This window comes from Amblyomma mixtum, chromosome 3, assembly GCF_055824585.1.
Source record: "Amblyomma mixtum isolate Tamu chromosome 3, ASM5582458v1, whole genome shotgun sequence".
NCBI classification, from domain to species: domain Eukaryota; kingdom Metazoa; phylum Arthropoda; class Arachnida; order Ixodida; family Ixodidae; genus Amblyomma; species Amblyomma mixtum.
Genome location: NC_143014.1, coordinates 245,757,258 through 245,900,677, shown reverse-complemented (window position 1 = coordinate 245,900,677; position 143,420 = coordinate 245,757,258). Strand labels below are relative to the sequence as shown.

Genomic DNA, 143,420 nt, shown 5'->3' with positions numbered 1-143,420 from the left:
GCACGGGTTGAACAGCAGTTTCGGCCGCGAGCAATACGCGAGGAACGTTCTCTTGCCTTGAAGGGTGACGACAGGCATCGACCTGCATTGCTGCGTGCAACCGCAATTGGCTTAGCAAAATGGCACCTCTAAGGTGTATCCGCCTTCGAACATCGCAAGATGTTTGCGTCTGTCGATACTTCACGAATGTTTTAAAATGGATGCTGTAGAATATTTAGCACAATTCAAGGCTTGTGCCAAATGTCGTGCGTCTGCTAAGCATTCAAGGCACACAACAGCGTACAAAGTAAGCCCTTGACGAACTTGCAGGTGAACAGTGAGCACGTTTCGCATGTTAGCGAAAATTTACTGCTCTGTACGGATGAACTTTGAAGTGGGCGTCTGCAAAATATTCATACCACAATTTCTAAAGAGCCCAATGCGATTGACAGCACAACCTGACAAGTGGTGGTCTAAAGCGCACACTTGCGCTCAGCTACAACAAGGCACAGTATGCATGTGCAGTGACATTCCTACCAGTCCACTTAAAAAAAAAATTAATATGCAACAGTAAACGAGCGCTTAAACTCCGCATAGCTGGCAAGCCTTGAGTGATTGCCTGGCCACCTAAAAAATTAGAGCAGTCGCAGCGTCACAAGAGCGCGCTATTGCAATCACACGGCCCCAGATCCCTTGGGCAGCCATTGACAACGCCTCCATTATACATCCTGATCTTAAATTTACCCGTATGCAAATATGGGGGCGATGGCTATACAATAACGTGTGCACTATAGGGCAACTGACGTGAGGTTTTAGAGTTCGACCACCTTAAAGAGGCCGATTGTGTGGCAGCTGCAGGAGAAGCATGCCAAGTCTTTTTAAGCATGAAATGCTTTTAGCTCCCGTTGTCGGCAGTGTGGTGACGTCATGCCGAGACCGAGAGCCATCATCCGGGCACTGAAATCCACTAAATTCCAGTCATCCGGGCTCTGAAACGAGAACATCCGGGCACCGTACGAGACTTAACGAGATTTAACGAGACTCTCTAAGCCCTCCTACGCGACCGGCATGGAAGCGCCGGTTGGTCTCCAAACGAGTCACAAAAAATAACTGCTGCCAGTGCCTTCTCAATGTTTATCAAGATATCAGTCGAGCTGAGCGTTTGATAATGCACGGAATTATAATTTCCGATTTCTAATAACGCGTGCAAAAAGCACATAAATGCCACGATACACTTCGTTCTCATACGTGATCTCTTAGGGGCTTCGCGCATCGAAGCAAAGCCGCGCAGGCGCACAGGGGCCCGGGGGAGAAGCGCTGCGTTCAAAGGGCAAGGCATCGCGCCGAACGGGTAGTGGCGTTCCTCCCTTCCTTTACGGTGCGGTTCGGGTGTCCACCGAGATGGCAGAGAATTACTGCGCCATTTCCTTTCCTCAAAAAACCTTGCGTTCAAATGGCAAGGCATCGCGCTGAACGGGTGGTGGCGTTCCTCCCTTCCTGTACGGTGCGGTTCGGGTGTCCACCGAGATGACATTAGGCCCGTAAACATTTCATGCTTACTCTACTCTCGGTTACGGGAGAGGCAGAGATTTTGACAGTTCGGTTTTCATATAAGTACTTTTATTCTGTTTCGGGCAAAAATCTGTACAGGGGTTTGATAACGACGCTCTTGCCGCCTCCACTGTATCGTTCTGTCTGCTTTGGTCTCACGGCTCATGATGTTTTAAAGTAAGTGCGTAAAATGCCAATTTCTCCTTGCACCAAAACATTTTTCTGTAAATTACACAGCGAAACTCTACCTGTCAACACGTGCCTCGATAGGAAAAACATTTTTGCGGCTTCTGTAAACAGCCGCTTGTGCAATGTGCCTGAAACAATTGAACATTGTTATCTACTGCAAAGGCGCGATTTTGTTTTGGGATATGCTATAGTGGACGCTACAGAAAGATTTTCTCCTAAATTCCTACAGCGTGTGCTACCTTCTTTTATGTCGTACACTTTGTAACGATGATGTAATCGCTAAATAACGCTTCGATGGGGTTGAGGCTTCTCCGCAGCGCACAGCGGCCGGTAAGGAGCCCGATAATGAGGTCGTCTGCAGTGGCGGTTCATTTACAAAGCAGAAATGTTTGCTCGGAGAAAGAAAACTGAAGCCACCGAAGGTCGCGAAGCGTTGTTTGGTGGCATCGAGCGACGCACGGCAAAATGTGGACGAAGGCAGCGAGAACCTAAAACAGCACGAGCATTGCCGTCATCTTCCCCTCCGAAGCTTTCAGGAGAAACCTGAAGATTGTGGCGACTTTAATCGGTGGCTGCGACATCACTTTAATTGCTAGCGCAAAACAATTTGGTATGCTAACCTACAAACTTCATAAATTCGAACACTTTTATCTCGTCGAATGCCAAAAAAGCGTTTCACCTTCCCTTTAAAAACATGTACCATTTAATCAAGTCTCCGGGTCTGTTTTCAATCTACCGTTTGCACACTTTTTACGTGTCCACGTGTACACATGCCGGACGCTAACATCTCCTCCACGTAGCTTCCTCTGTCTACCCTCTGTCTTGTCTCCACCTTTCCCTCATTAAAATTCCTTTCTCTCTCTCTCCTCTGTCTTGGTCACTAGTTGTTCGCTATGGCTGGAGCAGCCGTCGCCTCCTCCATGGGATGCCAGCCTCTAGAAATCTCGCAGCCTTGAGGAAACGAATTTGCTGAAAAAGGGCGGAACATTTCACAAAATGCTGCTAGCCGACATCCTGGTCGAACAGTGTTCCAGCCAAGGGACACAAATCATCATCACCAATCGAGGCACATCTCCAAATAGACGCATTAAGCTTTCTCTCCACAGTAAAGGCAGGCCGACGCGGCAAAGTAGGGCGACTGTGTACCACAGAAGGTTGTCTTCAAAGATCCTTGTGCAGTGCTACTGGTGTAACTGCTCGTTATCCTTAGATTCCCACAAGTGCCTACAGCAGGAGTCTTGGCATTGGCGTTACATCGCCTGACACGCTTTCGCGGCCTCACGCGCAAGCTCTCTGGCCCACTTTCTAAATGTACTTCAGTGTCCATCACTGCCACCACCCATGGAATCGTTCAAGATAGCGCCGAGTGCCGAAATCTTCCGCGATAGCCGGAGGAAGGACAGCGCGGGAGATACAGGCGCACTCTCTGATCGCCTGCTCTCTTTCAACACACAGAGAGCGAAATGCAGTCCGTCGAGTTTAGCAACAAATACTGACTTCCTCGAGCCACAAGGCAGTCTCGAAAGCCATCAGACCGTCGACAGACCAAGGACGTTCTATAGTGGGCAATATTTTTAACGTTTACAGATTTCTACTTAACCCTTTAACCGCAAATCCCAGGCTGTACTTGTCAAGGGAAACTATCAATATCGCCAATGACGAGTCACACTCGTCTGGTCCAATGTCGCGCTGCCCCCATGGCTGTCTGCACGACAAAGAAGAATAGCCGCCGCGGTGGCCCAGTGGTTATGGTGCTCGGATGCTGACCCGAAAGACGCGGGTTCGATCCCGGCTGCGGCGGTTGAATTTCTTTGGAGGAGAAATTCTAGAGGCCCGTGTACTGTGCGATGTCAGTGCACGTTAAAGAACCCCAGGTGGTCGAAATTTCCGGAGCCCTCCACTACGGCGTCTCTCATAGCCATAGTCGCTTTGGGACGTTAAACCCCATAAACCAACCATAAACCAGCCAAAGACGAATTAAAGTCGGCAGTCGTTTTGGTTGCAATTTTCAACACCAGAGGGCGGTAGCTGTAGCAACCGTTAGCCCCTGCACCATCATTGCTTTCCTGTTTATAAAGGAAAAATGGTGCCGGGGCTCAGTTTTGGAAATGCGATTCTGTGCCTAAGGGCACAAGTTCAGTCGAGATCAAAAGTAAATCAGAGAGCTGTTGGAAGGTTAGCACTACGTGCCCACGGCAAAACCGAAAATGAGGCATTACAGAGGGACATGGGCTGGGCATCGTTCAACGCACAGGAAGCTCAGAGTAAAATATTATACGGGGAACGACCTGGAGAAACCCGACGATAGCAGGTGGGCAGCTAGGGTGTTCAAATACTTATACAGAAAGAGCGTTGACAAGTGGCGGACAAGGACTAGTCGCATGACAAGTAAGTATACAGGAAACAAGGACTGAGAAATGACCAGCTTTAAGCGACAGGTGAAAAAACCAGAATGTAAGAACCGGAAAAGGCAGATCAGGAAGGAATCGTTCTATGATAACTCAGGAGGCCATGCCCTACTCTTTGAAGCTAGACCAGGTGTCTTAGAACGAGAAGCTAGAAAAAGAAATTTAACCATGAAGGTGGTGCCACATGCGCAGTATGTGGTAAATCAGTAGAAAAATATTGAACACACTATACCAGAATGCGACAGTATCCATCCCAATGTCGACGCAGGCACTATCACTCTCCCTGAGGCCCTAGGGTTTTGAGATAACAATGGTCATGTGAGTGAATCTGCTGTCGAAGTTGGCAAAAAGCGATTTGAAGACTGGTGGCCCACAAGCAAGGATATGACGTAGGGTTACAAGTGCAGGATTAAAAACTGCATTTAGAGGCAATGGCGAATGTATAGATAACAACGTTAAATTTGACAGATTGCTTAAAGAAATATACAGAAAAAAAAGCCCAACATGGTGACAACCGCCACCATGCCGTTTCAAAGAGGACGCTCCCATCCACCCGTCCGTCCGTCCGTCCGTCCGTCCGTCCCATCCCATACCATCCACTCGTTTTGCGTTTAATCAGCAGTCATTTTCGCCAAAAATAGCCAAAACAATTTGGCGATTTCGGTACGTTTTACGATAAATAAATTAAATAATTTGGTTGTTAAAGTATCTCTGACTTTGGGACCCTCGTCTGTATACAATCACGCCTGTATCAGTTTTTGCAACAAATAAAGTTTTATTTTATTTGATAAAAAACTGTGAGAAATACTGTAGCCACGGTATGCGTAGGTGGATTGTACAGCAAGGCGGACATTATGCACGTGATAGAGATGAATTATTAGACGATTAATTAACTAAACTTAAAATATAAACTTTTTATTTTTGATTGTAATTGTGATTATTTGTGATTGTGAAATCGAATGCCGTCAGCATCGAAGATGAGCCATGTTTCTAATTTCCTTTATTGGCAGTGTCGTTCGAAAAATCGGTTGTCAAAAAAACGCGTTTGAAATTCAAGCTCCTTGAGCTGGCTCTTCCGCGGTGCACATTAATAAAATGGCATTGCTTTCATTTTTTTATGCAGTAAATACAGACCCCGTTTGTGTATATGACGCAGAATCAGTTAATGGGATTTCGGCGGCGACACTACGCGCAGCGACAGAATTTTATACATCTGCAGCGCGGGAAAGCCGTCTCAACGAGCTTTGAAATGCGTACTTGTGAGGTCCGATATTTCGAATCACATTGTCGATAAAGAAGAGCCACAGCAGTGGCCCGGGACATATTTACCGCACTCCATAGCGCTACGATCTCAAAGTGATAACCGGCCGCGCTCAGGCGAGCAGTTTTGCGGAGCCAACGCCTCCAGTATATGCTGCGTAGCAGATTCTAGGAGAGCGCAAGAGTTGTTATCCCGAATGCGGGGCGTCGAGCAGCTGGGCAAGCGCTCACTCGCTTCGAAGAACACGCGCCGTCTCTCAGAGGCTAGGAAATCCCTATGTGACGTGTCCTGATAATCCCCGATAGGCAGCGCCTCTAGCCGACGGCAAACATTCCGGCAGTCTTTCTCCGCGCATCCATGATACGGCCCGAGTGCGATACGGCCGAGTAAACGTCCGTGAACTCGCTGAAACCGGCCCAGGATCTCTGGAGAAAAAAGATGGGGAAAGAGGAACAAGTGAAAGTCATCGCAGAGCGTCTCTCTTCTTCTCTGAGAGTGACGCAAGCGGACGGAAGAGTTGCCACACGCGTCTGCTGAACCACGCCTGGATCAAATGCGCGCAGCTCTCACGCACCCGGCCCGCGATTGCGCGAGCGTGCGGCGGCAGGATTCCAGCCCTCGTGGACTCCATGCAAACGCGACGAGTGCGAGAAGAGCGCAGATTACAGGACAGCGCAAGGGTACACCATCTATCCGTCGGTTGTCTGCCCTCCAAGATTTCTGTCTGCTGACTGACGCCATGTGCATGCCAGTAAACGCGTCCTGTTGCAAAACTCACTACAGCACGCTGGCAAGTGGTCCTCGTGGAAACTCCTCACTCATGACCTCTGAGCCTGTGACTATTGCTTCACAGGAAGAAGAAAAATGGAAGGAGACAGTCTGAATCCCGCACTACGGAACTTGGTTGCTTGTCAAAGCAAATTCGTTCGGAAATTACGAAGCACCGTTTTGTATCATATAGAGCAGCTCACTTTATGCGCGTAGGAAGGCATTTGTGAACGATGAAGCACGACCTAGAATTGATTAAAACGCGTGTGTGGTCTCCTCCAAAAGTTTACTGAACGTGAACGCTAAGGTGTTAAAAAGAAAATGCCGGAGAGTGCGTAGTTAGGCCAGATGCGAATTAGGTGCGCTAGCAGTTCGGTTTTCACTTCGGTTCCGGTGTTCAGGTCCGGTGTTCACGGATGGAAGTTGTTTGGGTAGCGATAGTGGGTCAATGCCCCAATATGACGAATTGGTCATTCTCTACTTTACATTCACGGATCCCTGGGAGTCCTCGTATCACTCCTGGCGCAGCAACGGTGGAGTTTGAGCGACCCAGGTTTCTTTTTCCCGACCAACCTGTCTGCCGAGACCAATCATTAATTTAACTGCCACCTGCCCCGGTGGTCAGTTTGCTCACAATCCGGTGGGCAGGTGGGCAGCCTGGCACAAAGCGGGCTTCAGACAATACACACAACGGCTGAATTCGGGGAATGGCCACTATAGAGTAAGCGGTAGCGCACTAAAAACACTTTTATTGCCGCGTTAATACGCACCTTAGAATTCAGAGCTAAGCAGAATCGGTCGCATATAGACGACTGCAAGTTGCGCTCTTCATTCCTGGGCCAAGATTTTCCGTGGCTCCCATGCTCCGTAAGCGCTCGGAATACAGCTGTATTTTCAGATTGCACTCCTCGGACTATACACGTTTAAACATTATTTTGGGCTGTGTGTATGGCATACAAGTGAGCACTCAATAGTATTTTTATTTTCAAAGTCAACGCGATTTTCACTATCACATCATTTTTGTTTGTCGTACTTGCACTGCGCTTCCGTTTAATATCGAGCAACTGACTAGTTGTAAACGCGCTGGTATCATGATTTCCAAGAAAATGGCTCAGGCGAGTTGTCTGAAAATAAAGCAGATAGCTGATCCCAGCCAGCCGTAGGCTAATCATATAGGCGCTTGACATAACGCATACACGTGTCTTATTGGTATCAGCAGCGGGGACCGCAATGTGCTGAAGGGTGTTTAGCCCCGCAAGCAGGAGGATAGGGAAGCCAGAGCAGTAGAAACATGGTTGCAATGCCTCCGGAAAGAACACAGGTCACCGCGCTGTGTCCCCCTTGCAACTAACGCAACTAAAATTTTCTTGCAGGTCTATCCGCGCACTGTGACTTTTCGTAGACTACATAATATTTTGTCTCTTCTTTTTTAACCTGCATCGGGCTCCGCGAGCTATCCAGTGGGTGTGTACTCTAGTCCGGGTATTACGGTATAGATACAAAAGTGGCGAATACATTATATTAGGTCGTTTGCTGTTGTTTTTTTCGTGGCTCGTATCATCGTACGTGGCACTATGACCCTGGCCGCGTAAGGTAAAATTCATAGCCTATCTCGTCGTCAAGAGTAAATGTAAGCATGAAATGCAGTGTGGGACAGGCGTAACATATTCCAGGACGGCTCACGGAAGGTGGTAGCAGCGCTCGAGTAGGAGCCGTTATCATCAGGCATTTTTCTTTTCTTAGCGAGCGGCAGCGCACTCGGCTTCCTTCGCCGCTTTTTGAGCGTGGCGAACACGGCTCGCCACGTGTCGAAGGGGCGGAGATGTCGCAGCACGTGCTGCATAGTACGCTGGGAGATTTGTGCCATCGCTTCAGAGGCAACAACATTCGCCTCAGCCGGACGCCGCTATGTGGTCGCGGTAGTACAGAAGAACCCCAGGTAGTCAAATTTAATCAGGAATCCTCCACTACGAAACTGCATTCTTCCTGTTTTTCTTCTTTCACTCCTTTTTTTCATTTAATCCTTCACGGCACGTTTGAGGTGTACACGAGAAGTGAAGGTACTACGCCTTTCCTTTCCACAAAACCAATTTTTCTCTCAGCGATCTTCGTAAACGTACGTGGCGTAGAACGAACGGATGACAGGCAATGAAAACGACGATACTCAAAGCACACGGCGAATGGGTGTCCGTTAAATATGCAGCGCTATAGGCTACGGTGATGACCGGACTGCTCGGCTGGAGATAATGTCCAGTGGCCCCGCTGTGACCAGTACGAATAAGATAATCTCTGCGTTTAAGAACTATTACAAGACCTTGTTCAGTGGTTGTTCAGAAGGTTGTTCTGTTACTGATGGCCCCTTCATGCGCCAAGAGACAGAACTAGCGGTTCATCTGTTACCTCTTCATCTCATTCATTCACTTCTCATTTTATTACCTTAAGAGCCCCCAAGAAAAGCTATCACATAAGGGGTGAGAAGTATTGGGCGAACATTGTTATGACAGTACAGATTTCTTTGCACTTTCACTGAACTTAGATAAGCTGGTCATGAGAGCAATATCGCTTGGAAGGCTGTTCCAGTCTAAAACGCCTTGTCCTACTGCATTTCATGCGAAGTTTACAAAACTTTGTGATTTATTCTCGCGGCTGTCGTGCTGCAGGTTTTCGCGGTGACTTTCGATGTGGAGGCCCTTCCACGGTCCTTTGCGACTGAATTACGGTCATAATGCCTAAGAGTAGTGACAACGAAAAATTGCGCCTTGTGGAAGGCTACAATCCTACCGCGTTGGCAGATGTGGACTCCAAAATTTTAGCTAAACTTTAATAAAATCGTCTGCAATACGCGATGTCAGTTTTCGTTGACCCTCACCAGACATGCGATTTGAGAGCCCGTTCCATTCAATCTAATGGAACAATTACACGCACAATTCTCTGATGTTGCTCCTGTTCTCTTGAGCAGCTTGCTTTTCTTCTAATCGACCTTGCGAGGTCATTTGATCGTGTCCACCATTAATTTATTTTTACTCTATTTAGAGCGCGCCAATGTTGATGTCATACGATTGATGTCATACGATTTCTCGCTGCACATGGCATACATCTGCTGGTCAATTTCGAGGCTAGCTTTCGACAGGGATTACGACCGACTACTTGTGAACTCACGATGTACCTTTCTCCAACTTTCGTTTCATAATTGTGATGCAACCGTTCGTCTTACAGCGTTCCTGGTGGTGCCATACTATTTCTCGTTGCACATAGTATACAGCTGCTAGTCAAGTTGGAGTTAAGCTCGCGACAGGGATTCCAGGCGACGAAATGTAAACTCACTAGGAGACATTCGTGCTTTCCCCTTCACAGCACGTAAGCAGTGTTAAGTGCCCTTTGATTCTTTTTCTTCTGCTTCCTCCAATTCGGACAGAAAAGTTCGAGTGTTTCGGATAATTCCGAATTCCTGTTCTTCTCCAGGTTCGGGCTAATGTTGTTCTTCTGGTTTGGCTTCATATTCTCCAGCTTCGGACTATGTTCGCCCGAGTTCGTCGAGAATGGGAGGTGAAAGCATTTTCCTTGACCTAAATTTCCTTAACGTTTTGATGCCAAAATTTTTACCTTGTTATTAAAGCAGCTCCAAGCTATGGCAATAACTCCTTGAGTGCAAAGAAGCACATATTTTGTCAGAAAAAAAAAATCTTGACTTGAACTGCACACTAAGAAGTTTTTTTCCTGATGAGTTTCTCTTTGTTATCCTTAATCGCACGTTCACAAGCAATTGCTAGGCGATATAGATGCAATATTATGCTTCTTTGCTCTCTTCAAAAGTGATAGAAATGAGATATTTAGATATTTGTAGTTGTAAAATATCCTTGTGTCAGGTGACAGTCACTCGTGGTTCATCTTTGTCGTCAGCGTGCCATGGCTAGTCAACCGGCCTCATTAAGCGTGTTTTTTAACAGAAAGAAATGAGAGCAGCGTTCTGTTCTTTACGTTTTAAAATTCAAAGGCCCTTTTCTTACAACAGATGCAACAGAAAGGTCAAATCTGGCGTAGTGTGCGAGAAAGAAAGTAATATGTGTGTTGCCCCTAGGCAACACTGGGCATCAAAGAGTCAACTGACCCGCCGCGATGGCTTAGTGGCTATGGAGTGTGGCTACTGAGCGCAAGGACAGGGATCGAATCCCGTACGTGGCGGCCACATTTAGATGAAGGCGACATGCAAAAGCACGTCCGTGTGCTGTGCTGTTACAGTGCACGTTCAAGAACTCCAGGTAGTCGAAATTAATCTGGAGCCCTCGACGACGGCGTCTCTCACAGCCCATGTGTCGGTATAGGACGTTAAACTACACATACACTGTAGCATACCTAATTAATTAAATAAATAAATAAAAAGGACCAATTTTGCAAGATCATTATGCGTTTATATCCAAACCAGGACCAAAGAACTAAAAGTGCCAATGGTCCCTAAAAAGACAAACCATTACTCCCTCGGAGGGCAATTACGATGGGACGTCACCCATAGATACTCTCCACACTGAGTAACCGTTCGTCGCAGAGACTAAGTGATGCAGCTCGTCCCACTCTACCCATCTTTGACACAGAGCGTGGTTTGAACCATTACCCTCTTTTCATGCCATTACAGCAGGTCGGTCTGCTGCGCTGCCCACCGCAAAAATAATATAACTTCACTAACCAGCGCCCTCACCCTGGAAGAAAGAAGAAAGCGTTCGCGAGTGCATCATAAATGCACCATGAAGAAGACATGGTTAACTTAAAGATTCAGCGTCCTGCGTGACTGGTCCAGCTTCAGAGGCCTGTCGCACATGCTGCCCCAGGAAGCCGTGCGCGCGCTTCGTTAGGCATTTCCTGGCAGCCTCCAGTATACGCCAGTGGTGGCGAGAAGAAGCCTCATAAACGAGGGAGTGCTCGGAGAGTAAGGGGCCGAGTGGAGAAGCGATTGCAGAAGTCAAAAGTTACACAAGAGATGAGAGCGCGTTGACGACATCTTTATCATAATCTAGGCTCCTGGCCAATGTGAGGAAACAAAGCTGAGGAGAAGCGTGTGAAAATGAGACAATCATTGTCAGTGTGGGTTCCTTATGACTACCGCAGCCCGTTGATTGCTTGGTTTCCCTTCCATAGAAACTGCCACCACAGCCATCCGACCGGATGAGAGCGTCATCACCTCGCGCATGTGTGTTGCAAGCTGCCCCAGGTGTCTTTAGTTAGCGAGACGGTTTCTTTTACCTACGTTCCCTGAGTGGGTTCTGATATTGGATCACAGTATTAAATTCATGCTATGAAATAAGAAATGGCGACGAAAGAATTTCGCTCGCAACAACCTCTGCCGACGTGGCCCGTCCCGACCGATGGTCTCACCGAGGATGACGGCTTCCCGGTGCTGCCCGCCCTCTGGCCGCGTCCACAGGGCCACGCTGAAGTGCCGCCATGGAAGGCGGCCGCTCTCGGCACCGTCAGCCGCCGTCAGGGTGCCCGTGGCCGCCACCAGGTACGCGGCCCGGTTTGCTTCCGGGCTCGGCTCAGCCTGGCGCGTCTGGCGCTCGCCGGTAATGCGCGGGGAGGCGTCAACCACAGGCGCTAGACCCACGGGGACCCGAGCCGCCGATCCCGCGCTGCTGCTGCAGCGGGACCAGGCCTGGCGCTCGAGCCTCTCGCGAAGCGCCGAGGCCTGCTGGCGCTCGCGCGCGACGCCCAGCGCCGCCGCGCACGCCGTCCACAGCAGGGCCAGCGCGGCGGCCACTCGCATGCTTGGGCTTGCAAAGGGCTCACCGCCTCGCCACGCCGCCTGCAGGGCCGCCGTTCCTGGAGAAGAGGACGCAAGACAGCTGGAGGCAACCCCGTCATGTTCGGAAAGAGGTAAAGAGTTGTCGGCTGGTGCGACAAAGGGCCAACAAATAGGTGGTGGCGGACGAATTCTCCGCAGGTGCAGCCTTAGGTAACATCGAGCAGCCTTCATTAACAAATCAGTGATGTTCACGTCAGGCGCCCGCAATGAACCGTTGCGCACGGTTTGATTAAAGACCCTTTTCCCAGGTCATTCACCCCAGAGAATGCCGAGCACCAGGGAGAGAGAAAGCTTGTATTCAATGGAAAGCCGGCAGGAACACGCGACGGCGCTGGGGGTCGACAGAGAGACAGAATGTGATTCTTGAGGGAAAGTTATGTGGGGCATGTAACGGTTCATCGAGCTAAGTGGTGCCATCGCAACTGCGCCAGGTTGATGTATAGGAAATGGGGATTAAAACAGCAGGAAAGAGCCGCAGAGCATCGCGGTGCGTGGTCGGCTGAGGACACTGTCCGACCTGAATACTGACCTTTGAAGAATGAATTCAGCCACGCGGGCGGCACACAGAGGCACTGAGCGCGTTGTGGCGCTTCGTATTCGAGGCAGCCACAGCCGACCACTATTAATTCCCTAATGCGGACTCGAGCTAACCATGTAACAAAGATTTTTAATTGAGTTAATTGCTGGAGTGGGGAAGAAGATTGGGGCACGGAGGGGAAAAACAACCTAGCACCTCCCACATGCGAGAGAGAGAAAGTGAGGGTACTGCGAGGCGGATGCTCGAGCCACTGGGCCATCGCAACGATGTTCACATGCGGCATCCGTTGTGAACATCAAGAGAAAGTACTGCATTGTCACGGTCGGCACACACCGTCCTCCAAGGCGTAGTCTTCTTAGCCATGCTATATTTTTACACTTTCAAGGAAAATAATGCAACTGTAATAACATCATTACGACTTTTGTTTTAACTCACCAATATCTCCGCTCATATGTCCCATATATTTGCCCCAAACAACCGACCTAGGGATAGATAAACCACATTATCTGGCAACTCCGTTTTAGTCACCAAGGAGGGATCGAGCTTGTTCCACCATGGCCATCCGACTAGTCCAGGGCAACCAGGTGCTCCAGAAGGGTGGTGGTGGTAAAGAAAGTGGAGGGATTGTACCTGGTGAAACTTGGTTCATGTTATCTTACAAATTTAGCTACAAATAGGAATTAACCAAAAGGACCCTATGACCGCAACACGATAACATTATCCCCTATATATATATAAATATATATATGAGAGAAGCCAACAGCCACAGAAACCAAGGAGCACAGGGGATTTTTTAATATATTTATTTTTTTGTGGTGTTGATCAAGTAAGAATATTACTGTCGCTTAAAGCTAATTGATTAGAAAAGCAGAAGAATATATATATATATATATATATATATATATATATATATATATATATATATATATATATATATATATGAGAGAAACCAAGGGACACAGGGGATTTTTTTAATTTATATATTTATTTTGTGCTGTTTGCTTAATTGCTTAGCGAGGGCCTCGGTTCTGGCAGCCTTGACGCCATAGGAAGCATAAGAGGGTTCTCACACAGCTTCCACCCTCGTCATTCTATGAAGTTCTACGTCACATCTGCGGTAACTTAGGACGTGCTACGTCCGCCGTTTAAGAACGTGGGTGGCGCTGATGAACACTCCAAGGTTAGGTTATTCGTAAACATAAATACCCCCGAAAGCAGCAGATTTGACAGCCGTCGCCGTAGCTCAGCGGTAGAGCACCGGACGCGTAATTCGGAGGTTGTGGGTTTGGATCCCACCGGCGGCATGCGGTTGTTTTTTTTTTCTTCTGCTTTTCTAATCAATTAGCTTTAAACGATAACATATGCAGTAATAATCTAAATCGAACAGCACAAAATAAATTAATTAATTAAAAAAATCCCCTGTGTCCCTTGGTTTCTGTGGCTGTTGGTTTCTCTCATATTTATAACGAGCCCCTCATTCCCGTTCTCTTGTTTCCTATATATATATACATATATCAAAAATTATTTCTTGGCAGCTGATTGATTAATATAAGATAAAGTCACCAGAAATTGAAAAACATAACAAGATTTAATTCACGACGTTTCGGCTGGAGGACCAGCCGAAACGTGGAAACGTGGAAACGCCGAAACGTGAGACTTGTAAACCCCATAAACCAAACCTATATATATATATATATATATATATATCCTAGGGCCGAAACATTTTAGAGCGCAGTGGGTAACAACAGCACATTAGCAACATAACAGCTGGCCAAAAAAACAGTTATAAAATTCTAGTCTTTCCTTTCTTCTATCTAGCTCACGGTCTTTCTCTGGCGAGAGAGATTTTGTTAAACACAACAGACAAAAATTAACTGTGTTGCCATTTGTTGTTCTCAGTGCAGGAAGGTGGCCCAGTCATGTTTTGGCTTCGGAACAAACGACGCAAAAAACATAGTAGTGTGGAATGTCTGGACGACTACCTTGCGATGGCGATCACGGTGAGATGATACCTAAACTGGCGACGATATGAATTCGTTTGCCAACGAAAGATGGTGGAAATTTTTGAGAGAGAGAGTCGAAAGACTGTTCTTCAGGCGACTAGGTTCAGCAAATTTAGTTCAAATTTCGACAAAACTATGCTGGAAGTGCGACTATTTTTAAAAAGAATGAAACTTGCAACATTATTTTAACCACTTTTAGCTTAATAAATAAAGTAGCATTATTTGAATCCTAAACCGAGGCTGTATACTCTAGTTTTGAACTGGCTAATATTCCGGTTTAGTGGATAGAAATAAAGGGTGAAGTCACATTTTATGTAACATTAAGCGTGATTAGCGTTCTTGATGAGATGACTATTGTATAGGTCACATGCTAAACTGTTGGCTAAGACAAAATCCAAGTTTATATAAGAGGTTACTGTTTTAGTGGCGATCCACTCAAGTAGTAAGGAGTCCTACTCATTCGCATGATCTTACATTCAGTAAAATCCAGTTCCATTGAGACGTTGCCACACGAGTACAGAAGTGCTGTTTAAGAGTGAAGAGAGTGTATATCTGCCAGTGTTAAATAATCTCGGAATGCAACACAGTCATCGGCAAATAAATGAGAGGATGAAGACATTTAAGAAGGCAAATCATTAACGTATGCATTAGAACTTTTAGAGGGCATAAGACTGAGACTTGTAAAACGCCGGATGCAACAGTTATTTAGGATGAGGTACCATTATTATCTGTTACAAACTCTTGACCGTTAATGAGGAAGCATTCAACCCATTTCAGTAGACGGTCATCACGATTAAGCTGACCGAATTCAGGCAATAGCAACTTGTGAGATATCTTGTGAAAAGCTATTGGAAACTATAAGAGCATGTAATCTGCTCACGAACGGTTAGCAATAACGAATTGGATTTTGTGCGTGAAAGATAAAGCTAAGTTTCTCTAGGGTGCTGTTTTCTAGAAATGTGCTGTGATTAATTAAAAACGATTTCACTTTCTAAAAGGATTACTGAAAAATGTTCAGACAAAAATAAACCGAAAATTCAGAAGCAGTAAAGAAGTGTTGGGCCACGAAGTCTCCGCCTTTCTTAGTGTACCGTGCCCTACGCTGATTAGCGCAGCGTCCCCCCCCCCCCCCCCCCCCCCACTTCCCCTGCCAGCCACTGGCTCGGGCAAATTGTGACACGTCGCTGATTTAAGCCATGACCTCGAAAGACAGCACTTTCGAGCCATGATGCTCTACGACTTAAAAAAGCCAATTAAAAGAGTCACAATCAGCCCACCTACTATGCACCATCTAACAAATAATGTTTCGTACCACTGGGTTCACATCACTGGAACCGAGGGTACCGGCAAGTAAACCGGAATATACCAGTATGATTCCAAGCGCCAAGCTAGCTGTTTTGGTGTTTCTTCGGGAAGCCTAACCGGCGCAGGTCAAGAGCCAGCAATAGTAAAAGAAAAAATGGTGAAAACCACGTGGTCGCGTGTCTATGGTTGTTTTGTAAAAGTATAGATAATGGCAGAAGTACACACCGAGTTGAACTTTATAGGATGGATGAGTGACCAACTTCGCTGGTGTTCCCTCTATGAAGGCGCTGTTTTTCACAGTGCAGAGAACAGTGACTGCTGAATAGTACACCGGCGTCTACCTGCTAGCAGCCTTTCAGAAAATCCATGCGGAGCTACCAAGAGCAGTGCTGCGGATGATCACGCTGCATCAGGAAAGCGCACCGGTTCGCGGTGCCATAGAGCAATCGCTTTCATGGAGGGGACTCCAGTGAAGTTCGTCATCCACCCACCCTACACAATGCAAGCCTTGCCACGTGCGATTTTTTTTTTTTGTTTCCTGCGGTGAAACAAAAGCTACGCGCACGGCAATTTCCAGTACCTGAAGATGCCTTGACTTGCCGCCAAGGACACTTGAATTCAGCCCGTGATAACCAGTGGCGTGACGGCTTTTAAGGCTGGTTTAAAAGCATAGGTAGTTACGAGGAACGTCGGGGGGACTGCGCCGATCAAAAAGTTGCAGTTGTTGAAATAAAGATATATGCTTTTTCAGTGACTAGTGTCTCAAAAATATTTGATCATCCCCATAGCGTTTTCATTTGAATGAAACACATTTTTCTCTCTTCGCAGGATTGCAGACAACGAAGCGTAATCAAGCGCGGCATTAAAACAGAACTGCAGAAGTATAATCAAGAAACAAAGCCATGGTTTCAGCATAGCGTCCGGGTGCCAAAAATGTAGGTCTTAAGGCGAACAAGAAGTGATGGCGGTGCGAGCGAGTTTAAATGAAAACGAAATTTAAAGCACCGAGGACAATATATAGAGAATTATGGATGCATAGTAACACCGATTTCCGCAGGAGCGTACGTTAACTGAACATGGTTTACTGGTGCATGTTTTGAGAAATTTGAAACGTCGAACGAGGAATAACACTGTAGTAGCGCTCGTCTGTGTGTTTTCCTTCATCTTTGTCTTCCGTCCCTTTCGCGCTGTTTTTTCCACCCAAAATGAACGAGGAATAAGCCTAAAAATGCATAAAAGTTTAGCTTATTTCAATTCTATGATGCACAGGTAAAATAACAGATGGCCCAACTTTAATGGAGAAATATGTGTATGTCGCTGGTCACGTACCGCAGGCGTAGTGCGACAGAGATGAATGAGCACACTAATCGGTTGACACCATCTCTCCATCCATCTGTCCATTAACCTTGACCGATGATTGCATTTACACAAAGACCTGTCCATCTTCATCCAAGCCGGCAGTTGTCAGGGAAAATCGAGAGAAACAATGGTGCGCAAGCCCAGCTTCGTTGGTCAAGTAAAAACTGTTTAGCTTATTCATAGACGAGTAAGCACGCCAAAAAAGGCCCCTATAGTACCTGTAGATTACGGTTAAGGGCTTAAAATTTCACAGTGTTACGTTCTTTACTGTCACTTAAGACCGGCAGTATTTGAAAGCACCAATGGAGAGGCTGGTTATTACCTGATGCATGAGCACAGATTTATGCTCCTACTGCGACGCAAGACAGAAAGTTAACCACAACGAAAACCACCACCACTTAGTCGGCATTGCGAAGTCTGTAAAACGTGTACTTCAAATTACGAATCAATGCAATCTGGTTCGATGGCAGCCTCTGGAAAGCCTACAAAAATAAGTTAACTGTCACGAAGGCCGTGAATGCACACGTTGACTGTCAAGAATCCCATTCCGCGCGCCGTCGCGTTCTACATCTGCCACCAGCGTGCAGGCCCAGCCTGCATCAACTTATCCTTTTCGCGCCAGCAATGCTGCCACTATTTGCACGTGCAAATTAAAACGGCGTGCTCTGCGGCTTCCTACCCTATCTCCGGGCGCTCGCTCGGAGGGGCACAGCGACCGGACTTGACCAAGCGCTTCGCACAAGAAACACTTGCTCCAGCCTTGTCGCTGACAAGCAGAGAAGCTCCCGCGACCAGGAGAGCGGGGACTGACCTGGCTCTCAGGTGCGTTGAGGAGGCCGCGGGTTGGCTGGGCAGCACGGCCGGGTCTGCTCCCATTCGGGCCGCAGGCGGGTCAGTGAACCTCTCCTGGACGGGCAGCCCCAATTCGTGGCGCTGGGTTCCGAATGCGGCCCGGTGGCGCGTGCCCGCCCTCGGCAGTCAATCTAACGTCGCGCACCCAAGTGGCCGAGATTGGTCCGGCCGGCGATAAGGCGACCTTACGATAAGCGCAGTCCGTCTTCGCTCGTCCAGTGGGCGCCGGCGGCGCGGGTAAGTGGACGCTTCCCGTTGCGCAAGCCGCGAGAGGAGGACGCGCGCGAAGCCGGCGGGCACGCTGTAGCCTTACTGCACGTGCCCGCCGCAGGCAGGCATGCGGGGCGCCCGCTTTATCGCCCCCCGATCTGCACGCGCGCGATGCAGAGTGCTCACGTCCGGATCACGTTACTGATCGAATGCTCCACAGGGGGCGCGTCCGGCTCGCCTTTGATGAACGCCGTTGTGTAGCGGATGTCAGCGAAGACACTGGCGCACGACGGTCTGAATCTTTATCGTAGAGGCCGGATGGTCGGCCTTTATGAGCGATTAAATCGAGCTAAAGGTAAGCCGTGGTCTGAACAGAAGCACAGGACCTTGAATAAAAAAAAGCAGCTTTAGGTAATTTGCTTAGTTGCATGCTACACGTTTTAAATTGTACTGTAAGTAACCGGACGCACGAGAGCGGCGCGACGGCAAGTTAGAACGGGCTATCACTTCTTTATCCCCGTTCGCGTGCATCGCACCTACAGATGCTTCCTCTTGATTAGAGTATAGCGCACAGGCGCTGTACAGTTTTGTAATATTTCACGTCGTTCTTTTTTCTTTTGGTCGCTACTCCAAACCTATACATACCCGAATCCAGTTCTCGTGGACGCAATGTTGTCCGAATTAAGATCGGCTCAGTGTCAACACTGCGGCGAGAGGGGGTCCCTCGTCCACATTGTCTGGAAATGCTTTGATTCCCCTGGAAGGGCACTGAATATCGATAGTGAAGTAGCCTGGGAAGCCCTGCTGTGGAGCTCGGACCCCGAGACCGAGCGGAAACTCGTCCGCCTGGCTGAGGAGGCCGCCGAGGAACAAGACCAGCATCCAAGGCGGTGCCTCCCATTGACATCCTCGGCCTGCGGCAGAGGATGCTGGGGCGCGCACCTTCTCTGTTAGACATTAAATGTTTGTTCTCTCTCTCTCTCTCTCTCTCTCTCTCTCTCTCTCTCCGTCATTGGTCGCAATTTCGGGATGACGAAGGCTTTGGCGGACGACACCAGTGACAGAGGACCTGCAAAGAGGAAAACGAAACGAATCGTTACAGAAAACGGTCCCAGGAAGTTTCATAGCTTTTCGTAGCACAGAAGCCACGAATAGCTTAATTTCTTGGTAATCTAACCACGCAACCTTCGCACTGTCCCGTGCGACTTGCACAGCGCACCTTTAAAAGTCAGGCCGCGCCTTCGGGCAGCGAGGAAATGCAGCTTTTTAATGGCTTCCGAGTTCCGAAGACTTCTGTGGGCTGCTGTATGTTTAGTCTGCCGACCAAAGTCCTTCATCTAGCAGGCAGACTGGGGTAAAATATATAGGCATGTGAGGATGGTGAGTTCTCAATTCGAAGCGCATACGAAGCAATAAATTATTTTGCCCCAATAATTCCAAGCGAAGTGAGAAGTTATTTTCCTCCATAATTTCGAAGCGAGGCGAACACTTTTAGAATCGAAGCGAGTAATTTTCGACTGCAAATGAATTGGTAAAAAGAGAGACAGTTCATCAGATCTCAATAGCATACGTCGAAAGACTTGGTTTGTGGAACTCACTTAGGCAATTGAAATCCAAAAAAAAAAAAATAACCGATTAGCGCTTCTCGATAATTTGATTTTTGAGCGCAGCTCCTGCGTTACTCGAGCCGTAGGCGACCACATACGGAACACGCAGTGCCGAACGGAGGCGCTCTGAGTTTCGACTTAGGCAGTGTGCACAGCATTCCGCCGCCGATGAACCTCGCCTGGGGCGAACGGCCAGCGCGCTATAGTCTTCTCTACTCATCACGTTGCCGCCGTTCTGTCCTTCTCCGCTTACCTTCTGGAGCCCTCTTCGAGTTGGTATATTAGCTCTATGCTCTTCGCTATCGCCGTCTTTCCTCCTCCGATGCGCTCTGCGTTCTCTCTTTTATCCTCCGATGCGCTTGTTCGCTCGGTTACACCGGTGCCGACGCCGAGACACGCCGCTAAACGCAGGAACGCCCGCCTAAGAGCTGCGCTCTAATAAAAATAAATGCTTTCGAACACGCGTTCGGCAATGTTCAATCAGCAAAAAGCCAAAGTGCACTACGCATCGTAGCCTCAAGTTCTTACCACGAGAAACTTCCTATCCTGCTGATTTCAAATAGTGAAGTTGCTGACAGATTCCGCAATTTCTCCGACCTTACTCGAGCGGCATAGGGTCACTTAACAGTCATGCGCACACGTGATCGCGCGTTCGTACCACTGCCGGAGAGAGGAGGCTGTGGCTTGAGTCCTCGGTTACGCGAAGCCCGAAGGGTGTCAGCGAAGACACCAGGCACGCGCCGGAAGCGGAACGCGGCAAGCCGCCGTACACCAATCAGAGGACGCGTTATCCGCAGTTCTTGATTTCGGCCTAGAGCGATGGCCAGTCTGATCTTCGACGACCGCCCAGTGCACCTTTCACTACCGCCGCCACCAAGCTCAGTTGTTTTGAGGGCACAAGTGCGAGCAGATTAATAGTTTTTATGGCGCAAGTCTGTCTGCCTCCCTTCTGGACCGCCTACGGTCACTACAGCGTGGCTATATTTATATTGAAATGCCAAGGCGAAGACATTTGAGTGCTGTTATCACCTCCAGTAAGGTTGACAAAAAATGTACGAAGCTCCCAGGATGCGGAAGCAAGCAGTTTGGGAATAGCAAAAAATGCACTCTCTTTGTCGAGAGTGCATTTCTGCACCCTCAAGGTCAGGGGCGCCACCAGATTCTTGGTTGAGTCAGAGCCCATGAAATAGTGCTTTCGCTCTGAAACAACCATCTGTCCGCAGTGTCGCTAGGGCAGAAGAGTTCAATGCCTTCCCTGTTTACAACGGGTTTCGTGCCGCGCCGAGGATGGTGCCTAGGGTCCGCATGAACCCAGTTCCCCGCGGGCATGCCCGTGGGCGCGCATTCGCAGCGCGTGGGGCTATCTCGGTCCGCTCACAGTCCCGAGCACTGCGCATACGCCACTAGTGCTGCAGACGTAGACATCCGCGGGCAGGCGGCAAGTTTCGAAAAAGTTCATTTAGGTTCGCCTTCGTATTCTCTCTTCAGTTGGACTCCGTCTTGGCGCCAAGGTCAACAGCGGCGCGCCGAGAACGGGGGCTGAAAGCATTTCGCGCTTTAAAAGAATGTCAGAACATCTACATCCTTTGCCAAAATTACAAAGCCCACGTGGTCTGCTTGCACCTAAGCCATGTAGTGGGGCACTTGTATACCACACGCGAAAATCCTGTTTCGGAGGGGCGAGGACGAGAGTTCGCACCTTCAAGGGACCTGGGACGCTGGCGATGCAAAGCGAGCCACACAGCATGGCTTAGAATGAAACCCCTTGGGCTCTTCACTTTTGACAAGTACACGAAATGCGCCTTCTCGAAAAAAAAAAAAAATATTGTAGCGCTGCCTCGCGACTGAGGCGCTATTGTCACCAGCGGACGGAGCATGCACGTCCTCTCACAGTTTTGAGGCAATTGAAATGAGTGGCTTTCGTGACTAAGCCGAAATAAATTTGCCTCCGCACAACCGCATCCCATAAATATTTTGCTGCCGATAATACAACTCCTATAGCTACTTGGGTTATGGTGTTTTCGTTCGCCTCTTCAGACGTGCCACATACCGACGAGAGGGGACTGGCTAGGTTTGGTGAGGAATGCCAAAGCAAATTATTGAACTGATTGCAAGGTAAAGGAAGGAATTGGGCTTATATGAATAACTGTGAAATAAAAAGAAAAAATAACTGAAACAGAAAAGATCCCAGAATTAATTGGAAAGAATAAAGCAAGACGCAGAAAAGCACGACAAAATTTGGAACGGTTTTCAGCACAGCTAACAAGGGAATTGCCGGTAGCTGTAATGAAGAAGTGAAGAGATTCACAAATCAAGCTCAGTGCATAACGTCTGCCGCTCGCACCGACGGAGAGAAGGATCCGAACTGACGGAGTAAGCCTAGTTTTACTGTGCGGGAGATTTCCAGATACATCCTCATCTGAAGTACGAACCTCCGGACAGAATGTACTATTGCTCAACTTCCCCGGACAAGTCTAAAATGTTTTTCGGAGTGAACCCACATGTGCATAAATGCGAATTTAGGCGGAGGATTCTGCACCGCGCGACAGACTATTGCATTGTGAAGCTCTTTCCCGTTGCCTTCTTCTTCTTCAGACTTTCAGGTTTTCCGGAAACTCGAAAGAGATCAAAGACAAATCATTTATAAGCAGCAAATCTGTACAAAGTATTAACAACGACTTGCAATGGGCAACTTTTCTGACCGCCTCGCGGACCCTCTCCGCAGCTACGCTAGCGTGAAGTCTGCGCACCTAGCTCCGAAAATTCGACCCCTGAAATGCAGTGCGATGGCGATTAAATAGGATAATATCCCCCACCATCTCCGCACATCTAAGTAAAAGAGATGAACCAGAGCTTCCCCTGACATCAGTTTGGAGCTGTCCAATTTGTCAAAAGTGAAGTCAGGGTTTCTCGCACTCCTTCGTACAGTTATCCGCGGATTTCCTAACAACGCGCATCGCACGCGCAACCATCCACAAAGACTGAAGGGGTGAACACAAGCTTTCGGGATTCCAAGCAGACCGAATATCAGCTGCCAACACAAGAGCATCTGACACCTCTGACACAATTATAACAGAGAAAGGCGGGCTAGTTGGAGTGAAATGCATCTTGGGACCGCGAAAAAAGACAAGGGACGAGGAAGAAACCAACAAGACAAACAACAGACAGACAACAAGTTGTGACGACCCCACATAATGCGCAGGTCCACACGGGACGGAGAGGCAAGAAGACACCGTATGGCTCAGTTTAAACAAAATGATGTAATCAATAATTATACATGGTACAACAGAGGCTGGGGTGTCCGAGCTTACGTGGCGACGCCGTCATGGGGGCGATGGATGGTCTCCGGAGTTGCGATCCGTCGGTGGCTGGCAGAAGCTGCGCGCCGTCCGGCTTCGGCGCTGAAGGACCCTTTTTCGTGAACGATCTCGTCCTCTGCGTGCCTTTCGTCCGCACTCGCCAGCTATATCTCCTCCGCCGGCCACGCCCGATCTCCTGTCTTCCCGACTGGAATGTTTCTTTCTTCCTCCTTTCCACGGCGGCGCCGCGGCATCCCCGACCTCCCTCGTTGGAATGTCGTTTGTCTCCCGCCGGCAGCTTTCTTCTCTTGTCCTTGTACGGCCAGGCAGCCTAATTGGGCTGGCTTTCCCTCCCGCCGGCGCCTTTGTACCATTGTACCCCTTCGGTGGCTTGCCGCCGCTGGGGGCTCCGTCAGCGCGGCGCCGCTGAACGCGGACCGTACCCCTTCAGTGGCTTTGCCGCCGCTGGGGGCTCCGTCTAGGCGGCGCCGCCGAACGCGGACCGTTTAAGGGGAGACAAGGGAGTAGGACGGTTGAGCACAAAGAAAATTCCGCCGAAGATATGGGCCCTGGTAGCTCACGCACGGAACGTCACACTCGCTCACCCTCCAGAAGAATGTTCTCCGAACATTTGAGTCCAGGCAGCTCCCCTTCTTTTTCTGAATCGCCTCGCACATTCCGTCCGACAAAACACTTTTCGCTGCACACAACACCACTGCACTGCACCATATGCCGCAGCTGTCATAACTGGCGTCTCCAGGGGCAGCACTGATCTTCTTTCACAGACAAACATGAAACTCAGCACCCAAGCCTCTCCTTGCTAGTCCAAACTGGACGAAATAAATTTACCACAGTTACAAAGGAGCTCCCACTTCCAGCACAATCACGGCACAGACAAAAAAATATATAGATAACGAAAGGAAGTCGGGCATGTTCTGCATCCTGTGTTAAAGTGTTACTTAATGACAGAAAGGCTTAACTAGCAACTCCGATATTTTAACACATAAGCACATAGCAATGTTATGAGCTGCAGCATTACACAGTCTTAACCAGTCCCCAACTCCGCTCTGTTTACGCCATTAGTCCGACTTAGCTTTCCGATTTCGAAGCGGATATCGGCGTTCATGAGTCGTACCAAGTAATTCTGTGACCCCTTGTCTGCTTTGAGACTCACGAGGGCTCGTGGCAGGAGCCTCTCTTGGCGTTATCTGCGCGGCAACCTCGCGCGCTCCTTCCTCCAGCAATGCATGAAGTAAATCCGGTGGCATTCCTGCCATAACCTCTGGCGCTTGCCGAACAAATGCAGGAGAGGGCGTTTCTTGCGAACAATCTGCGCGCTCCGCTTCACTTCGGTCCCCATCAAAATCTGCGCTTTCCCCCTCCTCATTTCGTGAATACTGAACCGGTGCCGACTTGAGGCGATTTGCGTGTATCCTTATCAAGCGGCGGTTCACGTCTCGGACCCTGAAGTTTACCGGAGAAAGCTTCTCGACAACCTCGCACGGTCCTCTCCACCTCGTCTGGAACTTACGAGCCAACCCAATCTGTCTTTGGCAGTTTTCGATGTACACGCTGTCCCCCACATCAAACGGCGCGTCTCTAGCACCGCGATCGTGCACCTCCTTCCTGCGTTTCGCCGCTTTCTTTAAGGCCTCCTTTGCGATGTCCCTCGCCACTTGCAAGCGCGATTCTAGCTCAACCTTATAGTCGTCCAGTGAAGCGTATGGGACACGACGGGGGCCCTCTGGCACTTCACTAGGCTGGTCCGGGTCTCGGCCGTAGAGAAGAAAGAATGGCGATTCGCCCGTGCTCTCGTGTGCTGCGGAATTTTAGGCAAACATTGCATACGGGAGCCACAAGTCCCAGTCCCGCTGGTCGCGCGAAACAAAATGCGACAGGAACCCGGCCACGGTTTGGTTCAGTCGCTCCACCGCGCCGTTGCAAGCCGGATGGTACGGTGTTGTCTGCTTCTTAGTGATCTTAAGCAGCTCGCAAACTCTCCTCATTAGCTGCGACACGAAGTTCGTTCCCCGATCTGTCAAGAGTTGCCTCGGAGATCCATGTCGGAGCACGATCTGTTCGACAAATGCTCTTGCAACCGTGTCTGCTTTCTGATCTGGGAGTGCTACCGCTTCCGCGTATTTTGAAAGGTGATCGACAAATACTAAAATGTACCTGTTTCCAGAAGTGGTCGTGGGCAATGGGCCCATTATATCCATACCTGTCCGCTCGAAAGGAGCCGAAACCTCAGGGAACGGCTGAATTGGTGCTGGCCTGCGTCCCTTGGGTGTTTTTCTTTCGAGACAGGAATGACACTTCGCACAGTAGTCTCTAACATCCTGTCGCATGCCACTCCAAAAGTACAAACGCTCGACACGCCTGCGTGTCTTCGCTACGCCAAAATGACCGGCGCACGGCGCATCGTGGAACGCGCGAAGAACCCTTTCTGTCCACGACCGAGGTATGACGACTCTCTCCCAAGCGGTTTTCTCTGGTCTCCCTTTCCTGGTTGGCCTCGTGCGCCGACACAGGGTGCCGTCTTTGCCAATGAAATAACCTAGCTGTTCGGGGTGAGATGGTGCGCCCTCTAAGCTTTCGATTATTCGCTTCAGGTCAGGATCTTTGCACTGCTCTGTGCGTAATTCGGCGGGGTCGACTACGGGGACAAACTCATCTATAGTCGACACGGCAGCTGTACGGCTGAGCGCATCAGCATTCAGATGTGTCTTTCCTGACTTGTGCTCCACCTCAAAGCAGTATTCCTGCAGCTGTAGATTCCATCTAGCGAGTCGCGAGCTAGGGTCCCTGACACTCATCACCCATTTCAGAGGATGGCAGTCTGTGACTAGCTTGAATTGGCGGCCGTAAAGGTAGCATCTGAAGTGCTTTACTGCCCAGACAACGGCGAGGCACTCCCTTTCTGTAGCTCCGTACTTCTGCTCTGTGGGGCTCAGCTGTCGGCTAGCAAAAGCCACGGGATGTTCTTTGCCCTCGATAACCTGAGATAACACGGCACCAACTGCGAACTTTGACGCATCTGTGGCCAAAACGAAGGGCAAATTAAAATCCGGGTGGCGCAACAGCGGTGCACTCATTAGCTTCCTCTTCAGGGCCCCAAAAGCATCCTCCGCGTTTTTGCACCAGCGAAAGGCGACATTTATGGCTGTTAAGGCAGTGAGCGGCTTAGCGAGCTTGGCGAACTCCTCTATGTGCCTTCGATAGTAACCGATCAGGCCGAGAAACTGCCGGACCTGGCGGACACTAGTCGGGGATGGAAAATCCGAGACACACCTTAGTTTCTCAGGGTCCGGTCGCACGCCGTCAGCTGAAACAACGTGCCCGAGGTATTTCACCTCGTTTTTTGAGGAATTGGCACTATTAAAGATCAGGTAGCATGGTCGTGCCGGAGAGGGGATGAGGAAGGTCGGAGACGAGGTTTGAGGGAAAGACAAGAAGAAGAACTTTATACAAGGGAATTTACATATATACAAACAGCAACTGGGAGAACTCTCAGAAAGTCTCGCAAACAAGGAGCAAAGCTACATGACGATGAGCTCAGATGGTCAGGAGCTACTCGGCCGTCCAAGGCGCCGAGTTTTATATCCTTCCTTGTCCCTGGGCTCCCTAGATGGGGGCGGGCTTGTCGGGAAAGGAGGGTCCTGAAAGTTCACTGTGGCACCCACACACACACACACACTCAATAGGGAACACGTCCCCGTCACGTGTTGGGAGAGAAGGATGCACTCTGCGTCGCGCAGATTCTGGAATGCTCTCGAACAGCATTCCTGCGCCTTTCATGTGGTCGCACGTGCTCGGGGTAGGGGAAACGGTCGTTGACCACTTCTCCCTGGAAGACGGTTGCTGCTGTCAACTTGATGTGCCCCTTGGAATGTGGAACGTGGCAGCTAACTTCTTTCTGTACTGCAGAGCTGGCTGGCCAGATGCGGGGTGGATGACCGACGCCGCTTCCGTGGCTAATTCAGGCGTTTACCCCGCATGCCTTTCGCGACTCATCGGCATTCCGCTGCTACCACGCCGATTTTTTTCTCACGAAGGAGGCGAAACGTAACAGACTGCCCCGCCGGGAGAAGGAGATCCCGATGGACAGGGGACTGCATCCGCTGTCTGGAGGGATGTCGCTCGAGGCTGCTTTTAACTGGAGTCGGTCATCTCTCGTTGCTTCTTGAGCCCAGCGCACCTCGAAGGCTTCCTTCGCACGTTCAGGTTCACAAAGGGCACTGCAACGTGACTTCAAAATGACCGGTTCCCTGCTAGCGTTAGAACTACGCCGAAAACCCAACCGGTCAGTCAGCAAGCACGACACAATCCACACTAAGCAATGCCAGCCTCTTTCCCTCTTATTCAGTCATTTAATCCTTTAATCCCTGGGAGTAGTCCAGCAGCACTCAGTGTCCACAAATCCGAACATTACACTGCAAAACCCGTCTCACTTTGAAACAAAAAAAGCAAAAACGATATGTTCAAAAGCCTATATCAGGAAAAAAAACACCAGTAAGCAGCAACTTCGAGGCTGATTCTTGCGCTAGGGACTTCGACTCAAGCCATCGGCGTTACCGTTGAGACTCCCCTTTTTGTAACGCACCTCAAAAGAATATTGTTGCAATACGAGGCTCCAGCGCAGGAGGCGGCCATTTTTGGAAGAGGTTATCTGCAGCCATTGGAGAGGGCAATGATCCGTCTCTATGATAAACCTCGAGCCGGCAAGGTAGCACGACAATTTCTGAACGGCCCATACGAGACACGCGCATTCTTTCTCGGTGGCGCTGTACGCCTGCTCACGGCTGGTCAGCTTACGACTAGCATACAGGACAGGGTGCTCCTCTTCTCCATTTTCCTTCTGGCACAACACAACGCCCATGCCCCGCTCACTAGCATCGCACTGAACCACGAAACCTTTAGAGTAGTCGGGCGATCGTAGCACAGGCTGACTCGTTAGAGCGCTCTTTAGGGTGCTAAAGGCTGTTTCCATTTTTTCGTCCCAGGCGACTGTTTGTGGCTCTGTTTTCCTGAGAGCATCCGTCAAGGGACTCGCGATATCAGAATACCTGGGGATGTACCTCTGATAGTAGCCGGCGACACCCAAGAAAGACCTGATATCAGTCTTTGTGCGCGGCTGCGGGAAGTCTCGTATCGCGGCTACCTTTAGTTCCGAAGGGCGGCGACGGCCCTGGCCAATCACGTGACCGAGGTAAACAACCTCGGCCTGTGCCAACTGGCACTTAGGAGCCTTGACCGTCAAGCTCGCGTCGCGCAGGCGGGTTAAAACTGCCCGCAAGTGTGCCTTATGCTCAGGCCACGATGCGGAAAATATTGCTACATCGTCTAAATACGGCAAAGCGAACTCTTCCTGTCCCCGCAACACTTTGTCCATGAGGCTAGAAAAGCAGTACGGCGCATTCTTTAAACCAAAACTCAAAACTTTAGGACGGAATGTTCCCATTGGTGAAATGAACGCCGCATATCTACTAGCCTGCTCTGTAAGGGGAACCTGCCAGTAACCCCTGACTAGGTCCAGTGTGGAGATAAACTGAGCGTTACTAACTTTCTCGATGCGCTCCTCGATGTTCGGAATCGGATAAATTTGATCCTTAGTGATGGAATTAAGCTTGCGGTAATCGACGCAAGGACGAGGGTCCTTGCCCGGTACCTCCACTAAAATCAAAGGGGAGGTATAATCACTCTCACAAGCCTCAATAACATCCAGCTCGAGCATTTTCTTTACCTCAGCTTCCATAATATCGCGCTGGCGCGGCGGCACCCGGTACGCCTTGGACCGTACCGGCTCTGCCGAGTTAAGTTCTATGTCATGAGTAAGCACGGAAGTCCTACCTGGCCTATCAGAGAACTGACCTCGAAACTCCTGCAAGAGCTCGTGCAGCTCGGTTTTCCGCTCAGGCGACAGCGGTGCTTTCAATACCAAGTCACTAATTACTTGTTCAGTGCCTTCCCTGTTCGTCACTGAACACAATCCCGGAAGCTCGACCGGAAGCTCTTCGGGAGCGTTTACCATCATACACACCACTGCTTCCCGTTGTCTATATGGTTTGAGCAGATTACAGTGGTAAACCTGCTGTACTTTACGTTTTCCTGGTAGGTTCACTACGTAGTTAACGTCCGACAGTTTTTGCACAATCCGTGCCGGACCCTCCCACTGCACCTCGAGCCTGTTTTTCAGCGATGTCCGTAAAATCATTACGTCGTCGCCCACCTCAAAACGACGGGCCCTTGCTGTCCGATCATAATAAACTTTGGCCCTCTGCTGGGCTTTTCTCAGTGCTTCACCTGACAACTCCTGTGCCCTTTTTAAACGTTCGAGTAGCCCAAGCACGTACTCCACCACGACTGGGTCGTCGCCCTGGCCTTCCCACGATTCTCGAAGCATGCGTAGCGGAGACCGCAGCGTGCGACCATACACAAGCTCAGCTGGCGAAAACCCCGTAGCCTCATGGGGCGCGGTTCTCAATGCAAACATCGCTGCAGGCAAGCATAGCTCCCAGTCTGTTTTCTTTTCAAAACACAACGCTCGCAATACCCGCTTCATGACGGAGTGGAGCTTCTCAACGGAGTTCGATTGGGGATGGTACACGGAGCTATGTAAAAGCTTTATTCCACACCTTTTTAGAAAGGCCGTGGTCAAAGCGCTTGTAAACACCGTGCCCTGGTCTGACTGGATTTCCGCAGGAAAACCAACCCGCGCGAATATGGACAGTAGTGCATTAACAATCTCAACCGAGCTGAGTTCTTTAAGCGGTACGGCCTCGGGGAACTTTGTTGCTGGGCAGATCACAGTCAAAATGTGTTTGTAGCCTGAGGTCGTTACCGGCAGTGGTCCTACTGTGTCAATAACGAGTCGTCTAAAGGGCTCCGTAATGATAGGCACCAACTTCAACGGCGCTCGCGCTTTGTCCCCAGGTTTGCCCACACGCTGACAGGTGTCACATGTCCTTACGAACAGTTCTGCGTCACGAAAACACCCCGGCCAATAATATTCTTGCAAAAGACGGTCCTTAGTCTTTTTAACTCCTAGGTGCCCGGACCACGAACCTCCATGAGACATGCGCAACAAATCCTGACGATAGCGCTGAGGCACGACGAGCTGATCGAACTCAACTCCCCTGCGGTCGAGATACTTGCGGTACAGGATCCCCCTTCTTTCTACAAAACGGATATTTTTCTGGGCGATCCCTTCTTTCACATTACAGCGGATATTCTCTAGGCTGCGGTCCTTTTTTTGCTCTGCAATCAGATCACAACTGCGGACTTCTAGTAACCTATTAAGTCCCTCTGACGTAGGCGCGATGAGCAGGTCTGCAGGTAGTTCCTCTAATTTTTCGGTGTCCGGCATTCTCTCTGGCACATCCGATGCCTTCAACGTTTCAGGCTCCTTTCTACACGGTGCAGATATGCTCTCAATCTCAGTGTGCTGTATCTCCGACCCTTTTTCACTGTTCGGCAGCGTCGCCTCCGCAACTACCGCCTTTGCAGCTAGCTCTAGAGCTCTCGATCTAGTTAAGGCCTGAACACTAGCCTCACCAAACAAAAGTCCCTTTTCGCGCAAGAGTTGATCGGACCTGTTTGAGAATAGGTACGGGTACTGAGGGGGGAGCATAGATGACACCGCGGCCTCTGTCTCAAGTGCGCCGAAAGGTCCTTCAATACGCACTTTTGCTACGGGCAAACACACGCTGTGTGCTTCTACGGCTTGTTTGATCCACGCGCACTCGCCCGTGAACATATCGGGTTCTACGTACGAGGGGTGAACCACATCCATCGTCGCCGCAGAATCCCGAAGAACTCGGCACTCTTTCCCGTTCACAACGAGGTTTCGTATGTACGGCTCGAGAAGCTTCATGTTCTCGTCGCCACTGCATACTGACAAAAGCACGAGCTTTGTTTTCGCTTCGGGACACTGCGCCGAAAAGTGTCCCGGCTTCTGGCAAGTATAACACGCGCGCGGCTGCCTTGCCTCGAACCTCTTTCTGCGTTCGGCTTCCGCCGTCTCTTTGCGCTCGGTCGGACCGTTTTCACTCTGGTCCGCACCACGTTTGCCCTCCTTTATTCTAACGGGCGTGAACTTCAGCCTCTCAAACTTAGAGCCGAATTCACTTTTTTGACCGTCCTTAGCTCCGCGAGCCCGACGAGTCACAAACTCCTCTGCTAGCTCGGCGGCTCTCGCCACCGTACTGACGTCTGGCCTGTCCAAGACCCAGTACCGAACGTTCTCCGGTAACCGTCTATAAAACTGTTCCAGCCCGAAACACTGCAGAACCTTCTCGTGATTACCAAAGGCCTTCTCCTCTTTCAGCCATTCCTGCATGTTTGACATAAGTTTGTAGGCGAAATCCGGATACGACTCATTTTTGTCTTTCTCAGTTTCGCGAAACTTCCGACGGAACGCTTCCGCTGACAGCCTGTACTTTTTCAGCAGACTCGATTTTACATGATCGAAATCCTCCGCCTCCTCTTTCTTCAGGCGAGCGATCACGTCGGCCGCCTCAGCGGGCAACAAAGTGAGCAAGCGCCGTGGCCACGTTTCCCGTGAAAACCCTTGCTGCTCGCACGTTCGCTCGAAGTGAACAAGGAACAAACCAATGTCCTCTCCAGTCTTAAACGACCGCATCAAGTCAGTCATTTTGTACAATACCCGCTCTCCTGCACCGTGCGCCTGACCTGCACTACGAGCGCGTTCCATCTCTATTTCGAGACGCTTTATTTCCAAAGCGTGTTGACGCTCCCGTTCCTCTTTCTCTTGTTCCTCCTCCTTTTTCTTTGCCAATTCCCTCTCCTCAATGGCCTCAAGGCATTCCGCGAGCTCGTCATCTTCAGCCTCCAACGCAAGAATAGCCTTTAGCAGCTCTGGTTTTCTGAGTTTGTCTGAGACATCCAGACACAACTCCTTTGCAAGCTCCAGTAACTTCGGTTTGCGCAGCGTCTTCAAATCCATGGCTGCTCCGAGTGCTGCTTTCTCTACTGCCCGCTATTGTCTTGCTGCAACTAACCCAGCAGCAACGACAACCCAAATTACCAGCTCTGTTTCTGACCCTTAACAAAAGCCTGGCAAAACTCCGTAGAGGAAAGTCCCGCACTCACCAAACCTCGCAGCCAAGAATCCAGCGCAGTCGTTCCGCTGCAGGCAACCAGTCATCACACAGGGCTGTTGCACTGCTCCCGACTCGCCGAACTGCTGCTCAGCAAACCGTTGATCACGTCTCTCCGCTGGCGTCCGTTGACTCGATTCCACCGCTGGCAACCAGTTATTAAAGATCAGGTAGCATGGTCGTGCCGGAGAGGGGATGAGGAAGGTCGGAGACGAGGTTTGAGGGAAAGACAAGAAGAAGAACTTTATACAAGGGAATTTACATATATACAAACAGCAACTGGGAGAACTCTCAGAAAGTCTCGCAAACAAGGAGCAAAGCTACATGACGATGAGCTCAGATGGTCAGGAGCTACTCGGCCGTCCAAGGCGCCGAGTTTTATATCCTTCCTTGTCCCTGGGCTCCCTAGATGGGGGCGGGCTTGTCGGGAAAGGAGGGTCCTGAAAGTTCACTGTGGCACCCACACACACACACACACTCAATAGGGAACACGTCCCCGTCACGTGTTGGGAGAGAAGGATGCACTCTGCGTCGCGCAGATTCTGGAATGCTCTCGAACAGCATTCCTGCGCCTTTCATGTGGTCGCACGTGCTCGGGGTAGGGGAAACGGTCGTTGACCACTTCTCCCTGGAAGACGGTTGCTGCTGTCAACTTGATGTGCCCCTTGGAATGTGGAACGTGGCAGCTAACTTCTTTCTGTACTGCAGAGCTGGCTGGCCAGATGCGGGGTGGATGACCGACGCCGCTTCCGTGGCTAATTCAGGCGTTTACCCCGCATGCCTTTCGCGACTCATCGGCATTCCGCTGCTACCACGCCGATTTTTTTCTCACGAAGGAGGCGAAACGTAACAGCACTTAGAAGGCTTCAGCTTGAGACCAGCTCCTCTTAGTCGCACCAAAACCTGCTCAATATCGCGCAAGTGTTTCTCAAAACTGTCACTGTATATGATTATGTCATCCATATACACGAAGCACAGCTTCCCCAGAAGACCCGCCAGGATAACATCAGCGGTTCTCTGCCAGACAGCAGGGCTGTTGACCAGACCCATCGGCATTCTTTTCCATTCATAGTGCCCTGAGGGCGTGTTGAATGCCGTTTTCTCAGCATCTGCCGGATCCATTGCTATCTGCCAGAATCCCGCCGCCATGTCCACTACCGTGAAGTACCTGGCAGAGCCCAGCTGAGAAAGCGTCTCCTGTATATTGGGAATGGGGTATGGATGGTCTCCGGAGTTGCGATCCCTTGGTGGCTGGCAGAAGCTGCGCGCCGTCCGGCTTCGGCGCTGAAGAACCCTTTTTCGTGAACGATCTCGTCCTCTGCGTGCCTTTCGTCCGCACTCGCCAGCTATATCTCCTCCGCCGGCCACGCCCGATCTCCTGTCTTCCCGACTGGAATGTTTCTTTCTTCCTCCTTTCCACGGCGGCGCCGCGGCATCCCCGACCTCCCTCGTTGGAATGTCGTTTGTCTCCCGCCGGCAGCTTTCTTCTCTTGTCCTTGTACGGCCAGGCAGCCTAATTGGGCTGGCTTTCCCTCCCGCCGGCGCCTTTGTACCATTGTACCCCTTCAGTGGCTTGCCGCCGCTGGGGGCTCCGTCAGCGCGGCGCCGCTGAACGCGGACCGTACCCCTTCAGTGGCTTTGCCGCCGCTGGGGGCTCCGTCTAGGCGGCGCCGCCGAACGCGGACCGTTTAAGGGGAGACAAGGGAGTAGGACGGTTGAGCACAAAGAAAATTCCGCCGAAGATATGGGCCCTGGTAGCTCACGCACGGAACGTCACAAAGTCTTGTTCGTTCCTTCCTCGTCCCTTTTCTTTTTTCGCGGTCCCAAGATGCATTCTAATGCCTCTGAGGCGCTCAACAGCCCATGCGGTCGTTCAATTCCTATGATGCCCATTCCGCTTACTGTAAACATGCTAGAAGAAGCGCTGTACGTCGCCGTAGAGCAAAATGCAAGATATGGGTTACAGTCCAACTCGCGGGTAATCCCACAATAGACAGTAAGACACACAGAAAAAAAAATGTAGAGGACTCTTAAGCTCCGCCTTAGGGGTACGACGTGATAGCGTAATGAGTTAATTCTCATATGTGCAGAAGGTCATTCTCTACTTTACATTCATAGATGCCTGGGAGTCCTCATACCCCTCCTGGCGCAGTGGTGCAGCGGTTAAGCGTTGCGCCACTGCCCCGCAACGGCAGGTGCTCCCAGCAGTGGGCCTTGTGCGGCCTAGGTTTGTCTTCCCGAGCGGCCAATCATTAATTTAACTGCCACCTGCCATGGTGGGCAGTTTGCTCACTATTTGGTGGTCGGCTTGTGATCTAGATGACCCACCTGCCTACTAGGTCGCTCTCAGGGTCCGCCATGGCCGTGATTTTTCGCTCACAACGCCGACAACGCCAACACCAGATTTTCTGGACAACGGAGCCTGCAACGCTATCGCGTTAAAACGACGCGTCGGACCTTACAGAAACCTCACACTGCAGATGTCTACATGATCGTGCATTCCAAGGTTAAATTAAAAGCTGTCAGTCGGCGATAAAAAGAAAGGAATCACGGCATCGGGCGCGGAGATACGGCGCTCAAAACGGGACATTGCCGAAAGAGTGAGGTTGGGAGCGCCATATGCGACAGGCGCACTCGCTGAGAGCCAATTGAGCTAAGTCAGATACCTCGTTTGAAAAAACAACGCAATGCCCTGGAACCCTGAAAAAAAAAACGCACTTCTTTCACATTGCGGGGGAACAAAATTCTAAGAGAACGGCTCAAAAGAGCATCCTCTGAGGTTTCGAGAGATAATAAAACAGAGAGGCAATCTGCACGTACTACGACCTATGGCACATTCTAACGGAATTTTATGAAGAGCTAATCCAAGTGCAAAAATTTTATCAAAGGATACCGGCGCGTAATCAGGGACACCAATGGAATAACTCCAAGACAGCGTCTGCGAACAAATCCCGATTGCCTCCTTCTCGCTGCTCCCAAAGGCATCTATATAGAGACGGCAGGGCGATGGAAAAAATTTTCTAGGTGTTCAACGAGTAGACCATTCAGTATACTAGAGGGTAAGGACCTCGCATTAGATAAGAAAATACGGTCACAACGAGATCCACATTAACATTTGCGTAACCAACCCGCTGTAAAGATTTACGTGACGAGAGAAAGCCGAACTCTTGGTTAATGATTAGTGAAAAAAGAGGGCCTCATGTGACACAAAATTGGGTGAAGTCACAGCGGAGACAGGCACAAATGGCTGTAAGAAGGTTCGAACCGTATAACATTCATGGCACTAATTAAACTAGTACAATGCAATTACAGTGATTTAACTACTTTTCTCTAATAATGTAGTGAATTACTTTCCTTGTCTCGTAATTTATTTACTTTAGGAAGTTATTTGGAGCGAAAGTAATTTATAACTGTCGAAATTACTTTTATTAAGAATGCACCACCGCTCATTGTGGCGGCAAAGATTTGATCTCCTCGTTTGCCCGGTCGGGCACCTGGAAAGCAAGAATAACGCGTGAAATGCCCCGGCCAGCAAGCCAGCGAAGTTGCACACACGGGTCAGTGGCGATGTGCGCGCGGCCTTAGCCGCCACCTTGAAAGCGGGAAAAGGGAAAGCTACATAGCTACTGGCGCTTAGTATAGGAACACCGACATGTCATTTGACGATTGTTTAGTTGTACCAAGGCTGAAAGCGTTCTTCATCATGCACAAGACAGGGCTGCCATAGAATCCATCAGTCGAACGGCTATTCGCCATGGCGAAGGGCACCATATCCTCAAAGCAGGGCAAAAATTTCGCCGCCCACTTGTTCTGCTGGTCATGTGATGCAGTAAATTGAGAGATCTGAAATCAATGTAGGAGCTGAGTCCAGTGTACTTTTTGTATGTGCGAAAATTTAAAAAATAATTTAAAAGGAATTGCAATGACTTGTTGAAAGTATGGCGTTAATTACCTTTCATGAGCAGTAATTGCAAACGTAACTGAATCACTTTTTCGCCTTTTTGTGAAAGTAATTAGTAATGTAATTTAACTACTTTTTAAAAGTGCATGATGAATTACTGATTCCGCCTTCATATGTGTCACCACGTTTAGACCCCATTCACAAAGTTGGCACATTTATATGCAATACTAAAACATTTTCTGATTCATTCCTTCCCCGCACATTAGTAGACTGGAATCGCCTTCCTTCCTCTGTTGCAATGATCACCCAACCTTCATTATTTCAGTCAGCCATACGCAATATATAGTTACTAGCAAGTTTTGTACTGTATAACGGATCACCTTTCTAGTTTCTTTCATTTGTATTTTTGCAGCTCTATGTGTACTCTGACAGGTGACATTACAAACAGAAACTGTCTATTAGGTTGTAATCATTCATTCTGTTGTAAGCCCGCACACTTCACACTGTTACACTTATATTGCTGACGTTCACGTTATTTGTTGCTTGTATTGTGAAATTTTTTGCTGTGTTTATCGATATCGTTGTATTAACCCACTCCCCTCTGTAATATTCCCACCCTGAGGGTATCAATAAATAAATAAAGTAATTTAGCCACGTATGCCGTATAAGAAGCTGCTAGCGGCATGTAATGGCACCGAGGTAATAGGCAGTACGTTGGAAACCGGTTTTGGGAGGCCGAGGCAGAGACGCAGGGCGCGCCTTTCTGATAGCAGTGAGCTTGTTCAGGTTTACAATTTCAGCCCAGAGAGTAGGGTACAACCGGGTTCCAGTATTGGCCTCGCATAGGCTTTATAAACAAATAGCAGCGCGTATAGACGCATACCAAACTTTTTATTACTTATTCGTGTCAGCCGGCCAAAAGCACGTTCACCTTTCGCAGCATTCATGTCCAGCTTTCTCGGGCAAAAATTTTGAAAATTGGAAAATTGTAAGACACTCTTATGGAAATATTGAAGGCAATGGTCCATTATTCTGATATGAAGCAATACCTTTCTTTTAAAGTGCTTCCATCGCTCGCATCGATCAGTTAAGACTGCCGTAGAAAACCAATGGGGAACGCTTTTGAATGTACCAAAACCGTTAACAGCATAAAAATGTAAGCCTGTCGACGAGAGAATTGCGTATATATTGATTGTTATAGTGAAATCTTACAATGTATGAAAAAACTGCGCTCAAAACCTCTTTCCATTTGAAAAATGCATTTGTCCACAATTGTTGGGTATGCTCCAAACTGAACATTCAAAAGCAATGGCGAGAGAACCGATCCTTGTGGCACCCTCTGATCTGAACGTAGGAGTCGGAACAGAAGGTGCCGTCTGCACAGAAGGAAAGCCTTCCCTTTAAAGTTCTCAAGTCTATGCATAGAGGTTAATGTTGGTGTCGTTTGCCCCTTCAGACATGTTGCAGATGTCTATGTGATGCGCCATATCTTGTCCTTTCAGCCACAGCAGAAAACTCGAACGTGGTAAAAACGAAGCCGATATCAATAAGGGGACTTGGTTTTAGAATTATCATTTTTTCAGTGACCTTCATGAAAATAGGGTTTCAAAAATTATTATTTGTTCGGCCTCATCTGTGGACAACAGGGCCAACAAGGTTAGCTTGGCCGAAGGCAGCGGCATTTCTTGACCGAAGACAGCCGCCCGCGCGTGTTTTTATGGCTGCCTTTCAGGTTGTTTCTTCAGTAGGTAGTACGAGTTCACCCATTTGACAGGTGCTTCCAAGTCTTTGCTTGGTTGCCGTCTCCTACTCTCCTACATGACACTATATTACATGACTGGCGCTCGGAACGATTTCCAGAACGAAGCATTCCCGAGGGAGCCACGAATGCTCCTTTCTTGTCCAAGAGCTTGAAACCCCGCACTTTCGTACTAAGAAAGCGAAGAAACCATGGGTGACAAAAGAGCATCTAAAAATATAAAAACTAAAAACCGCCTTTATCAATCTTTTTTATGTACACGATTGGATACAACTTTGAAAGAGTTTAAAACCCTTCGGAATAAACCGAATTCAGAAATGCGGCGCGCGAAGTGTACATAATATGAACAAATCTTTGCTAATACCACTGAACAGCGCACCAACGCAGCATGGAAAGTTATAAACAGTGTTCTAGGTCGTGAAAACATGAATTCCCCGCCAGACACTTTAAGAGTAAACGGCCGTGAACTTGGCGGCAAGGGAGTTGCTGACTACTTAAATCTTTTCTTTGTTAATATCGTTGTCCCAATTCAAACGGGAAACGAGCCCACTGAAAACAGAACTGATCGGAACACCATCATTGACAGCATATTCTTACAGCCCTCCGATGAGTCTGAAGTCTACAGTACGGTTATGGCTCTACCAAACAGCAAGGCGTTAGACACCGATAATATTCAGATAAAACCCGTCAAGTACGTCTTGAGCATAATAACGCCTGTCCTTGTGCACATATTTAACTTAGTAACTGAGTCCGGAAAATTTCCAGATGCAATGAAAATAGATAGAACGTCAGTTGCCTTTAAAGGCGGAGTTCGCAACTTGCCAACAAATTATCGACCAATATATATTCTTCCAGTCTTCTCCAAAGCACTGGGAAAAATAATCTCTATAAGAATTACTAGATTCTTTGACAGACATAACGTTCTGAGTGATGCGCAATTCGGCTTTAGGAAAAACAAGTCGACGTAAATTGCTCTATTAACAATAAAATCGCGTATTTCGCAAAATATAGAAAGTAATATGTTCACACTTGCGGTTTTTGTTGATTTTAGCAAAGCATTTGACTTCCTGAACCTCCAAATTTTAATACGTAAACTCCAATATTATAGAATTCGTGGAAAGTGCTTAGATTTACTCGAAACATACCTTGAAAACAGAGCTCGGTTTGTGCACTTAAACAACCACAATTCAGTGATTCTACCAATTAGATATGGAGTCCCGCAAGGCAGTGTCCTTGGTCCGCTATTATTCAACGCCTATAGAAGTGATATTGAAGACATAGATACTTCAACAGATTTTATCATCTATGCTGACAACAGCACTCTACTTATTTCTGGAACAAATATGGATAATTTAATAATGAAATGTAACGAAGTACTTGCAAAACTGTCTGTTTGGTCCAAAGAAAACCTACTGAAGATTAATGCCGCCAAAACAAAAGCAACGATTTTTCGTGCTAGGAATAAAGACATTAGAACAAACCTTAGAATTAAGTTCGAAAGTCTAGAAATAGGCGTTGTTGACGACCACAAATTTTTTGGAGTGTACTTCTCTTCTATCTTAGGCTGGGATACTCATATGAATTATCTATGCAGAAAACTGTCTTCGGTTACTGGAGTTGTATCAAATTGCGGCAGTATACTTCCTTTGAGAGCCAAACTTCAGATATATCAAGCTTTATGTAATTCTCATCTAAATTATTGTACGTTGGTTTGCGGTACAGCAATTAAGAGAAATTTAAACAGGCTTCTTACAATACAAAAGCGAATAATTCGTCTTATTGCAAACATGGAACCAATGGCCCCTACAGCAAGTACCTTCAGATCATTTGAAATACTTCGTGTTGAGGACATTTATGAATTCTGCCTATTGAAAACATTTTACTTTTCCTCCCTTAAAACAACCACCCAACTAATGTCATTAGCATCTCTGCAGCGCCGTGACACTAACGTACCCATAAGAAAAAATTGGAGGCTTATCAAGGTTAAGCCCAGTGGATGCGAAGCATGTCCTTAGCGTTTGGAGGCATCTTGACCGCATACACGCCCGGCGCAAAGACGCTGGCGCGGTTGCGGGCACAGAGACTGACGCGACGGCGGGCGCGCGCCGCCTCATCCCTGGCGTGACGTCACATATCACGCGATGCAGCGATGGCGCCGCCGCCGCGTCGCGCGCGACGGCGCGAACCGAAGTGTGGAGGCCTCCGCTGGGCGACGTCCGACGGCGCGATATGAGGCCCCATCTGCAGCCGGTGTGACCTCATCACGTGACGTCACATCATGTGATCTCACTTCAAGGTCAATGGTGGCCACCGCCGGGAGGCGACCGACGGCGCGATATGAGGCCCCATCTGCAGCCGGTGTGACGTCATCACGTGACGTCATGTCACGTGACCTACTTGAAGGTAACTTGAAGGTCAGTGGTGGCCACCGCCGGGCGTCGCGCGAAGGCCCGAAACCTACGTTAATATGCTTCGCATAATAGAGATTTGTGGGAATTCCCAAGGTTCCGAACATTTTATAAATATCAAGCCCTGTAACATAACCTCCCATTTATACTAAACAAAAATACACACACTTTAGGATTGAGAAGAAGTTTGAGGTCTGTTTTTTTTGTAATTCCTATGTACCGGTAATACTTTTGTTTTGTTACACTTTATTGTGTTTTCTTTTTTCATTCTTTCTGTCCTTGTACTTCGTTTCTAAAAATTGATTGCACAACGTTGTTGTCACGTTCTTGAAATGTGTTTTCTGACATATGATGTTTCACTTACGTTGTTTACCTGCTATAGCTTCAGTGCTCAGGATCTTGTATAAAATCTTTAATTATTGTTGCAAATTAGAGGTAATATGTCCATTTTAAATATATTTTGATGTTAATGGTGTTGCATATTATAACCAGCAGGGGGCCACGGTCGTCTGTACTTTAGCGCTACCACAAGGGTATAAATAGCCTGCCCTGCGAGGGGGCGTGTTTTGTGATGTTCTGTGTGTGTACCAACAAGCCGTCGGCAATAAACCAGTTCCCACCCACCGTCTCGACTACAGTGGCGACGAGGAAACCACGAACCTGCCGGCCCTGACTAAAGCATCAAAGCGCTGCAGCCATCATGAACGACGCCCAAGAATCAGCACCGCCCACTGGCCACCAGCCGTCCATCGGGCGCCTGTCGGAATTCTGTACCACGACAGGTAACATGGCTACCTACCTTGAGCGGTTCGAGGCCTTCGCGAGAATGAATAAGCTGGACGAGCAAAGCAAAACGGACGTGCTTATCACTATACTGGGGGACGGCGCATATGCCACTTTGCGGAATATCATCTTTCCGCAGGCTCCTATCAAGAGATAAAACAGGCGCTTCTGAACCATCACGCGCCGAAGCGGTCGGTAGTCACAGAGCGTTATAACTTTCATAAACGCACACAGGGGCCCCGGCAGACAGGCGACGACTTCATCGTAGAATTGAAGCGATTGGCGACGAACTGCTCATTTGGAACATTTTTGTCTGAGGCACTCAGAGACCAGCTTGTTGCGAGCGTGCGCAGCGAGGCTATTCGGTGCCAGCTCCTGGCCGCTGAAGACAAGGGCCCAACGTGGGAGAAAGCATGCGTTATCACCACGTCCATGGAAGCCGCTGAGAGCCACGCGAGGGAGATGCTACCAGGACCCAGCGTGACACGAGAACCAGAGGAGGACGTCAGGTAGCAACGTGGCGACAGCGCAGGGATTATGCGGTCGGCCAGCCACAATCTACGACGGGGGACGGAGGGCGCAAGGAAAGTGTCCGCTGACAAGGACAGGATACCGTCGTGCTTTCGTTGTGGGGTCACCATCAGGACTGTCGGCACATCAAGGCAATATATATGTTCGAAGTGTGGTTAGCACGCATTCGTGTCTCTAATGCGATCGCAGATCCACAGTTTTCGTTCCCCTTGTGCAGAGCACCAGAGCAGGGCGCTCCAGGCAACAAATATTGAAATTCTGCAACAGCACACGGGTTGATTGCTCCTGCCCACCTGACTCGTAGGTTAACGTGGCTGTACAGTACTCACGGATTGAAATAGGACACTCGAGGCGCGTGGCCACGCGCTCCGAGTGTCCTATTTCAATTCGTGAGTACTGTACTTCCGCGCGAGCGCTGACTTTAGAACCTAGCAGCGGCGACGAGGTGTCACTTTATTTGCACGCACGGGGCCGCGCCACTCGAGCGCTCTACACGAAGGCTGTTTCTACCAGCATTTGCCACTCTAGGCAAGTGTTTTGTGTCACAGGTGTGCAGATTTTTTTTTATGGTATTTCTATCGCGTGTAATATCTCTATGTGGTCTGGATTCTTTAGTGCTATGTAAACGTCGTGAAGTAAACACCTTTAGTTTACTTCTCCCCCATGAACAGTTTTCTCCCTAGGGGAGAGAATTATGTGGCATCGGACTTTAGCTTTGATTTTGGATTTTTGGATTGACTTATGGCTCCTTTTGCGCGTGTGTGCTTGGAAATCGGGCAATTAAGGGGCCGTGTGGTCCGAAGCTATTAAAAGTGTGACTGACCTGTATAAAAGGCTGTTCTACGTTTCACCTGAACGCTTGCGTCTGGTCTAAGCTTCGTCGGGCCACGCCTGGTCCCCGTCATCACAAAAGCACACTAAAGGAATTCGACGGAGCAAGTCAGACGCCAACAGAGCAAACAGAGCTATTTTTTTCGTTTAAATCGCGCAATAATCAGATGTTCATTACCGCTGATTCTGATGAGCTTTTAAAAAGCATGGTGTTCGTTGCGACACTATAAAAAGTGTGAACTCTTGGACAGTATTTCTGGCGCCTGCTCCGCAAGACTAAAACCGCGTCTACTCGAGAACCATTAAGAAATGTTAACGTACATTATCTGAATAGCATAATTTTCTTAACATTCGCAGTTGAAGTAATGCTCCCCTTGGCAGGGAATATTCTTATGCAAATTCGATCAGCTTAGCTCTAATAGCTCTTTTACAATGATAACTGATAAATGTGATAAAGGCTTGTGATAAATGCCAGACCGCATTCGCCGCATGGAGTGGTGGCGGGTGCTCCCCAGGATCAATTTCTCACCACTAGATGGCGTCGCCAGTCCATTGCACTCGTAGGAAAAAGCAGCAGCATGACGTCTCCTTTGCGTAACGTTTTGTTCGACTCCTCGTCGTCTTTTGCGCCACTAAAAGCACTGGTTTGACTCACAGGGGCTGTGGCATATATACTGCATGGTCTTCCCGCCAGCGAAGCGTACTAATGCCTCCATCTTGTGGATAGTGAGGGACACTGGAGAGCTCCTTGTTTTGGAATAACTCACATATATTGCTGCAAAGAATTCCTGATGGATATCATAGATTCTTTCTGTAAATGCGAGTTATATAGCCAAGAAAAGAAAAAAAAATCGAATCTGCGTACTTTTTCTTTGTTGCCACCGGTATCTTCTTCTCTTTCACCAACCAACCATATCATCATCTTTTGCTGTACAGCTCTCGAACGTACCTGCTGCACGACTGTCCTCTACAGCAACGGCTCCTTCTGTTTCCTCACTATCGGGGTACAGATCACGCAGGCAGACCAGCTGAAGGAAACATCTACGCCGTGAGTGGCTCTAGCAGTTCAAGGGAATGTCGCTGCCACGTCAGCATGAAGCACCGGCAGCGTGGAACAGCTCTCCCGGGCATGAGAAGGAAATGCGTCGTCTTCAGCAGCCACCTTCGACTCCAGAAGGGATGGGACTCCTCTTCACGCCAGGGTTACAGCAGGCGGCCAACAATGCGAAGACGAATGAGGCAAGTTTCAGCGGCACATCGCTAGAAGCGGTGCCATCAACCAACTCAGCGGCTTCGACTCTTGCAAAGATGGCTACTCCCACCAACAGTGGTTCCCCAGCCACCATCTATCCGTCTCTTGTGAAGATCATGCTGCGGCAGAGCAAGCTGTCGGTTTCTAAGACCCGCGGACGGCACGCAAACAAGTACTGTGCTGTACTTCATGGAGACGGCGGACCCCCACTGACGGCCAGTCGGACGGCTGGCACGGATCTCTCTGGCATGTCAGTGAGTGAAGCCAACAACCGCAGTTTCGGCACCGACTCTCGCGGCTCCTGTCCCCGCACCGGCTCTGGTTCTACACCGGCCAACATCCCGTAGCCACTGAGGAATTCAAGGGCTGAAGCTGATGGCTTATGGAGCCTAGGACACAAAGAAGCTGGGGAAGAGGCAGAGACATCCAAAAGAGAGAGCGATGCCATGAAATTGCGAAAAGAGGATATGAATTTTTGCGGACGTTTTTTTTAAATGTTATGAATTATATTTGACTCTATCCGACCGTTTACAAAGCCTGTGGTACATTCGAACCTTTCACCTTCCTGGACGCCTTCTAAAAATTATGTTAATGCTCTATTCTACTAATCGAGTTTACTCTGTGCAGTGCATGTTAGTGCTGAGCTCTTCTTGGATTGTGCATTGTTATGCTATGGCGCTTAATTAAATGTTGTTAGTGCAATTTCATGACTCCTAAAGTATCTCAAAGGCATGTGCTCGCCTCCTATCCTTGTTACTCGTCTCTTGTTTGCACTGCGTTCTTCCGGCTTTTCTGTTTGTCCAGAGCGGTAAAACCCTGAGCTGAGAATTTCATTGGAGACACTGTGCGGAAGGCTCTGAGGCCGTACAAATTTAATATAAATTCGCTTATGACCCCTGATACACAGAAAGAATGCGGGGGTCATACAAAGTGGTTCGCGTTGAGAAATTCACGCTCCCGAGAGGCGCCAGAACATGTCGCAGCCATACTGAGTAATACCGTTCGCACAAAAGCCTACTACAAGTTAGTCCATTATACCTTGGCATGTCTCCAAGGTAAAACGTGTTTCGAGCAACAGATCATTTCACTTGCATAACTGCGTAATTGCACAACAGATAAATGCCTGATTGACGTGTGGCCAAGGACTAACTCCATGGTAAAACAGCCTGCTCTCTCCTCGGCAACTAAAGTAAGGTTGCTGATTAGAGTTAGTTTTCTCTCTTACAGTTGGATGTGCCTACACGCTTTAATGCATCGACAAAGTGAAGCTGCACTTGCCGCTAAGCGACACAGGTGACGCCAGACGATCTAAGCGCGGCGCCGATGTCAGATAGTTTCACCTGTCGGCACAGGGTTGACGTCAGGCGCCGGACGTCAGCCCTGGTTGACGTAAAGACGCACGCGTAGCGCCTGTCCACGAAGTTTTGGCTGGATAAGCAAGCGTCAGAAAAGGCTGCGGCTAAAGGTACAGGTGCGGAGCACGCCATTCTGTTCTGAGTTCAATCACGCCTTCCCTATTAAAAATGAAGAAACATCGTTAGTCAATGAGAAAACACACTAACATCCCCTACCAACATGCACTTACTATTGCTGGAAATTTCAATTAATTAAGGCATAAAAAATATTCGAAGACAAATGCGTGCTTGTTTACTTTTGCCCGCACACGGCCAGTGTTGGCGGACGCCGGAAAGCCGGTGAACTGCCTCAAGTAGTACGCTGCTTAACTAATTTCTGATAACTAACTTTTGAACTCTCACAGATGGGTAGCTGGTTGCAATTAGAAGTTTGTAGCCGGTCGTTAGTAATAGCCATATCAGTTTTTGGAATTTCGAAAACGCGATTACCGTCGGCGCTGTGGCTCGAAAAAAATATCGCTGCATCATGCGAAAATACATGCGCTTTCGAAAACATGCAGGCAAAGCAACCCCTCCAGTGCGCGTAACTAGTCCACACAGCCCAATTTTGTCGAGCCATAGCGCCAAGGGTAATCGCGTTTTCGAAATTCTAAAAACTATTATGGCTAGTAATAACGACCGGCTACAAATCTCTAATTGCAACTAGGTGCCTAACTCTACTAGTTAAAAAGTTACTTATTAAAAATTAGTCAACCAGCTTACTACTAAAGGGCAACTGCATAATTTTAGAAATCGACGAGCCTAAAATGGTCGAATGTGTGAAACTTGCAGGTAAAGCAGACGAAGTCCTTTTTGGCTAGGTTTTGAAAAGGTGACATAATCGCCGATCAAAATCGCGACGGCCTTCAAGCTTCTCCGCTGGGCACAACGACAAATTGGGGGGCACCTGATGACGTCATATAGGTACCGGTACATTTCCAGCGCATGAACACCTGCTTTGAAAGAAAAAAACCAACACCACAGACGGCAAAGCCCGCCGAGCGCTGTTTGGCAGCATACAACGGTGCATGGCAAGGTGTGGCTGACGGCAGCGGTAGTTTGAAATCATACCTTCCGTGACGTCACACTGAACTTCCCCGCATTCCTCCGGTGCTTTGAGAAGAAGCGCAAAATTCAATCGCTGATTACGTCGCTATTTTAAATGCTAGTGCCATAACACTTGGCATGCTTCACCTACAGCCTATATAGATTTGAATCCTTGAATATTGCGAAATTCTCAAAAAGTGATGCAGTTGCCTTTTAAGACGATTCACTGGTTTTCTCGTGTCCGCCAACACTGCTAATACTATGCCACAAAAGCTATATTTTTACCCAAGAAGTCTATTTTTGAAAATTTTTGTAAGTGTTCGCTGAAGCACCCGGTATTAAGTTGATTCAAAAATATTTACGCTCACTGCCCGTAATTGGGTGCTTGCAGTTCGGTGCGCGTACTTTGAGCACGCACAAGTTGTTTTGCTACGCGTATGACGAACACCATGTACTACTCCCGTTGCACCGTTTGCCGCACTTCGTTTGATCTGAGCGTGCCAACTCCAAAATTACTCCTGCTATTTCCATTAGAACGTATGGGACACATTTATGTGCTTTTATGGCGGGTGCCGAAATCCGCTTCGTCAACTTCGAAGCTTGTTTGCTTGCGGCCAGCCGCTGTCCTCTGTTCGAAGCTTAGTGCACTCTCCATATCGGTACTCCCAATACACATTTGTGGCAATGGCTGAGTGAGGGCCCTTCGGCTCGCACCGTAGTCTCGAATCCGCGGGGGTCTAAACTCCATGTGCGGGGACAATTAAGCTGCGATCAGGTTTCTACGCTTGTCTTCGCCACAAAAGCTTCTGTGTCTGCCCGGAAGTGGCTCATGCATGTTTCCGGCCTTGCGGTTGCTCCTCCTCTCGGTATTGCGGCGAGGCGCCTTCGCCTCGACAAGAGCGTCGGCTTGATCATCGCCGTTGTGCCTGTACCCGCGTGGGCCTCAAAAATTGTACATATTGCTTTTGTCATGGCTGCGACGGCAGATTCTTAAAATTTTAAAGATGACCTTTCCATTCACCGGTAAAGAAGAGCTAGCATATGATATTTCTTACGTACTACTTTCGGGTGCTCTGCAGGGTAAGCGTGTTCCGGGTGTGAGGGCTCGATCCCTGGCAAATTTCCTCTGCGCTGCAGAGGTCGGTGCAGAGTTTCCGCCAGCACAAATGCTGGTGACAGCTTCCTTAAATTACGAGCAGATAGAGGTGAGCTATTAAGAGGATGTTTATTAAGCCGAAGTGTGAAGGCACCATCTCTCCTAATACACACCTCTCCTGGCCGTCACGTCGCCTGCTTGCCGCCGCTTGCATGCTCCACCTGGTGCGAGCGACGGCGCGCCGCGCACAACCGGGCGTGAAGGCACCGATCTGTACGATTTTTGAGAGCGCTGCGAGTGTTTCGCGAACTGCAATTTTCATGCAGATATATGAGGCACATGTGATGTTCTGCCGTGTGCCGAAGTCTGCTTCACAAATGTTGTTCTTTCTTTTTTTGTGACGAGACGTATTCTCCAGTCGAAGTTGAGTGCAAGCGCCGCATCTCTGCCTGTGTATGACGACGGCTGAGCGGGTTCCGTTCGGCTCGCATTAACTTCGAACTCGCGGTTGTTTAAGCTCCACGCACACAAACTTTCGCGAGAAGACATAGCTGTGGGCTGGGAACTTGCTTAGTCTTTCCCGAACTACCCAAACAACGCCGCTGTTCACCTGGAAGTTGATCGTTCACGTTTCTGGCTTCCCGGTCGTTCCCCACTGCATCGCGGTACAGCAGGACTTCGCCTCAGCAGGCTCGCCGGCCTGTACATCGCCGCTGTATCAGCGTAGGCCTCAAATAGATTCGACATGATATACATATATCCGCGCTTCAGAGGTCGGTGCAGAAGCGCTGACAGCGCAGATGCTATGCAGTGATATCCGGCTGCTTAAATTACGAGCAGGCCGAGGTGACAGATTACGGGACTGTTTAGAAGGAAAGGCACCGAGCGAATGAGTATCTCTGCTGGGTAGAGTCGGCTGCCGTCGCCGCCTGCATGCAACCTGGTGCGAGTGACAGTGGTGCTCGCTGCGCGCTACCGGGTGTAAAGACTCCGACCTGAGTAATTTGTGGCAGTGTGGAGATGCAAGAATGGGTGGACTGGGCTAACTTCTATTTGCAGCTCCTCGAAAGTCGCGAAGGCTGAACTCCATGTTCCCAAGCAGCATGACGGGCATACATTGTGACTTCAGCCGTGGCACCACAGCGCCGTCCGCCGTAATTTTAATCAGAATAGACTGGGAACGTTGGACGCATCTTTAGACACTTCGTTCAGAAACTCAACGAGGAGCGACTGATAGCACGTCCGCGCGGAATCCTGCACCACCGCGACAACTCATAGGCCCACGTTGGTAATAAACATTCTGGAAGGGATCCCACAGCGTTCCCCATGGAAGTTAGTAAGGCGGATTCACATAACGGGCCGTTGGCCCGCAGACCACCGGGGATCGAGCGTCACATGACGTCTCACTTCCGCTCTATGAGATTCGCGTTTACCTTGGTGAACATATTATGGCGAAAGATCGTGTGCATTCTGAGGAGACCTCGTCCCGCTTCGTCCCCTTTAGGGTTTGCTTCCCCGCGATGGGTCCTCCCTATTTTCTAGTTACCTTAACTAACAAGGGAGGGCGCCGGCGTCGCAGCGACACGAGCGCCACGGATGGCGCGCGCGGGGGAGAGCCCTCTTCGGCTCGGGAACTCGACGCGCGCTGAAGTCCAGGCACGGTTTTTGCGCTCTCCGCCAGCGGGGAGAGGCCTCGTGGTGGGGACATTCTCCCGCCAGCTCGTACCGTCCGGCCTCGGAGTTCCTCTCTTGCCCTAGCGTGGACGAACGTTCGCTCGTAACAGTACTGGTGAGTCGGACGACCTCGATTCCTTCGCGTATTTTGTTGCAAGCGGGCGCTATTGTTGTAGCAATAAATTTCTGTTAGTGTCAGCCAGAGTGTCGTTCCTTTGTTTCCCCAAGAGCAATGCCCGCCGTGGTCGGCGTGCGTTCGGTAGAGCGCGCGGTCACGGGGTGCGGTCTGGGCGATTTTGAACTGTGTCAGCCGCGGTTAAGGCATGTCAAACTGTGATTGCAGGATCGGATCGGGAGAATGGAGCAGGGGTTTTGCGTGTCACACGGTGATTGACGGGCTGGGTCATCACGCCACCCGCTCGCACGGTCGGGACACGCCAGCGGCAGCGACTGCTCCGTCCAGGGGGAACACTAGTGCTAACGCATATTCTGTCGAATCAATCAGATCTATTGTCTATAATTTTTTTTATTTTTCCCCCACGCCAAGCTTCCAAGTGCGTTGGCACGGTGGAAGAGAGACAAGGAAGAGTAAAACGGCGAGCTCATATCAATATTTTGCGCATTCTTCGGCAGTCGTTTGCTCAATACTTCCTGCGAAAGATAGTCTCATGAAACTCAAAACGAAGCGTTCGTTATGCTATGAGAAGGTGCAGGGCAGAAGGCGACGTGGAATTCGTGGTTGCAGCTGTAGCAGCCTTCTATCTGATCCATGGGCTTCCTTTGGCAACGTCGTCAAGGTATGTTGGTTTAGGAACTTTTTTTATTTTCGCCTAGTAGAATTAAAATGATTTTTTTTCTGTTTTGATAACACGTCGCTGAAGTTTGCTCCGAGACTCATGCGAGTCTCTAAACGAGAGGAGGGGGGTCTCAACTTAACGAAATCCGTGACCTGAAACCGTGTATCTGCAGCGTACGCCCACCTCGTCTTTTCTTTTGGCCTCCGAAGTTGCTCTTTAAATGCGTTTGCTTTTGTGTGTGCATATGTGTTTTTGTAGCCCTTAGAATGTTTGCTCAAGGTGCATCGACCTTCAGCCTGCATTATGTTTTTCTTGCTTCATGGTTAAGATTTCTCAGATCTAGAGAAAGAGAGAGAGAGAAGCCCTTTAATGAAAAAGCAGAGGATTTAGCCGGCGTCTAAAAATCGCTGGCATGCTACTTTGCGTGGGGAAGGGAATTTGGAAGATAAAGCGGAAGGAGGGTGGTGCGGAAAAGGTGAAATAAAAAAAGGGAAAAGATAAAGTGCGGTCATTAAATGCGTACTACGGTGCATCGGCGAGTAGTGATGTCACAGATGAAATGATAAAGTGCATAGTCCGACATATGAGCTAACAAAGTTCACTGCGGTAAGAATGGTTGAGGATAACATGCAAGGTGAAATTAGAGCTTGTCAGCATGTCCAATGTCCTTTAAATACGCAAACAAAAAGTTCATTGCATGTCACTGTTGCCTAGGGTAGGCTAAGGGACCTAAAACCCTGTCCATTGTTAGAGGCACTGCGGAGAGTTTCTCCATAAATAGTCTGCCATCAATAGTCAAAAACTATAGTCTGCACACGCCTTATGACACGGAGGGGAGGGTTAACAATGTGAAAAAGGTGACAGCGTGAAGGACTGAACCCGGAAGCGCCTCTCATGCAGAGGCAGGTCAAATGTCTGCGCTGTTGCCACACGAGCTGTAATGCCCTCTACGACCAAAGACCACACACCATCCCATATTGCAGCACAGTCGTAGGTCACGAAATGCGCATCTGTGCGCACCGCTGGAAAGGTATCGAAGATGTGATACGAGTTTGGTGAGATCTCACAAAAATAGTAATGACCCTGAGCAATTAAGAACAGCCCCAGACAAGAAGGCGTAGTCAAGAAAGACATTTAAAGCTTCAAGGAGGATGCGTTCATCAGCTAAGTAGAGAGTGACGCCATCCGCATAAGTGGTAACGCGTACCGCCTCGCTGCCTGGCAAAGCCAGACCTCTACTAAGGGAGTGGCGATTGACTGTCAGTAGGAAAGGCTGTAATGCTCGGACAAATTAAAACGGGGAGAGCGGACAGCCTTGCCAGACGCCGCTGCCAACATCAAATGCGGATCTGTCTGCACCGCTTGAAACCACTGAACAAGGTTATTATGCGTAGCATATTGCAATCACTCAGTTCAGCCCTTGGGCGCGGCCGGGCAGCCACCAAACCACGTGACGTCACGCGGTGACGTGACGTTACCAAACCACGTGAAAAAAAAGAAAAGAAAAAAAGACAGCTGAGCATGGTGGCGGTTGCCACCGCCCCGTTTCAAAGGGGGCGCTCCTATCCATCCATCCATCCACCCATACGTCACGGAGGAAAAGCTACTCAGAAAATGGAGTGCCGCCAAGCAATACCTCGCGCAAAAAGACCGCGCAATATGCAACGCATTCTTGGCTTAACCAAGCTAAGCCTGGGCATCTTTTTTATTGCTTCGGCTGCACTATTCATATCATCACAGCTTTCATTTGGCAATGCTCGCGCCATGCGTGTTTCCACCTCCCGCTTCCGTATTTCGTACGAGCGTAAGCAGACAATGTTTTGCCATTGGCCGACGTAACCATGGGAGCTACTCTGCGCGCGTTCCAAGTTCGTGTTGGAGTCCGCGAAGTGCGCCATCTCCGAACAGAAATCTGGTAGGCCTGTAATTTTTCAAGACCTTGATGTCTCTTGTCTTGTGGATTAGGATGCCCAGCATTGGTGCAAATATGGGGCGTCACTGCAGACAAGAACCTTATCGAAGAGAAGCGTTTGTTTCGAAATGCTTTCAAAGCCAGTCTTCGATTTGTACCACAGCAGAAATCATCTTGCCTGACCCAAGAAGGTGTGCTGAAACATGTGAAATCTGCTCTAAGTTCATTGTTTCAGAGCGAGTAAACCAGTACTCGGGAAGACTAGCCATGAATACATATCCAGGTTTTGTCCACGATTTTTTATTAAAGTTGTTACAATACCTGTTTTGGTTACAGTTTTAGCCCAGTTATTTCCTCCCACCTTAGCACACTTCGGACGCGTACTTGCACATAATAGAAGAGGAGGAAAAGTAGAAATTTTTTAATAAAGAAAAGGCATGCTAGCAGCCACTTCAAGAGAACAGCATAAAAAAAACTGCGTAGTGGACACCTCAGCCGTGCCTTTTGGGAAGAGATGAAGGAGAGAGTGAAAGAAGGAAGAGAGAATGAGGAGCCGCAGTGTAGGACTCCGGAACAATTCCTACGTGTACTGACATCGCACAGCACAAATATATTGAGCCACCGCGGAGGGTGCAGCATAAATTCGCCTGTAGTGAATTGGGGAAGGATGTCGAAGGGGAAAGGCAGGTGGAAGAGCGGGTATCCATCAGGCCAGGTGTAGAGCAGGTGTCGGTGGGTTCGATCGAATAGTTTTGAAGTGTAATTAAATTACATAACTAATTAATTTTCCAAATTCTAGCAATTGTAATTCAATTACTTTCGAAAAGAAGTGCAACTAATTTTTAAATTTTTCTAGTTTTCATGCTTACAAAGAAGTACAACGGTCGCAGCCTCTCATAAGTTTGTCCTTGGCCATTATGAGTAACCGGTCTTCTGACGCAGACCGGTTCGACATGGCATCATAAAATCGTAAAATCACTGACATCGTCCTTCATGCACCCCTGAATTTCTTCGTTCGACGGGCCATATACATGCACCCTGTTGATTGTGAGGAAATCGTCGTTTGCGTCACTTTTGGGTGCTGCAGCGATTTCTTGTTAAATGTGGCGTATCTACAGTCTTGCAGTGCAACCCAGTGCTGTGGCCTCGCACATGACTAGTCAGAAAAGGCAAAATTCAAAAATATTTGGTCCACTGATTTGTGCACCACGCCGTTACACTTGCACAACCGCCGCAACTCTCTGCCATAGAAAATTGGGCAAAGGAAATACCGAAATCTCTCTGAAATCGCAACGCGCGCAATCTCTGGCCTTCCAGCCAAACTCCGTCCAAGCCAACAAGCCCCTCCCCCCTTTTAGCGCGAAAGCGATTCTAGCCGCATTCCCCGGGTGTTTGCGTGTGTACGTCTGAAGCCTCAGAGTAACAGGTGTAACTGGCTCACTGGGTCAGTGGGCACCTGAATCGCGCATTGAGTAGGCGGCGGCGTCCACCTGGACAAGATTCACTCTCCCCATCATAACACCATTCGCACTTCACACCCTCTTCCCCCTCACCGGGCCTTCCTCCTAGGAGGGATGAGCCTCCCAAAGCAGCACAGGTAATGGGCCCAACATTGGCAATGTATTGGCAAAGGCCGGTCCTACAAAGGGAGAAGAATGCTTTGTCGGCGACGCGAGCGGACGAACCTCACATCGGCTCCCGCGGTTTTCGCCCAGACCGCTGAAATTATTGACCCAGTCCTGGATTATTCAGCTCCATCGTTTTCCGCAAGTCATCAGAACCCCGCAGACGCCAGATTTTCTCAGATGGGACCATGGTTCGGCATTATGTGCCCGATTATATTGATCTCCCCGAGCAGCTGCCGCACTAAGCCTAGCGTGTAGCCGCCTGTATCGGGAAACCCCGAGCCGCCACCCAATATGGCGACCTCCACTCTTCGGGGATATCACCCGTCACCCGTCAAACACTGCAGACCGGCGCCCGGTCATCGCCTCCAGCCAAACCATGGTGACCCAGTCGAACACCCAAATTTGACAAAGAAGACATCATTGTCGTGGTCAAGCAACGCATATCCATCGACTTTTACGGTCAGCGTTCCCACTGACGAACTTGGCATCGCCCTGACCGCCTATGTTGGCATCGAGTAGGCTCAGCAGGCTTCGTTCGCGAACTGGCCTCTGTAGGACCAAAACATCTTCATTTGCGCTACCCAAGACACTACCATCGCAAACAAGTTGGCCAGGGAATTTACCCTTTCATCCGGCAAAGGTAAGATTCCCGTGCAAGGATACACAAAACTGAATGGTAAAGTATGCCGTGGGATCATTACGGTCAACGAGCGGGAGGCTTCGGCAGCACTCAAAGGCAAGGTTATGTGTCGGGACGGCAACATTGCCTTCGTCCGAAAATTAGGCAACTCTTCGCTAGCCCTCAACACATTCGTGGGTAGAAGAGTGCAGCGCTTCGTCCGCTACAACACGAATATCGCACCGGTCGGGAATACAAGCGCACTATTCCCGCCTGCTACCGGTGTGGTACCATTAGCCCGCGCGGATATCTGTCGCAGGCCAGTGAATGAAAGGTGCGGCCATTGTGGACAGAAGTGGGGTCAACGGCCGAGGGTATGACCCCACATGAGTGCCTACCTTACGGGCTCCCAGGAATGTAAGGAAAAGTTTCGGCGTCTCCAAGCGGCGCAGCGACTCCCCGTGATCCGCCCGTCAAAGAGGACTCCGGTGTAACTAGAGTCACTGGATGATTTTCCAGTCACGGGCGACCCGCCCCGGTGGCTCAGTGGTTAAGGCGCTCGTCTACCGAGCCGAAGTACCGGGCTTCGAAACCGACCGCGGCGGGCGCGTTTCGATGGAGGCGAAACGCAAAAGGCGCCCGTGTGCTGTGCGATGTCAGTGCACGTTAAAGATCCCCAGGCGGTCGAAATTATTCCCGAGCCCTCCACCACGGCACCTCTTTCTCTCTTTCTTCTTTCAGTCCTACCTTCCTCCCTTCCCTTACGGCGCGGTTAAGGTGTCCACCGAGATACGTGACAGATACTGCGCCATTTCCTTTCCTCAAAAACCAACCAACCAACCGATTCGGGCGCTCCGGCCTTTCAGCCTGAGGACTTCCCGGATCTCGAAGGCGCTACCCAGCAGAAGGCGTCCAAGAAATCACCGGGCAAGGTTGGTGGTTGGCCTGGGGCTGCCTCTCAGTTCCCTCCCCTCCCTCCTCGTGCCTCCCCCGAACTCTAGAGGCGCCGCGAAATGGTGGCGCTCCGCGAGCAAGTAAAACAGCTCGCGGCTGAAAACAAAATTATCCGCACGGGCAAATCTACATCGTCGCCAGTGGCACGCGAAGCCGCGCCCGCCTCCGAGAACCCGGAGCGCATGAGCGAAGGGTCTCTCCCTCAAACCAGTGCGAGCCGCCTCGACGCTATAGAAAACAGTGTAGCTGAAATTTGTACTCAGCTTAGCGGTCTCGGCCAGCTAATTTTCGAAATTAACGAAACTATTGCCGAAAGCACCCAGCTGCAGCTGACCCTCACGGAACCTGGATTCCAACCGAAACATTGATCTCAACAAAATTAGAGGACCCCATCGAACCGTCTTTGGCTCAGGGCGCCGGACAGGCTGCGATGGAGGCTGGCCCACCTCATCCCCAAATACATCATGGCACAGGGCACTAAGCCACCCTGCCGCCGCTCAAAACAGTAGACTCGCTCAGTCATTCAATGGCATTGCCGAGGTCTCAAAGACCGCGAAAAACGCGCTCATCTTCGCCTCTACCTTTAGACATTTCAGCACCCAACGGTGGTGGTAGCCCTCCAGGAATCTGGAGCGGTGGTTAAGCTGTCGGGATATAACACGTAGCAGCAAGACCCCTCCACCTGGTTGCTTGCCCACAAAAGCTACACAGCGCAACAGGTCGAATTCGAATTAAATCTGCCCTACTGGTACGTAATGGTCTCTGTCCTCGCTCTGAAAAGAACTAACTCTCCCGGACAAATTCATAATATTTTATGCCCGCCTAATCTTAAGAATATAATTTTTTCCGACACCTTCAGTAAGGCACTGAAGGTGGCAGAGTGCGACTACCTTCCGATTCTGGGTGATTTCCATGCCACCAGTTGGATATGGGGCTATCGCAAGGAGGAAACACGTGGCAGAAAGCTGACGGAGCTTATCTCCACACTGGGCATCCTCCAAATTACCGACCCTGCGGTCCGAGCCAGAGTGGGAAACTCCGTCAACTGGGACAAGTGCCCTGATCTTACCCTGACTCGGAACATCACACACGCAGACTAGGTCAACACTGAGGACACCCTGGGCAGCAACCACTGCCACATCAACACCATTCTCTATACTTGTCTCCTAAACCGACCATTAAATCAAGCACGACTTCCAGACTGGACGGTTTTCTGGCAGTCCTTGCCCCCGAACAGTGTTCAACGAAACGACTGCTCCTCCTGGGCCCACCCCTTATACAAAATGTTCACAAACACGAGAAGCTAATTCAGCTTACGTATAAGGTGACGGATGCGGATAACTTTCATCAATGGGAGGCGCGTCGCAGTCTCACAAAGAGATGGCTTCATCAGAAACACAAACGGAAACTTCAACTTCGAATTCTCATATTATCGAGCAGGTGGTGGACTACGCTGCCCAGCTCGCCAACCACAACTGGCTGGATCGCTGCAATTGGGCCGCTAGGCAAATGTCTAGTCGCAACACATGGAGTTTCTTCCGTAGTCTGATCGATCCCACCCAAACACGCACCGAAACCCAAAAACACCTTCAAAGAGCAATTCACAACTTCAAGTTCAATACGAACCAGCTGGCGCAGACATTACGGGATCAATATCTATGCTAGACCCAAGACCCCCGTGGGTCGGAACATCTCTGTGAACAGAGAGAATCCAATTTCCGGAGCCCTCCACTACGGCGTCTCTCATAGCCTTAGTCGCTTTGGGACGTTAAACCCCATAAACCAAACCAACCAATCCCGATCGGTGATTTAAAGGGACAGTGAGGAGAGCTCTATTAATATTTTTTAGAGCAAAATCCGACAATTCGGCATTTCATGGCTTTGTTGCCACTTGGCCGGCAGCGAAACATGCATTTATTTCTAAGAAATTTGGATTCGAAGTTGAAAAAGTTTTTCCCGCCACTCTGATTCAAACTTGGGATTCTCTTATGACGACACAGGACTAAGTGACGTGAAACATGACGTGCACATGACGTAACGCAGACTCCGTGATTTCTGCGGCCAGCAGTGCGGCCTGGCAGCAGCCAAAAAGAAAGCTACTACCGGCCGCACGTTGAAGGCATCTATCGGCTATTGCGGCCGTCGCTACCGTCGCTTCGTTTACGTTTGCATCGGCGTTTTACCAGCGTTACGATGGATCACGTTCTCGAAGTCGTCCACGAAGTTCTAGCAAATAGACACCTTTAGCATACCGTGTACATTGTTACCGTTAGCGGAATACCGGGAGCCCGCCTACCGCCGGTGAGGAGGCGCTGATTGGTCCCGATGCTGCAGGCGCGCGCGTAGCTGCCGGGTGCGCGGCACCATCTGGCGACGTCAAGGAGATTTGCGCATGCGTTGGCGTGGGCGCCGCGATCTGCTACGGCGGTGGCGCACGCCGAGCTGCGATCGCGGAGGCCACGGCATTGACTGCGCCTCAGTGATTCGTGGCTTTTAGTGGTCTAGTGTTGCATTGGTTCTAGCAACACTGTTTTGTCCTATTACGTCATCACGCTTGTACTTGCGAGTTTGGCCTGTGGCGGCGATACCTGTATTTTGGTTCTTGCTCTTGTCTACGTTACAAGAGCTTTGTTGTCAGTATGAGTGGCGTTTTTGTAATCAGGAGCTGGTATTCTGTCGATACAAGCCAACTTCAATTTCTCCTCTTGCCAAAATGAAACGAGGCACAGCACCGGCCCGGGTCAAGGTAACAGTCAAAATTTTGGCCAACCTACTGGATCCAGTGTATGAAGAACTCTAAGAATACATAAATGCCGTCTGGGAAGGAGAACATCCTCTACCCGTAGAGTGGAAAACTGTGCTAGTCACCTTTATCCCAAAGGCCTTTATCCCTTTTATCCCAATAAATACAACCTCTGACCCATTTCCCTGACATCTTGTGTGGGCAAACTCATGGAAATTATGGTTCGAGATCGACTCTCAGAACACTTAGAAAATCGCAATAACTTTGCGGATACTATGTTTGGCTTTAGGCCGCATAAATCAGCTCAAGACATACTCCTCCAACTAAAACATGAAGTTATAATCACTCCTGTCGTGTAGCCCCATAACCTTAAGGGGGCATTGACAATGTGAAGCACAGAGTCATTCTAGCTCACCTGAGCGAGACTGGCTGCCGCACCAACACCTTCAACTACATTACACAATTTCTCACGGATCACCAGGCGCGTTCAGCAGCGCGTTTGTGGGCAGCATAACGAGTGTTCATCCTCTGTTCCACCTACCACCAGGTTTGTGGCCCTCACGAGAGGATCTAGTCACAAAGAGCATTTGCTGGCAGTGACCCGAGGGCGCTCATCCTCTGTTCTTCCTGCTGCGCGTTTGTGGCACTGGCTAAATCATGCCAGAAAGAGGTGAGTGAAAGCAGTCTCTCAGAAACACCCGTGTGCGTGCGCAGCAGCTCTCCTTTGCGCCTTTCTCGACCTCCTTTCCATTCTTTTAACTAAAGTGGCTGTTTGGGCTTGTTGATCTGTGATCATGGTTAATGAATACAATGCGACAAAAACGAGGGAAAACGAAGAAGACAACAGTCCATTTGTCCTGTCAACTTCTTTGTCCTTGTTTCTGTTGTGCCGCAGTTACTTTCCTCTCTCCACCCTCCCGTTCGGCACCGCTTTTGCAGGCAGCATAACGTGTATTCATCCTCTGTTCGACCCGCTGCTGGTTTGTGGCCCTCATGCGAGAATTTTGTTGCACAGAGCATTTGATGGCAGTGTCCCAAGGGGGGCGTTCGTCCTAGTGATGCAAAACTATCGGAAAATTGACTATCGATAGTATCGATAGTTTTTTTCAAACTATCGATAGTGTAAAAAAACTATCGATAGTGCTACTATTAATAGACTATCGATAGATTATCGATAGACTATAGATAGTATTATCGGCAGTCTACTATCGATAGTAATAATATCAATTCTACTATCGATAGTGTTGCTATCGATAGTACTACTAGCGATAGTACCGCTATCGATAGTGAAACTGGCGATGGTAAGACTATTGATAGTAACAATTGATATTATGCATTTGTTAGCCAGCGATATAACCAAAACATTTGCGCTACCTGACTGGTTTGACGGTCTCATGTGGCTTAATGTCCCAAAGAGACTCAAGCTATGAGGGATGCCGTAGTAGAGGTCTCCAGGTAAATATCGAACAGCTGTGGTTCTTTAACGTGCACTGGGACAGTTCGGAAAAATAACCTGGAACTGCATCCGATGAAACAACAAATAGCCCAAGTTGTGCTGGCTCGCTGACGTAACGGCTGCAGAAATGATTTTCACACACATGCTTCGCAACTAGGACATTCGCATGCTAAGATTTATTCCAGCAACTTTACCTAGGGAACATCTTCAGAGCTCGGTGACGCGTAAGCCACGAAAGCGGGCGAGTCCTGTCAGCTACTCATACCATCACCTCCATACCACACACTCGGGAAATCAAGTTTAGGATGCAGTGGGTTACGCGTTGTTGATTTTATAGTATCGATAGTACTATATATAAAAAGTAGTATCGATACGGCTATTGATAATACTATCAATAGAACTATCGATGGTACTATCGATACTTCTATCGATAGTACTATCGATAGCCTTTTTTACCATTGATAGTTCGATAGTGACTCAACTATCGATAGTTTTCCATCACTAGTTCGTCCTCTGTTCTGCTTGCTGCACATTTGTGGCTCTGGCTGAATCATGCCACAATAAGGTGAGCGAAAGCGGTCTCTAGGGAACACCCATGTGTGTGCGCAACCGCTCTTCTCAGTGCCTTTCTTTTCAATTCCTTTCTTACTTCCCTCTTCGCATTAGGCAACACGGTTGTGGGTAGCGTCCCGAGAGTGTTCCCATGTTCGAACCGCCGATAAGGATTGTGGCTCTGGCCTTAGGCGAGGATCTTGTCGCACAGTGCAACTAGGCCATGCAGAGCGAATGAAGCGTCAGCTACATTCTCTCAGTGGTCTCATGATTTTGAGCACAGTTTCCTGCGTACGTCCTTAATTTGATCCATTAACTTTCGCTGCCAATAATACCTATAATGTTTACCTATAAAGCTGGTGTCTATAAATGCTGTTGCATTTAAAAATGCATGCCCTGTACACAAACAAGGCATAAAAAACAACTCGTAAGGATGCAAATTACTTAATCGATGTTTATTTGTAACACCAATGTTCAACTGTGTCAACACAAACAAACTCCATAATTTAGCAGCAAACTTTAAATCGTAACAAATCAGGTGATTACACAAAACGGGCTCTTCCTCTAAAAATGAGTGCGAAAGCTTTATACATGGCTGTGCATGGCGCTGCATGTGGCAACATCAATGAGCGACTTTTCTTTTTTGTTTCCATGTTTTGTGCTTGCTTGCTATATCCCCCACCACTAACACTTCCCCTTCTCAGAACCTTTAAAAGCAAGTCACTAAGGATTGAGGAAACAAAAATGTTTCATCTGGCAGGCACTCCTATCTCACAAACAAGTAACATCATAGAAAAACACTGGCACGTAGCCACAGAGAAATGTTATTTTTACAAAACACATCCTTTTCACACATTTGTAGCCACCAATGAATCCTATAATGCTGGCAAAGAACACTGGAACATTTCCTTAAATATATGTTCTTTTCATGCAACTGCACACACTTTTATACACAAGCATCAAGTTATTACTCAGTCTGCGTTAAACCTTATGTGGAAACACAGTAGAGTCACTACTGACCAGACACCACATAAGATCAATTAGGACCAATACATACATGTACGGCTGCGTTCTAGTAATATACAAGACTAATATACAGCATTGATGTTCTGCTGCAGAAACAGCCACAACACACTGCACACTAGGTGACACCATACAGTGCTGTGGAGGCTGTGGTTGCAGATAAGACACCACAGCACATAAACTACAGCCATTATAATGCTTCATAAGAGCTTTAAAGCATGCATCCACCATTCATCTGCTTGAAGAGACCATAAACCCAACTTTTTAGCTTTTCATTTCTTTATAGCAGCTGACTAGTTAGCCCCCTCACAACCATATCCCCGCTTGTTAAGAGCAGAATGTTATTTTTTTAGAAACCTCAAAACGGTTTCATACTTTGCACTGCACAGGATAAACCTGTTATGTCTCGTGTGACATCAGCTGAGCTAGTCGCATGCAGCAACAACGCTGCGGGACTCTCTTCGTTTTCATGTGTTTAGCTTGGTGTCACGTACAAAGGTCGGTCAAAAAGTTGTGCACAATTCGCTGTACCTTAGTCATGGTAAGCACTAGGGAAATAAAACCTTGTATGCAGAAGCATTCAAACCATGGTCCTTTGGAAGTGTCCCTGAATATTTGATCCATTTTATTCACTGCACTGCAGCCACCTTTGTTTCCAAGAAACAATTGTATGCTCATAAAATCCTTGAGGTTGGTCATTACACCACATTTTCACAAACACAATTTTTTACCATCTCAAGCCAGTTTTTGATGCAGATGGGCCTACCATAGTCCAAACAGATAAAAATCTAGTTGTGCTTCATGAAAGCATTGTGGAAAATGCCCAAAGAAACTGCAAATCATCACACGCATTGTTCCTGATTTGCATCATCTCTCTTGTCAAGAGCCATAGGACCTCACGAGCAGGAAGTTTTTTGCATCCCAGCCGTTTGATTAATGCTGTGATGGATCCTTTTGCCATACCTGTTTGTTCCATGATCAGCCTCGTGGAGATGCATCGGTCATTTTGGATGAGTTCATGAATGAGTGATGCATTTGGTCAGTTGTGACAGTTGAGGGCAACCTGAATGTAGCAGGACCTGGATACTGCAATTACCATGCCGAAACATGTGAAGCCATCAAAACACATTATTTCAATTCATTGCATTGTCCCCCCAATCTCGAAAGAGCTTTCAGCGAACTGATGTTGCAGAGTTATCAATGAACTTGTAGAGGAATTCTATCACTGCATGTTTACGTAGTAGGGTGCCACACTGATCATTCACGGTAGCTTACATCAAACAACAGAAAAGAAAAATTAGGTATGGGTTGGGTGGGTTGGGGTATAAGAGACCACTGCTCCTCCCTACACAATTTCATTTCTCAAAAGCTTACCATTCCTGAGCTACAGCGGATTGTGCATTACTTCTTACTGACCCTTGACTATCCCTTGACAACATTCGTTCAACGTCAATGCGATCATTTTAAACACGCAAGAGCCTTGCGGCAGGATGGCGTTAGCACGGGCAGTGCTTGGAAGTGATTCCAGTGAGACGTCTGCTCAGTACCCGCAGTTTTGCTTTTCACTTCGGAAACGTAATGATCGAACTTGCCTCAAATTAAGCACAGTCACAAGTAAAAAACCTTAAAAGAAGTTTAAAATGACCACTTCACTGAAAACGCCCCTCTGGATGTACGCATAAGATGTCTGCTAATTAGCTTGCAGCATCTTCAGTTTTGTCCACATGGAAGCTAAGTTTACTAGAAGGCTTCTCTCTGGTTAGAAATCAGTGTTACCGGATTGTTAAGATATTAGCTCGGGATGCAAAAATTGGGTAAAATCGGGTTTTACCCAGAAACGAAGGGCCCTGTGTATAGTCCACAAGAATTACATAGAATCGACCTCAGCATTTCGTGAAATACTGAGTGATACTAAAAAAAAAAAAAATGCTGTACAGTTTGCACCTAAAGATAGCCCGCAAAGACCAAAATTTTAACTTTTAGACATGTATAGCTTGCGGACTGTACACCGGAATTCATGGTAAATGGCAGCCTACATCACAAAACAGCTAACCAAGTCAGATACGTTTTCTTACTTATTACAATTATTCCATCGCAATACATTACCATAAACTTGTGAAACACTTCCATGCTTCTGCTGGACCTGCCTGCCTTTGTTCACTTACTACAAAAGCATTCAACATCACAGTGACCACTTGAAACGCTCAACTGCCTTGGAGCAGGACATCATAAGAGAGGGTAGCACACTATACATTTATGAGAACGAAACATACCGTCCGTGCCTGTGTTTTTGCCTCTCGCTTCTAAAACAAACTTTTTGAGCTCACTGACAGATTAAATGAAGCGTTCAAAGATGTTTAAAAATGTCAACAATTAACTGAAAATGGCATTCTAGAATAAGTGCAAGACTCCCGCTAGTTTCTGTGCAGTGCCTTCAGCTTTGTGCAAGGGGAAAATCTACTTTCCTAACGGCGCATTTTTGGGCTAAAAATCAGGTTCAACACAATTTTTCAGAAATCTGCTTGCGGTGCAAAAATCGAGTGAAACTAGTAGTTTTGCCCCCAAAAAAACGAAAAGCCCTACAATATACGTGCGAAGGATTTAACACATCACAAGATAATTAATGGGTCACATGACGCCATTTAAATCGGTCATGTCTGGCTACAAAAGGTGACGCTACAAAAATATTAACTGCTGGAGAGGACAGAAACATGTGATTCATAACTGCCTCCAACAGCAGCCCAAAAATCTTCAAATTGAAAAGCAACTCTGCTAATACTCCATTTCTCGTCACTGAGATGTTCTAGTTCCCCTCTTTGCATTTAAACTGTCCTGTTTTTTATCAGACACTTGTGGCACACTTTTTGCGACACTTTGCCACTTCCACTGCAGTCTTCAAAAAGAGCAATCCAGTGGAATTTGGGAATAACCATGCCAGAAATTGCATTATTTTGCTTCGTGCTTGCCTTTTGTATGCCTCAAATACATAGCATATGTAACTAACCTCAGAAAATTTTTTATTTCAAGCTACTTTTTGCACTACTTCACTACTTTTTAAAGACCAGTAACAATGCATCTTCTAGATAATATGCTGAGACAAAAATTCCACTACAGCAAATGTTTTGCAGCAGCATAGGTCACTGAAGCACGTTTCTAATGTCTATATGCAAACTAAATATGACAGAAACTCCATAGATGCAAAAAAAAAAAACAGTAAATTTTCTCAAGCCAGATGGCTTGTAATAACGAGGATCATACCACATCGAAACTTTGCAACAAGCCGCGCTCCAACAGTAAAAACAAAGAACAGCAGTATATGAAAGATAATTTGTCACACCACAATGCATACTGCCTAAAAATATCTTGCCTAAAAATATCTGCCTAAAAATATCAGTCACAATCAGCACCGTCGCACCTATTCTTAGTCCTGCCGTTATTGTTATTATTTTACAAGACAACAGTTTAGCGAAGTGCAGAAAACTCGCACTTCTCAATGCAAAACAGTGACACACATATTCCACTTCATTTCACCTGAAAATTTGCCATGAGCAGAATCACCTACATTCGTCAGAGTGTGCCACTGATTTGTGTAGTTTTATATATTATACCTAACTAATCTCAATGGCCTTAAGTAAGTTTCTGCGATGGCATTTGGTTTCATTTTTAATTTTTATTTTACTGCATTTAATGTACAATCTTTTATATTTCTTCATTAACTTTTTTTCACTAAGAAATGGCTTTACATGCTTCCAAAGTGCGGCCGAATTTCGATGAAGGCGAAATTCTAGAGGCCCGTGTGCTGTGCGATGTCAGTGCACGTTAAAGAACCCCAGGTGGTTGAAATTATCCGGGGCCCTTCACTATGGCGTCTCTCATAGCCTGAGTTGCTTCGTGACGTTAAACCCCAATAAACCAAACTATTGCATGAGTTTTTAAGCTATATTTTTAACTTTTTTTCCTCATATTTATTCTATTGTTCTATTTCTTAATGCACTAAGTTTTGCAACTGCATTTATTTCTACTGATAATGTTTAAATAGCACTTTCTTCATGCCATCATGCTTACCCCCTCAGTAATTATGGAAAGGCACTGAGGGTGCAATAATTAAACCTTGCTACCTTCAACAAAAATAGACAAAGTTAGAGTCGCCCTGATACAGTAACTGCTACACAGTAAACAGGTTTCTTGCCGAAAAAAACGGCAATGGTAAATCTTTGACTCAACAATGACATCAACTTCCCTCAACAAGCAGGTAATACACTTTCCCTCACAGCTCCAACAACAAATGGCTGTTCATGAAAGCAACATGAATGATGTGTTACAGTGAAAGCTCAGATGACCTGCAGCCAGTGCTCCGAGTCTGCATCACAAGGACAGTAACTGGTGCCTCACACCAAGCCTTGCTACAACATCCTCAGACATGCAGAACACTGGGTTTACAGGCTTCAGTCTTTCATCTCCTAGCAGAGACAGTCCCGCCAAGCCAAACAAGGTATGAAATGGATCCACCTGTCAAGAAAAATGCAACAAGGGCACAGTGCAGGGTTACATACATCTCAACTTCTACCCGATGACCATGCCTAACCCATCAGGCATTGTTGCTATCCAAATAAAGCAGATAATACAACAAATTACATCAACTAACTGCTATGCAAACAATTATATTCGCAGCATCTTTGTTGATTTCCAGTTGAATGTAAAGCACATGGTCTGGATTACTACAAAATCACATGCTCATGGAGTGTTTACAATAGTTTCCTCCACAACCCATCTGTCACAATAACAGCTCTTAACATAGCTCAATAATCACAACATTCACTTTGTTGCCAAAAAAAATTTCAGCCTCCCCTGGCATGAACAAATGATGGAAATTGCAACGCCCCGTTAAAATCGCTGCTGCCGAAGACTGTGCAATTTTTGAGCAGCACCCGCTAGTTTAGCTTAGCACGTTCACTGCAGCATGGGTCACCAGGGGTTCACATCACTAACTGAAGCTGTGTGGCCTTGAATACTGAGTTACGTGGTGAAGCCATGAGACAGTCAGATTTTTCAAGGAGCCCGCGCAAAGCACACATGCCAGGTCGCTATTGCCATCTATTGGCGATTCAAAAAAGCTGGCTTGGCCACTGGCTCACTGGTGTGTCACACCACACCCAAGAAAATTTTAATAGACCGGCAACTAACCAAAATGTGTCTTGAGATTTCGGTGGACATGAAAGGATTTTGCCTCATACTGTACAAATCGAGCACTGCAATATAAAGAAATGAGAATTGCTAAAGCTGCATCTCATGATGCAAACCTTGCCATTATCAGTGCATCCCATGAAGAGAACACATCTCAGTAAAATATACCATATTTACTAGCATAATAGGCACACTCGCATAATAGGCGCACCCCCAGTTCAGTCGCGAAAAACCAGTTTTTTTTTATTTCCGCGCATAATAGGTGCACCCCGAACTTCGCACTGTGATCAATACTGTATTCACACGATTGCTAGCAGACGCCTATTATGCGTCTATTATGCGAGTAAATACGGTAACTGATTTGTTGTTAACTGCATAGTGTTTTTTTTTCGTTCAGGAGTGTAAGTCACATTTTATTCTAGTTTTTGCTCTCTCCACTGTGCCCTTCAATTAAAAGCAACATTTCCTTTGCATAAGCAATAAATACTTTGAGCTTTTGTCACTAGATGGTACCACAATACTCAGCATTTCTTGGCTGAAGCAGTAACCAAGGTCCACTAAAACTGTCATTAATGAGGCACACGCCATTGTGCTGTAACAGCTTTGGGTGTGGAAACTCAAATGAGGTTTCCTCTTTACTTAAACTGTTTTATTAACGTCTAACAGCTGAGAAAATATTAGTTTTTAGTTCATCACTTTTGCCGCCATGCAATCGCCATCGCACTCGCTGGTCATGGTTTCCAGCATTGGAATACATAAAAAAAGGCACATCCATCACCTGAAAAATTATTGATAAAAACCTTCTACAGTATTTCCTACAAAACCGTCGTGGAATTGAGCACCTTTCACAGCACTTTTTCTATGCAGCGAAAAAAATTAGGCACTTAAAGTTCAGTCACTGATACCTTTGAGGGTGGCCCACTGGTGAGCCACGATACACAGGGGTTAGAGCTCCGAAAATTGCTGCCGCAGTGAATGTGTTAAACGACCTCACATTTTTCATATAAACACATTTGCTCTTTCCTTATAGAGTCAGCTGTCAGCTCCCAGAAAAAGTGCACACAGTCCTGATAAGCCTAGCATAAAACGAAAGCAGAGACAGCCATCGAGAGCCCCTACAACACAGCTGCTGTCATGACAGGTACAACAGTTGTTGGCCTCCTTCATACGCATGTATTAAAGAGCCCCTCATTTCCCTATCCTTATCTGCTCAATCACTTAATGAGGGCCTCGAATCTGGCAGTCTTGATGCCACAGGTAGCATAAGAGGGTTCCTGCACAGCCTGACCTCATTCCACATGGCACTTGTGGTAAGTCGGGACATTCCACATCTGCCACTGTGGTTGGTGGTGGTGCTGGTGAGCACTCTCAAGGTTAAGCCACATGCAACACAAGTATGCTCGAAAGTAGACGACCGGAAGCTGCCACCGCAGCTCAGTTGGTGGAGCATTGTACACAAAATGGGGAGGCCATGGGCTCAGATCCCACCAGAGGCATGCGGTTGTTTTTTTTCATAGTATTTTCTAATCAATTTTTTTTTCATGCAAAAGATTGACTACAGCGTAATTTCCAATTGATCCCCACCGGAAACAAGATATAAACATCTCCATGCCTTCCTAGATTCAGTGGCAGTTAGCCTCCTTCATATGCAAGCTATTTCATGCATCCAATTTAAATAAATGCAGCTAGGTAAAACTGCTCTGTTAAATGGAACATACAACCACCACAAAAAGTGCAAATTCCAAAGTGCTAAGCAAGATTACTAAATAAAAATGTGATGTGGAAGGCCAGGTAGTCATCGATGGTTATCAATTCCTATGCCAGAATGTAATGATAACCCTGAAGTTCCTTTATTCCACCCCTTCAAAGTAACTCATTTCAAATGCTTACATGCAAGGTACCGTAAAAGCTGAAAGGTGAAGCACTACCTTATACATCTGCATTCATTCATAAGACATTCCAAACTGGTCCCCTACATCTACACTTCAAACAAGTATGTGCAGTTTCAAATGTCCAAACATCATCAGTGTTTCCATCAAGTATCCTTTTGCCATTTTCATATTTAATTTTGCAAACACTTCTAAAGTAGAGAGGCAAAGCTAAGGCTACACTGTTTCTGAGAGTCCATAATACAAGCAAGATGTGCCTTCAAATGACTGCCCTACAGCATTGAAATCTGAGTAAGCATACAACAGGTATCCAGTAAACTTTGCCCGACAGATAATCAAAGAAATACAACCAACTTCTGCGAGAGTAGCTTTTACGTGCACCAAAAGTTTTGGTTGTTCTTTTTTTTTTTTTTTTCGGAAATGACACCTGAGCACGTTTTCGAATTTAAATAGAAATTGCAAAAATAACACTGTGTTCTTCTAGGGACCTTGTACATATAATCTATCATTTAATGAAGTTTACTTTGGCAATAAATCAGGCTATTGATGTTCATGTGTGATTTTCCACAATGGCTCAAACAACACTGTGGACCATTCGTTGTCTGCCACACATCCATTTCACAGGTACAGTCTTTGTCAAAAGTAACCAGGCTCCATGGTTTGCTTCTCACTCATATAACAGAGCCCTCACGGCTTCCCTAAAGATCAAAAAGTTCTTTGAAGGCAAGAACAAGGGTTCTTCTTACCATACAAAGATTTAGAGCTTGAGGGCTTGCATAACAGCATTAATATCCGACTGAGAAGAAAAACGTGCAGCCTGGTTACTTTTGACAAAGACTGTACATATGTGTTGCACCACAACAGATGACACATAACACCAGCTCACACATCCTATCAAGTACAGCTGCGCTTAAGTAGAGAGACCACAGAGCTCCAAGCACATGCATCTGAGGCAAGAGCTCTTGTTGGGCAACACCCGATACCCTCTCTCCATAGTAGTGCTTTGTGCACTACTTTCTGCTCACCCTCAAAGGACTTAGACAACAATGCAACTGGCTAAGCTTGTAACAACCACCAAGCAACCTTAATGGCTGAAGCTGCTCAAATGTTCTTTTGCCTCATTTTGCCACAGCTTTGTGAAATAGGTGGTGATGAAGAAATGAAAACAAAATGACCAAGTGGCAAGAACTTGGCGCAAAAAATTGTGTACAAGTAAGCTGGCAAGTCTCCCTAACTCGCACTAAATGCACTGTGTTTTTGCGCTCCCACGTTTTGTGAGCACAAGAAAGCTGTGCACAACTTTTAAAAGTTGAGGCTTTAGCATGCTGACATCCCATGACAAGGCTACCAGATGTGAAAAGTTTTAGATATTAAAGAAAATAATCCAGGAATTAATGCATGAATTCTCCAAGTACCCACGTCTTGCCAGCAAAATTACAGATCAAGAAAGAAAACAAAAAGGACCAACCATATCTCCTGGTCGGTCTCCAAAACCGCCAGTCTCTTCATCTTGAGATGCCAGTATGAAGTTTTGAAGCTTCTCCTGGAAAAACCACGTAAAGAAACTTCAAGAACGGATCCTAAGCTTTATGCCAACAAACATACATTACACACAAATGGAATCCGCTCAGGGAACCATGTCAAAATACAGTGGAATTCTGCTGTTGATAGAATCGATCACCAAATGTTTCAGCAAGTGCCTACCTTATCTATCCAGTGAAGTCTGCCGATAATCTTCAAGGAGGCAAGCACCCACCAAGAGTAGCACACATCTGGGAGTTTCTCAGGTCGACCTAGAATAACATGGACACAACAATTAGCTTGTTGTCAAGCATGTTTTTATCTTTTTGATCAAGCATGGTTAAGCAGCTCTTCAGAGCATTAAGAGATAAAATATAAATTAAGTGCATCCAGTTTTCTTTTAATGACTTTTCAGAGTTTCAAAAGGCATGCCACAGGGCCTAATGCCAGTGCAAGACAGATGCAACCTAATGTTGCTACAAATAAACCAGAGCCTTTAGCAGTACTGAAGAGGTGCAACCTTCCAGCGTGTAGAGCAAAATGTTGCGTCACTCAGGGAGACAGATAGAAACGCACCCCCGACTAAGCCAACAGCTCATTCATGCTCAAATCTTGTGTACACATTTCATTGAGCTTCAAAGGAGTTTTGTCTAATATGTTTTGAAATGGTTGTAGCCTATTTTCTCGACAACACATGTAGGGTGCTCACTACAATTATGCTCAGCTATAAGAAGCCGAATTCAACAAAGAAAAGGGTGGCACCATCTGCTGTCAGACATGGCTGTCACCAAGAAGGTCTCCACAGCTCATTCCCCTAGGAACAGATGTTGCCACCATGACTTCACTTACTAAATCGTTTTTTTTTTTTTTTTTTTATCACAGAAAACACCATACTAGAATTCATTTTGTAAAGTAAAGGCATGCAACCCGCCAAAGTACAGCATAAAAGAAAACTCGCTGTAAAATGCAATTGCACGTAAAATCTGACCATAAGCTAGGCAGCAATTTGGTAAGCAAAGGGAGCATTTATACCTGCTGCCCTGAACGACAAAATATTCAGTAAATATGCACTGTGCACTTTCTACAGTTCCCACCTAGACAGCGCCTTGGAACAAAAGGTCCTCAGGTCAGCCCATTCACAACCAAGTGCACACTGGCTGAGCCTCTGCCCAGAGAAGGCTCAAACAGCCTTGGACTTTAACACCTCTTCAGCGTTTTCCTGGCCTTAGAAATGTGTGTCTCAACTCAAGGCAAACTGACAGAAACATAATCTGAAAACCCAACCAAGACAGTTACGAGTCTGGCTTAAACAAGAGAAAAAAAAAAGAATAACTTCTGAAGTTAAGAACAACAAAGTTAAATCAGTGAAAAATATTTGTGAGAGTTCGAGCAGAAATTTTGACTGATTGATGGTAGCTAACCCAAGAGGCCTATTTCAAGCGTTGTAGCTACAGATGAACACGCTAATGTTGCTGCGGCAGCCCAACCGACAGCTAAAGTTGCCAGAAAATAGCAGTGGTGCCAGCACCGCAATAAATAAATGTGCCTCGCTTTGCCACTGGCAGCTGGTAACAGTTGCTGCAGCCACCACTCCCCACAGCAATGCAACCCATTGTGTTACAACCGTTTGGGCACAAGAAACAAATTGGTTGGTTGGTTGGTTTTTGGGGTTTAACGTCCCAAAGCAACTAAGGCTATGATAGACGCCGTAGTGAAGGGCTCCGGAAATTTGGACCACCTGGGGTTCTTTAACGTGCACTGACATCGCACAGTACACGGGCCTCGAATTTCTCCTCCAAAGAAATTCAACCGCCGCGGCCGGGATCGAACCCGCGTCTTTCGGGCCAGCAGCCGAGCACCATAGCCACTGAGCCACCGCGGCGGCATACAAGAAACAAATTAAAGGCAAGCTACTGACTAGTATAGAGGATTGGAAACCATTTTGCGTTTTATGAACAGCTGCAGTGGAACCCCGTTAAGATGACAGGTCGGAAGCCATTGTTAGTTTCATACATGCACAAAAAAATTTGGTTAACACCAACTATTCTACTGGCTAACATGAACTTTTGCAGAACCAAAAAGCCTAAAATGAATACATTTGCACGTACAGATGTTCCAGCCTGGCTCAGCAATAGTAAATTGCTATGGCCCTTCTAAACAACACATTTTTAATTAGCCCAGTCCACTCTTACTTCCAATTTGTGACTGGTAACAGGTTGTTAAGCAGGCTCTGCTTTTGGAAAACATATACCTTAATGTCATGCTCCAACCAATTCAAAGCTTGACATGAAATCACAGTAGTGTGTACGTAGACACAATAGTAATTTTGAACTGCATTACCACAGAAGAGTTTGCTGTTGAATAACTGCCTCACTCCGCATGGATAACTGGCCTTCAGAAATTTGGTCATGCCAACATTGAGAGAACTGAGGGAAATGCCCAGAATTACAAAAGGTAGGAAAGCATACTGACATTTCTTGGGCCCCTCGAACAAAGTAAGTAAAGTAAAGAAACTACGCAAAGCAGAGACAATTTCAGTCATGTTCGCAGCTAGTGAATAAAATCAGGTGAGCAAGTTACCATTCAGACCACCAGAGGGCAACTGCCTCTCACACAGCCACCAACCAAGAAGGTCAGCATTGATGTGATGAAGCCGACCGAGAATGGACAGTGTTCCAAGACAGCAATATATCTGCGGACAAGTAACACACATTACTCCTTACACACAAGCGCAGGGTTTATATGCGATAAGCTATAATGCATTTCGAAGACATGATAAAAACATTTTCAAATGTGATGGCATTGTGGCCCAGCAGGCCCTTTTGATGTTTTCACTCAACAAGTTGCACCTAAAATATTAAACACACCACAAATTTCTATCCACAAAGCTCGAACTGTGGCCGAAAACTAAGCAACCGTAATTTTCTAACATAAATGAATGTCACATTCCAGAAATGTGAGTACACATTTGTGCACCTTCAGCACTCCAGTCTTATTTTAACTCCTTGTACAAAAAAAAAAAAAAACATTTAACTGAACTGACAACAATTGAAAAACTTTAGCCCAATGTATCACACAAGAAAGATGCCTTGCTGCCATGAAAGGCACTCCATGATGTCACCATGCTTCTTCTGGAGCATTTTAACACAGCAGATATTACTGCTAGCACCATCTGAAGAAATCATGTTGGAAAATTTTCATTCATGTGTCGGACACAGTGCAATTAAAGCAATGCAAACACAAAATAAATGTTCTGCAAACACGATATAAAAAGAACGTTTAGAACACAGCTCAAAAAGTTTAAAATAGACCAAGCAAGTGCGCCTTGGCTTGTACTTTCTATTTTCTTATTTCCACACTATGTTTTTTTTTTTTTTTTTTCCGGTGTACAACAGGAAGGAAACTCAAAGCATTCAACCAAAACAGAATTCTAGGTTTTGTCATCGTTTGTGGCCAATTCAGCAAGAATTGACTTTGTAGAAGCTGCCATCGCACTACAGCAGTTACAATCATGCCTAATTACTCTGTCTAAAGCATATACATGGGATTTGCAAGCACTGGCATAGAGGCAGCACTGCAATGTTTTGTTAACTGAAAAGACTGCCTGCCTTCCATGTCGCTAGGTGTCTTCATTTTTTAGCTTCACGCTGTTCTTTAAATATACATTGAAGCCTATCTTTCGTACTCAATGTCTTCGAAGATGTATAACTGGCCTATGATTTACGCTTTACTCTAATACAAAAACAAAAAAAGCAAAAAGGTACCACGAGAACTTCATTCAACATCTCCATAAGGTGAGAAGTGTAATGATCGCCAGCTCGCAAATGACTCTTAATTGTGCTCATTAAGGGCACTTGCACAAGACAGTCTCAAGGGTCAGTGCCATGCATGATGGCAGTTTTCCGCTACACCCACAAGGATAAAATTGGAACTGGCTGCAAGCATGCATCCTCTTTTGTTGGCCGTTGTCCCCCCAGGCTACTCAAGCTTCTTATCAGGTGCACCTTCTCTCCCACTAGTGAGAGAGAGGCTGGCCAAAACACACTCAATTTTAAGCGTCACTGGGTCTAAGGATGCTTCAAGAGTGCAATACATTTAACCTGTTTTTAACTGCCTCAGTGCTCTAACCATGCACGTCTGCTGCTATGTGAGAGGCGATGTCTGTGCTGAAATAACCACTCAACAATCTGGCTGAGAAAATGTGCAGTGAGTGATACTTCCATTCACGTGGTTGAACTTAAGCAACATGTCATTGCACAGTTCCGTAGTCAAAAATACCTGCAATGCATTCGGTCGTACAGCACTGCAAGTAGTTACAATACAGTGAACCAGTATTGCTAGTCAGATATTCAGCACAGTACAACGTTTCAGTGAACTTCATTCAAAACTGTATTAAGAACCAACTATACAAAAGTAACTGCAATGATGTTCACAAAGAGTCAAAAGGACGGCATAAGTCCCATGACACACCTGCTCCCCTGTCCCCCAATGCTGAAAGAGTAGGCCCCAAAAGGCTGCATGCACTCACAACACAGTGGCCATCACACCCAGAAAAACCATTGTCTTTTAAATATAATGCGTGGCATTTTAGCAAGCAACTAATGTGATGAGAATATAAGCAGAAAACACAAATTCCAGCACTACCCCCTCCTAGGCCAGTAAAGCTTCCAATTTATTCTAGCCACATTCGTTTCATGTTACAGCTTATTCAAACACAAATGTCTTTGAGATTCAATTGTGCAAAATGAGCATAAATACATATGCTTGGATACTTACTTGGCCTGAATGGGTTTCTGAGCCCGGCCTGCAGCCAAAACCACCATCAAAGTTCATGCAAGACACAACGAATTCAACAGCCTTTTCTATATTGATGGCATGTAGTTTGTTCTGCAGAGCAAAATAACAAAAAGAAACATCAGTTACAGTCACAAAAGTGTACACAACAGCCGTGCAACACATGTAACAAAAAGTGCCAGGCTTTTCTTCCTCATCCAAGGCAAAGTGGTGACAGCAAAAGCTGTGCTGAACCCACTGATAGGGCCTACTGCTCGCCTACTTCACCCATGCCCACCTAAGCCACAAGCACAGGCAGCATACTGCTGCTAACCAGCGGATGGAAGCAGTAATGCTAAGGTGATCAGGTGATTATGAACCACTGATGCCACTGAGTTTTTTGTTACAACAAATAGCTACTACTGCTGCTGCTGCTGTGACTACTGTGATGATGACACTGCTAACTACACCGCTGCTGCAAGCTACTGCAAGAAAACAGGAGAATTCTTTATTCTGTGTGCCTTCAAACAGCAATGCTTTCAGAAAAGCAACCTACAACCTGAGGCACCACTATTCTGACGCCTGCAAACAAAAAAAAATTAATTCCATTTGTCAGCTTCATTCAGACGTCTAGATTCTATTCTGACAATGCTCTATCACTGGCAGGTCAATCATCATATCAGAAGACTGAGAGGCCTCGGTGTCAGTGCAGCCAGAAACACAACTACACACTTTCTATTCCATGCACAAAGCAAAGCCGCACGTAGTAGTCGTCATTAATGCCTCCTGCGGGGCCAGGTGACTATAAATTTGATCCCCGCATGAGATCACACTGCAGATCAGCACTGTGGCACAATGGACAGAACACCTTGCATAGGATGCTGCAGGAACTACTTCACAGCTCATGCAGCGCTTTCCACTTTTGTTTTCTCTCCCAATATACTGTAATCTCCGGTTTCTTTCCCACCTCTCCCGCACAGACGAGACCTGGCTGGACTGGCTGAAAGCTGAAGACGAACAGCGCCTGCGCGTGCAGCAGGCCATCGACGTCTTAGGTTCTTAAGTGTTGCGCCTCTATAAAGCCTTGTAATACTACTACTACTAGTACTGCTGTCACATTACAACTACTGAAAAACTCAAAAGAAAACATTCGACAGAAGTCTGTCTGGTTGGGAAATTTAATGTTAGGAGAAGGTAAGTGACGCCAACCAAGTAAAATACATATTTTACTTGGTTGGCGTCACTTACCTTCTCCTAACAAAACTACTGAAAACCCAAGAGAAACCTCCTCTCGCAGCTATGCCTGCAAAATGCTCCCAGAAATGGCTGCAGTACACTCTACTCAAAGTAAATATGACTTTAAGAGAAGCAGAGGACGTAAATTTGAAAGGGACAGGAAAACAATGGCTGAAACATATCCTTACTCAAAAACCATCAGGTGCTGACAGTATGAAAGGCCTGGACACCAAAGACTCAATAGCATTTTAGTAGCACTTTTTTACTTTTTCGCACACAGTAACTGTCCACATTTGATGCTCCCAAAGAGTTTCACAGACTAAGTCAGATAACGTCAGTTCAGTTCTCAGGTCAGGTCAGTTCTCTGGGCATCAAATAATGGCACAGCCTTTTCTGCTAAAATGGGCTTACTCAGGGCGAAATTAGCTATAGCATTAGGTTCACTTGCTTCATGTGGCAACAGCTTTTCCCCCCAATGATGGCAACAAATCCAATAACAAATTATGCATAACATAAATGTATTAGCAGCACTGTAGAAATCATCTTCATCCTCTGGTGTAACAGAAAAGATGACACTAAAGTTATGGAGAGAGTTGACTGATGCAAAATTAAAAGGCCTGAGGGTCTTCCAAGAACTTTTTCAATCACCAGAAACTCTTGATCACAAATGAAAATTTGCAGCATCTCCAAATGTCAAACAAGTTTACAGTCAGTCCAATTAAGAAACCAAATGGTCACACAAAGCAACTTATATATGCATGAAAATTCATATCTTTTATCTGAAACACAAGGTGAGGTGGCAAGAGAGAAAAGAATATGGTGTTTAACCGGCCATTTTTTTCACGCGAACAGTACTATAATGATGCCTTGCACTCTATCGGCTTTCAAGTATTCATTTTTTATTAAGAAAAAAAAAAAAAAACACCGTGCCACACCAGGAACTGACATTAAATAAGTGGTCAAAATGAAGCGAGACTGCCATATGAGCCACTACCCATAACAGGTGACCATAAAAAATCAGTGCCACCTCACAGGAAGCTGTTGCCATTAAGTGGCAGCAGGAAAAGCTAAAGCAGTACAAAGAATAAGTGCTTACCAGAAGAGCCAGACATGCTACAGCACAGAAAGAAAACCTAGTGTCAACTTCACCTGGAAAAAAAAAAGGATAAGAAAAAGAAGACACAAAATTAGTGAACAGATGCACAGACTATTATAGCAACCAGAACAAACCTAGCACACAGCAGATAATGAGTGTGCCACCTAACACTAACCTATGTTTAAGGACAGGACTGCCAATTTAATAAAATAAAGGCAAATTATATTTTAATGATGTACCCTAGTGCAACTAAAATCACTGTCACATCATGGTTACTTAATACGCAGAATAAACCCACTGCTGAGACTGAATTCAGTCCCGAAAACACAAAACTACCCAACCCAAGAAGGGTAAGGGGAGCACAAAACCAATGCCTTTCTGCCTTCGCTGCATACACCCCAACTAAGGCATGAAAAAGTCAATGCACAAATTCTGGCAAATAAATTGGCACCTTTGACTCTTTCCCAGGTAGCCAGAAATGTTTCCACTGCAGTTTTGGACACACAATTCATGCAACTTTTGATTTTTCAGCTTCTTTTAAATGTTAACAAAGTTTATAAGTTGTTGAAGCAAAAACAATGCAAGTTAAAATGGTCCAACTTTACCCCATTTATCACCATAAAAGCTGCCATCTTCCTGCTGAAGTTCCTTGACATAGCTCACAGTTTTGTCAATGTCAATCGTATTCAAAGCATCAAACGTTGCCAATATCTGCAAAAGAGAACATAAGAGTTTTAGGAAAACAGGCATTAAAACACGCTACACTTTCTACTAGTGAGTAATCTATTTATTGCCGCACAGTAATATGCACAGTAATAAGTAATATATAAAAGCAAAAACTGCAAACTGAGGGGTTTAAAGTCCCGCAGAGACACATGGCTTATGAGGAACACTGTAGTGGAGGGTTATGTATTAATTTACACCACCTGGGGTTATTTAACGTGCGCTGGCATCGTAAACACACAAGCGCCTTTTGCGTTTCGCCTCCATCAGAACACGGCCACCACAGTGAGGACTGAATCCAGGTCCTCCGGCTCAGTAGCCAAGCACCCTAACCACTAAGCGGCCACAGCGGGGATAATATATAATAGTAATATACCACGCAGTAATAGTAATACAGTAAAGCCTCATTAAAGCAGGCCCACTTAAGCGGTAGTTGCAGTCTCATGAAATCCCCAACTCAGCTTCCATTAAAGCTCATTCATTTGGTGTCCCCTTACGATGGAGTGGCTTATTACGAATGGCTCGGTTAGCGTACGAGGCTGAGCGGGTATCTTGTAAAGCATCCATGAACAATGTATGTCGATCGTCGCAGAGAAGCTTCGCCCGCACTCAAAACGCGCAGATTGTGACGATACATTGATACTGATACACAGCAGCATGCAACACGCATGCCTGCAGCTGCTGACATGACAGGAAAGAGAGCATTCTCTCCTCCTACTGTGGAGACACCAGCGTGCCTCCGCAGGCACCGATGCCCGAGCGGTCAGTTAAAGCCACGCAGATGTGCCCATTGCCATAGCTCGATATTACTGTCATTGTAATACGACTCTGCTTCTCCGCAGCATGGCGGCTCCGCACTTTAAGCTGGCCACAGCATACTTTCATTTTCCTCCATGTGCTGCAGTCCGCGTTTCTGTCAGCTGACCAGAGTAACTGCACGGCTGCAATTTGGCCCCGCCTCATTTCTTTGTGGCGTTATTAGTGTTGTCATGTATGATGCGCGTCCCACGTCTAGTGCTTCCCAAGTGGCATCACTACTGCGACAGCATGTTTCGTGTCGAGGCCAAGTACCGAGTGTTGACCACAGTTGGCAACAACGCCTGTGAAGGGATCTTTGCAGAAGTTTTGCAGCGGGAAGGTGCAGTGGAAACTGTCACCTCTTGCATGTTTATAGACATAAGACAGTGCAGTTGAGATTTCTCCAGCATGGTAAATAGCAACATTGTTGCCTCTACCACTGGCGAAACATCATCCAATGCAAGGAACACCAACGAGGAAGCTGAAGACAGCCCGAGCCCAACTGTTGGAGAAACTGCGTGCGTGCTAGAAGTGTTTCACCTATATGCCCAAATAAGGGGCCAAACAGAGCAGATGGGACACAGTTTAAGTGCCATTAAGGCTGCACAAGTGGCTGCGAGGGTGCCTCGGTAGCAGACATCATTTACAGATTTCTGTGGTCCTAGAAGAATGAAAGCTTCCATGTGAGCATTCCTTTACGGAATATCTCAGCTGTCATCCTTTACCAGGTCAGTGGATACATTTAAGCTGTTTTTGGTTAGGATGTACTGCTGCTTTGAGCACAGTTTTCCATGGTACCACGAGGTGTGCCTTAACAAGGTTTCCCTGCACTTGTTTTTTTTTAGGTGATACCATTAAGGTGTTCAACCTTTTTAATCACAACTCCAAACCGTAACAATGCCAACTGGGGGGCAGTGAACAACACTGCACAACTGAATGTGTGAAACAATCCCTAGTTTATGTGGCAAATTCAAATAAACTAATAGACTGCCGTGGTGCCTCAGTGGTGATGGTGCTTGGCTGCTGACCCGAAAGACGCAGGTTCGATCCCAGCCGCCGCGGCTGAATTTCGATGGAGGCGAAGTTCTAGAGGCCCGTGTACTGTGCAATGTCAGTGCACGTTAAAGAACCCCAGGTGGCCGAAATTTCCGGAGCCCTTCACTACGGCGTCCCTCATAGCCTGAGTCGCTTTGGGACGTTAAGCCCCCATAAACCATACACCAAATAAACCAACGTCATGCCACAGGAACCAAACATGTCAGACTTATCCATGGCTTTAGAAAAACCAGGACTCAAAGATGATTTGTTGATAGCAAGTGTTTTCAAAGATTTTTTTTTATGCACTAAAAGTCAAATCAATATCTTCATCCTCAAAACTCATCTTTCTGAAACTTTGATAACCTGTTAATACGAGCAGTCCATACAGAAAGCACTGTGCCTTCTTTATGAAGTATACAGAAAGCACTGTGGTTGATCAGATACATGTATAGCTAAACCTCATCATCCCAAAGTTGAAGGGGTGCTGAGCTTTTTTTTTTCATTAAAGCCACCATTTTATTGTTTTTGTACAAAACCTCCATCTTAAATATTATAGCAAAAAAGAGGTTCACCTGCAATGTAGGCCAACAAGGACACACATATAATGGCCAAAACCATGTTCATGATAACATGTAAAAGACCATCACTTATACAGCCTTTAGGACAAAAAAAAAATGTTACTACAAAAAAATAGCACTATGCCAGATGTGAAAGAGAAGAATTTTTTTAATTTCCCAAGTGATCACGACCAAATAGCATTGAATGCTGTTTCACAAAAAGCAAACATGAAACAGCTGGTTATGCTTCCATTCAAGATTAGAAATAATTTGTCATATGTGCCAGTAAGCAAAATTTTTTGTTTGAAAAAAATTAAGATTTACATCATAATTTTCATTATTTTGCTGCACAAACTTATAACATGGCCTTAATATTCACACTTCACCTTTGGCAAATTTCCCACAACACAATGCACCTTTTCTCCCCAGAGTTTCCCCTTCCACCCCTTTGCTTGAGGTAGGATAGCCTCTGTAGCCTATGTGCAATTAAATCCAGCATTACCGCACTATTGCACGTACAGTCTCTGCCAAAAATAACCAAGCGACAAGATCTGTTTCTCAGTCGTATACGTGGAGCCCTTATGCCACCTTTAGAGATGAAGAGGTCTCGAAAGGCGAGGACAAGGGTTTTCCTTACCTTACACAGTTTAAGGCCCAAAGGGTGCCATAAGTGCTCCTCTACACGACTGAGAAACGCACCTCGTGGCCTGGTTACTTTTGGCAGAGACGGTACTGCATGCTGCATTGCTAAACTGCTGCCCTATTTCCCAGTGGTTGTACCAGCAAAGAGGCCTAGTGTCACAACTGCCTGGCCACTGCTTGCAACAATCTTCTATATAAAATAAATTTAATTTTAAAGTAGTTTCATCACTCTCCTTTGTAATCGTCCTGTTATTTCCATTTTTCTTTTGTTAATTATTCTGTACAACTACTGGACTACCTTTTACTCACCTGAACAGCACTTAATGTGTAGAGCAAATGAGGGTCATGATGAATACTTGCACCAAAGCCCCCACAGGAATACTGACACTGCTTCACGAACTCAATTATTTCAGCCCTATCAAATGAGTCCAGGCTGCCCATGAGGTCCATGGCTGTGAGACCCCAGTAGATGCCACTCATCCGTAGGTGCTCAGTGATGCAATACTCCTGCAAGAGGGAGTCAACAACAAGAGGCCTTGAAAGTGTGAACCTCAAGGCTGCATGCACACAATGCTTAAAAATCATTCCACACAGAACACAGCGGCAGCACACACTAGAAAAAAAATAATGGATGGACTTGAGCCACCAGTAAAGAGTGTGACATTCAAACAAAGATATCTTTTTGGACATCAATGAAGGCTTGAGAGATGCCTGTTAGAGATCTCCATAACTGATTAGTACTTTGTTTCAGACAGCATTCCATATACTACTACAAAGTCCTTTATAATGTAAACTCAGAGCGACCTGCTGTGGCATCAAAGAGCAAATGAACAGGTTTTAGAATTAGACGAGCTTAAAGGGAATGAGCATGTGAAACTTGCTGGTAAAACATGCCAAGTTTATGCCAAGGTTTCCTGGGCTAGCTTTTGAAATAGGGATAGGGTCGCTGTTTAAAGCCCCAATGGCATTTGAACTTCTTCGCACAGCACAGTGCCGGGTAAGGGCAGCATGATGACGTCATCAACAGTCACAGTACACATCCAACACAGAAACACTTGCTCAAAAGACAAAAATAAACACCAGTGAAGGTGAAGTCCACGTCGCATTGCTTGGCAGCATTCAACAAGGCACGGCAAACGCAGGCGAAAGCAGGCAAAAGCAGTGGAAATCTAAAATCTCTGAAGATGACATCATCATGGGGCTTCTCTACACAGCACAATGCTGTGAGGAGAAGCCGGAATGTTGTCACAGCTTTAATCAGTGATTACCTGACTATTTGAAATGCTAGCGCAAAAGAAAACTTGGCATGCTTTACTTACAAGCACCATACAATTTAATCCCTGAAACTCATCAAATGACTGCAGAAAGCTTTTCTATGTATATGCATGCACCTGAATAATAAAGCCAACAAGTCACAGTGCATGAAGCATTAACCACACTTTTAATATTTAATATTCAGAAATGATGACTTCCTGCATCATTTGAGTGAAGGAGTAAAAATAGAACAAGAAACATAGAGCCACACACAAAGCATAAATGAAATGTGTATTGTTTTAATACTGACAGTTGCGTCGATCAGATAAAATCAAAAAACAATTCTCTCAGCCTAATCGCTTGCTTGTTCGTGCTCCAATTTCGCCCAAAAGTGGCATTTGGTGGTCACTTTTGCTTTACACTTCGTTTGGGTGGGGTACTTGCCTGATTCGGTCAGAATTAATCGAAAATCTCCACCGTCTGCGGTGACGGCGGACCGAAACGGCAAGCCTTCACAGCAGTGGTACCGGTAGCACCATCTGCACCCACCGGAGGAATGAGGAATGCTCTGCCATTAGCTACCGTTGAGACTGTGGCGAAACGCAAGGGGAAAAAGCAGTTGCATGGTTGATCTTTATCGACTAGTGTATCAAAATTTGACACAGAAAACATTGTTTGCACGCAACTGCCCCCCTCTTCACACCTTGCATTTCTCCCATGCAGTTCTCCATGGCCTCCCTGCACAGTAGAGTGCGCATTCGTCCGGAGGGCGTGTGATGGCGCTATCAGCATCCCTGCTGCGAAAGCTTGCGATTTTTGTTCGTCGTGGCCGCAGACGATGGAGATATCCAATTAATTTTAACTGAATCAGGCAAGTACTCCACCCAAAAAAAGAACATAAAACAAAACTGACCGCCAAATGCCAACTCTGTGTGAAATTTGACCCCGAAGAAGCGGGAAGTTAGGCCGAGATCATTTTTTTTTCGATTTTTCTGCTCAACGCAGCAGTTGGTAGCCCCTTCTAGTCCAGGAATATCACCTATTTAGAAATATAAGTTAGGTGCCTGATAAAAAATATGCTGTCATGGTCCTGCAAGCATTCCGCTACGGCACAGAAATCTGCTGTTACCATGCTCTCTGCATTCCTTGCACCAGAAAACTCACAAAATGACACTTAGCTGCTCTTCTATCTCATTAGTTTGCAAACGTCCATACAATAGTGATTGTACCATATATTTTTGCAGTAAAATTACAACGTTTCAATGTGCCAGCGAACCACTTAACCAATGGAGCAAGTGACACAGTTCTGCGTACTGATCCTTCTTAGATCAGTTTACAGCGCCACCGCAGTAAGGCATCGATTTTGTGAAAACTTCCAATAGCTTCCTAAGCTGCAGCAATGGGGTCCACCTATGACAGCATGCCAAGCACAAGGCAGCAAAATATAATACATTTCTAATCCTAAAGACTGTGGTTATACTAGCTATTTTGAATGCAAAGTACAAAAAACACCTTGAAATCACGTACCCAAAATAAAAATTAAGCCCACACATGACAGCCATTATGCAACAGCCAATAACCATTTGTCACACACGTCAACGCAGCAAATGTACATATAGCAGTTTCCAGGGGCTTACATAATCGTCTTTTTTAGTCCCATAGCTTGCCAAATACTCTTTGTGTTTTGGCAAATTAAGTTCTTGACTCGGTGATGATGGGAGATGCACATCTTTCACCAGCATTGCCTGGAAAAAAATGGAAGCATTAAGGATTGAGTATTCACTATTTCTGCATAACTACCCTGGTAGCTGGCAGTAAGCTTGAAACTCAGTTCTAACTCAGTTTTACAAGACTGTAAACACTACTAATGCTAATATCAACAACTCAATCAGCCAAAAGCCCATCTGATGCCTGCCACAGAAGTCAAGACAAAGCCTGACAACAAAATGACACTAACAAACTGACAACAAACTGGCAAGCCTGACAATAAACAAGGAACATTCCTTCGCAAGATTTCTTTGGAAAAAAAAAATGACAAACGAGCTGCACGCATCTGAAGCAATAATCTTGTTCCACGTTCACCCCTGCACCTTCATCACACAAATGGTGAATGGGAGTGTGAGTGCTGCCACGATAAGGAATGTGCAGTCTCTGGGCTGAGTATGTAACTCCCCATTATGCATGGGCCAGCAGAATTTGGCAAATACGCCAATCTCTTGTTCACCGGTATTTCCCAGTTTGTTTGCTTAGGAGCCTTTAATAGTTTGCGAAGAGTGTACAAAAGAAAGCAGGATCGCAAAGAGCAACTTCTGGTCCCATTTCGTTGTCTGCAGTGGCATTCTTTTCACTGCTTGTCTATGCTGCACAACTATGCAGTGAGTACTTAACTAGTCGATCAGTAGGAGTTAAAATGGGCTCAGCAAATAATAATCCTGTACAGAAGTGTGGCATGCATCAATGCCCACATGTTCAGCACAAGTGTTGAAGTACTCCATGAATAACGTTCCCACCAAGAACACACAAGCGCGAGGTGTGTTCAGATATTGGGGCTAAAACTGATATAACCGCACGCTGAATTCCTGACACGGAGCCTAATTCATTCCATCCGACAGAGAGGCTTTTCTGGTAATAAGCGAACTCGTAAGCGAACACAGAAGCAAATATTGCATCCCCCTTACCCACTACAAAAAAAAAAGAAGGATGAGGAAAGAGTAAGCACCCATCTTTTTTCAAAGTGTGCTATGATCAGCATTTGCATCGGTCAATGAAGGTTTTCTGCAGCGAACAATATTGGAAGCAAATGGGTGGAAATCATGGGAAGCTGTGCGAACTTGGTCACTGGGGTCTTTCATGTTTTGGTTATAGTTCACGGCGCAAATCATGACGTCTCCATTCAGACACCGTCCACCCAGTTGGTCGCTACATCCACTGCGGATTTTCTCCCTTCGTACTGTGTTATGTGTAACCCCCGTGCTCAACTTACTGCATTTAACTCCAGTACAGTTCTCCGGTGCAGATTTTCTTTTCTTAATTTCCACAGGGCAATTTTACACACAAACTGCGCACGAAATTGTGTGTAACAACGCCTTAACAATCAGCACCACTTCTATCTGCATTGACATGCTTAGCTAAGCGAAGCAGCAAACTGTGAAGTTGTATCGCCATTTTTTTTTAATAACACACAAGAAAACGCGCATTAAGTTGTAACCGAAATATTGGCCAAGAGGTCGACGTCTGCGAGCTCTCTTCCACAGCCGGTTTGAACCATCGCGACATATCACAGACAAAAAGCGCAAACAAATCGTCCTCACCATTTAGACACACAGGAACGTTCACAGCGTAATTCAGTAACTTTCGCTTGTTTGTGCTGCGTACACCACCAACGTGCTGTAAGCGCGAACAACACAGAACGCGATTTTTGCTCGATATCGATGGGCCGGTTCCAACACAGCGCTTATGGTGGAGAGCAAAAGCTAGGAGGGATGTCACGTGACAATTTAGAAGCCCCCAAAAAAGTTTAAATGAGTGCTCTGTGTTCCGCCTCCGTGTGACCCAACGTTAAAATCGGTTTCACAGCTGCGCTCCTGAGCCACACAACGTCTGCGATGTATCAGCAGTAAGCGCAGAGTTTGGTGTGCCTGGCAGTGAACGAGCAAAAAACGAGCAGACAGCGGCATTCGTAGTGGAGGCGTCTGCGCGCACACAACCAGTCGACTGTAGTCAACCGTTGTCGACCGAAGACATCTCAGGCTGGATTGAAACTGGATTGCGGCCGCTTGGGACCAGACGACGCCGACAGCACGGAAGCTGCCAAAGCTCAACGTCACCAATACCATTCCGCCTGTCTGGACAGCGGTAACTTAGGAATTTAAAAATATAGCGCTAGTTTATGATTTCTTAACGAAGCTTCTAAGCTGACAGCAACTCTTCAGCCTCTGCTGTCACTGAAGCTGCAGTGTTGCGAACGGTGTCGACAGCTGGCAGCTGATTCACTTTGGACATCTTCGACCTTGCGATCTGAAGTATTACTTTTGGTGGGCGCTTATTTCGTCCCCCTCACGTCGCCTATGACCGACTTTAGTGCAGTGACCTGTCAGCTTTTCGTGGGCTGTATACAACTACTGCTCTCTTCGTAGGAACAGCGCACAGTGTGCGCCGTCAGCCCATTTCGATGCACCAGAGCGTGTTTAGATCGCCGTTGGAGGACCCCGTGAAGCGACTGTGGGAGGAAGAAGTTTTCCCAAGGTGTCAGGATGCTGTTGTTTTCCTGGACAACGCTATGGCAGAAGCGTTACATTGGAATGGAGGAGCGAGCAAGCTCTTCGAATCCGGAGCTGTGGCCGTCAGGGAGTTCAGCTTTTTTGAGGTATAACCGTGTGGAGTCTTGCCGGTAATAGCATGATGCTGGATTTGAATAAGCGCCGTACAATGCCGAGAACTCGCCCTCACTGTGCACACTACAGGGTGCGTCAAGTTATATATACTATACTATCAAACAAACGAAACAACAAGCGTACAAGAAAACTGCTTGCGCCATATCTACTACTGTGTCGCAAACGCAGACATAACGCGCTTCACTGAGAAGGCTGATGATGCAAAAGAAATCTGAGAAAAAGGGCAGCTTGCATTGTGCATGGGCACATATATTCGATGCATGCCTGTGAGTATGGATACGTTATTGCTTAATTGCTTTTGCATGACATGCAGACAACTCTGTCTCTCACCTGTGTTTAACACATCAGTACCATTTCGCATATGTTAACCACAAGGGTGCATTTTGAGGCCAAATTATCTCTCGATGTTATGCAACACTTGCCACCCCTCTCTCTATACATGTTTTTTCTTTTCTGTAACTATTCGGCTTCTAACAGTTGCCATCACTCATGATTTGTAGGCACCAAAAGTGTTGTTACTTGCAGAAAATCATAATTTTTATCAGTATTTCACCACAGTATACGTAGTGCAAGCAAAGCTTTTGCCATCGAGTCATCGAGTGCTGTATAGGGCATGTTGCAGACTTTGCGGAAAGTAATGGCATGGTTGGTCATAACTTACTGCCTTTCTGGCTGTTACTGTCTGCCCATATTCTGTGCATGTGATTGCAGTTGCGACAGTGGTATCCACAGCTGTATAGCCATGGTGTTGTAAGATTTTAACAGAACACAAGTGGTAGCTGTTGATCACAATGGCCTGTAGGGAGTTGGGCACTGGCAACATTCATTTAAAATCACCAGTGTGGCAGTCATATCAAGTGAAATTTGCACTGCATGTAACATTGCAGAGCTCTTGCTTCCGCCTGCAGGTTAACAGAGTGTAGAAGCGTGAAAGTTGTATTAAATGTAACTATACTAAAACACATGGCACCATCTTCACAAACCCTGAAATATTTTGTTGTTTGCAAAAATTATATACAGGACCACTAATTAAGATATGTAGTGCTGGATTGTTATGTAAGCCAATTGCTACATAATATCTTATTGACACATTAGAAGTGCTTTCAGGATTGAAAGATCACAGCGTCTACCTACAGCATTCAGTATGGCTCAGTGATTATACTTTTAAGTGTCGTTTAAACTGAAGAACTTTTAGTATATCCACATTTGCTGAAGATGCTTGTAGTCATTAATATGTATGGGTGGATTTAAAAAAAAAACACAAAAAAACTATATTTGATACTGCATTGCGCCTTATGGTCCATCCTTTTTAAGTAACAGCGGAAGTACAGCCTTTGTCAAAATTTTGCAGGCCAGGGGGTTTGCTTCTAGGCCGTGTAGTGGAGCTCCTATAGCATTCGTGGAAGTCATACCCATTGAAGAGGGCAGTACCGAAAATCTTCTCACCTTCAGGAGGTTTTCCTCAAGAGATTTTCAGGAGGAATGCATTACTAAGGATGCCTTACGTGCTACACAGTGTGGCTTGGAAGCAAACGCCCTGGGCTGTAAACTTTTGACAAAAGGGGTACCCCCCCTGTCTGCATGTCCCCGCCGGTCACCTGTAGGCCAGTGCAATAATTTTCGGAACATTTGGTTTCTTTGTAATTCCAAGCTTGTGTAAATCTTTGTGTGTGTGTGTGTGTGTGTGTGTGTGTGTGTGTGTGTGTGTGTGTGTGTGTGTGTGTGTGTGCGTGCGCGCGTGTGCGTGTGCGCGCGTGTGTGTGTGTGTGTGTGTGTGTGTGTGTGTGTGTGTGTGTGTGTGTGTGTGTGTGTGTGTGTCTGGTGCTAGTAGTTGACAACAGTACTGTGCAGATCTGTCATACTGGCCGCACATAAAACGTGGCTTCATTACACTTGCTGCATTAGCAGGTATTCACTTAATTGTGCCATACCTTCCATATTTACACTGTCTCATGATGTTTCTTGGCTTGTTTTCTAGCATGGATCGGCATCAGAGCCAAAAGCTCTTTTCCTCGTATCAACCCCACTGACAGAGCAAACGTTGTCAACTCTTTCGGCCATAGTGCGAGCAAGTGTGTTCACGAATGTCAACGTCCTCACTTCATGTCCGCCAGCAGCACAAATTCTGGCAAAGTATGGCACAGCGGAAGGATCGGATGGCCCACGGGCTTTTCTTGATGTTGAGGAACGACTTCTTGACTGGATGGGAAATGTGGTAAGGATGATAAAAAAAATAAATCTGGAAGTGACATTTGGTCACCTCCATGCATGTGAATGATTTCTGATATCACACAGCGATAAACTGCTGTGCGTTGCTTTGCAGACTTTTGTTGCAGAAATTATGTATGTCCCACTTTCTGTTATCAACGTAACACCCAAGTTCTTTCTGATGCCACAATTCCACGACGTGTTTCCACCATTGCAGGAGCAATATGTAAGCTAGCTTTTTTCTGTTTACAATCCATTGTGCACCATTTGTTCTGACTAAAGTAGGGTGCAACCACATCATACCTGATTTTACTCTAGTAATTTGTGAATGTAAAGTATGTAAGCAGCTATATGCCAACCATTTTTGATTACATCTAAACCTTGCACACAAACAGCTATTCATTCAAGTTGACAAAAATGTTATGTAAATAGCATTGCTTTTCTGATTTATTCGCAATAAAGAAGCCCAAATGTTTCTGTGAAAAAGCCTGTCACTAGCCATCCCGCATGCCATCATTTTAAAAAGCCATTGACCCTTTGCTGGATGCTGCCTTGCTGAGCGGGGCCAGTAAGTGGCAGCGTTTTATGGCCACTGGCCCCATTGTGAGGAAGATTTTTAATTTTCCTGTGCAGTTACCTAAAACTTGTTTTCATTGTGGTTGAGGAATACAGTAAGTTAAAGTGTAATGGAGCCGCAGCCATTAAATTTAGTCTCAGTAACAGTGAGCAGCATTACTTAGTTCCACCAATATTTCTTGCGTTAGAAATATATGTGATACTATATAGTTACATTTGTGATCACTTACAGTTGTTTTTACATGTTTTACTGAGGTTACATTTTCTATTAGTGGCTGTATGGTAACGCTGTCATGTGTTTCATGTTCCGATTGCAACTATATGCAAGAACACAAGCCAAATGGGCGCAACCCTTGAGGGGGCAAGTTTCACAAGAAGTATGCAAATAAATGTGAAGGTGAGGCTGATATTCATGTTGCACTCTTTGTTTTATCATTTCTCTCTGTTGAATGTACTCTTAATTTTTTGTGTATTTGTAGTCTTTGATAGGAAACTTGAACTCTATACTTGAAGTGGCCCATATCAGAGAAGAAACATTTTCCCTTGGATCACTGTCTCGAATTGTTGGAGAAGAACTGTCCCGACTCTCCAGGGGTCACAGAAGGGTGAGGTTAATTTTTGGGCTTACAATTATAAAACATGTGGCAGCAAGTTGCCAGTGACCTTGCAGTTCTGAAACTACCTCAAGTAAAATGACTGCATAAGTTTTATTATAATGTGTAGCCATATATACGTTACAGCTACATTTACAAAGCATTTTGCTGTGGTGTCATTACTGTGCCATTCCTTGAAACTAAGCGCCTGAAACTTGCACCAAAATTAGCCGTCGGACGGCACTATGCTGTGTACAGCATAAAGCTATGCTGTGAGCTATGCTGTGTACAGTGTAGTGCCATCCTGAGTGACTTATGGCAGCATTGCTGCCATCAGTTACTCTGTACACAACACTGATGTCAGTGTTTTGATAACGCACTATACTAGGGTACCAAATGGATAAGAACATTTTATTTAGGTGTTCCTTGGCCCTGGGTGCCAGAGATATTCCCGAGGGCAGTGTTTGAAGTGCTGGTCGGTACCTTTCATATGCTGCAGGTATTTGATCATGGTGGTGCTTTTCATGTTTTTGGCTTATGATGGATTTAATACTTAATGCCTTTCTTTTCTTCATTCATCGGTTATGCCTATGCTCAACAGGACGCATGAGAACCCTGTATGGTGTAACCAAAGTGGGAAACACCAATAATATGGAAACGCTTTCAAGTAACATAGGTGCCAAGGTCTCGCCTACTTTTTTTTTCTTCTTTTTTAGCAGTTAATTCTGCTCATGGCTATAAAATCAACCATTGACCAATGTACGGTGCAGTCAAGTTCCATTAATTCAGTGTCAGTGAATGCATTTTTTAAAATTAAAGTACATTCTCAAGTCTTGAAAGGGTGCAGACACAAAATTTCAAATGCAAACAAGCAATATGATTTGTGTCACAGACATAAGGAGATGCCTTCTAGCAAGTTTCAGTTGCAGGCATTGAATGGAACACAATTTAATGAGATTTTGAATGTTGTCTGAGGAGCTAATCGGCGTTTCCACCTGTATCAAGTGACACCAAAGTGCACTCGCCCCAATTATTGTGACGCCACCGAACGCACTGGTTGTTCACAGGAACAACCGGTGCTTTCCGGTGATGCCGACATCATCAGGAGTGTGGTAGGTCAGGTTAGCCAGCCAGCCTTCACATCGTGGTGCACTTCAGTGCTGGTGCCGACCAAGACTGAAACTGGTGGTAAAAAATCGTTTGTAATTGATTATTCACACTGTGCACTGGTGTTCTGAGCTCATTTTTATGATTACTTGGCCTGTAGGCCTCATTCAAGAGGGAAAAATGGACACCCAAAAATTTTTTGTCTGTACTCCTTTAAAAATGATCGAGCTGTAGGGAAAACCTTTTATTTCAGACTTAAAATGTAAAAAATCAGAGGATCCAAACTAGACAGAACTGCTGACAGGTATGTTACAAGTGCTGTGTGTTGAACAAAAAATGAAGTTTTTCATTCAAATTGTGGGTCATGAGAAATGGGCATGCTCTGAGCAAACTACCTAGCATGTACTTAGATGATGGGACAGATGTGGCACTGATGTCCAGCTGTCCAAGACCTCGAGACTGCTGTACAAATGTCTCTAGACATTTAGTACTGGCCTTGACAAAAATATCCTGGAACTGTCACTAATTATGGCTATACGGAAATCTGTATTTTGGCTTGCATCATAGTGTTATTGTGAGATGATTTCTATGCTGCCTGCGTCTAGGCTGGTGTACAGACCATCATCATAAAATATTTAAGAATTGAAAACAAATTGGGGTCATATGCTGCATCTTCATTCAAACTTCAAAAAATTAAAACTGGCTGAGCCAGTTCTGATCAAGTTGAATTAATGGGAGTCAACTGCATTAAAGTATGCAGTTGAATTCCAGTTGAGCAGTTGAAATGGATATTACTGAGCATGTAGACAGCGTGTGAAGAAATCAGTTAGCATTGCTGCCTGGTGCAGTCACTCTACATTGCAGCTAGCACGGATCTAACTTTGGTGTCGGGGCTTAACAAAGACATCTGTGCTTGTAGTCATGGCATGGTTGGTGGTTACCAGCTTGTTTCCCTCTCTTTTAACCCATCTGGTGGCGTGTAGTTATGCTCACTGAGCTACATATCATGTGGCAAGTTGCTGGCTTTTAGCTCTTGAAATAAATTGGACTGGGCAGATAACTTGTCAACAAATTAACTGCCCAATTTCAGATATTTTTGTATTCTTAGTGATAATTATTGAACGTATATGAAATTTAGAGTGAAAAAACATTTATTGTGCCAATTTTTTTTTAGCAGCCATTCTTTCTCTCTCTTATGCTATATTCTTGGTTTAAGAATTATAAACTGAAATGTGACTTATAAGAAGGTTGAAGTGTTTTTTTGTGTTTTTTGTCTTCAGTAGCAGCAAATAGCAATTTGTAATGCATAGATGCTTGACCTGAGGCCTTTTGCATTTGAGTGTGAAATTGTGAAATTATTTATGAAAATATTCTGTGCAAGATTTTGCCACTCCTGTTGTTTACCTGTGCTAATGTAGAATGTCAGTACTGGGTCTTATATGAGAGCCTAATTGAAAACAGCTCAGTTCTTAGGGTTGTCTTTTTACGGGCCTGCAAAAAGAGAATGTTGCTGGAACATCTGCTCTGAAATTTTAAAGCAGAAATGATTAGGAGCTTGCCAGCCACCCTGTTAACAAGATTTTCTGTTAGTAGACAATTCTTCTTTCACTATGTGCAAAACGTGCATCTAGCAACATATGTCTGGTAGTGAGCTAAGGCGTTCTTGGAAGGTAACCTAGGAATTTTTTTTTTGTTGCTGTTGATGGTTGTGGTCAGGACTTCCACCTTGCACTATGAAATTACGCTTTCTCAGTGCCAGCAGGCTTGCCTTATAGAGTGATCACTTACTGGCCACATTGGTGGAGCGGCGAGAGTTCTGTAAAACCACTGAACTCATTGTCAAGAGATAAGAATGAAGCAAATTTTATACATATTCACTGTGAAGTATTAGTAAAACATTTTCTCATATCTCAGCAGTACTAGTAGGGCATATGAAGTAGTGTGGCTTTTGCTTACTGCTCAGGTACACCCTTTATTTGCATCTCCGGTAACAACATGCTGCAAGACGCTGTTGGTTTATGGGGCTTAACATCCCAAAGCGACTCGAGCTGTGAGGGTCGCCGTAGTGGAGGTCTCCGGATAATTTCAACCACCTGGGAATCTTTAATGTGCACTGACATCACACAGTACACGGGTCTCCATTGAAATGTAACCACTGTGGCCAGGATGGAACCCACGTCTTTTGGGTCAACAGCCGAGCATTGTAACCACTGAGCCACCGAACTGGCTGTACAAGACAGTTTGTTCAGCGCCTAGCTTCCATTGACATGGTTGTGCTTGAAAATATCTAAACTTGTTCGCACTACTTTGTTTGGCTTCTCCATACAACTTGAGCTGCTTTAGCCCGACTGGGCTTGGGAATTTATGCAAAAGTTTCACCTGGGTATCAATATGCACAAAAAAAAAAAAAATGCAGTGAATCTTTTTTATGCCAAAGATACATATGGATCATGAGGTTGTGAAGGACTTCAACTTTATTTCGATTACCTAGCATTCTTTAACATGTTTGAAATTCAGTGTGCAGATGCTTTTTCATTAATGTACGCAGGCATCATATCCATGACTTCTTCTTTAGTAGTAGAATGCCAATGTACTAAGAAGAAAAATCTGGGATGGTTTGTCACTCTAATGCACACAAAGCCTTGTATATATCTGAATGCCGAACATGCATTTTTTCAACAAAAATATGATGGCAGCGTTAGTAAAGTAGTTTCCGTAGTTTCCACCAACCATGATTATCTTTAGCTCAAGTAGCCGCCGCAGTGGCTCAGTGGTTAGGGCACTTGGCTGCTTACCCGAAAGACGTGTGTTCGATCCTGGCCGCGGCGGTCGAATTTCGATGGAGGCAAAATTCTAGAGGCCCGTGTGCTGTGCGATGTCAGTGCATGTTAAAGAAGCCAATAAAAGTTTTTCTTCTCATTTGGGACACACTCACGCACTATTTACTGCCCCGAGAGGGTTTGTATGCGTCATGAGGATAAATAAACTATAAGTAGAAGATTTGACAGCTACCACCATAGCTGAGATGGTAGAGCACCGTACGCGACATACAGAGATCATGAGTTCGGATCCCACTGGTAGCATGTGGTTGTTTTTTCTTCTACTTTCAAATTAATTATCTCTCAGCCATAAAATGATTACACTGCTAATTTCCCATTCAGAACCACAAATAATATGTATGTTTGTCATAACAAGCCCTCATTTCCCTACCCTTATCTGCCCAGTGGCTGTCAGGAAAGACATTTGACTGGTAATAAAAAAATTGAACAGTGTAAATAGCAAATTCATTCACTGCAAATTGCTGTCTGCATTATGAATGTGCTTCATGAGTTTGCTTTCGAGTGCAGTGTGTTTCTTTTCTTCACTAGTCTGCAGAGTCTAAGGTGTCCCTTCTACTGCTTGATCGCACGTTGGACATGGCTGGATCACTTAGTGCATCTTGCGACTCTTTCTTGGACACATTGGTCAGAGTACTCCCTCCATTTCCTGGTCATCGTCTGGATGTGTGCATCGACACGCGTTGCATCTCCTGCTCACCTGAGTAAGTGCCTAGCTCGTCATGAATGCAGAAGTGTTCTCTCTGGCTGTTGGATTGTATTTTGCTTGGCATTAGGTTGGGTCTTTCTGGAGGTATTAGACTAGAGTGGTCCTTTTTAGAAAGAGATAACTTGTTGCCTCTAGTTTTGTTGTGCCGCTCATTTAGTCTGCTAATGAGTGCCATAGGTAATGTTTTTCTGTATTTTTTTTCTGTTGGTAAAACCTCTGGAGTTAAAGGACCATGAAATGATATTTACTAAGGCTAGGAAAAGCACACGAGTGATCAGTATTTGATCACTCATCACTGCACCGTTAAAATTTTTAAGCTAGCTTCATCATTACTGAAGATATTGGCAATTAGAAATGATGCTTTTTCTCTCCCACCTCAACTCGTGCATGCTGACACACCCGAAAAAAACTAAGAAAACAGGTTGGCAGTTTGCCTTGCCCCATCACACCCCCCGTGACTTGTGCATACCCAATAAGAAGGCTCGCCCAAACTCCCCGCTCTGTGTCAGAGGGAGAGGGGCAGATATGAACGCATGTTGAGGTGCTGCTCTAATCGGTTGCAAGTTTTTAAAAACGATTTGTAAATTATAGGTTTCACACAGAGGTTTTAAGTTTGATTCAAATACTCGCAAAGGCCACCTGTACACTTTTGTTGCATTAGAATACAGGCGCGCCCACTTATAACGAACCTGATGGTCACGTGGATTCTGTTCGTTATATCCGATGTTCATAGTAAGTAGACTCTCTGTATAACAGCCAGAAATATTACATCTGCCAAAAGCAAAGTTTATTTGTTAAAAAACTGCATTATGCGCGTCTGCTTGTTCAAAGTAAACCCTACAGCAGCTCTTTCCGAGCACTCCAGGACAGTCATGCTTTGCTTGCTGAGACACTTGCTGCCAACAGTCAGCTTTAGGGACGTATATAACAAATCGTGGTTTAAGCATCTGCGGCAGCTGATGGCAGGTCGGCCACATTGATCAGATTCTTAGCAGTAGGGGAATGCTTGTACTCGTTGTTCAACAGCTTCATCAGTGCATGCAGCTATGTGATGTTATGTTCCTCATATAGGAACGTAGTCCTCCGAGGAGACTCGCGGCCAGCAATGCATCAACGATGCGTTGCCACAAAACTCCATACATCTGATCATGTGTGTTTTCGAGAGCTTCGTCTGTATTCTGTAGGCCCATGCAACCACAAAAGGCTGTCTGACACTGCCTGCACATGGTAGCAGCACAAAAAAATGGGGCCGACTGGGCAAGCAACGCATACCTAGTAACCAGCATGGCCAGCAAGGCATTCAAACTTCTCAAATCGCCGCCGTTAGTTGATCCACGACCGTGGACAATAGCTTCGCTTTCAAAGATGCCCCTTTCTCGCAGCCACTGCCCTTCTTCCGGTAATGATTGCTCTTGCAAGCCACCGACATGCGCTTTGCCGGTTGTTACTTACTGTTTAAATGCCGTCTTTTTATTGCTTTGTAGGGTTGACATGTTCTTTCCGAGATGAGGTTGTGAGGACCGAGAGACGCTCATCAGTCTCTGCGCTTGCTGGAAGCGCATGACCTCTTCATGTTGTGTTTGGGGAGAGGGTGGGAGACTTCAGGTCGCCTGCTTGTTCGCTATAACCGAGTGATACGGCCAATTGTGTTCATTGTATCTGAGACAAATTGCCATTTCCCTAGTGCATACTTTAACGGTAGCACCGCACTCATTCATAATAAATGAGCATCTGTTATATCTGTGGCCGTTATAAGTGGGCTAGACTGTATAACCGTCAAAATCATATCAGAGTCCCTTTAAGTTGTATTTGGGGCTCGGAGGACATACTTGGAGTCTGCGCCATGCACTGTTTATTGTTTTGCTATGAAAGATATATTGGGCATTTTCTACAGAAACAGCCGGTTTCTACTTCAACATAGCTTGAAAGCCAAAACTGTGCAAGCGAAGTTACAAAGCATGCACAAAAATTAATTTGTAGTTGCTCATCTTTTTCCACACCATGGAATTCCTTTCATATTTACATTTTGTGTCATTAGGAACACTTTTTAAAGGTTTTAAATGGTGCTTTCTTGCTTACATGCTGTCGTTCGCAATTTATATCGCTGATGGCCTGTCATGAACCTTTTGACGCACATCATACTGCAGTTATTGTTCATCCGTTTAGCTGTACATATCTGTTCATTCTCATTGCACTTCTGAGAAAAGCCTGAAGTGCTTGTATTTTAAATTAGTAAACAGCTTGAGTGCTTGTATTTTACAAGGCTAGGTGCTTGAAAAAAAAAAAAATCAAGACTGTGTATTTGTATCTTGCTTTGATTAAACACTTTTTAAGGCATTTCTGGCTGGGTCAACAAAGTTCATAAATGACGCCTGAAAGGGTCTTTCACTTACCCATAAGTAGATCAGTTTACTGTTTACAGTAAACAGTAGTTTACTGTTGTGCATTTTCATGAGACACAGTCAGCATTTTTAGAAAGGAAGAATATTTCCTTGATTTTGTGTATGGATCCTTTACGACTTTAAAGCTATTGTAGTCTTTGCGTGCATCTGTTCCTTTTGTTTTGTGTGGACTTTTATGTCGTGTAAAGGTCAGAGCCCTGAGCATACTTACGATTTACTTTGAAATCTTTTCCTGGTTACTTAATTTTTCTGTTATTGTCGTAATATGGATTGGCTTCTATCTTGAACTGTGACGTTGTGCTTTATTATCGTTAGTGAACTCACCAAGTCATCACTTTCTGTTAAACTTGTTTTTGAGTGAGTTGGTTCATTCTTTCTTGAAAAACTCCAACAATGGACAAGCACAGGAGAGAAAACACACATAGCCAATGAAAGAACTTGTATATTCAAGGGATTTGGAATGCTGGCAATGCATAATGGGACACAGCATAGCCCAGATGTAAACCCTTCGGGGTCTGCACGTTTGACAGCGGCTGTACATTTAAGTTGAGCTGAAAGTATAGTCTGGACGCTAACATATATCTTATGCCACTTAGAGAAGCCTTTTCTGTTGACTCTTGACATTTAGAAAACTTTTTTTTTCTCACCTACCACACTAACAGTGTTTTGTTTTAACATGACTGCACATTCAAATGGTAGCTGTGACATTGGGTGGGTATTCACAGAGAGTATGTGAAAGGATGGGTATGTGGGCAAAGAAATACTGGGAATATGTATGGTAAATTTCAGGACAAAACAGTAGAAAGAAATGAAACAGAAAAAGGAGTATTTAACCCTGTAAACATTTCTTTGGGGCAGTTAGCGTTCGATTTATGGATTGTTTGCAAATATAGGATATCTTATGTTCAGCAATAGAATGAGTGCTCATTCTTTTATTTATTTATTTTGTCAGTGCGAATAACTCAGAAAAACCTGGACTGTGCAACTGTTTCTAGAAGAACTCAATTTGGTGCTCGGTTTGCAGCTCTAAAAATTGTGCCTAATCTTTACCACCCAAGTTTCGAAGAAAACGAAACCCGAAAATGAAGAGCCTTAAGTGTCCAGTATGTAGTGCTTGCCATCCGCAGAAATTCGTCGTCAAATAAGGTGGCTGCTGTTTTTCCACCTGTTGACCAAGCCGGCTAGTGGCAGTGGTGGCATAGCTAACACTTGCATGCAAGCAAGAAGAGAAGGCACTTCTCTTTTTTAGGCATATAGACGTGTGCTTTTCATGATGCTTGCCAGTACATACAAGTGCCTTGTACTGCACTTTCACTATGGCTTAGCACAGGGCCATTATTGGAGGGTCCTTCAAATGGAAACAAATTATTTTTCATGTAATGCTTCACTGTGCACAGATGGAATGCTGTTGCATAATTTCTCTACATCGCCTCCATGTCTTTTTGTCGGACTTCAAGATTGCGCTTACCAGCGCACGTTTCCGCGGTCCAAGTGGACGCCGCTGAAGGCAAGGTCTGCTGTGCACGGCTGATGCAGCAGGCACTCAGATTTCATATACTGGATGGTGGCAGCAGTTAGCTTACATTATCATGAAGCAGCTGAACACCAAACTTCAGAAGTCCATTCCATTTACTCCTGATAGCAATATAAAGGTGGTTTTTGAGCAGATGTGCACTTGCTACGCTGGTGATAGTGTCTATCTACCCTTAGTACAAGTTATCCCCTGTTCATCGCAGAAGAGAGGGAGAACAAGAAAAATCTTTTCCATCCATGGTTGTGTGAAAAAGTTTTGGGGTTTTAGTGGTGAGTTGCAGTGCCAGTTTTTGCTGGCTTTCTTAGTTTCTGGCTGCCAGAAGCCAGATTTCACCTGATTTTATCCCCTGGTACGATTCCCTCCAGGTATCCATCACCTTCGGCTTTAAAGTGCTAGAAAAGCCTCTTGCTGGCAACGGCACATCAACCTTTCAGTTCTGCAGCCAACTGGAGTTACACCTGTCTTGCACACACTATGTCATGCAGTATTACGTCATGCAAGTATGGGATGCTGACCACATATTCATACAGATGGCAGTTTCCTCCCCGTCATGTGCTGACTTTCCTTCACTGTCACTTCTGCTGCTGCAGTGGTTTCTGGTTTCTCTACTCAGTATGCCTAGCCCAGCTGGGCTGCGTCCACCACAGAAGTTATACAGCTTGTAAACTTCTTCCACCAGTGGTAGACACGCTACAGTGGCAAGCAAGAGTCTCTACGCTGCACTGTCATTCTGTGGTGACTTTCTACAGCCTTCTGCCCTTGACTACTCAAGAAATGAACAAGAGACCTCCTTTGTCATGCATGTTCCCAGTGGAGCCACCATCTCTTCACTGCTGTGTAGCCATGTAGCCTTTGAACATAATGCTGCCACATGCTGGCCAGTTTTATAATTAAGACTACAGTGATTTCCAAGTTAGCAACCACCCAATGTTTCAAAACTTTGTTGTGCCGTTAAGGTTTTCACTTAAACCGTCCTTGTATTAGCATCTACCAACTTCCGTTTGGACTTCATGAATATGGCCGTCCTCGTGCTCCTATCCACATCGTGCTATCGCCACATTAATTTGTTCAAAAGTAAAATATGCACCTGTCGCATCCAGACCAGACCGACGTTAAAAATAACATGGAGTCCATGCAAAATGGGCAATGTGTTTCGTTTACTCTGATTGCTCATATCCTGCCTGCGTCGCAGCTTTAAAACACACTCAACTGCTTGACTGTCGTGCCACTGCAAGCTTGTTTGCCTTTCACTCTTTCATGAACTATCGTCATTCATTCCTTCATGAACAGTTTACTATCACATTGTGCCACCAGGTCTGAAGTCACGAAATTACAAGAACCAGATCACGCTTTGAAGAATGCAAGCTGTATAATAAATAAACAGATGTGTGCCGTGAACAATGTACAGTAGGACCTTGTTGGTATGTGTTTTAAAAAATGCAGGAAAAAAAATATCCGTGAAGGCTCATAATCCAAAGCCCCTAAAATTTTTTTAAATATAACAAAGTAACGTAGTATAAAGGCACTTACTGACACTTCTGCTTCCTAAACTTGATTAACATTTGTTGGCACAAGGTTTGAAGAGCTCCTTCTTTAGCTTAATGAATTCTCTCTGCATTTGCATTGTCTTTTGCAATTTTGCAGTCCATCCGATGTATCGACGGCAATGGTGAAAGTAGCCGGGATCCCTTCCTTGTTGTCGTATTCATGTGCTTCACTCCCTTGTACAAATAGAGTGTGGAAGTTACTACAGCAGCTCGCTGTAGCAGCATTCTTGCTCTTTATGTCGTGTTCACCCAGACCCAGCCTGTTTGTATGGTTGCACATCTGGTGTCGGTAGCTAAATGCATCATGCGACCAGACTTTGTTAACATTTTGAATGTTGTTGCCGAGAAATTGTATTGTGTAGGAACGTATTAACCAGAAGAAAAGCAATGCAACTCTATGAGGCATTTGTATTGCTGATGATTTTAAGCATATGATCCTGGCAAATCGTGAAAATTGGGTGTGTATCAGTGAAATTCTACTTTATGCATTGTGCTATAAGAACTTATATGTATAGTATGTGTCATGCTGGGAGGGAACACAAGAAATGGTTGTCTGTTATAGACCTGTTATAAACCACTAAATGGCCGACCTGAATTTATTGAACTGTTAAACATTCGCTATCGAGCAGATCTTTGTAAAACATCCAAATTGCCTATCTTTAGCAGGATCCCCAATGCCACCGGGTACCCACCGGTAATACAAAGGGTACATACAAGCTTTCCCTTGGTCTGGTGCTCGGCTTTTTTTTAGGGTGGAATGCTTGGGAAATGGGTCTTTGACCCCACCTTGAGAAGATGAAAATACCTTGTGCTATGGCGCTTTTTGGCTGTAGTTGCTAGTTGCCCTTGCACCATAAAAATCCATCATCATCATTTTTAGAAGGTGACTTTAATTTTCCTGCCATTAACTGGACGATGCTAACTGTTGACTCCGACTAACCGCCAGGATAACATTATTTCCTTCAGTTTACTTCCATATCACCAGCTCACCGAAATTGTTCATGAACCCACTTGCGGTAAATATATCCTGGACCTCATCCTAACAACACATCCTCAGCTCTCAGACATTCATGTTTTGAAAGAAATAAGTAACCATAAAATTGTGCACTGTTCTCTTTCACTTTCACATACCGATAAAACAAAAACTAAAATGCTTATCTATAATACACACTTGGAGACGTTGAAAAAATCAACCTGTTGCTGGAAACTTTCACATATGATTTTCAAGCCAATTATCATAATCGCACTGCTGATAAAATTGGAGGTTGTTTCATGACAAACTCAAGGAAATTGAAGATTCCTGCATGCCAAAACGAATGATAAGCATGCATACTAATGATCCTTGGTTTATCAGAGATGTCAGTAGGGCAATAAGTAAGAAAGAAAAAGCATTTAGGAAGTACAAAGGGCGCTACAGACTGGGAAAATTACAAAAGCATTTCCAAAATAGCTGAAAAACAAATATTCTAATTTTACACTTCCTGGTTTGATAAATACTGGAACACTGTTAATCCGAAAAGCGTTAGTGCGGGGTATGCTGGCAGGCAGCACAGTGGCGGGACCTGGTGAGGACGACGTGCCCTTCAGGCTTTACGGAGTGTTGCTGAAGAGCTCACCTTTGCTGTGACAGTCGAATGAAGCATCATCACTCCTGCGGAGGAAGGGCGGCAGCGGTGGAGAAAGGCGCCGCGGCGGCGGAGGAAGAAGGCGCCACGGCGGCAGAGGCCGGCGGTCACTTTCCCCGCTTGGCCCAGTCCTTGGGTGTCCAGAGCAGGCACGCTGGGTCAATGCGCAGCTGCCGCTTGAGGGCAGCCCGCTCATATGCCTCCACCACCTCGCGGGTGAGAGTGATGATGTATTGGCCCTTATAGTAGTTGATGAGGTTGAGGTGCTGCAGCGTCTCTACCACATCCTCCTTCTTGATGCTTGTCAGCTCACTCATCTCGTTGATGGTAACCTGGGGCTGCTCGCCAGCCTTGGAGGGTGCCATCTTGACCATGATGTCCAGGATGGTCTCTGACCAGTAAGACCGGTACGACAGCAGCCCCAGGTCAGACAGCGGCTTCTCGGGGGAACCCGTCTTGCCCTCCCGCTTGGAGAGCTCATAGCTGAACTCAATCAGCAGTCTGCCAAAGCCCTTTCTCTGGTATGGGGGCAGTGTCAGGATACAGGCCACATTGCAATCCTCCGTCGACGCCTTCTCCTTGGAAAAGTATCCAATCAAGTGGTGTCCACGGCTGTCGACCTCGGTCATGATGTAGAAAAGGAAGGGGTCTGTATCATAGTAGAGCGTCTTGTGGTCCAGGAAACACTTGGCCAGGAGACAGAGGTTCTGCGCGTATCTCTTGTTTTTACGCCCGTCTACTTCGAAAAATGAGTGGTTTCCCTTCCGGTAGATCTCATTCCCGGGAGGGTGCTTGAGCGTACATTTGGCCAGGTGTCTCTTGAGGCAGCTTCGTGACTTAGTGTATTTTAGACAGAATTCGCACAGATAAATGCATGAGTTGACTAGTTCCTGTGGGTACGGGGAGAAGTACCAAGGCCGGATGCGGTTGCAGCCCAGCTCGATCATCTTGATGTTAGTCTGGGTCACCATTTCATCACTGCAGGCTGCCATGCTTCCCGTCGTCCGGGGACAAGGGGTCGCAGTGTCCTGCGTGGCCACCACTGGCGAAGAGGGAGAATGGCATCGCGTCGCCATGCTTCCCGTCGTCCGGGGACAAGGGGTCGCAGTGTCCTGCGTGGCCACCACTGGCGGAGAGGGAGAATGGCATCGCGTCTAACTTAACATCAACAATACGATTATTTACAGATGAATGTGTAATTCACAGAGTAATATCTAACCCTTCTGATGTCATTGCTCTCCAGGCTGATCTTGATGAGCTAATTCATGGATGTGGCAGGTGGAAAATGGTAATTAACGCAGATAAAACTAAACATCTCAAGTTTACTTCGGTTACTAACTTGAGTCCTAATGCCTACGTTATTAATAACACTGTCACTGAAACTGCTGCATCGGTAAAATACCTCGGTGTGAATTTTAACTCTAATTCATCCTGGAGCACTCATATTGAACTGATCACTACCAAGGCCTTAAAAAAAAATGTAGTCTTATTAATTGCCGACTGCATCAAGCCAACCAGTACACAAGACTACTCGCATTCAACACGCTAATCAGGCCTACCATAGAACACGCATCAGTGATTTAGAATCCTCATCATGCCAATGTTATTAACATATTGAAATTTATACAAAACAGAGCTACCTGGTTCATCCTTTCCCAGTATTCTCGGCATCAAAGCATAACAGCACTGAAAATATCACTCAATCTCCCACCACTGGTCATGCACAGAAAATTCAGCCGTTTATCCTTTTTCTGTGCGCTCTACCACAGCAACACATCATTTGCATGTTCACATATTCTCCCGGCACCACACACATCGGCTCGTGTGGGTCATATCAAGAAGATTAAACCCATTTTCTTTCTAACAGAACGATACAAGTACTGCTCCTGCTATGGCATAACCAAGTCAAAACTGGATTGGAAAGTGTAAATGAGCCTGTGGATAGTGCACAAGCATGTGTTCTGGTCATGTCATGTACCACTTGTTTTTCGCATGTGTCATAGCTGGAGGCCTACAGGGGCAGTTTACTGATAAATGAAGGAGTATCGAGGCTGGTGACTGAAAGTGAGCTTGGTGAACCAACACGGCTGTTGGAAACAGAAGTAACACACTAGATTGGAATCTAATTTGTGTGTACTGTATGCCATGCGTCTACTGTTACTCAGCTCAAATCATCATCATTAAGCTTCGAAAATTAGCGCAGATAGTTGGCAAATCATTGGCAGTGCAAGGTGGATCTCTACGGCACAATCACAGAAATATAAACCAACAGGGATAATTTACATATGCATAGATTAATTTACTGCTACTACTTCCTCAACCATAAATGCATATGGCCTTTCTGGGAACCAAGAAGGGCTTGAACATCCTTTTATACATACATAGCATTGGTGTTTGCTTCCACTCACTGAAGTGAGACCAGCTTTCAAACCGAACCAAGTACTATACAGTAGCTGGCCTTGTTATACTTGTCCAGAGCATGAAAATGACATTTTTTAGTGTGGCACCAACATATGCTGTTTTTTGTTCAATTTGAAACACCTTTCTGGAGCATGAGTAACTTGTGACTTATGCATCAGTGCATGCTCAGTGGAAAGTTATTTTGAGTTCTAAGCTGCCCATGTAGTTTGGATTGTAGTTTGGAAGACATGTTCTGACACTCAAGATGGGTGGCAGAGGTTGTACTGTAATTTGACCTCACCTGAGTGACAAGTTTGTTCCAGAAGCATCTGAATAGAGTGCCTTTGTGTAATACAGAGGATCCCTGTAGGACAAACTATGTTAAGCAATTTGCTGGTCTGTTGAACAGTTCAGAGACCTTTGTTTCGTTTTAATGCATCAACATTAGAACCTTCATATCAGGAAAATCTGACCATCCGTCTGTCCGCCTGAAGCCTCAGTTGGCACATGGCAAAGTGAAGAGAAGGAACTCCCCCTCTCCACTTTAAGAGTAGAGGGTGAGGGAGATGGAAGCTGAAGAGAGGGTGGGAGGCAAAAGGTGCAGGTGGCAGAGTGGAGAGAAGGAACTCCCACTCTCCACTTTTAGAGTCGAGGGTGAGGGAAATGGAAGCTGATGAGAGAGTGGGAGGCAAAAGGTGCAGGTGGCAAAATGGAGAGAAGGAACTCCTGCTCTCCACTTTTAGAGTAGAGGGTGAGGGAGATGGAAGCTGATGAGAGAGTGGGAGGCAAAAGGTGCAGGTGGCAAAATGGAGAGAAGGAACTCCTGCTCTCCACTTTTAGAGTAGAGGGTGAGGGAGATGGAAGCTGAAGAGAGGGTGGGAGGCAAAAGGTGCAGGTGGCAAAGTGGAGAGAAGGAACTCCCGCTCTCCACTTGTAGAGTAGAAGGTGAGGGAGATGGAAGCTAAAGAGAGGGTGGGAGGCAAAAGGTGCAGGTGGCAAAGTGGAGAGAAGGAACTCCCGCTCTCCACTTGTAGAGTAGAGGGTGAGGGAGAGGGAAGCTGAAGAGAGGGTGGGAGGCAAAAGGTGCAGGTGGCAAAGTGGAGAGAAGGAACTCCCGCTCTCCACTTGTAGAGTAGAGGGTGAGGGAGATGGAAGCTGAAGAGAGGGTGGGAGGCAAAAGGTGCAGGTGGCAAAGTGGAGAGAGGTAAGCCCCTTCTCCACTTGTAGAGTAGAGGGTGAGGAAGATGGAAGCTGAAGAGAGGGTGGGAGGCAAAAGGTGCAGGTGGCAAAGTGGAGAGAGGTAAGCCCCTTCTCCACTTTCAGGGGAGGGCAGAAGGGTATGGGTTGTCACACTGTGATTGATTGCTGGATTGGATCAGGAAAGTGAAGCGAGGGTTCGGAATATCACATGGTGATTCACAGGCTGCATCACACCACTCATTTGCACGGTCTAAACTTATCAGTGGTAGCGAGTGCTCCATCTGGGGGGGGGACACTAATTCTAATGCATACTCTGCCACATCAGTTGCATTGATCATCTGTACTTCTGTAGCAAAAGTTACACTAGACTAGCAGAAGTGCATTTCGCGGAGCCGGGCAAAGGCCACTACTGCGCATGCATCGTTACCATGGCAACCAGTTGCGCAGGAGCCACACGCTATCGCCCGGTGCACTGCACTGCGCATGCACGAGTTGCGCCGCACAGCTGAGGTATAAGCCGTAAGCGATGCGCTCGTTCCTCAGACGCATACAATGGAAGAAGGAGAGTGGCCGTGCTCGTCACGGCAGCAGTACAGGCTGCGTGACATTGAGTCTTCCAATCCAGAAGTTGTTGCATAGTACAAGGCTGATCGACAGTGTGAAAACGAGGCGAGAAAGGCTAAGCAGGCGGCCAAGACAACCAAAGAACGAGAGGAACATCTCGCGAAGAGACGCCGCCGAGCTGCTGAACAACAACGGCGGTGTGTCACTACCGAAACGTCACTAGACGAAACTGCTTTCACTACTTATATCCTGGCCTAGCTGAGCTAAGACACTGCCAATTTTTTTTGTTCACACTAAAAAAAAAAGCCTGGTTAACACAAACCATTTAAGTTGAGCACATTGGTGAACAAAAGCTCCTGCAGTGTCACTGTGATTAGCATTTCACAGCCCATAGTGGCCACTTGGTTCATGTCACTGTTCTGCATTGTTTAAGGGAAGAGAAAAAGAGTAACAAAATACAAGAAAAGGCAGAGAATCTAATTGAACAGGTTTGCACATACAGGAATTTTTCTCAGCATGGTAAGAGCAGCGTCAAATTGTGGGTAATTTTGCATGCAACATCTAATTAGGCACATTCTGTTCTTTAAACTCAGTGACAGTTTTCAGGAGCACGAGGACTGGATGAAGGTGTCCTTCTAATTTGAAGAAAAAAATAATTGTCGCAAAAAAAGCTAGAAAGCATGAAGGGTTGACTGCAGGTGCTACGTGGGATTCCTAAAAGCATTTTTTGGAGGGCTCAGTATTTTGTTACGAACTCTTGTACTTATATCAGGGCTGCTTTACGGTGCCTTCATGCTCTCATACAACCTTATCTCAGACATATCTGGAGGAGAAATTCCAGAGGCCCGTGTGCTGTGCGATGTCAGTGGACGTTAAAGAACCCCAGGTGGTCGAGATTTCCGGAGCCCTCCACTACGGCGTCTCTCATAGCCTTAGTCGCTTTGGGATGTTAAACCCCATAAACCAAACCAAACCAAACCTGTTGAGCATCACTTCTGATAAGCTGAAAAGATTAGCCCTGGGCTGTTTGCCCTTGGCCATAGCACAGAAAACTCTGCTGACACTACCTCTAAGGAATTATAAAGATGTCATATTGGATTTAAAGGTGAATATGTTGGTTTACACCGTGCTGAGCATACATACAATGCAGAGAAAAACTTAAAATGCAAGGAATAAAGATAGCACTCACAGTCTTAAATTCTGTGTGGCTTACTTGAAGTAATGATGTGAAAGCACTTGTGCTTGTTTTAAAGGAATTTCTAAATGATTGTCAACAGTTTTCCTGCACTTTTACAGTTGACGTGCCTCAGCATGCTCAGCATGTTTTGAAGGTGCTTTTCAAAAACATTGTGAACATTTCAGCTGAATTTCTTCATGCTGCTCATTTTGTATATCCTTGTATTTGCAGGCAAACTATACCATCAGATGCCGTGTGCCCTGGTTGTTTGGCTCATGAAGACTCAAAGTTAGCCCTTCAGCACATTATCAACGGCAAGCAGAAGGCGAGTCTCTGGCTTTCTTGTTTTCTGCACTGCTCTGGTTTCAGTGCAGTGCACTCAAAGTTGTTCGTTTGTTATTTGGCCGTAAAGTTACATCTAAAATCAAACTACTTGCAATCTTTGGATGTGTCTAATTTTTGAAAAATGAATGTGCTAGATAATTACTGGCAGCTTGTACCTTTTAAAAGTGGTGGCTCCACTCCAGTGACTTACAAGGGCTGGAAAGATCAGTAGTGTATTTAATGCTAACCTTATGGCCATGCTTAATACAGTTTAGTATGTGCTGTGGTAAAAAAATCAATTCATCATTTTGAGCACTGATGCCACAATTTTTAAAGTCTCAATAGGAGGTCAAACAAAATGGGAGAATTAGACCTTCTGTTCTTTATACCACAGCTCTTTATATAATTGAGAAACATATGTCCGGGCAGCACAATCCACATATCTGCGGTTTGGCCTAAGAACAATTAGGCTTTTTTTTTTTAAGAGCGCAGCTCCTAGGCGCCCGTTTCTGCGTTTCGTGGCATTGCCGTCGCCGTTGTCCGTTGTAACCAGCAGTGGACATCATTTAAGCTGCGAAAGCAATGGAGCGGGAGCTTGGAAAGGAGAAAGTAAAAGCGCAAATTCTTCCCCTCCTTAGCAACTGGCGCGCCAGTGGGGGGCACCGCTGTGCATACCAACCGTGACGTCGCACAGTAGCGGTAGTACGAGCGCGCGCGCTCTGGCAGTGGCAGCTACACCACCACTCTTTCGCCAGAAGTCTCGTTGCAGTCGAGTGAGTGAGACGCATGGCTCCGAAGCGGCCCAGTGGGAAGCGGCAGTGGGTTGGCCACAAGGCTTTCGCCGAGCACACTTTAGAATTTTCAAAGTATCTTCGGTATTTTTTTTAGAAAAGGAAATGCGCTGTACTTCAAAGTGTCTTCGGTGTTTTTTTTAGGAAAGGAAATGCGCTGTATCTGTCTCCCACAGCTGCGAAACCAATAGAGCGAGGGCTTGGAAAGCAGAGGGTAAAATTTGTGAATTGGTTTTTGAGAAAGGAAATGCGCATTATCTGTCTCACACATCTCGGTGAATACCTGAACCAGAGGGAAGGCGCATAACTGCCCTCTTTGAACAGTGGACACCTCAGTTGTGCTTTAAGCTGTGTGGCAGTAGTGACAGATGTACGCTGCATACTTAGGCATTGACAACCTGCCAGGGTGGCAGGGTGGGTGGGGACTTTAATGTAGATATTTAGATGAGCGGGAATTTCTTACCACTTATGCGGGAGAACATCCCATTCCTCTCGTTCGTAACGGCTCCCACAGCTGTGACAACCTCGCGAAATACTTGCGCAGACCTCGTCTTTGAGAACCAGGCATTGGTGCAGCAAGTCGAGCATATATCCATCTATTTCTCCGTCCACAAAGCTTCCTTCGTGACAATCAAGAACTGTTAATGGAGTGTTTCTTGAAGAAGGAATATGTGTGAAAAATAACAAGTTGTCTGTGATTGTACATACGTGTCTTGTTCGAATTCTTTGCCTCAATCTATCAAAAAGCTGAAACAGCTGATGAGCTGCGCTCAAATTTTGGCATTAGGAAGTAACGTAATCGTCAGCAATTTTTTTTTAGAAACATTTTGGAATGCACTTGGGACATACTACTGTACTAGTTATTAATAGTGCTTGCAATGTGTATCATTATACTTCATGATAATTAGTGATTGTATATATGTTTTGATTATTTGGAAGTCGTATGTAATGTGAGGTAAATATTAAAAACAAAAACTACATCTTGCGGAAATTAAACTTAGAGTATTGTTAAGCCCTCCATGGTGACTCGGTAGTTAGGCGCTTCGCTACTGAGCCGGAGTTCCTGGGTTCGAATCTGGCCCCAGCTGCCACGTTTCGATGTAGGCGAAACACAAAAGGCACCCATGTGCTGTTAGTGCAAGTTAAAGAACCCCAGGTGGTTGAAATTATTCCAGAGCCCTCCACTATGGCACCTCTTTCTTCCTTTATTCTCTCACCACTCCCTCCTTTATTCCTTCCCTTACAGCACAGTTCAGGTGTCCACCGAGATATGTGAAACAGATACTGCACCATCTCCTTTCCTCAAAAAAAGAAAGCATTGTTAATGGTCTCCTCTTGCAAAGAGGAGTGTAGTATACTTCATGCTAATCTGTTTATTTAGCTAATTAACTTTAAACCATTGGGGATATCTGAAAAGTGCCAATTACATAATTGTAGGGTGTCAAACGGAACCAAGAGTGGTGCAAGTTCTGCAATTATAGGTTTATTGGGAATGTTTTTTCCTATGCTATGAAAGGGGAAGTGCAGTAAACCTGAGAAAAACAAACCTGTTGCCACATACAAAAGCTGACGGAGACTGCAGTTGTGCAAACTCTGCATCAACAGCCGGCCGGCAAGCACCGTTAATTGAGGGACATGTAAAGCATGTAATCCTTTCTGGAAGTTTTGAATTTCATGTGCGTTTGCGCAGAGCGCAGGAAACACTCTGCAGTAAAGCTACCGTAATGAAAATTAAGTTGTTTAGGGTTTCTTCCAATGTTTTACAGTCTTCTGTTTGACATTTCTGGCATGTTTCCAGTGGCTTATTGTGGATTAATTAATTCTTACTAATTAATTGAACTAGCGAGACATAAAGACCACTCTTCCATAGTCTAGTCCTGACAACTGCTCGAAAAGCTAATCTGAGAAACATATTGACATAGGTACCACAGTGGCTTAGTGGTTATCGTACTCGGCTGCTAACCTGAAAGACATGGGTTCATTCCCGGCCATGGCGGTCGCATTTTAGTGGCGGCAAAATGCTAGGGGCCTGTGTGCTGTGCAATGGCATTGCATGCTAAAAAACCCCAGGTGGTCGAAATTATCCGGAGCCTTCCACTATGACATCCCTCATAGCCTGAGTCGCTCTGGGACATTAAACCCCATAAAACCTTAAACAAAACCAAACAGTTTGACATGTTCAAGCAAAAAGTGTGAAACAGATGACACTGTGCATTTTCACAGTAAAACATTCTTTACATGTTTCTACGTCTGTACTCAATAGGAATGCATGATGGAGCTGAATCGACTTCTTGTAGAAGCAGCTCTCAAACAAGGTGTGCGTTTGGATATCACAGGCCGCCTTACAGCAGAACAGCTCCGAAAGAGAGTTCTTCAGTTCAGGTAAAAAAAAGGCCCAAGGCTTGCATTCTCCAAAAGGATTATTGTTCCTTGGATTTCTTTGATTAATAGAGTAGGCAACAAACGTGAAATAAATTCAGCTAAGCATGGTGTCAGTGAACGTGTGAATGTGAACAAGTAAAATATATTTGGCTTAGCATGGTGTCAGCAACATGTCACATGGCCCATCATATGAGCAGTTATGGTGTTAGTTTTCCAGCGTCAATGTGCACATAGCAATGCATTACTTTTGCCATCACCCTGCTTTTCTATTCTCTCTGCCTGCATCATGTGAGTTTAAAGTGATGTGTTTATCCAGCTACAGTTGCATTTTGCAGAACTTTGACAAGAATAGTGGCACTTGTGTATTTATTGCATGTGGAATTGTTTCTACCGAGAATACTTCAGAAGTTGTCACTGATGCAAAGGAAAGCATGTACCGGAAATATTTCAAGCAAGCTCAGAGAGTTTTGTTAGCAGTTTCTTGCTGTGGTTTTGTGTTTCAGGAAAGATGGTGGAGGTACTGTCATTGACAAAGGCTTGATACAGCAGATCCTGGGGGTAGCTCAAGCAGTGCTGGAAGGGCGATACTCAAAGCTTGAGGACCTCCTTAGCACAGAGAAGGTGCTTGTGCAAAATGCGGGCGTCTCTTCTGAGGCCGCTTCACGGAGCTTGGTGCAACTTCTTCGTTCCAGTAACACCACGTATGTGCAGAACATTCTTCTTGCTTTTTGGAAAGTGTTAGTTGTCTAGCAAAGGTTAGTGCAGCACCTGCTGGGTGGCTCAGTAAGGACCACGAGGATGAGCTTGCAAGCGGTTCAAGGTCATTACTTTTGGTTGAAGATTCAGGGTAAAGGTGTGCCTGCAAGATTGTTTGGACCACACGGAAGAAGAACACAGCTTTTCTTGCTAAAGTAGAACCCTGTTCACAATGGGGTACTTATTCCTGCTGTTGACCTTATATGGCAGCACATGGCACTATACTTTGTTGATGACTTTATGCCCTCGCTGCAGACACAAGATATATTTTTCTGCACTCAGGACGTGCAGTCTCAGGAGTAGTATTGCTTCAATCGGTGTCCGTTAAACAGTAGATGTGCAAGATGTTTCACAAGGATAATCTCCGGCACAGAGCGCATGTTTTATAAAGTCGCAGGCTGCTACGTGAAGTGCAACGCCCTTCCTGAATTTCTTCTCGATTCAATCTATAGTGACAGAATATAGGTTCCAGCAAAAGTTGTGAAGAGCTGCTTTAAAATGGTACGTTTTTCCACCAGAATGATTCAATTACTGGCTGCATACATTCACATAGCTCTGGGGCCGAATTCATGAGGCAGTTTGCTTCAGAACCGGCTCGCTTCTCCGTAGGCTGCCGTGCATGATTGGCCACGTCGCCGCATGGTTTCACGTCGGCTGACGACATGTGGCAACAAAGTCAATCTCACATAGCGACTTTTGGAGAAGTGAAATGGTTCCAGAGTGAACCGTCTTGTGGATTTGGCCTCTGGTCTCTTGTGATGTCGAGATGTAGCGCTGGTTGTGTTTGTGCAAACAACGATGTAGAAAAAAAGAGAGAGAGAAAGAGTCCACACATGTTGCTTCATAAATAACTGTCCGAATCACGAATCAAGCAACTGTAAAAAGACCCCTCATTGGGCTGATTGTGTGTTTGTCATTTAGAAGTAACCTAAACCTCAGTCATGAACCCATGGATAGTGTTGTGCATTTTTCTTTTTTTAACACAATAATGTTTCTCTTTAAAAAAAAATACCATTGTGCACAGGAGGTGTTCAGAAGGAGACTGCACAGGTGTATAGCAGGCATCCTTAAAGGGCTATAGACACCTAATTTTAGTTGCGTGTTTTCTTCTTTAAAATGATGCTTTAGATTTTAGAATACTACATGGATCACCATGTGATATTCACCAACGACCACTAAATAATTTATAATTGAGCTTCTTCTCTCATGCTGTTTCGGTTTCGTCAACTGAGCATTGGTTGTGATGTGTAGTAGGCCTTTATGTCATGTGAGGCACGAAAAAACCTGAAATATATATGCTGATGCATCGTTTTAATTCAGCACAACACTTAAACCTGGCTGCTTCTTGAGCTGGAATGACATCAAACGATGTATCAGTAGTTATGTTGCCATTTTTTTCATGCCCCACATAATCTGAAAGTCAACTACATGTCACAGCCATTGTTTGGTCAATGAAACCGGAACAGCATCAGGAAGAAATTTAATTATAAATTATTAACCTGTCATAGGCAAATGCCATCTGGTTATCTATGTATATTATGTTTACATTTGAAAGAAGAAAACATGCAAGCAAAAATTTGGAGTCTGTAGCCGTTTATATCAACAGTGTTACTTTATATAATGATATTTTGACACCATTGCACTTCATAATTTCTGCGAGCTATGCGTCATAGATATCATCGTTTCTTTTTGCATATTCTCCCAGGTGGAAATTTCGCAAGTGGGACCACTTAAAGTGGGTTATTGGACAGGGACCACTTGACAAACGGGACCATTTAGAACTTCCTGGTTTAAAAAAAAAAAGATTGGAAATTTCATTTGGAACCATGCAATTGGATATTTCAGATGATTCCAACTGGGCTTTAAAATTGGTTCCAATTGTGCCTTTAATCAACTTACATATTATTAAGGTGCAAAAGGAAAACTGATTTGTGAGGACTGCAGGGCGGCGCTGGGCCTAGTGGCAACATTTTCACAGGAGAATTGAAACTGAGAATCCCATCTACTGTCGTGGAAATCAAGACACATACACACAAACATACATCACAAGCAAGAAACACATACTATAGTCAGACACTAATAGCATTAGCTCATGTATATACACATCCACAGAAGACATTTCTGCTCCCATATATATATAACCTACTTGTATAATAGACTTTCATACAGGGGCCAGTGGCTCTTGCCTATTGAGCGCAGTTATTTCATACAGTTTTGACCGCAGTGATTGAGCAAATGATGAATACAATTTAGTGGGTTACGCTGCTGACAGCCCTTATTTTAAGAACTGTATTATAGTTCTACCTTGTTTTTTGAATATGCAAATGTTCGCATGGATCAGTGTTCCACGTTCTTGATGCCCAGCTGTGGCCACTTGCAGTCTAGTGGTCCCACTTTGCAAACTACTTGCTTTCGAATGGTACCACTTGAAAGCAAGTGGGACCACTTGTAAAAACCACTTGCTTAAATGGCACCACTTGAAAGCAAGTGGGACCACTTGTAAAAACCACTTGCTTTCAGATGGTGCCACCTGAAAACAAGTGGGACCACTTGTGAAAACCACTTGCTTTCAGATGGTGCCACCTGAAAGCAAGTGGGACCATTTGCAAAATCACCTGCTTTGAACTGGCACCACTTAAAAACAAGTGGGACCATTTGGAATCTCACTTCAGATTTTCACCTTGACTAGAAACAATAAGAAAAACATTAGCACTTAACGGCTGCAGAATATCTCGTAGCAGTAGAATTTACATACTCATTTCACCTGCAGCAAATTACTGATTCAAATGAAAATCCACCACCACAATATGCCTTTCTCTATAGTGAATGCAAGTACAATCGTAATGCAGCAGCTGTTGCCTTCTATGAAAAAAAGAAATTGTGTTCATTTCCGAAAGAAACCAACCACACATGTTGAGCACGAGTTAGGAGTTCAGTTTCCTGACCAGCAATTAAATTTTGATGAAGGCAGTGTACAAAAGTACCGGTACCCAAGTGGTTGAAAGTTATCAGAGCCCTTTACTAATGGCACAGTTTTGGAATGATGACATATTTTTTAATTCTTGTATTTAGCATTTCTAAGCAATCATACATCAAATATGAAGGCTGGGCAGCAGCATGTGAGCATTTCCCATTGGCAAAAAATTAAAAAGGAAATGTGTAATGGCCAACTTGAAGGACTACTTACTAGAGTAAATCCTATTTTGTGACTGTATATTATAAAATAAAATATATGAGACACCCTAAGGCCTTTCAGTCCAGCAGCCCATGGTGTTAGCTAAGCCATTAGAGCCAGGTCAAGCTAAACAGGAATTTCCTGCCATAATATAGGCCATCTAAAACTTGCCCATTGTGGTTTGGTTTGTACGGTATTATCATAGATAACCTCAACGGCAGGAAATGCAAACAGTGTCACTGCCAATATGTTTTTATGAAAAACACATCTAAACATGTATGCATGTTATTATTATGTAGCGACTCTCTTTTAAAAGCAAGTAGGAGAGGTATGAAGATGTCTTTAGTTTAGAGGAGGTAAAGCTATTTGGTGTTTTTGGATCTCAAGAACTATGCTTGTTGCATGGTTTATGGCTGGAAAATACGTCTTCACTTGCCTTAGCTGCGAGAGTGAAATCTGTTTGTTCATTTAAGATGTTTGCTTCAGTTCAGGCTGCGGTATGCTGTGCATAAACTGGCGTGTTTAATGCATCTGTAACCTGCCATTACGAAATGCTGTTCTTTGCTATCTCATACTCAGGGGACTACAACTAGAAGACATCATAGTCCTCCTGGCTGTGTTGTGCTCTCTGTACGGAGGGAGAACTCTGGGAAATGAGAGTGACAGGCGAACACTGAAGGTGAGCTAAATGTACAAGTATAGCAAGTTTTTGACATACATGGGCGTAGCTCATTGCTTCACTCAACTATTTCAGGCTGAAATTGTAGCAGCTATTTATCAAGCAGCAGGTGAAGACAGTTTGCCTGCATGCTTGGAACATTTTGGTAAGTACAGTGCTGCTCATTACCAAGTGCCTGAACTTGATGTCTGTACACCTGTGTGTGTGAAATGCTCCTTTTGCTGTCCAGCACCTGATGACTGCAAGGCATGACCTATATTGTCATCCAGTTTCAGATGAGCTGGAGACCCTGGATGAGAACACTGTGATTCAAAAGGTTGATGGAATCTTCCATGCATTGCAATCTCTTGGCATGGCCAGAGCACAGCTGCGAAAGTACAGGTAAGGGCAGTGCTTGAACAGTGGTAGCTGTCCACTTTACTTGATCAGCTTTTAGTCCCAAACAAAGAACTACCTGTGAGAGGCTCTTTATAGCCAACTGTGCACAGCTGTGAAGGACCATAGGCTATGCACAGCTGTAAAAAGTTCACTCATATTCCTTAGGCTTTCAAGTGCATGTTAAAATGCCAGAGCACAGGCATTTCCCTTTCGGTGGAAAGAACACTGACAGTGAATTTACAAAGTTTGTACGTGCCATATTGAGTAATGCGCTGGCAAGGATAATTTGTCTTCCTCAGTGAGGTGTCTCGTGCAGGAGCATCATTGAAGAGGGCAACGTGGTGCAGCCAGCAGTGTACAAGCCCCTACTGAAGCAAGTGCTGCAAGACATTTTTGATCCTAGTGCATCTGCGGTGCCGGACCTTGACTACCATTCTGGAGGGCTGAGTGACATATTCAAAGCAGGATTTGGGTAATCCACTTCTGCCTGCACTTGTAAAAGCCCTGCTTTATTTGCATTTAAATGGGAGTAATACAGCTGAGCTAACACAGTAGATTCTTATTCATAGCTGCTCTATCAAATTTCATTAATCAAATGCCTATCAGGTTTAATGCCTCACTCATACAAAAGGTGGCCCTTGGCAAGCCATAAATTATGAAAGACATAACACCGTTGCTCTTTTGTCGAATTTTGTTCGCTTCAGTAAGACCTCTATCAAAGAAGGATTCTATTTCTACTTTCTTTGTTTTTTCTGTATTTGTGCATTTATTCTTTTTCCTCGTGTATTTAGAGTTCAGTAATAGGCATAAAATTGAAAATGTTGTCTCAGTATACCGACTGTTGCAACATTGAGAGAGACAGGCCTAGATGCCTCTCCTGGTTAAACTGCTGGCTTGTTTGCACTCGGAGTATACGTGGAGGTGGCATTTCGGCCCCGGCTTTGTTAATATTACGTCTGGCTGCAGTACTTGTATGATTCAGTGAAAATAGATTGAATATGTGCGCATTGTGTGCAAGGACACTGAGCCACAAAAGCAGAGTTTTTTTCATAGGTTGGATTGGTTGCAATGCCTGTCTCTGTGAAGGTGTGACTCTTCTCAAAACTTGTTCCCAACACTTTGTTCACCATAGCACCACCATACCATGGTGCTATGCTGTACACATACATGGCAAGCATGGTGTAATCATGGTGCTACGCTGTGTACATTGCACCATGCTTGCTGCAAGCACAAAAACTGGGACTGATGTGTTGCATGAAAGAATTAGTTCGCAGCAGTGGCTTCGAGACTGTATGTGCGTGCACGGGCCAATAGCAACTGCAGTTACACCACCTGTGTAAACGCTCTGCATGACAGGGCAGCAGCCATTAAGCATGTGCCACTAGATGCTCATGCCAGCTGAGATTTTTATTTTTGCACTCTTGGTTCCGAAGCTCCAAACAAGGCTGCCATTTAAAAAATGGTGCCATTTGGTGTTCTTTTGTGACGCCTTGTGAGAAACATGTTCTTTTCTAATGAAGTGATAAATTAACCTTTCATAAAATGCAAGCTGTATGCATGTGTCATATGCGTACAAATGGTAAAATTTCACTCAGAATTACTCTAAAAATTTAATGATATTCTCGCGCTCTTCGATCTGGGGCTTGCAGAAGAGCAGCTTTTGACTCTGTGTCTGCCCTTTTACTTTTTGTGCACTCCCCGTTTTCATGACATATTTCTGGTGGAGGTACTGAAGGCCACAGCAGGTGGAGGCCACAGCCGTGGCCTCATGGTAGAGCCTCGGCTTCGGGAGGTGGTGGGTTTGACTCCCGATGCCGCAGGGTACCCACCGGTTTCCTAAAATGGGTACAAGCAATCCCCTGGCCTGGTTCTCGGCTTCCTAGGGTGCATGACTTGGGAAAGGAGCCTGCACCTTCAGATCCCACCACTGTCTAAGCCTGGAACAGGGGAGTGCACAAAAAGTAAAAAGGCAGACACAGATCGAAGAGCGCGAGACAGTCTCCAACTCTGTCGTCTTTCAGGCGCCACCTGAAACCCCAGGTGACAATATCACTTTGAAGCCATTTCATTCATTGGTACTGTAAAAAAAAAGGGGGTACACATTTGTACCGACTGCTTAAAAAGGCCTATAATGTGGCACCTGTCTTTTCGACGCAAAAGTAAATTTGCATTAGATTTGAAAATCGCTTCAACAATTATTATGAGGCAGTTAACTGAAGGAAAAAGCTGAAACCTCAACAGATTTTGAAAATTTATTTTTCTCGCCAAACTGGGCCATGTTTAACTGCACACCTATGCTTGTAAAAACACAGAACACCAGGGAGGCCTATTAGCTAAAGGTAAAAACACCTTAAATGGTTTTGTTAGTTTCGTAATATTCGGCATGCAAAAAATATGGTAAGTAGGTGCACTGTTGACCATTGGTCAGTTTTTGAAGCAAGTGGGACTACGTGTGTCCCGCTGTCCTAAAAAGGGTTAAGGAGAGAAAAGTATTCCTAAGTGTTTCGGGTGGTGACTCACATTATTACGTTCCTGCAAAACATACTGTTCCTTGAAACTTTGATTTAAGCTATATGGTACATTCTGTGTGATGTACTCTTTCTTGAAATATCTGCTACCTGGATTTTTTGTCTGTAATGTTAGCAGGGCTTATAATCAGACACCTTAGCTTACGCTAAACATTCATCTTTCATGTGTGCAAAATGCAAGAACACCTGGGAAGTCAGTAAATGACGTAAAGTGACAAATTAGGCGAGTTGGCAGTGATCCACACAGCTATAGCACATGCCCAGACTGCAAAATGAACAGAATGAAGGTACCACAGTACTGTATGATGCCTTCTTTTTTTTCAGATGAAACTGATGCATCTATACAAAATGCTGACATGCCACTTTTGTGAAACATCAGACAAATTTGTTTGTTCTTACTGTCACTGTTCTTACTGTCACTGTCACTGAATGCAAATGAGCCACCGCGGTGGCTCGGTGGTTATGGTGATCGGCTGTTGACCTGAAAGACATGGGTTTGATCCGGGCTGCGGCGGTCGAATTTCGATGGAGGCGAAATTCTAGAGGCCCGTGTACTGTATGATGTCAGTGAACGTTAAAGAATCCCAGGTGGTCGAAATTTCCGGAGCTCTTCAATACGACGTCTCTCATAGCCTGAGTTGCTTTGGGACGTCAAACCCCCATAAACCAAGCCAAACCAAACCAAGCATATGTGAAATATTTAAGCCCAGATCGGTGCTTGCTGCATAAATGCTCCACGATTATTTGAAGCTTTCAAGCTGTGTGCAATGAAACATAGAAAGTGACCTCTTACAGTAGATGTAGGGCTGCAGAGACAGTGCTTGCTTGCACGTGCAGCTAGATAGATATAAAAGCACACTAACTTGGAACCCAACAGTTGCTGTGGCATTTCGCTTTCCTTCACAGTATACTGTTCACATACATTATGGCCAAGCCTGGTACCCGTGGTACTTGTGGTAGCTGTCATTTTAACAAGAGCGTTATGCCCCAAATTATCATTGTTGTTTGTGGATCTTTAAAGGTCTCTGGACAGAGTATTAAATAAAAAGGGGAGCCTTAATGTCAACAGTACATTGGGACGGAAGCCAACAGCCACCGAAAGCAAGGAGCATAGGGGATGTCTTTATTTTTAATTTGTAGGTTTTCATCAATGGAAGATTAATAGAAGCAGAAGAAGAAACAACCACATGCCGCCGGTCGGATCCAAACCCACGACCTCCGAATTTCGCATCCTGTGCTCTACTAACTGAACTACGGTGATGACTGTCCAACCCTGCCGCTTTTGGGAGTATTTATGTGTAGTGTAAGCGAACCTTAAGTGTGCTCACCAGCGCCACCCTCGTCCATAGCGGCAAACGTGGTACATCCTGTATTACTGTGAGTGCACATAGGAACATGGTCGAACGGTGAGGGCGGAAGCTGTGCGAGAACCCCCCGATGCTACCTGCGGCATCAAGACTGCCAGATTCGAGGCCCTCGTTGAGATATTGAGCAGACAAGGGAAGAGAAAAGAGGTGCTCGTTATGGCATACATGATAGAAGCCAATAGCCACTGAAACCAAGGAGCATACGGGATGTCTTTTTTTCTTTTTTAATTTGTGGTTTTCCATTAATGTAAGATTAATAAAAGCAGACGAAAAAGCAACCACATGCCACCGATGGGATCTGAAACCGCAAAATTCGGAGGTCGTGGGTTCGGATCCCATCGGCGTCATGTGGTTGCTTTTTCTTCTGCATTTATTAATCTTCCTTTAATGAAAAACTACAAAATAAAAAAAAAACATCCCGTATGCTCCTTGGTTTTAGCGGCTATTGGCTTCCATCATGCATGCCATAACGAGCACCTCTTTTCTCTTCACTTCTATGCTTATCAAAGTACATTGTGGTCATTTGGCATGGAGACAATGAAACAGAAAGTTGAATAAACCTTGAGATGAGTGAACAAAAAGTAACCCAGAAAGTATGGAAGTGCAGATGAATCAAATGAAAAGGAACAGACAAGTGGCAGCTAATAAAGATGATGATCTGTGAGTAATTTCTTTAATTTTATCGGATCATGCATATTTGCAATTAACTCAGGCAGTTCAATCTGCTGTTCTATGGCAGAGGGCGAAAAGAGTTTATTGAAGGTGTCAGTAGTGCTAAACTGCTAAATCGACAGTGTGAGGTTCTGTCAGGCAGACGTAGAAGTGTGTTGCGCATGTGAGGATGAAGCATAGTATAGCTTATGGAAAAGGCAGAGTTGTGCAGTTTTGTGGAAAATGACAGTAGAGGTGGATAGAGGGATGATTTGATGCTTTAAGTGCTGGTGTGCTGATTGTAGCTTGACATGATATATATGAAGTTGCTTGATTCTGTTCCACTTCTTATGTGTCACTTAAGCAAGTCTGGTGGGATTGAACATCACATATGCAAGATTTCAGATAGAAAGAGGGGACATGGCCAGTAGTTTTCCAAGCCGGTTTTAGAGCCATCACCCACAAATGCCAAGCCTTCCCACAAAAACTTCAGTGCTTGGTGTAATGCATTAATGCAGATTGAAAGCTTGTTAAGCAGGGACACGGGACAAAAATGACAAATTTTGCTTAAAAATCTGTTTTCATATCCTCAAATTTTTCAATTCCAGCATTATTCAAGAATTCAGAAAGTTTTGCTCGGATCTGTCCACCAGCACACAAGAAATTCACATTTATTTGAGTGCCGGTGAGGGTCCTACTCTCCGCCACGAAGTCACCAGTGATCCGAGGTCATCAACCTGAATTCAGCAGAGATGCTGCTGATGAGGTCTTGCCTCTGTATGAGAGACTGGAAAAACGGACTTACTTTTGCAGTGGTCAAGGATGCAAACTCAGAATACGGACAAGTCCTTCAACGCATTGATATGGAGCAGATGTCCGAAGACTGCGTTTGCATACTTGAGGACTGCGAAGACAGCGATAGCTTTGGCTGTTTTAAAGGGCATTGAGAAACTATTTAAAAAGCTAAGCATTACTTGTGGCACACACACTGCAAAACACTTTGCGAACACCGCAAAGGCATGCCTGGAACGTGCACATGCACAACCACTTGGCAGTTCAAAAGTGGCCCAGCAGAGGCAGAAGCTTGAAGCCATTGTTGCTGAACAGTGTCGATTGGATGAAGGTCCCGCTTATGCGCCTGGGGGTTTTGTTTGAAGAGCTGAGCACTAGAAATGAACATGGGCGTTGCAAAAACTTTGCATCTAGTTTTCTCATCATTTTTTTCCCTATTGAAAACTGTTATTTCCATATTACACAGGAAACATGTTCATTCACGCCTTTCCGGGCCAAAATTTTATGTGGAATGGGACAGTGGGCTTGTTTTTTTTTTTTATATCCTAATTTGTTCACAGTTTTTGAAAAATGGGAATTACTAATGTGGGGTGAGAACAGAAATAGAGCCATTTACATTCATATGACTTCCTTATGAAAAAGTATGGGGGAAAAAAGGAAAAATAACTTCACAGTCCTGTGTAGTGGGCTTTCTAATAGCATAGCACACAAAATGATTGAAAAGTATTCGTCCATTTTCAAGTGCTAGTTTTCCCCGCGTAATCTTACAGTCACAATTTCATTTGATACAATCAACAGAGGTGGTTCCAGTAAAACCCTGATTTTATTGAAATTGCTCCGGTGGTTCATAAGTTTTTTTTTTTTTCTTTTACCCCCATCTCCCACATTAACTACACTTGCAGATAAGTGACTGGACACAAGCTTCTTCCGATTTCAAGGATAACCTTTGCAGTCATAACTGGATAGTAATGGTAGCATGTGCTGCATGGATCGGGGTGGAAACAGCGGTGTTTTCTACATATCAGTGTTGAAGGATGTCAGGTGGTGCTAGAATGGATAACACAAAAACAATGCTGAGCACTTCACTCGAGTTCTATGGTTTATAAAATGTTTTCTGCGCTGCTTCGTGTTTATGAACTAGTTCAAACCAAGGGTCTGCTGAACTGTAATTTCTATCTTTGTATGCGCAGTCTTTTCAGGAGTGCAACCAAGCCATTACCGAAGGACAGCCCAGTGCTCATTATTTTCATTATTGGTGGCGTAACTGCTTCCGAGGTGAAGCTCGTCAATGACATCACTTCATCAAGAAAACTGACACAGCAGGTATGCATAAAAAGATGTGAATTTATACTGACAGCTGCGCTTTGTTCAGTGGTTGTTTGGCGGGTTCACTTCAGCTGTCAAGAGTAGTTTTCGAGCGAATTAATGCCTTCTCTTTCGTTTTTGTAGGTCATCATTGGAAGCACGACTTTGGCCAAGCCGTCTCAACAACTGGGCCTCCTCTTTTCACACTGCACGTGATGGACACGTTACGTGAAACGACTGAACGCAATAAATGGCACGCTGTGTACGGCACTTTTTGCAAGCGTTGACGTTACAAGCTGCGAGGTATTCTGTACTGCGATCACAAGACTCCAGTGTTCAATTTTGCGGCGTTGGTGCAATTTCTGTCGAGAGTGATGAGCAGGGGCGAAGTCAGAGCAGTCTGTACTCGGCGATTTTTTTCGTCGTGGTGTACGCAGCAGCCGAGGCACCGATGAGAGCAGGGATCAACACTTGGTACTTCCTCCCGTACTGTACGCGCAGAAGTTGCTGGCTTATGTGTACGGCACAGTAAGACAAGGAACCGGCTGCTAGAGTCGACAGTGTGGTCCTAGCCAAAGCTTCCGTGTAGGAAACGCTTTTCTTGCACGCTGCCTTCTGCGATACAGATTGCATGTTCGCTTTAACTCCAACCGGTCAAACGTGCACACGTACCGTAGCTTATCAGGACAAACAGGTTTCAAGCAAGCAGACTACGCAAACTCTGGTTAGCCACCCTACTCCGGTAGGGCGTTGCGCAACGATCCACGCCGAGGGCGCCACAATCGCTGGTGTAGCCAAGTGTAGTCGACTCAAAAGAAAACATTCGACAGAAGTCTGTCTGGTTGGGAAATTTAATGTTAGGAGAAGGTAAGTGACGCCAACCAAGTAAAATACAGGAAAAACACGACGTTTCGGGACCGGCTCGGCCCCTTCTTCACGGTGTGACTACGGGCGAGCGCAGCTTGGCTTTTTAAGCCCCTTTTTAAGCCCCTGTGAGGACCCGCAGGTCCTCCACACAGGGGCTTAAAAAGCCAAGCTGCGCTCGCCCGTAGTCACACCGTGAAGAAGGGGCCGAGCCGGTCCCGAAACGTCGTGTTTTTCCTGTATTTTACTTGGTTGGCGTCACTTACCTTCTCCTAACAAGTGTAGTCGACACTAGCAAAGCTGTGCCGCAGTGGCTTCATAGAGAAACATACTTTGGTGGCTTTTTATAACACTCAAGTACAGTGTTATCGAAGGCTTTCAACACTGACTCGAGGAATGTTTTGAGTTGGTATACTATTATGGCACCACTGCCACCTTCACGTTTTTAAAGACTCGATTAAAATATAACGGGAGCTTTGCGCACGAGCCAGCGCGTGCCAGAAAATGAAACAGCAGAGAGCACGAAGCCTCCATATTCTAGGTCACTCTAGCGGCTAAGCCGAGCTGAATCCCTAGACTTCCCTACAGGGTTGCCGTTGGTGGGTATTTTGCGCCAAAGTGGCTACTTTTCAACTATTCAACCCTGTCTGGCGGTGAAAATTTCAGGATGGCTCCGTGGCTACTTTCTGGCTACTTTGAACTTTTATTTTAGCGCATTAACTACACATTATTTTTTTCCAAATCACAGCATCCCTCCGGCACAGCTAGGGTCCTTACGTGCGCGGCGCTACTCAAAAGAAAGTGATATTTCCTTGGAAAAGATTGATCTAGAGTACGGAACCGTGCTAGAGCGCACGTTCTGGTTGAGGAAATAACGATACAAGTGCAGCGGCTTCCAAATTCCTCGTGTGCACTTCGGAGGCTGCATGCCATAAATCCTGATGGCAAAGAAAGCGCGAAGTACCATGAAGCGGCTGCTTCATTTTCTTTTTTTTTGTGTGTGTGTTCTTCCATCGAGCTGCAATTAGAAATGCGGCAACTGCAAACAACCAACGTGAACATGACCGCACGTCATGCATGTTTGAGTTTATGGCACGCGGCAGGGTCGGTGCACCCCTACGCACAGCTAGGGTCCTTACGTGCGCGGCGCTACTCAGTGATATTTCCTTGGAAAAGATTTATCTAGAGTACGGAACCATGCTAGAGCGCACGTTCTGGTTGAGGAAATAACGATACAACTGCAGCGGCTTTCAAATTCTCGCAAGTCCACACTGTCATCCACACGCACTGAACATTTAATAATTCAATGACTTATTTGCAACTTACCTGTGTAAGCCTTGAAATCGAGGGCTAAATTTTGTATTTCCTTCTCGTTTTTATTTAATTTATGTTTTCTAGATTACTGTAACGTTTCTCACTAATGTGATTACAAGTGGTTACATGTGATTACTATGATTACTAGGACCGAATGACCACATGGCTACTTATGGCTACTCTCAGCTCAAGCTTTGGCTCTTTTTATAATGTGCCCAGCGGCAACCCTGCTATCCCTGCTTCCCTAGTTCGGATCGTCCCCATGTGGCATGTACCATGTGTCGGTGGTGGTGGTGTAAAATGTTTATTTATACTACATACAAGAGAGGTACTGCTTGGACCGTGCCTGAAGGGCCCGGCCCTCACAATCACTAGGAGGGATCCCTATTCCGGGACTCCTGTGGCCTCCGCGGCGGCCCGGGCTCTTGTCACCAGGGCTCGGTGCGCGGAGCGGCATAACTATAGTGAACTATAATAGGTAGCAGAACGGTGGACGGCGGCCACATTCCGCATTCACGGTGCTCACGTGCTCCGCTTATCTGTGCGACCACGAGCGTCATGGAACAGCTTCACTACATAAAGGTATACGTATAATTGTCCGCTCTGTCCAATGTGGTATGCTTCTAATTCTGTTAAGAATTTTCATATGAAAGGAAAGCATCCTAACGAGTGTGGACCCTTTGTGAAAAATGCTGCAGCGCCATTTTCGTGTGACGTTTGTGGAAATGCAAGTTTTACTAATCGGTCCCTTTCGATGCAGGACTGCCAGTGCTTGCACGGTTTTGTGCAAAGGTGAGCACTACACGACGCATGTCAGCGCAGTCTGTGTCCCCTCGTTCTCCGTCCTGAAACGCTGTTGGAAAATTATGAATACCAACTCGCCCAGTCTGCAGTTGTTCAGCATGATTAGCTGTGCATGAAAGGTTATTGTCCTCTTTTGCGGCGCGTATTGTGTTAATTGCATCCAGTCCTTTGTGCCTTTTCCCCCATGCTTGCAGGACGTTGTGAAATCTCGCATGTTGGCTTTGAAAGCATATGACAATGCCCCACATCAGCCACGTGGCATGTTTGCATTCTTACTTCTCACTCAACCTCTCATAATTTTTTAATCCTTCTAACAGCTGTCTTGCATTGCCGACTATTCCCGTGACCCCACGCACCTGTCAAACAGTAGCGTGTGTATTAAGCACTTAGTACACGTTTTACTGATTGCTAGTGATGTGTTTACTTGAGCAAAGTGGAACAAGTGGTAACAAACGAAGCGAATTATGGAAACAGTACACTGCATTGTTTGTGACAAATAGGTACAGGATGCATGCACGCTTGTGCTTCCCACCTTTGAACTACTACATCCACTGTCCCCTTGACTGTTTCGAACAGTAATCTGTTCAGTGCTGAAATGTGGTGAAAAGAAACTATTTCCTGGTCCGTGCCCTTCAAAATGCACAAAAAAAGGCCATGAAGTATTCATTATGTAGCTATAGCATGCAAATGTGCAGTCCAGTAGCTAGCTAAAGATTGACACATAGGGAATGAAACATTCTGAGTAAGAAATATCTTGCCGGGTGCATTTTTCATTTCTTCTGTCACATTAGTCATTTTTCAGACAGGCAGACAGATTTAGGTTGTACTGCAATCCAGGTCATATATAGGGTTGCCGGAAAGGTTTCGATGACCATCGCATCGCCCAAGTAGAATATACAGCAGCTTTTCTTCCATGTCGTGCGTTTTTGCTGCGGCTGTCATCCGTAGTTTTCTAAGAACTGAAGTATGTGAGCAGGTGTAACACAGAAATGAATACATAGTGACAACAATATAACATTGTGTGTGTACATTTGTTGCAGCTGGCAAAATGAAATAATAAATCAAACTAATAGTGCCTTGCCTACAAGAAGTGTGTTTAGTATGCTAAGTGTCGGTAAACAAAATATTAAAAGCGGCGAAATGGTGAAGTGTAGAAGCATACCTTGGCATTCCTTTAAACGGCGTACTAGATTGGGTTACTGCTGCTATGGGCTGCTACTGTATGGCGCTACTTGCAGCCGCGTGTTTACCACAGTTACTAAGCATGCGGAAGGAGGGCTATATAACGTGCTTGCCTACATCGTTATCGTGGTGCTCCCAGTGCATTGTGCGCCAACTGCGACAGCCATGACGTCAAACAAAGCATAACTGCAGCTTTTCGCTTGTATATCCAGGCTTAACCAGTGCTAAGCCACTGCCAATCTTTTTTTGTATGCATCTGTGGTTTGCCTTTCTTAGTGCAGTTTCCGTGGTTGCCTGAGGCAAACCACATCTTGAAATGTTGGCTTGCCAAAACCTCAAATGGGGCATATGCATTCTGAGGCATGTATCCTTGGCAGAGTTTGTTTCAGTATGCATTCTCACGTATTATATTCTCTGTTTACAGGTTTCAGCGTGAACTTCATCACTCTTCTGGTCCACCTACATTTTGCCTGCCCGCAGTTTTATCACAATACTTGGATATTGCACCGTTGCTCTTGAGGAAACCTGCAAACTGCCTGCATTGTAGCACTAGAATTCTTTCCTCATGTTTATGCTAGTGTCTCATCCTGAAGTACTGCCCCGCCGTGGTGGCTCAGTGGTTATGGTGCTTGGCTGCTGACCCGAAAGACGCGGGTTCAATCCCAGCCGCGGCGGTTGAATTTCTTTGGAGGAGAAATTCTAGAGGCCTGTGTACTGTGCGATGTCAGTGAACATTAAAGAACCCCAGGTGGTCGAAATTTCCGGAGCCCTCCACTACGGCGTCCCTCATAGCCTGAGTCGCTTTGGGACGTTAAATCCCATAAACCAAACCAAACCATTATCCTGAAGTACTGCCAAAGTGTGTGCAGCAGCACATATTTACTTCTTAAAATTGTGCATGTTCTTGAACTGCCTTGTGATGGCATGTGCACCGCTTGGGGAGCAGCGTTTTTTTTTTTCTTTCCCCATCCAGTATGCTCCTTCCTTTGATGTCAGTTTTGCAGACATGCCATGATCTACAATGTTAACTTCTGCATGTTTGTGATTTGTTTTCACTTATTCCTATCTTTAGATTCCTTATGCATACTCTGAGAAGGTTGCTGGTCAGCACCGGTGAGTGATGCTAACTAAAATACAGTTAAAGGGCCCGCCGCAACGGCTCTGGCTGCTGACTGCAAGGTGGTGCAGTCAAATCCTGGCCACAGTTTGATAAAGGTGTAAAAACTCCCATGTGCTGCGAGATGTCAGTGCACGTCAAGGAACACGTACATTCAGTCTAAATTAATCTGCAGCCCTCCACTAGAGCATTCCTTGTTGCCAGCGTGCAACTTTCAGGCATGAAATCCTGCGTGCCATACAACAGCAGTATGGCTGAGGGTCCAGTTATGTCAGAACGTTGAAGATGTTTGTTTTGAAAATATTTAAAATTGGTTACTACCTCTACGAGTGCAGCTGTGCACAATGCCAGTAATGGCCAGTGTGCCATGCCTCTTGTTACCATGGCACTGGGCTGAGGCTACTAATATAAAAACATTTCAGCGCGGACACATCCAGCTGACAGTTTAGGAGTATGGTTCTTGCATGCGATGCCTTGAAGGTGCACTAAACAGGATTCCTTGCAGTCTCAGTGTACATGCTGCAAACATTCTTACAAACGCCGCGGCTCCCACATTTTTTTTACGTCACCACGGAGAGTAGGAGGAGTCAGCCAACATAGTTGGTGAGGTAAAAAGAGTGTGGAGTGGCTTTCAGCCAATTGTGTTCCAGCTCCGCTGTGCCGTTGGCTGAGTAATATGCATGCAGAGTGATCTTTGAAAAATGTGTGGGCTGCTGTTTAGACTATGTACAGCTGTAACAGACTGTCGGACACATCACCGCTGTAGCTGAGAAAGCATTGTCAGCTTGCTTCCAACTTACTTCAGTGATATATTCTCTGAACAACAAATATGTAACGGGTTTTATTAGATTACTACTCACACAATGTCCAAAAACAGTAGTGAAAATTACTTTGGGTATCTTAACAGATGATAGTATTTTCATTGGCCATCGCAGATTGATGAAGTCGAGTCTCGCGAAACCAAATAGTCCATGCGTATTTTACTTCCACAGGCCTAATTTGTGGCTATGTTGTCTGCAATTGAAACTATTCTTTCAAAGGACCTTTATTGCTCGTGTTGGTTTTTTAAAATCAATGCAGGCCTTGCTCGTCTGCCAGAAGCTGCTCGTGACTTTGCTGTAGCTCATTTGAGCATATGCACATGCTGTTGAATAAAGAATTTTCAGATATTTTGTGTTTTGATGAATGAGCTCCAAAATGAGATTCCTCACATGCACAGCACTGTTTGCGAGCACCTTGAACACAGAATGTTTCCAAAGAAGGGGCCATGCAGAGCATGCACTTAGAGGGTTTGATGTTGGTCTCGTATCGAGGTCGTTATTGCTTTTGTGGGTGCAGAGAGGAAATTATGTGATATAGAGCTCGGCACCTCATCACATTTGAACAAGACAAATTCTTTGTCACACACTTTATTTCAATGAAGGCATAGTCGACACATTGCTCGGAGAATGAGATGCTGGCTGTTTGCTTTCACAAGGAACGAAAAGGAAGTGAACACTAGCATAGGCAATTTCAATGAAGCTGCAATGCAAAAGTGTGTGTTGTGGAAGTGAATCAGATATCTGCAGGGTGTCCAGTCTAACCACACAGTTCCGCAATGCAGGATCTTTTAGCTTGTGTGCAGTTTTGGGATCAAGTAGGCTTTCAGTGAAATTTGGTGAGGCAAAGTACATGTGGCCAAAGCCCAGCCCTCCCGCAGCCTGTGCTGCCTCTAGGGCACACTCTAGGGTGTAGTGAAAAGTGCCTCTTTGCAATGGAATTATGTTAGCTGCATGTACTGGGTGTTTCAGTGAACAATTTCAGAAATTTTTGAGGGGAAAATATGGCTTTTGTGCCATAGTATTATCAGTATTGACGGACATCAGAAAATGGGTGAATCATAACTAGTAGGCTAATTCTAATTTTTAATAGACTTTTTAACTAGCAGAGCTACGTACCTAGTTGCAATTAGCGATTTGTAGTTGGTCATTAGTAATAGCCATATCTTTTTAGAATTTTGAAAACACAACTACCCTCGGCACTGTGGCTTGACAAAATTTGGCTTTTTTTGACTAGTTACATACGCTGGAGAGGTTGCTTTGCCTGCATGGTTTCGAAAGCACATGTATTAGGTTTTTCCGCGATGCAGCCAAATTTTGTCGAGCCACAGCGGCGAGGGTAATCACATTTTCGAAATTCTTAAAACTTGTATGGCTATTACAGAGCAGGCTTCAAATCTCTAACTGCAACTAACCGCCTAACTCTACTAGTTAATTATTAAATATTAGTTAATGAGCTTGCTAATTAAGACAAGAATATCAAGAGGTTTCCTGGCATCCACCAACACTAGTAAAAGCTATATTTTCACCCCAAAAAGCTTATTTTTGAAAATTCTTGAAAGTGTTCGATGAACCACCCAGTATATTTTTAGCACACAGCTGGAAAAACCATCAGGTTAAGCATCACCTTGACAAAATTACTTCGCCTTGCCGTTGAATGCAGAGAAACCAGAGCCCGAATTCGTGTATATTGCCAAAACTAAAGTTTAGCCTGCTCACAAAGCTGCGTGTGCAAAGAAACTGTCGTGCCTCTGGGCATAACCTTGAGGCTTTGCTTGCCTGCAGAACTTGAAAAGCACACCTTACGTTCGGCTTGCCCACACAACTCTGCACTAAGACGCAATTCTAGTCCAGCCCAAAATCCAGATAGCTTGCAGAACCTTCATGAGCAAGCTGTCCTGTTGAAGCCAAGATTCAGGTTTCTTGGCTTGCCTCGTGGTGAGAAATTGTAATAATGCTTGCAGCCTGTTCAATCAGCTGGGTGCCTAATCCCTAATGTCTGCAGGAACCAAGACCACCTTTTTCACACTTACACTCGACCGGATCTCTGTGAACCATTTACAATGTTCATTTGAGCCAGCAGGCCAGTGTGAAGTGTGCAGCACAAAACCAATGTGTTTTACCCTGGGATTACACCTTAGCACACGCATAAAATGACACTGATGATAAAGCAAATTTGGCCTGTATGGACGGGTCAATCCCTGACCGTCGTCCTGCTCCTCCATGAACATCCGAGAGAGTGTGGCCAAGACAGCTGTGACAGGAAATCATCTTTTTAAGTGAACACAAGAAGCAACTACAACACGAGAGTCACAGAAGCTTGCAATAATGCCAATGACGATGGTGACTTCTTTGTCTGTCCCAAAGTTCTCAAAATGGGTATTTAATTATTCAAGCATTAACCTAAGCGCACACATTGTGTTCGATGCTAAATGTCCAATGCATCTTATTACGCCTGTCCTTGCATAAATGCTATCTGCATTAGGAAAAGTAACTGTTGGTCAAATGTACAGGAAAACCCCAAGTAGATTTGTAAGGGAGGAGTTACTCATTTGCATCCACCCAAGCGCAGGCATACGGCTACAAAGGAAGGCTATACAGCTTTCTCTGAAACTTTGTAGGTAAATAAAAATTCGTCCTGGGCCGGGGTTCGAACCCGGGACCACTGCTTCACTGGAGCAGTCACTCTACCAACTGAGCTAACCGAGAAGGTTAGCATATGCCAAGGCTCTTAAGTGGGCTAGTTGGTTGCTATAATTCGACATAATGGCTAGCGCTTAGGGAGACCCACACGGAAGGAATCCTGTCACTAGCGTCACTAGACAGGACACTAGCGTTTGTCGTGTCTGGATTCCTTCTGTGTGCGTCTCCCTTGTGCGCTAGCCATTATGTCGAAGTTAGCATATGGTAGCGCAAGAGCGAATTGATCAATAACTTGAAATGGGAACATTGTTGGTCAAACACTTGACCAGCAATGACCCCTAAACATTTCACCAACACAAGTTATTGATCAATTTGCTCTCGTCTAGGTTAGCTCAGTTAATAGAGTAACTGCTCTGGTGAAGCAGTGGCCCCTGGTTCGAACCCCGGACCAGAATGAATTTTTTCAGAAGTTTCCGAGGAAGCTGTACAGCGGATGCGAATGAGTAATTACTCCCTTATTAGGAAAGTAACTGTGATGCAACTGTCTGACAAAATCGAAACTGGAAGTTTACTTCTAAAAACTGGGTTGTGATGCTGCTGTTGGGCTGTTGCACTGGGCTGGGTGAAAGGGCGAGACACCACATGGTGTGTGTGATGATCGCAGCCATATGGAACCGCCACTGAACTGTAACGGCAGCCAGAACATGACACTTTTTAGTGACATTTATTCATAGTTTCATGTCAGTGTCCTCATATGCAGTTCAAAAATCTACTTAACTAATTAAGTTTCTGCCCTAAGCAGGCAATGACACTCGGCAAAGAGCGCTACACTAGCAGACGACATATGGCGAAGAGATGAAACCAACCAGTTTGCTTGGGGGCAGCGGGACAATGCTACAAAAAGCACCACTGCACTACCTAATTCAAGGGTACAACCGTCTCACCACGCTCCCTGCTTTCATATTTTCATTTTCTCCTTCCACTGTGTATAACTCCTACTCAATAGCCAGCTAGCTGTGGCACGGATTTGGTTAAAACTGAATTTAGTACAAATTTATTAGTATTTTTTTCTTCACACAGAAAAATCCAAACCCCAGTCAGAGTCCGTGCATCAATTCGGGATGCCGAACCCATATTCTAGTTCACTGTACCCATATACCATACTGCAGCATACCATACCAAGTATGCTGCCACCTATAACTCAAAGAAACTGTAAATTTTGGAAATTAATGTCCCAAAGCGACACATGCGCTATTAAAAAACATTCAATTAGCTTTAAGCGATAACATATTCAGTAATATAAATTGATCAACACCAAAATAAATAAATTAATTAAAAATCCCCTGTGTCCCTTGGTTTCTGTGGCTGTTGGCTTCTCTCAATGTGGATCTGCGTGGCCTTGAAGACATTTCCAATGCCCACGTGGGCTGAGGCCATTGCAATGACCTCATTATCTTGGAAAGAAACTAGAACAACTGAAATGTTGATCCAGGATGGGTTTAATGTGAACTGAAACCAAACTGAAACCAAACGCTATGACAGCAATGCTTCTTTATGCAGGAAGCCTCGGCGTAGCTACCACAGCCTACCTTCCTCACTTTTGTTTTTATTTTCACTGCTCACGCTGCCATGTGGTTTCGATTAATAGTGCCACCAGCCAAACTCTCAAACCTTTTTTCTGATAAGGAAAAAATTTCACCAAATGAAGTAACCATCCATGCATCCAACGTGTTCGCTTCGACACAGTTCCTGTGTGCTGCACTACGACTGATCTGCTAAGTCCACAGTGGAGGCATACATTATTCATGCTTGTTTCCTTCCAATGACTTCAACGTCATGAGCAAGGCCATTACAGCTGGAGCAGACAAAGATAACTGTTTCCCTTTGGCTTTTTTGGCTTTCCTTTCGAAAATTGCAATCAAGCACTTTGTCAGCTATATTATTCAGTTATTAATGCTTCGTTCCAAATGCGCAAGCAGCAAGCAAAGGTTTGACTTTTGAGGAACTAGTTCCTGTTCTTTGGGCCCCTATCTGCATTTGAATCTGTACATCGAAAAGCCCCAATTTTGAAGAAACAGCTCATGCTTAAACAGCTATTGCAGGGATTCTGGCAGCACTTCACACATTTCCGTGCACAGATATTAAAAAAAATATAGCAAAAAAATACTCCGTAGCGCAAGCTTTGCTCCCTGAAAATAAGGCAACAAAAGTGCACAAGTCGCCGACGCAGGACACTCCTTCCAGCTCACAGTGGCAATCCGTGTCGCAGGGAGCAAAGTACAGGTCCCAAGGGAAATTGGCCGATGGCCGGAGGTTGGCAAGTCGGCGGTCTCGAATCGGCGGCCAATATGCTCGGCCAGCCTAATGCGGGCCAGCACTGGGCCATGGTAGGCCAGCCGCCATGATGGCCAATGGTTGGCAAAAGGTAGACAGCCGTCCGCTGGTAGACGACTGGGCAGTAATTGGCCATCGTTGCGCAGGCAGACAAACAAGGCCCGGTCCCGGGCCACCGCTGGCCACCAGCCATGTCGTCCAAATGTTTTGAGATGTTACAAATGTGCGGAAGAGTCACGTGGAGGCACCGTCGAAACGCCATAGGTTGTCTCTGTCATGTTGCAGCCGCTAGAACTTTAATTTTGAGAATGTGCATAAATATAACTTTCAAGATACGCGCGTCAAACGCCGACACGCGTGTCTTAGCGAAAATCGTCTTTCATGTATCTCTAATAGAAATACGTGGCAATAATTTGAGATTGAGGAGTTGAGTGTGCGCAGCAGTCATGCGAAAAAATTTGTGTTGCACAATGCGTCGCGAGCAAAAAAGAAAGGCCGTGAACTATGAATCAAAATCAAAACTTGCATCGCTTTCGGTTTTGATTTTACAAACTGCGTCTTGTAAAGATAATTTTCATTTGTAATACTGTTAACCAGTTCTTATTGTTGTTGAATGTTAAGTTTAACAGATATTGTACTTCAATATTTTTATTTATTCTTAATTTTCAGAAAAAAAGTGAAATAGCGATACGGAGTAGCGGCTTGGTTGCGGCGGCTCATTCAATCTCCTCTGGTCTTTTTCTTTCCTTTCTTTGCTGCTCCCCATCGTGTTTGGAGTATTTTTTAACCAGCGGCGACCCTTCGAGCGTGCTTTTTATATTTTTTTATAGCATTAACGTGTGTTGTTCGACCGCTGTTAAGGGTTTTTTCTGCCATGACCTCCCAGCTTTCACAGCCAAAGATGGGAAGGTGAGAAATTTTGTTTGTTTGTTTGGTTTTGTCATGGAGCGGTTCCTGCGATCGAAGCGGCGCCGTGAGTTCAGACTCGTAAAGACTGCTGGTGCGCGATGTGTGCAGGAAGTGACAAGAGATGCTCAGATCGTGGCAGGTAGAATGGTTGGTGTGTCAGGTGAAGGAAGCGCACCCGTTCAAGAACTAAGCAGCGAATCTGAAGACATCACGGTAGTGAGCCCTTGCCGGACTCCAGTGCTGTCGGAGCCACTTCAGCCTCCAGAGTTTGGTGGAGAATCCCCTCCAGCGATAGGTTACGAGTCCGATTCTGCGGTACTCAGTGCGCTGGACTTGCTTGAGCTACCATCGAATGTGGAGGATTGTGCAAGCCGTGCGAGCGGCAGTGCGAGTGGTTCTGCTAACAGTGTAAGAGATAAGCTTAGGGCTTGGGCTGTACAACACCGAGTCAGAAGAGCAGCAGTCAATTCTGTGCTTGGAATTTTTAGGCCGTACTTCCCAAGCCTACCAAAAACGTACCAGACCCTAATGTCCACTCCCCGGCACGTACCGATCGTGCAAATGTCTAATGGCCAATATGTACACTTTGGTCTACAGAGTGGACTGCTGCGCGCTTTGGACATGTGGCGCCTTGTTGACATCGGTGCCCTCTCTCTGTCGGCCAATATTGATGGCCTGCCTTTGTTTAAGAGCAGCAACACGCAAGTCTGGCCGATATTGGCACAGCTGCACCACCCAAGCAACAAACATTTAGATGTTTTATTTGCTGTGGGAGTATTCTGTGGCACATCAAAACCAGGATGCCTAGAAGAATACCTAAAGGCTTTTATAGAGGAATTAGGCCATGTGCTTTCATGTGGAATTGATCACAAAGGCATGCATCATGAAGTGACACTCAAAGCAATCCTTTGTGATGCTCCTGCAAAAGCCTATGTGAAAGCAACCAAATCATTTTCAGGCTATTATGGTTGCGACAAGTGCTGTGCGAAAGGTGTGTACATTGGCCGCATGACATATCCGAGCATGCATAGTCCGTTACGTACTGATGACTCATTTGCAAACCAAGATCAGAAGGAGCACCACAAAGGGTTTTTCTCCATTAGCTTCAATTATCCCGATGGTAACCTCTTTCCCAATTGACTATATGCATTTAGTTTGCCTCGGGGTGGTCCGTAAAATGATTGGCTACTGGGTTGCAGGCCCACGGAGAGTGAGGCTGTCACATGGGTCAGTTTTGCGAGTGTCGGGGCTCCTGGTTACAATGCGGAGTCGAATACCAAGAGATTTTGCGCGCAAGCCACGACCGCTGAGCTTGTATGAACGCTGGAAGGCAACAGAGTTCCGGTACTTTGTGCTCTACTCAGGACCTGCTGTGCTTAAGACTGTTTTGCCACGTGATGTGTATGTGCATTTTTTACACCTGCATGTTGGGATTGCAATTCTGTGCTCTCAGTCAATGAGCCTGTCTTTTGATTATGCTGATCGCCTGCTGCGTACTTTTGTGAGGCAGTGTAAGGCCATCTACGGCAAAGAGGCACTGGTTTATAATGTGCATGGCCTTATTCACTTGGCTAGTGACTCTCGCCAGTTTGGCTGCCTGGACAGCTTCAGCTGTTTTCCTTTTGAGAACTTTCTGAAAGATCTGAAGGCTTTGGTGCGATCTGGTAACAAGCCTTTGGAACAAGTTTACATCAGAATTACTGAAGCGTATGCTTGTCCATCTGTTGGCAATGGATCTGACAGTGATGCTGCATCCGTTGAATATGGGGTCCTCCCTTCATCAGGTCACTCTGCTGGCCCTGCCCTGTCCTACCTCAATTGGAGGCAGTACAGAAAGGCAGTGTGGAAAAATTCCCTGATCAGCAACACATTACCAGATAACTGCCTATTGCTGACTGAGAACAGAATTGTTCTTGTGGCAAATTTTCTCATGTCTGAGGCTGAGATAATGATTATTGGCAGACTATGCAGCATTGAAGGAGACCTTTACACTCATCCTTGTAAGTCATCCCTGTTATCAATATTTAAGGTGTCAGCTCGAGCCAGCGGCTTCAGTGTCTTCTCGTTTTCTGACATTGTGTGCAAAGGACAGCTTTTGACAGTTAATGGAAAAAGCATTTTTTTCCCTTTGTTTCACCTTCTCTAAGTATTGCACACACTGTTCAGAGCACGGCATGCTTGTAGTCTTCTGCCTTCTATTTTTTTTTGCTCACTGAGGCGTCTTACTTTTGATCTTAACCTTGACATTGGATCTGTTCGATTTGGCTGCACTTGCTAGGTCAGTTCCACGAAGCTCTGGGACGGTGCCGCAAGCATGCACTGCTAGTTCAGGCAGTTCAATTGCAACTTGTCACTCACTGCTTCCAAAACAAATTATCAAGTGCAGGCCTGCCATCTGCTAGCCCTGGCGTCATCACCAAATTGCAGTGAACTGCGTGCAGCCCACATCAACGGCTGTTAACGTCCCGAACTGGGTGAAAAGTTTTCAGTCAGCAAACTGCAATGATCACATCATCGCACTGTTATCCTAAGCATGGGCGCTGCCATCTCGCTGCACTACAACTGCACTTCCACCTTGGAGAGTGCAATTCAGCCAAGGACTTGTGCTGTACTTGCTGGGAACTTTTGAAAAATTAACATGGAAGTGCAGTGTGCGCATTCTGCACTGGTAAAACAAGTATGAAAAAGCTGCACTCCCTGAACTGGTGCAGCAAGTGCAGCCAGTTTGAACAGACCTGTTGAGGAAATATGTGCTCCATGGAAATTGACTAAATGTAAAATACAAAGTTCACAATGCGACAACTGGGGCCAGTTGGTATTCCATAGCTGTAGTACAAATGTGCTAAGTATTACAATCATAACACGAGATAAGAACGAAGCGCGGATGTTTCATTTATATTTATAAACCTGTGCACATTTTTCAGGATTGTGTGAAATGATTGTTTTGATTTTTGTAATTATATAAGTTAAATCACGATTGAATGCCAGCTTGGTGTAACATGCATGTGCACGTGGCTTCACCCACTTACGGAAGTTGTATTGGCTGTGGTTACTTAGAGTGACATGTAAACATGTGTTTGGTTCTTTGTGAAACTTGTGTAGTCATACCATGCTGTAGGTTTGTCCATATTTTAGCGTTTCACCAAGTACTCCATTAAAGATACTTTTTCGGTGAAGGCTGCTCACTGTGCTGTTTCTAGTTGCTTTTGAAATTTGTGAACATAGATTCATATGTTTTTAACATCAAAACTTCTTTGCTGCATGCTGAGGTGTTAAAGCTGGCAGATTTCTAGGTATGAAAAAGAACTTTTGGAAACAAAAATTAACCCTGCTGTACATAGATAGCTTTGCTTCTTAGTGCCACAACCAGTACTGTGCCACAACCAGTACTAACACCAGTTGTAGCATTAGAACATTTCTGCTGTATGCACTGGCTACTCAAGTTGTAGCTATGGCCATTCAGATTGGTCAGAATGCTTTGTACTACTAGAGTGCAATGCTTTGGTTAGTTGTTGAAGGCTTCATTCTTATTTATGAAGTCTCATGTTACATTGCTGTACCTTGTAGCCTTGGTATGTCATGACCTATGGATATCCAGTAAAATATTGCAACCTTTTTCAGATTTCACATTGTTGAATTCATTGAGGAAGGGAGCACGTATGTTGTTCCCACAAATTGGGTGGAAGAGGAGCAGGGCCACACAGTATGTTATTGGCCCCCAACCACTGCCAAAAGAGAGGTAGACAGAATGATAGAAAAAGCAGTGCCGATTGAAGATCACTGGGTATGCCACAAGGCTCGTGTACTTGCGACCAAAAGTAAGTGTGCATATACTCGCCTTTTTTTTTACTTTAAATCACACATCCGAGTAGTTTTAAAAATTTGAAATTGGAATAGTTTTCATTGTGATAAATCAACCCTTTGTACCTCAGTGCCCACACACATGGCCAGCAAGTATGAGCACATTACTGATCAGAGAAAAGTGGAGCTGGAGCTGAAATATGGCATCTTATCAAGTGCAGTGGAAGATACACCCCATTGCATTTCACAGCTTCACTTCTTTTGTATGACATCTAATGTGGTCATATTTGATGACAACATATGTGGATCCTGGTACACGACTCAAACCAATATTTGTTCTTAATAAAAATTGATTCTGTGGTTTTCGTTGGCAATGTTGTTAATGTTTGCCTGACAGCTGAAAGATGCATTTATTTCTGACTAAACTGTAAAATGGGAACATATTTTTTTCCTACTGCTCAATTCGAAATTATTACTTCAAGACCAGACAGGACTCTGTGAGCACTGTTAGCAAGTTGCTGCCAGTAAAGCCCGACCTTAAATATCTGCACGAAAACAAAATTAACTTTGTTGCAGTTTGCTTTTAGCTGGTGGTGGCGATAGCTATGGTAGTTTTTGTCCTCCTGTAGTGTACAGCAGCTTTGTTTTCTGTTAAAGCAACCTTTTTGTCATTCACTCTTGGTACTCTGGTGATGCAGGCCAATTGCAGTTTGGCCTCGGTGTCCCTTTAAAAATTGCTGCAGCAGCCTGTTGCTGTTTCATACCTGAGGGCTAAAATATACGGGAGAGCTTCTTAAAATAATTCAAGCGTCTCAGCACCGCCATGCGTAGGTTGCTTCATGTTGTGATGCCATATTCTAACGTGGGAATGACGATCAGGGCCAAATTTGAAAGTTGATCAAACATAGGGCACAGTATACATCCAAACCCTCCTGGAATGTATGCTTTCGAGCTAGACTCAGGGTAACCAGAAGCCTGCAACACCAACTCCCTGCAAACTGCACTGTACGTTCTGAGGCAACAAGTTCCTCCTAAACAGTAATGGCTCAGCCATGGCAGCCATACCACTGTGTTTCTTCACCAGATTCTGCCTATTGTGCACAGTTTCCCAATATTTTTGCTAACAGTGTGAATTTCTTCACTTAGGTGTATGAGCAAGAACCACTATTATCATTTTTCTAATGGCAAGTTACTGGTGTTGAAAGAAAAAAGTATTCATAGACTTGGAAGTTTCCATTGGTTGGGTGTCTTCAAAATCTTACACATAGCCTGCTTAGGCTCCTATTTTCATAATAGAACAAGACCACTCGCATGCTTTCCTCTTTCTGTAATCAGTTGCTTAAAAATAGAATGCTACATCCATGCATGACAAAATTCAGTAAAGTAGTTCACAGATTCCCCCAGGAAGAAAAATTAATTTTGGTGTCTCTTGGTATGTGCTTCTGTTTTTAAATGCATGATTAGAAGAGGAGCTCCGGATGGTAGTGCTAGATATATAAGCAATTTTTAATGCTTTCGTGAGCCTGGGCATTTATGTCAAAATATTTTGTCAAAACAGGCACATATGAACGTGCAAAGGAATACCTTCCAAATGCCCTTGTCACATCGCACTTGGACTCGGAAGATTCAACTGCAGAAAAAGAGTCAAGGCGCAAGCGAAAGCAAGTAGTCTTGTCAAGCAGTGAGAGTGAGGACAGTGTAGAAAATTGGACACCTGGGCTCCTAATACGACGTAAGTGTTATATTTGTGGTTCTTATTTATACCTGTGCCGCATGGGCAACTTTAATGACATTTTCATGGTACCACACGCACAAATTTTGATGGAATTAGCCTTACTGCCATTCGCTAACTACTGATTTTCCCACAACTCATTTGCCCGAGAAATGCATACCCTTGTCTCCATTTTTCACATACAAAAGCATGCAAGTTCATTATTAACATCCTCCTATCAAGTAGCAAATGTTTTTTTTTTGAGACACATTCAGATCAGTCACCTCTGCTACATTTTTATTGCGAATGGCACCATTTTTACTGGCATTTCTGACTGGCATTTCTCAGCCTGTGTGCTCGCACATGGTATTATGGCTACTTTTTTCAACTTGTCAGCGAAGAACAGCTCCATTTCTTACAAGTCAGTATTGCATTTGGACAGCTATGTTTGCAGTTGGTTAAAATTTCTTGCTGGCATTGTCATCTTGAGGGCATGTATAATGACAATAAACCTGGGCATGTAGCATCAGCTCTGAAAATTATGGGATTAACAAACTTTAGCATTAAGCCTTTACTGTAATTTCTTGTCATGCCTTTAATTTTGCTCTTACAAACAGCATAGGCAAGTTAGTCTGGATTTTAATTTTTTTCAATGACAAGCTCATCAACGTTTAACATTGGCACATGTATCAATCATTCAGGTCGCAAGTGTTCTGTCTCCGGCTCACACCATCACAGAACAAAGTCTTCACAAAGTTCAAATGGAAGAGAGGCTTTGAAAATGCTTGTACCAGGTATGATAGTTACATTAATGACGACAGCTTGCAAATGCAGGTCTCCAATTTTAAATGAATTTTGCAGTGTGATCAGTGCACCAGTGAACTGACAATATGTTGGGACTTAAATTTGTAATGCAGGAAGAAGCTCCAGCACAAACCAAAATGGAACGCGGCCCAGTACTACACAGCCCAGGCAATCTCCTGTACAAGGTACTACATCATTTATCAGGTCACCTAAGGCTATATTTAATGCATTGATGAAGTCAGTCATAATACAGTTGTCTTTCTCGATTATTCCTGTCAATAAACGTTTGAATTAAAACTCATGCAAATAAAAATATTTTGTGAAATCCGCCTAGCTACATCCCCAGCAAAGCAAGGTGAATAGTCATGTTAGTATTATTATCATACCAAAGAACACCCATAAACATCTCATACACAGATAATTATGCAGAAGCAGGATTTTACTTTAATTTATTATTTGCTGTCGCGTGATTTATAGTAGTGGATCTTAGGGATGACGATTCCTTTCACATTTTGCACATACTCTGCTGAATACAACTGCAAGGTACATTTCAATTATGCAGCATATTCTTTGTACTGAATGACAGATGAACCGCGAAGAGTGAGTGCATTCTTGGGCATTGGTTCAGCAGATCATGACACTGGGCTGTCATTTGGTATGTCTTATTGAACTGCTTTTAATTATTTGAAGTTTCAAATTATTCTGTGTATGCATATTATTTGCTCTGGCATGGCTTTATTCATTTTATTCAGTGGCAGTGGTGTTCCTTTGCAGTCAAATGCTCTGCATTAGAAATGGGCTATTGTCTGCTGAGCACTGTATTTTACTGTGCACTTCTGAAAAAGGTCATGATGTATTTTGCTTACTGAATGACAGGCAGACCACCAACTGTGGATGCACGTTTGTGCAGTGGTATTGCGGAGCAGCCTGCTGAGGTGTCATCTGGTATGTTTTAATGGAACTGCACGTTATTTTGCTTCCGTAGTACAGACCTCTGCAGCCTTTAGTGCATATTCATTTGGTAAGAGCTGGTAATGCAATGTATAATTCATGAACATTTGCAGCTGCAGCTGCTGGGGATGTAAGTGCTATGCACAGCATCGAAAGCCTGAGTGCCCGCTTCGCTGGTAAGAGGATGCCTGCGATTATTTCATTTGAAAAGCAGTTCCTTATACATTTCTGTCACTAATCGTCTTTCCTTTGTTTTAGCATTTGAAAAAAAAACATTTGAAAATCAAATGAAGATTCTTCAGGAACTCAGAAGCCTCAGATCGCTAATTTCATCCAGCAAGCCCTCAAAGAGGATAAAACTCCCAGAGGACTGCCCTGCTTTGCCTGCGACAACTGCAGCTGAAGTGCTCCATCTGGAAGCGTACATTTCCTCAGAGGAGAACTTTGAGAACCTGGTGAGGTTTCATCTCGCGCTCTTATGCCCAGATGTGTTCCTAAACGTGTTCCTAAATGCTATTTCTTCTTAGGTCAGCTACTTTTCCAGTTTTGGAGGTACTGATGTCCAGGATGCTGTCCGGGCACTCCTGCGTGGCCTGATGGGGAAGGCAGCTGCATTGCAGTTCAGCTGGCGTGGATCACATGGCCTAAAACACGCTTTTGGCGATTTGAAGAACATCAACAGCATGATCCTCAGTAAGCACTCGTTTCACTCATCATATTAATAAGAGTTATGGGCGGTGCACATTATTTCTTTCCTTTTGTAATGGCTGAAAAATTAATTTGAATGCCTGAACCTAATGCACAAACTTTATTGTATATCAGCACAGTGTAATTCGTTACAACAGCTCCAACTCTGTTGAGCAGTTTCCTGTTGTAGTTGTACTGCAATAGTAACAGCTAAATTGATGGCAGTGCCTTGCTGGTCATGTACTTTGTACAAATGGCATGGTTGTGCATTTGTAGTATGAGTACCGCAACTAATATTTTGACTCTTAGAAGATTGACCCACTTGTCAAATTTTCTGCTCATGCAGGTTGCCTCAAGGCTCACTTCCCTGACGAGGCGTGACTTATGAACGTCAGCAACGTAATAAAACGCTGGCTAACCGGAGCCCATGACCGAGACGGTGGTCGCAGCCAGAGGCGTCAGCTGCAGGAATGCCGGAAGCAGCTGGCTGCTGACAGCTTTGCCAGCTAGTAAATTTCTAAGCCACTGGCAAAAATCTCTCCCAGTCCAACTGGTTTATGGAACAATTCCCAGTTGGTTCCATTTGAAACTAGATTTTATTTTATTTTATTTATAAATACTGCTGTCTCTGAGGAGAGACATAGCATGAGTGGGTAAATGCGTAAGTAAAAACAAATAACATGTGTAGCACAGAAACAGATAACACAGAAGTATTAAAAACAGATCAACGGGTCAAATTGTCAGGCAACTGAACAACAAACTCTTCAATTGGCAATGAACGAAGTGAGCCGTCCAATCCATTCCAAATTTCAATGGTTAGAGGGAAAAAAGAAAATTTAAAACAATCTATATGTGGTTTGAAGGGAACAATGTTTAATGGGTGGTTCCGTCGGGTTGCACGTGCGCTTGATGACACAAATGTGAAGGGTGCCTGAATGCCAGATGATGTGTGAACGATCTTGTGCAGCATAATGATGCGTTCACGTGTGCGCCTATGTTCTAAAGTTTGTAAAGATAAACTGTGCATATGGGAAGAAGGTGAAAACTTGCGATCATACCGGCTGAAGATGAATCTTATTGCTTTTTTTTTAACTGATTCTAAACGGTCAATTGGTCAAACGGTGAAGATTGGTCTCAGTTGAAACTAACTGGGAATTGTCCAGAAATCAGTTGTACTGGAAAAGATTTTTGTCAGGTTCATCAATATATGGGTATCGTAATAAAATTTTTCTTCATATGCAGATTGTTTCTTCATATATGGTGCAGTGCTTCAGTGCAGAGCACCTTCAACAACCTGCATGCACACTTTTGCATGAAGCCCATTTTGGCGGCGCCTTAAGGCAAACTAAAGCAAGGTTGGCCTCCGCGTTCGGCCCAGCCTCGGCCCCCAAGCGTGGCCCAGCGCTGGCAAACGGTGATCGGCCCGTGCAAGGCCAATGTCAATCCCCAAGCATGGCCCAACCGAGTTGGCCAAGCTTGGGCCATGGTCGGCCTGGTTGGCTGCCGTGCATGGGCCAGCGATGGCCCGAGGAAGTTTTTTCCCTTGGGGTGCCGACACAAGTTTTTGGAACACGCAAATTACAACAAAACTTATTTTCTGAACAGTTTCAGCTTGCATCCACAAACTGACAGATGAACTCCGTGCTTTCCTTTGCGAACAACGAGGCACTTCTTAATGCCAGGCTGTGCCTCTACGTAGTGGGAAAATTGAAGCTCTTTGTGATTTCGGCGTTCCGAAAACATTTTTGGGCACATACACGTACTTTTCTTTCCACTTGGGTGCCAACTTATGCCCCATCGAAGCCGCTTACGGCACTGGGACCGTGGCATGTGACGAGCATTGGCCACCGACGCACTCGCCTTACAATGATTTACTGAGAAAGCAAACAGCTACAAGCATTTCAGGAGACCATGCTATGCTGTGAAAGAAAAGTGGCAGTCAAATTCCGATTCAACGTCAGGAGTCTCCATGCAGACTGAAACGCCAGCTATTTTCGGCAGAAGCTGGCGCTGCCCTTGTAAACTGCATCGCTATCCTCCTCCTGTCACTCCTGCTCTGGAGGTAGTGAAAAGGTAATCTAACGTTTTCACTGCGAAAAAAGAAACTGACTGCCGCTGCTGCTGCAAAAAAAAAGCAACAACGAGGCGCGATCGCTGTTCCGACCCA

At 45.6% G+C, this 143,420-nt stretch overlaps 6 protein-coding genes and 1 long non-coding RNA gene across 12 annotated transcripts in view; 3 read left to right on the top strand and 4 right to left on the bottom strand.

Annotated features, from left to right (window-relative positions):
• The window catches only part of LOC149354248 (pappalysin-1-like), a 41,770-nt gene extending 23,394 nt beyond the window's left edge, over window positions 1-18,376 (bottom strand). Inside the window, exons 1-2 of one of the 3 annotated variants that reach the window (XM_089583221.1) lie at window positions 17,967-18,376; window positions 11,524-11,967 (exon numbers count right to left, since the gene is read on the bottom strand). In XM_089583221.1, coding sequence (XP_089439347.1) covers window positions 11,524-11,911 — 388 coding nt within the window. In that variant the 5' untranslated portion in view covers window positions 11,912-11,967; window positions 17,967-18,376. The remainder of the gene's footprint in view (window positions 1-11,523; window positions 11,968-17,966) is intronic. The other 2 variants (XM_089583220.1, XM_089583222.1) reach the window with 2 other exon arrangements.
• A 9,290-nt stretch (window positions 18,377-27,666) lies between these two features.
• LOC149354247 (uncharacterized) lies at window positions 27,667-32,340 on the bottom strand. The gene has a single exon (XM_089575952.1). The coding sequence runs from the start codon at window positions 32,086-32,088 to the stop codon at window positions 27,667-27,669; it is 4,422 nt and encodes a 1,473-aa protein (XP_089432078.1). The 5' UTR covers window positions 32,089-32,340.
• Window positions 32,341-60,013: 27,673 nt separating this feature from the next.
• Window positions 60,014-84,943, bottom strand: RabGGTb (geranylgeranyl transferase type-2 subunit beta). Its single transcript, XM_089583218.1, has 10 exons — window positions 84,625-84,943; window positions 82,951-83,058; window positions 80,369-80,566; window positions 76,907-77,012; window positions 76,302-76,354; window positions 73,973-74,083; window positions 71,777-71,888; window positions 69,380-69,468; window positions 69,144-69,218; window positions 60,014-65,111 (listed from the first exon to the last, which is right to left on the bottom strand). The coding sequence occupies exons 1-10, from the start codon at window positions 84,625-84,627 to the stop codon at window positions 64,968-64,970; spliced, it is 999 nt and encodes a 332-aa protein (XP_089439344.1). The 5' UTR covers window positions 84,628-84,943; the 3' UTR covers window positions 60,014-64,967.
• Window positions 84,944-85,055: 112 nt separating this feature from the next.
• On the top strand, window positions 85,056-121,584 carry LOC149354245 (sec1 family domain-containing protein 2-like). 4 transcript variants are annotated; one of them, XM_089583216.1, is made up of 15 exons: window positions 85,056-85,168; window positions 85,450-85,679; window positions 87,686-87,922; window positions 88,031-88,141; window positions 88,820-88,888; window positions 88,971-89,096; window positions 93,560-93,732; window positions 106,418-106,511; window positions 109,565-109,683; window positions 110,187-110,384; window positions 114,194-114,293; window positions 114,369-114,438; window positions 114,563-114,674; window positions 114,988-115,143; window positions 121,200-121,441. In XM_089583216.1, exons 2-15 carry the CDS (start codon window positions 85,485-85,487, stop codon window positions 121,417-121,419), a joined length of 1,980 nt encoding a protein of 659 aa, XP_089439342.1. In that variant the 5' UTR covers window positions 85,056-85,168; window positions 85,450-85,484; the 3' UTR covers window positions 121,420-121,441. The 4 variants fall into 4 exon arrangements, 3 of the variants coding, with proteins under 3 accessions (XP_089439342.1, XP_089439343.1, XP_089439341.1); XM_089583217.1 differs by adding an exon at window positions 121,459-121,584 and having other exon boundaries at window positions 85,078-85,679; window positions 121,200-121,332; XM_089583215.1 differs by having other exon boundaries at window positions 85,078-85,347.
• LOC149354244 (histone acetyltransferase Tip60-like) lies at window positions 99,844-123,623 on the bottom strand. Its single transcript, XM_089583219.1, has 2 exons — window positions 123,505-123,623; window positions 99,844-101,971 (listed from the first exon to the last, which is right to left on the bottom strand). Exon 2 carries the CDS (start codon window positions 101,919-101,921, stop codon window positions 100,953-100,955), a length of 969 nt encoding a protein of 322 aa, XP_089439345.1. The 5' UTR covers window positions 101,922-101,971; window positions 123,505-123,623; the 3' UTR covers window positions 99,844-100,952.
• A 123-nt stretch (window positions 123,624-123,746) lies between these two features.
• On the top strand, window positions 123,747-127,764 carry LOC149354243 (uncharacterized). The gene is made up of 3 exons (XR_016291246.1): window positions 123,747-124,074; window positions 124,253-124,284; window positions 125,903-127,764. It is a non-coding gene; the product is annotated as an uncharacterized LOC149354243 (long non-coding RNA).
• Window positions 127,765-133,522: 5,758 nt separating this feature from the next.
• Window positions 133,523-142,494, top strand: LOC149354242 (uncharacterized). The gene is made up of 11 exons (XM_089583214.1): window positions 133,523-133,707; window positions 136,921-137,117; window positions 138,659-138,832; window positions 139,513-139,605; window positions 139,729-139,800; window positions 140,202-140,270; window positions 140,492-140,560; window positions 140,680-140,742; window positions 140,825-141,021; window positions 141,094-141,259; window positions 141,600-142,494. The coding sequence occupies exons 1-11, from the start codon at window positions 133,652-133,654 to the stop codon at window positions 141,632-141,634; spliced, it is 1,191 nt and encodes a 396-aa protein (XP_089439340.1). The 5' UTR covers window positions 133,523-133,651; the 3' UTR covers window positions 141,635-142,494.
• The last annotated feature ends 926 nt before the right edge of the window (window positions 142,495-143,420 follow it).

What these genes read in the sequence shown, in the direction of transcription:
- LOC149354247 (XM_089575952.1), bottom strand. Translation starts at nt 32,088, where the DNA reads ATGGATTTGAAGACGCTGCGCAAACCGAAGTTACTGGAGCTTGCAAAG.
- RabGGTb (XM_089583218.1), bottom strand. An exon ending in CTTTTATGGTGATAAATGGG is followed by an intron (nt 76,355 to 76,906) that starts GTAAAGTTGGAC and finishes TTTTTTTTCCAG; the next exon opens with GTGAAGTTGACACTAGGTTT. An exon ending in CAGAAACCCATTCAGGCCAA is followed by an intron (nt 71,889 to 73,972) that starts GTAAGTATCCAA and finishes ACTTGTCCGCAG; the next exon opens with ATATATTGCTGTCTTGGAAC.
- LOC149354245 (XM_089583216.1), top strand. Translation starts at nt 85,485, where the DNA reads ATGCACCAGAGCGTGTTTAGATCGCCGTTGGAGGACCCCGTGAAGCGA. An exon ending in CACCATTGCAGGAGCAATAT is followed by an intron (nt 88,142 to 88,819) that starts GTAAGCTAGCTT and finishes ACTATATGCAAG; the next exon opens with AACACAAGCCAAATGGGCGC. An exon ending in TGCATGCTTGGAACATTTTG is followed by an intron (nt 114,439 to 114,562) that starts GTAAGTACAGTG and finishes ATTGTCATCCAG; the next exon opens with TTTCAGATGAGCTGGAGACC.
- LOC149354244 (XM_089583219.1), bottom strand. Translation starts at nt 101,921, where the DNA reads ATGGCGACGCGATGCCATTCTCCCTCTTCGCCAGTGGTGGCCACGCAG.
- LOC149354242 (XM_089583214.1), top strand. Translation starts at nt 133,652, where the DNA reads ATGTGGAGGATTGTGCAAGCCGTGCGAGCGGCAGTGCGAGTGGTTCTG. An exon ending in CGAGTGGTTCTGCTAACAGT is followed by an intron (nt 133,708 to 136,920) that starts GTAAGAGATAAG and finishes AACCTTTTTCAG; the next exon opens with ATTTCACATTGTTGAATTCA. An exon ending in AGGAGAACTTTGAGAACCTG is followed by an intron (nt 141,022 to 141,093) that starts GTGAGGTTTCAT and finishes ATTTCTTCTTAG; the next exon opens with GTCAGCTACTTTTCCAGTTT.